The sequence below is a fragment of the Somniosus microcephalus genome, chromosome 22 (assembly GCF_052327205.1).
Source record: "Somniosus microcephalus isolate GS21.2 chromosome 22, FLI_Smic_1.0, whole genome shotgun sequence".
Lineage (NCBI taxonomy): Eukaryota > Metazoa > Chordata > Chondrichthyes > Squaliformes > Somniosidae > Somniosus > Somniosus microcephalus.
This window is the reverse complement of record NC_141008.1, coordinates 63,428,810-63,572,988: the sequence shown is the minus strand read 5'-3', so window position 1 is coordinate 63,572,988 and position 144,179 is coordinate 63,428,810.

Below are 144,179 nucleotides of genomic sequence, written 5' to 3'. Positions count from 1 at the left end.
TTGAGGCTGTAAGTGTGTGGTGTTAACTCTATATCCACTGTCACCTGCATTGCTGGACATAAGAGGTGCCCTCACCCTTCACTGTGCCACCTCAAATTGTGAGCACACATATGGCAACGATGTCAAACATTTATACAACATTTATTCCAACAGAATAAAAGAACAAAAACTTAACATTGAATTCTAGCAGAACATCCAAGTGAGAACCCTTGTGATTATTTATGTGTCAGCTATCTCATTTGCATGCTTCTACGTTGTGCTACCCCTGTGGCTTCAGCAGATGTAGAGACAAGCCTGCTCACTTCCCAGCTGCGCCTGCTTAGACACCTTTGGCGGTCGTCCCCTGGGTTTTGGAGCCTGTAAAGGCCCTGCCAAAGTCTGCTCCTCCTGCGGCCGCACCGGGACAGACTCGGCCATCACTGCTGCAGCAGTCATCTGGGGCTCTGACCGAGGGGTTGGCAAGGGGATGGAAGTATGAGTGTTAGAGAGGAGCCCCCACTTGCATGTCGCCTCCCACCATCATCCCTTTCATGCGCCACCCGCACTTCTCTGCTAGCAAGTAGCTGGAGAGCACCTTGCTGCACATCAGTGGGGCCATGAGGACCCGTCTCTGTACTCACAGTCCTCATAACAGGGATGTCCATGAACCTCTGGTTCCTCTCCACAATAGATGCCCATCTATCCTCCATAGCTGACCATCTATTTAGAAAAGTCACCATGTTGTTTTGAGTCTGGCAATTTATGTCCTCCATGGAGGTTGGCATCCTTTCCATGGTGGTACCTACATTCGCCATTGTGTGCACCATGGCATTGTTCATGTTTGACATGGACTCCTCTATTCTCTGTACACTCACAATCACCGTGGTTGCAAACCATGTCAGAGCCTCCTGCACTTGTTCCTGAAGCTCCAGCACCGCTCTCTTTCTGGATGGCCCCTGAGGCACAGCATCTACATGCAGCTGTGCAGAGCTAGGAGTGCCCTGCGGCCTCCGATGAGGACTTTTCACTGCTGTCCCTGTCTCCACCATCTGCCCTTGCTCACTCATGAGTTGTGATACACCAGGTGACAACACTACTCTATCTCGCATTGGACCCACCGAGGTGTGTGTCTCTGCGCTGGTGCTGGGTGCGCTCATTTCTGCTGACGCTGCTCCCTCAGAGGCTGGAGGTTCCTCTGAGGAGTCCTCCTGCTCTTCCTTCTGGACAGTAGGGAGGGGGGCTCTTGATGGTCCTGTGGGAGAGTAAACACATGAGTTAGACATGTGATATGTAGGTTGCAGACACATCCCATTGTGCACATGATCAGCACTCAATTTCTATGAACATCAGTTCCCATATGAGTCACTCATGAATGCCAAATTAGATGGTTGGAAAATAATTCTGTCACCAGATTGCTCTACTAAGCCACTCTCTCCATCCCCCACTTGAAGCTCCTCAGCAGCTCCAACAATGTCCAGAGCTGCCTCCTCAGCGTGGGTGAGCTGCACCACGGATGGTGGTCCTCCTCCTGTTCTCTCCCTCTCCCTCTCCCTGTTATTGCGGGCTCTCTTTTCCTGCAATGAGGGAAAGAAATGGAGTTTCAGTGAGAGTGATGGAATGAGTGTAAAGAATGGATAGGATAGATGTTTCGAGGGAGACTGTGATGGAGTCAATTCCCATGACCAATTTCTCTCCTTTTGAGTTGTTAGTTGTTGTCATTGCATCACCTTGAGGGTGGGTGTGAGGGGTGCATAGTTAGGTGGGGAAGTGATTCTGTACATAGGGAGAGAGGGATGGTTGATGGTGCAAGGGATGTTGGTGTGAGTTAGCACGTGCAGGAGTAAGGTTGGCAATGCAGAGTGATGGGGATGTGATGACAGACACAGCAGAATTAAGGTAAGTGTGCTTTTTACTCACTTTTCCAGAGCGCAGGAGACCATTGAACCTTTTCCTGCATTGGACCCAGGTGCGTCTGACCATGGACCGGGCACTGACCTCCTCAGCTATTCACAGCCTGGCTGCCTTTGTGTGCTGAGGAGGTTTCATTCTTCTATCAGCTGGGTATAGGACCTCCCACCGTCCTCTGACCCCCTCCACAAGAACATGGAGGGATTCCTCATTGAAGCAGGGAGCTGCCTTTGGTCTCTCTGCAGACATCGTGAAGAGCACCAGCACTCGGAAGCATCGGAAACGACGTGAGATGTAATTGTGAAATGGCCCCCTTAAATACACCGGCTGCAAACGTGTCAGCAGATCAGATCAGCGCAACCGACCCGCACCTTGTGATCAGGGCGGGTCACGCACACGGTGGGCTTAACCAGCCCAATTAAAATAAAATGGTGTCAGCAGGCTGGCTGGGGCTGGCAGCGGGATTGGAACCCGCTGACTAACGTTCCCAATGCCAACTCGCCTCCAAGTGGAAAATCCAGCCCTGTATTTCAGATTTACAGCACTGATACTGAAAAAATGAATGTCCTTTCCCTCCACTGATCCAGGTTGGACAGCATTGGGCCCAGAGGAAGATTACCTCATTAAATTTGGTCAGGCGAGCTTCCTGGGCTTGAGTCGCCCTCTAGTGGTCATTGGAAGCTTTCTTGCTGTTCTTTCAAATGCATTTTTCATGGACCTAAAATTGAGGTCGGAGGCTTCCCGCGGGCGAATGCCTCCGATCCGCAGGTAAAGTACGCACCTACCTGGTGCCTCCGTATCTTCGGACTTTTGCGGCCCTGGGCCTGCGGGCGTACACCTGCATGAGGGGCCCACATATCCCGGGGTGCAGGCGGTTCGCAAGCGTCCCTGGGATCACGTGGGCCGGCCCGACCAATGACAAAGGGGGATTCCCGTTATGCTTATGGAGATTCCACTTACGTACAGAATCCCCGCAAACATATCAGGAATGGCATAAAAAATACATTTTTACACAACCCAAATAAAAATAAATCAGTGTGGCGGTACCACTGGTTGTCTCTTACATTGAGACACATAATTCCCTTTAACTTACCTTTTGGGGCCGTTGCCCTTTTAACTTACCTGTTGGGGCCATTGCCCCTTTAAGACGCGCCCTAGCGCGCTGACGTCACATCACGTACAACGTGAGGTGCGTGCGCCGGCACAGCCTGGCCTAGCGTCTTCGGCCTCAATGGCCAGCCGACGGGAGCGACGCGATCTTCCGCTCCCGCGGCAAGCACCGGCACAGCCCGGCCTAGCGTCTTCGGCCTCAACGGCCAGCCGACGGGAGCGATGCAATCTTCCGCTCCCGCGGCAAGCACCGGCACAGCCCGGCCTCCCGACTTCAGCCTCAATGGCCAGCGACGCAACGACGCGCATCACGTGACGCCCTAAGCGCGGGAAACGCGAACAACGTGATGACGTCACAACACAAACGCGATGACGTCATCACGCTCCCCACAGGACTGCGAACTCAGTCCTCGTGGAGTCCCCGCTGGGACAAGACCTACACCACGGTGCTCCTACAGTCAGCCATCTTACCTGCTATCTTACCTGCTGTAATTAGCCTGTTCCTGTAAATAAACAACTTATTTATAGCTCATCGAAGTCAAACTCTCTTATTTAGTGGCGATCTACACGAACCGCTACATCAGCATGTTTAAAATTAATTAAATACAATTTAATTAAGCATTTAAAATGAAAGTTTAATTTTTTGAGAAATAAATTTAAACATCTTTAAAGGGGCCAAAAATAACCTAAACTAATTTTAAAGGTTTTTGCATGTTTAAAATTTTTTTTTAAATGTATTTTAATATTTATTTAAACCCTTATGCCGGCAAAAGACCCTACGCCTGCCAGGCGTAAGAGTTTCGTGGACATTTGCTGGGCAGTAGTTGGGCAAAGCTCTCCGCCAGTGACTGTCCATTTTCTGCAGATGCGGACGATCTGTTGAGCTGAAACGTGACAGACCACAAGTTCCGGGTTTTTGCGCAAGCGCAGTGCACACAGAAACCTGGAACTTGCGCGGCACTTACGGCAGCGTACACTGTGCATACGTGGTCATCGGCCCTGGAAAATCCAGGCCATTGTTTACAAATGGATTACTGCAGTTTCCCAATTTCCAAGTAAGTACTGCTAAAGGGGTCAAGGGATATGGGGAGAAAGCAGGGACAGGGTACTGAATTTGGATGATCAGCCATGATCTCATTAAATGGCGGAACAGGCTCGAGGGGCCGAATGGCCTACTCCTGCTCCTATCTTCTATGTTTCTATGTTTCTATGCAACATTTGGAGAGGCACTGACCTAATTCTGTAGCGGAAAAAATTACCTTCTGATCCAAAATCTAGTTTGAATCTTGCTGATGGTACAATTTTCACATCTGGTTTTCCACGCAACCCATGCTAAATAACCAGCTTGTGTCTACATTATCCTCCCATCATGGATCATGGCTCCCCTAGTCTTTCTCAATGAAAATAAATGTCGTTCTGTGAACCATTTTAATAAATTAGAACATTAGAAGGGTTAATAGGCTATAGGGGGTCGGCGGGAATGTGGAGTAATCAGACCAGCCATGATCTTACTGAATGGCGGAGCAGGTTCGAGGGGCCGAGTGGCCTACTCCTGCTCCTAATTCATATGTTTGTATGTAGTTGACCCACCAAAGGCTGTCCCTCTCTCGCAGCTTAACATCCAACTGCGATTTGAACAATTCTTAAGCCTGCAGTTCTGTTAAACTGCCTGGCAGATTATTCCACACACTTATTGACTTTTACGAGATAAAGTTCCTTCTGTAATAAGTTTATTTTTCATTCGTTTGCACCTCAGATAATGAAGCAGTCCGTGCCTGCATGCAGCAAGACCTGGGCAACATTCACGCCACACAAGTGCCAGGCAATGACTATCTCCAACAAGTGAGAGTCTAACCACCGCCCCATGACATTCAACAGCATTACCATTGTCGAATTCCCCACCATCAACATCCTGGGGGGTCAACATTGACCAGAAACTTAACTGGACCAGTGGCTACAAGAGTGGGTCAGAGGCTGGGTATTCTGTGATGAGTGCCTCACCTCCTGACTCCCCAAAGCCTTTCCACCATCTACAAGGCACAAGTCAGGAGTGTGATGGAATACTCTCCACTTGCCTGGATGAGTGCAGCTCCAACAACACTCAAGAAGCTCGACACCATCCAGGACAAAGCAGCCCACTTGATTGGCACCCCATCCACCACCTTAAACATTTACTCCCTCCACCACCGGCGTACCGTGGCTGCAGTGTGTACCATCTACAAGATGCACTGCAGCAACTCGCCAAGGCTTCTTCGGCAGCACCTCCCAAACCCGCGACCTCTTCCACCTAGAAGGACAAGGGCAGCAGGCGCATGGGAATGTCACCATCTCCAAGTGCCCCTCCAAATCACACATCATCATAACTTGGAAATATATCAGCGTTCCTTCATCGTCGCCGGGTCAAAATCCTGGAACTCCCTCCCTAACAGCACTGTGGGAGTAGCTTCACCACACGGACTGCAGCGGTTCAAGAAGGCGGCTCACCACCACCTTCTCAAGGGTAACTAGGGATGGGCAATAAAAGCTGGCCTTGTCAGCGACGCCCACATCCCATAAATGAATTTTAAAAAACGTAAGGGGCACGAAATACGGCTGCTTTGCACCTGTCGTTAGCGCCTCCATGGGGCGCTAATGGGGCGCAAATGGGTTTTCGCTCAGGCACGGTGATATTAGTGCCCGGCGCTAAATTGGGCCGGCTTTTTGCGGAGGCATTAAGAGTTAGCGTCCCGCTCCTGCGGGTACCGCCCCGCTCGACCGGGCCCACCGATGATGACGTCGTCGCCATGCGCAATGCCACGTTAGTGCCCCAGATGCAAAATTCGGCCGTGCCCCCTCACTTATAGCCTGCCATTAACAACGACATCATCGAGTTGCAGTCAGGAGTCGGCTCCGCGCACCCTATTTAAAGGCGGCGTCTTGGGGAAACTTTTTTGTCGGCCGTAACTCTGCTGAGATGTTGTCGGACAAGCTGCTGAACATATCCAATTCCACATCGCCGAATCGAGCAGCCCTCCCCTTCTCCCTTGCAGCAGCCACGGCACAAAGCTGCCTCAGTCACTGAGAGGTCGCACTCCAGTGCAGCAATGCTGATAATGAGCAGCTGCAGCTTGAAATTACCTCCCCTTTAAGAAACATAGAAACATAGAAAAATAGGAGCAGGAGTTGGCCATTCGGCCCTTCGAGCCTGCTCCGCCATTCAATGAGATCATGGCTGATCCTCTATCTCAATACCATATTCCCGCTCTCTCCCTATACCCCTCGACACCTTTTGCGTCTAGAAATCTATCTATCGCCTTCTTAAATATATTCAGTGACTTGGCCTCCACAGCCTTCTGTGGTAGAGAATTCCAGAGGTTCGCCACTCTCTGAGTGAAGAAATTTCTCCTTACCTCAGTCCTAAATGTCCTAACCCCGTATCCTGAGACTGTGACCCCTCGGTCTAGACCCCCCAGCCAGGGGAAACATCCTCCCTGCCTCCAGTCTGTCTAGCCCGGTCAGAATTTTATACGTTTCACTGCGATCCCCTCTCATTCTTCTAAACTCTCGTGAATACAGGCCTAGTCAACCCAATCTCTCCTCATGCGACAGTCCTGCCATCCCAGGAATCAGTCTGGTGAACCTTCGCTGCACTCCCTCTATGGCAAGTATATCCTTTCTGAGGTAAGGAGACCAAAACTGCTGGAATAAGAGCTGGAATAAGCTCGAGTCAAGGCTTGAAGGCTGATTGCTGAATGCAAGTCAGCTGAAATTGGGTAGCGCCCTGGCAATAGCGTCCCTGCCGCGCTGCACTGTGACCATCAGTGCCTCATTTACTGCCCCTGCTTCACTCCTGGGGCGCAAACGCCCAATTTTCCAACATTTTTCGACAGATTTCGCCGGGCACTAACTTTTCAAAAAGTTAAAAGGTAGCGCCCCAAATACCACGCCCAAGATCTCTGACCTTGCCTCCTTTTAAATTGATATTCAACATTCACCTTATCTAAGGCACTTTGTGTGGTGGGGGTGATGCTTTATGCTGTTGCTTACTGGCACTGGTGACAGAGACGTCTGTGAAAAGTGGGAGGTAAATTGAAACTGTCTGTGTTGCTTTCCTTTTCTCTGCTACTCCCCATTTTCAACACAAAATAAATGGTGTGAAACTGCTGAGGAGATTTTTATTTTTTGCTTTGATAAATCTGCTGTTGTTTGTTAACGCTTTTGACAAGCTTTCGGAGAAAGATGTAGTATTTTTCCATGTGAGAAAATTGAAACAACCAGGTAGGAAATAGCTAACCCTCTGAGCTAGACTTAATTCAACGATGAACTCTTTTGACAGCGTGTCTGCTCGACATAGATCTTGCTGCAACTTTTACACCAGCTGATTGGATGTTGGTGGGAGAGAGCTGTCAGGACGCACAGGCTCCAGTGCAAACTAAGTGGCCATACTGTGTTGAGCTCACCAACACTTCAATTAGTAGCGCTGAGGAGCACTTTGAACAGACGACGAGTAAGAAAGAAAGACTTGCATTTATATAGCGCCTTTCACAACCACCGGGCGTCTCAGAGCACTTTACAGCCAATGAAGTACTTTTGGGAGTGTCATCACTGTTGTAATGTGGGAAACACGGCAGCCAATTTGAGCACAGCAAGCTTCCACAAACAGCAATGTGATAATGACCGGATACAGGAAACTTTCGCTTTACCGGCACCTAAATAACCGGAAATCTCGGTTAACCGGCAAAATTCAGGAGTAGGTTTTACTTCATATTACTTGCCTTCCTCCATCTGTTGCTGTGCAAGGCTTTGGCTGCAGCTGTTGCTAAGCTACAGAGACGCTTGTAACTTGTGGCCATTGTTCTGAACCTGTTGCTAAGCAACAGGGTTTATTGCTTTATACGGAGCTCTCAGCTCTCCGTATCTTTTACTATAGCACTCGGTGATCCGGAATTTTTGATGAACCGGCACCACGTCGGTCCCGGATAAAAAAAAGTTTCCTGTAATCTGTTTTTTTTTTGTTATGATAGCAAAATACTGCAGATGTTGGAAATCCAAAATAACAACAGAAAATGCTGGAAAAACTCAGCAGGTCAGGCAACATCCGTAGAGAGAAATTTGAGTTGACGTTTCGGGTCGAACCCTTCTTCAAAACTGGAAAGAAAAGAAAATAGATCGAAGGCAGGGCTGCGATCGGACAAAAGAAGTAAAAGAAACAAAAGGAGTAAAAGAGACAATAAAAGGTATACAAAGCTAGACGAGATGGTAATAGGCTGAGATTAGGTGTGAAGTGTACTGGCAGGGCAAGAAATAGCTGCCAGGTGTGAGAGAGAAACAAAAGGAAAGGCGGGGGGGGGGGAAAGGAGTGGAAAAATTACAAGTGAAAATGTAACAGGGGCCGAGGTTATGATCTGGAATTGTTGAACTCAATATTGAGTCTGGAAGGCTGCAAAGTGCCTAATCGGAAGATGAGGTGCTGTTCCTCGAGTTTACATTGAGCTTCCGTGGAACAATACAAGAGGCCAAGGACGGTGAGGTCCGAGTGGGAATGGAGCGGTGAATTAAAATGACAGGCGACCGGAAGCTTGTGGTCACCCTTACGGACTGAACGGAGGTGTTCCGCAAAGTGGTCACCCAATCTGCGTTTGGTCTCCCCAATGTAGAGGAGACCGCATCGTGAGCAGCGAATACAGTATACTAGATTGCAAGAAGTACAAGTAAATCGCTGTTTCACCTGGAAGGGGTGTTTGGGGCCCTGGACAGTGGGAAGGGGGGAGGTATAGGGGCAGGTGTTACATCTCCTCCGCTTGCACGGGAAGGTGCCAGGCGAAGGGGAAGGGCTGTTTGGGGTGATAGAGGAGTGGACTAGGGTGTCTCGGAGGGAGCGGTCCCTGCGGAATGCTGAAAGGGGAGGGGAGGGGAAGATACGTTTGGTGGTGGGATCACTTTGGAGGTAGTGGAAATGCCGGAGGATGATCCGTTGAATGTGGAGGCTGGTGGGGTGAAAGGTGAGGACAAGGGGAACCCTATCGTGGTTCCGGGAGGGAGGGGCAGGGGTGAGTGCAGAAGTGCAGGAGATAGAACTGACACGGTCGAGGGCAGTGTCAACCACGGTAGAGGGGAATCCTCGGTTGCGGAAAAAGGAAGACACGTCTGAAGCACTGGTGTGGAAGGTGGCATCGTCGGAGCAGATACGGCGGAGACGGAGAAACTGGAATAGAGTCCTTACAGGAGGCGGGGTGGGAGGAAGTGTAGTCCAGGTAGCCAGTGGGCTTGTAGTGAATATTGGTCGATAACCTATCCCCAGAGATGGAGACGGAGAAGCCGAGGAAGGGAAGGGAAGAGTCAGAGATGGACCATGTGAAAGTGAGGGAAGGGTGGAAATTGGAGGCAAAGTGAATGAAATTGTCAAGTTCGGGGCGAGAGCAGGAAACGGCACCGATACAGTAGCAGGAAACGGCACCGATACAGTGTTATGTTGATTGAGGGGAGATGGGGCCTCAGTTTAACGTCTCATCATCTGAAAGACGGCACCTCCGACAGTGCAGCACTCCCTCAACACTGCACTGGAGTGTCAGCCTAGCTTTATGTGCTCAAGTCCCTGGAGCGGGACTCAAACCCACAACCTTCTAACTCAGAGGAGAGTGTGCTACCCAGTGAGCCACAGCTGACACTGCAAGCGATTGAAAAGCCTCTTCACATTGCTCAGCTGCAGAGTTGATTCTCCCTCCTTGCAAATTTGGTTAGTTGCATAAATCGTTTAAAGCACAAAGAAGTGATTCAGAAATTAATGTAAATATCATTTTAATTTTTTTTTAATCCACATAAGCGGACCTTGCAAACAATTTTAAAACTTGAATTGTAATTTACTCTTTTGTGATTTAAAAATTATTTACACACGGAAAACAAAAACTTTGGACTTGCTGTTCTGGCTGTATAAATCAGTCTTTGAAAATCTGGCAATGGGTTTTCCCAGTGTTCAGGGTGTGCACTGCCCCTTTAAACGTTCGACAGCACCCTGCTCCCCAGAGCTGGATTAATGTCCTTGGCTGTTACTTGACTGATTAAATGCCAGTTAAACCACTTGAGAGGCACAGATTGATGACTATTGCAGGCAAGTCCGCGATTCTGTTGATCAGGCTACTGAAATCCTATAGAATAATTCAAGCAGGGAAAAAGTGAAGTAATAAACATTTCTATTAATTGCCCTTAAACAACAACAAATGATAAGATTAACATCATGGTTTTTAAAAAGAGAAAGAAATGTCTCTTACTATAACAGAAACCACTATTCATCGTCTACTCTGAGTTTTTGTAAAAAAATTCGCCATTAGCCATCTGCCTTTATACTCAAAACAATTCTTCTTCCACTTGTAGGGAAAGCCTGCAAATCCATTCTGTAGTGTGGTTACCATCGCTGTACACAGTAAAGCCCCTCAGACACATCTTGGTCTGCTTTCCCACGCACCAAGTGTCCTTCTGAAGGTAGCCCTCTCAAAGCTGCACACTCCGGGCCGACTCCACAAACGGGCACGCGTGGCCAGGAGTGGCGCAAGTTGGGAGATCACGGGCCAGTTACCGAGTGAAATGGGTGGAAAATGAAGGAGCTGCGAGCCCAAAAAACAGCGAGGCTAATGACGCTCGCTGTTATTTAAGCGTAAATGGTACAGCAGCTTCAGCTGAGGGGCAGATGCGCGGTTAAATGCCAATACCCAAAATGTTGCTGTCCGAGTTGCGTCGCTCTGCCGTTAGCTTTGCATCTTGCTGTCTGGCGTGAAGTTGTTGTATTTGCGCGGTAGATACGAACTAAACCCGGACAAAGAAAGTTAAGTCTTGTCATTTCAAGTCTAAGTAGCCATTTAACGATGTGATAAGTATTAATTACTGCCAATCAACCTTTCTGGCACTGAAAATTAACTATTATAAATGTGGAGTCTCATTCCTTCAGGTGTTAATTGTTGCTGGAGCTTTTTAAAATGTCAAATTTAAAATTACTTTTTTTTTACTTTTCCTTTCTGTCTCTTTTTTTTCACTCTCTCTCAATCCAATCTTTCTTTCCCTCTCTTTATTTCTCTTTCTGTATCTGACTTGACATTGAAGTCACCCCTCTCTAATTTACACTTCTTTCTCAGTCCTTACACTACTAATTTCGCAATCCTTCACTCTGATTGGTTAAGGAGAGACCCCGTTGCTTGCCCTGTTCACTCGGGTCCCCGATGCCCGGTTTCCTCTCACTGCGCCGTTAGCAGCTCGCGCTTTCAGCAACTTGCCACGCAAAAAACATTTAAAGCCTAAACGTGCAAGGCCGAGTCCAGCTAACGGCAGACGTCGTTAGATGCCCTGCCTCGGGCAAAATCTGGCCCATGAATTCCCGACACATGAGCGCCCAATGGCGGGAACAGCCGGTATTTTCTCAACGTGGCCTCTCCACTGATCCGTAAAGTGTTTCAACTTGAAGGTCAAAAGCCCAAAGGACACTCTCTGAATTCCTCCTTTCAGAGTTCCAGCCATTAATGTTAGTTGTTACATTTCATTCATTGACACTGCGGCAAAGCCACTGGCTCATAGAGAGACCATCTTACCAATAGACAATTTAATGGATGGATTGGCCCATTTTGTGAATTACTACTTCCCAGCAATGCACGGAAAGCCAAACAAACGTGTCTTTTTCCCCATACTTAGTTAAAGTAAACAAATCCCAGATGGGCACTTTTCCTGCCTCACAAACCGCATAACCTGTTAGCTCCCGCGGCTAAAATGCTTCGGAGACATTAAACTGTTGGAATAAATTTTTATTGAGGTGCCACGTGACCGCAGAGGCTGCAGTTCTCAATCCCGTCCTTTTATAATTCCTTCACCTTGCCTATAATAAATGGCTTTGGCTGCCCTTCATTCATTAAAGATCATTACCCACAACTTTATACAACGTGTCCCGATGTTTTCCAGGCCATAAAGCACAATTTTACACACAAGTGGGTTGTAAAGTCCAACCCACCCAGGTGCTCAGAACACGGAGCAAGTCTGGAACGATGTCTGACCCTTCCCCCACCCCTCCTGCCGCTGTAAATGTTCCCCATTCAGGTGCTTTGTGGCAGATCTATGCTGACAAAATAATGGTCCTGGTCTATTGAACTGTGGTTCTTTAAGAGTCGTCTGTCGTTCCTTACCTTGGGAAATTTTGTTAATTTTGGTAATAGATTTTGTATGCTCATATAAAGTCGCTTTGGTACCTTAGAGGCAGAGGACAGCTCAGGTGATGAGTCAAGATGGAGTTTTGCTGGATGACATTTGGGGATCAAGGACTTTTCCTTTAGGAGATTAAACAGGTGGCGGGTTGGAGGAGGTTGCCGTGGTCTGTGGGGAAAAAAAATTCTTGTTCCTTTATAAACTTCAGTGTTGGAACTGGGGAACACTCTGGGGATATAGGAACCAAGTAGGCCCTTGAGCCTGTTCTTCAATTCAACTAGATCATGGCTGATCCATACCTCAACTTTCACCCTTCTTATCTTCATATCCCTCCATACACTTACCTGACAACATGTTATCGATCTCAGTCTTGAACATTTCGATTGTCCCAACTTCCACAGCCTTTTGGGGGAGAGAGTTCCAGATTTCCACTAACCTTTGTGTGTAAAAGTGCTTCCTGATTTCACTTCTGAAAGGCTTAGCTCTAATTTTAAGATGCGCCCCCTTGTTCTGGATTCCCCCACCAGAGGAAATAGTCTATCTGTATCTATTGCATCTTGACCGAACAGTAATGAATAGAGGAGACGGAATGTACCTTTTACTATTTACTGAGTAAATGGGTGGACATTACAGCACATTGTCTGCATGGCAGAACCCGAAACTGAAAGTGAAAGGCAAAGTAAAACTGAGCCCCCCAGCACCCGCTTCAGGTAACACCCGGGAACTGGGACAAACTTAATTGAAGCAAAACTCAAAACACAACAGTATCTACCCTAGCAAATCCCTTCATCGTTTTAAGGACCTAGTTTAGATCACCTCTAAAATCAAGGGAATACAAACCCAGGCCCAGAAATTTGGGTCGGAGGCTTCACACGGGTGCAAGCCTCCGACCTGCACTTACCTAGCGCGCCGGCTGTTGAGCTGTGGGCCCGCGTGGGATTCCGATCCTGGGACTCCTCCAACTGCCAGCGCGCAGTGCTTGCGTATCCCAGGGGCGCAGTTCGTTCGAAGCGTCCCCTGGGATCACGTGGGCCATGGAGAGCCAATGGTAGCAGGGAATCTGTATTCATAGATTTGACAGGAAGACCTGTCAAATCTATGAATACAATTCAGCCCCAAAACATCACTAAAACTTCAAATAAATTTTTAAAAAACATCACATTTTAAAAATAACTATAAATTACATAAAATAACTATTTTAAACAATAATTTAAATTTTTGAAAAAATTAATTACAGTTTCTAACGGGGCTAAAAATAAACTTACCTTTCTTTAAAGTATTTAAAAATAATAAACCTGTGGAAAAAATGTTTTAATTTAACTTAATTCGCCACTTACCTTGTTAAAAGCAGGCCTTGCGACTGTTTTTACAAGCGTAGCTGCTGGAGACTTACCGTCCTGGAGAAACCTGTAAAAAAAACGTAAGTTCCAGGCGTACGCGCTGCCTCTCTGGCGCACGCGTTCGAACTGTGAACCCCTTCCTTTAAGGTAACGGAAGTTCTGGTTTCCCGCGCATGCGCAGTGCATGCACGAAACCGACACTTCCGTTGGGCCTACGAGTGAGTACCCAGCACGTACTCACCCGTGGGGGCCCGAAGTTCTGGCCCCCCAGTCTATGCAACCTGTCCTCATAATTTAACCCTTTCAGCCCTGGTATCATTCTGGTGAATCTGTGCTGTACCCCTCCAAGGCCAGTGCATCTTTCCTCTACCCTACAATCTGCTTCAGCTCCACAAAGCATCCTTTTACTGTGTTATTTCTTTCCACGCCAATCATCCAGTCAAAATGACATTGCAAAATATTTTTAGTACTGTAGGCCTCTACTCACGAAGAACCGAATTCAGACTGTCCAAAGTCATTTCACGTGGGACCCTGCCAGCCAGCAGAAAGACTTTCATTCTATCGGTCTAGACACTATTTATACCCGGGGGGGGAAAGCTCAGTTCCTGACCCAACTGCACCACCCAATTCCCCTCCATGTGCTTTAATGCTTTTAAGATAGCAACACCCTGTATCTTCTTATGCAAAAAGAAAGAAAAACTTGCATTTATATAGCGCCTTTCACAACCACTGGACGTCTCAAAGCACTTTACAGCCAATGAAGTACTTTTGGAGTGTAGTCACTGTTGTAATGTGGGAAACACGGCAGCCAATTTGCGCAAAGCAAGCTCCCACAAACAGCAATGTGATAATGGCCAGATAACCTGTTTTTGTTATGTTGTTTGAGGGATAAATATTGGCTAGAACACCGGGGATAACTCCCTTGCTCTTCTTCAAAATAGTGCCGTGGGATCTTTTACATCCACCTGCGAGAGCAGACAGGGCCTTGGTTTAATGTCTCATCTGAAAGACGGCACCTCTGACAGTGCAGCACTCCCTCAGCACTACACTGGAGTATCAGCCTAGATTTTTTATGCACAAGTCTCCAGAAGGGGACTTGAACCCACAACCTTCTGACTAAGAGGCGAGTGTGCTGCCCACTGAGCCACGGCTGACACTGCTAGCACACGTACAGCCATATCCCATCATGAAGCTATGCCTTTAAACGGTCAAGGAATTGGAAAGAAAGATTGATTTTTTTTAAAAACTTGACACCTTCCAGAGTTCAGCAACAATTTGAAACAGCTTCATTCAGAATTCCAAATTTTAAGCTTGTAATGCCCAAGTGTTCAGACAGTTTCAGTAGTGGTCTTGTGTTCATCACGACTGATTGGTGGAATTCCAAAGGAATGAGTTACTGAAGAAAAGGAGTGCGGTGAGTAATAACTCTAGGTATTGCCTTTCGAGTAGAGCGTTCCAACATAAATTCACTGCAGCTAGCTGACTCCCTTTGAACAGAATTTATGGACTTTACTTCAACATGGTTTGTGGCAGAGAATTGTACATTCTAACCACGCTCTGTGTAAAGACATTTTTTCTAACCTCCCCGTCAGTTCTTTTTGTGATTATCTTAAGTTTATGCCGCCTCATTACCTTTTCACCATCCGGAGGAAGAAACTGCCTTTCACTACTTACCTTTCAACTAATCACATTGAATTGGAAGATTACCATAAAAAAAGGTCGTAGCGAAGTGCTTGCAATCCAGAGTACAGTGTGGTGCCACACAAGATACTGTCTTGCTTATCCCACTCCAAAAGTGTGTTAAACAGCCAGCCTGCCATGTAAAAACATGTCACAACACTAGGAGAAGGCCTGTTAGGCTTGTGCCCCCTGATAGGTTAAATATAGATCAGGGTTATGACAGGATAATCAGTATCCAGACCCCTTTAAACAAACTCGGGAACTAGGTAACACTGCAACGTCTGATTAATATTATAATTCATATTACCCACCACATACAGTGATCACGTGATTACTGGTACCGATAATGACTTACGTGAGGACTCATTGGGAAGAGTCGTAAACACATTGTTCTAATCTACTTACTGGCTCAAGTCCCACTGAGTTTTTGTGCGTTGTACCTGTTATAATCTTAGTAATGTCCTGCTAACGTGATGATAAAATGTCAACAGTCTGGAGATTTTTAATTAATACGCAACATGTTAACCCATTAAGTCATCTTGTAAATTATATAATTCTCTTTAATGAGTCTGCGCGACATTATCTGTTCTTTGTTCATTGTTCTTTTCATGGTTTGTATCTCACTATCTCCTCTTTCTGATAAACTTTCTGGTAGTCTTTTGTATTCAAGCAAACATCAGATGATCTCCTGACTGCTTGGCCCTATGCCTAGGACATCTCTTGTCTCTTCTCCAGAATATTTAGTTAGTGATATGTTATACACCAGGCCGAACCTTGTCTTAAATTTCACACATTTCTGCTCAGAAAATGTGTTTCTCAAAGCAAACTTTTCTAGAAAAAAAGCCAATTGCACTGTTGTCAGGGCCCTTTTTAAACCGCTGCTTTCAATTATTCTCCCACCAACACCTCCAATTGTTCTCCCACCACCTCCAGTTCACATACACTGCCACTTAACCACTTATTTCATAGACTCTCTCCCGCTCTGACTGCTGAGTTAACAGACACTCTCCCTCTCTAACCTTCCCCCCCACCCCCCACCCCGCCCGTCCCAGTTCACACTCCTGATCCATATCTAGGGACCTTTGTTGGAAGCGTGCATGTGTGGACAGGATCAGACTCTACAGTGACGCCCCCCACAGTCAAATAGCTTACTGACACTGCCAAGACGTACAGATAATAATGATCACAAGGGCTGAGGTGTTGGAGGACAATCAGTGTCTGTGTGCAGTTTATTTTAATTTCATGCATACATATCCAGAAAATCTCATCGATCACAGCACTGAATTACAGATATGAACACACAGTCTGAAGATGTGATCTCTTTGGTTTATTTCACCAAAACAGAACCAGACCAAATAAAGTGTCATTGCATGAAACATCACAGCCAGCCTTGGTAACACAGCTGCAAAGGTGATCTGATTCCAGAGTTTTATTTGGCTACATTATTCAACTGGCGTTACGAACAGCATACATTTACTGGTCAAATGGAATGCAATTACACATAAAAGGGCAACAAAAAGAGGACAGAATCCATTAACCTACAAATATTACTGCCTTGAATTTTACCCCACTGTGATTCATTTTCCTGTGTCGTGTACATTGGGGCTGAGAACACTCTCAGCTTGTGTTTGCCTCGATTGTATTGATGCATGCAGTGAGCTGTAAGACCTACAGAGGGAGCGCTTGCATGAAATATCCAGCTCAGTGCACCCAGTTTACTCCTGAATTATCACCAGCCATAATTTTCTGTGGCAGGGCATTGAACGCCGTCTGCCGTTAGTTAGACTTGCCCTTTGCACATTTAGGTTTTTAAAAATTCTGCGTGGCAAGTTGCTGAAAATGTGAGCTGATAACGGCGCAGCGAGGGGAAACAGGCCGTCTGGGACCTGAGTGAACGGGGCAAGCAACTGGGTCTCTTCTTAACCAATCAGATTGAAGGATTGTCAAATTAACAGCCCAAGGACTGAGAAGGGAGTGTAAATTATAGAGGGGCGAATTCAATGTCAAATCAGGTACAGAAAGAGAACTAAAGAGAGGGAAAGAAAGGTTGGATTGAGAGAGAGAGAAGAGGCAGAAAGGAAAAGTAAAAACATTGTAATTTTAAATTTGACATTTTAAAAATCTCCACCAATTAAAACCCGAAAGAATGAGAATCCACACTTGTAATAGTTAACTTTCAGTGCCAGAGGGGTTGATTGGCAGTAATTAACACTGATTACCTTAAAAAAGGTACTTATACTTGAAATGGCAAGACATAACTTTCTTTGTCAGAGTTTAGTTCATATCTACCACGCAAATGCAGCAACTTCACGCCATTCAATGCATTTCAATAGTGAGGCAGACAGCGGGATGCCGTTTTCGGGAAGCTAATGGTAGAGCAGGGCAACGCAGACGGCAACTTTTGGATATTCGCGTTTAACTCCACATCAGCCCCTCGCCTGAAGTTGCTGTGCCATTTGCGCATAAATAATGGTGAAGCCTCACTGTTACTGTGACAGCAAATTCTGAAATATACTGTAGTGAGGAAAAAGATGTTCAATATGCACAGATAAGACTTTATTGTTACCAGTTGGCCACCTGGGGTGATGCCTGCGGGCTGGAGAACACTTGTGATGTTTAGATGCTGACGTGGCACTGTATTTACGCTGGCCTGTCCCTTTGAGGCCAGTAGAAGGGTGATTCCAATAGGGATGTGATGATGATAGTCACTCCCTGAGGTCAACTGGAGCCTGTTCAGAACCTCTGTAGACTGGCAGCTGTTTGGCTCCTTAACTTGGGGAAGGAACATGTTGCCTAAAGGTCAGAGAAATCAAAAAGGTCAGAAGTGGGGATGTTCACTGATGACTGCACAGTGTTCAACGCCATTCGCAACTCCTCAGATAATGAAGCAGTCCATGCCCGCATGCAGCAAGACCTGGACGACATTCAGGCTTGGGCTGATAAGTGGCAGGTAACATTCGTGCCACAGAAGTGCCAGGCAATGACTATCTCCAACAAGCGAGAGTCTAACCACCTCCCCTTGACATTTAACAGCATTACCATCACCGAATCCTCCACCATCAACATCCTGGGGGTCACCATTGACCAGAAACATAACTGGACCAGCCACATAAATACTGTGACAACAAGAGCAGGTCAGAGGCTGGGTATTCTGCAGTGAGTGTCTCACTTCCTGACTCCCCAAAGCCTTTCCACCATCTAAAAGGCACAAGTCAGGAGTGTGATGGAATACTCTCCACTTGCCTGGATGAGTGCAGCTCCAACAACACTCAAGAGGCTCGACACCACCCAAGACAAAGCAGCCCGCTTGATTGGCACCCCATCCACCATCTTAAACATTCACTCCCTCCACCACCGGCGTACTGTGGCTGCAGTGTGCACCATCTACAAGATGCACTGCAGCAACTCGCCAAGGCTTCTTCGGCAGCACCTCCCAAACCCGTGACCTCTTCCACCTAGAAGGACAAGGGCAGCAGGCGCATGGGAACACCACCACCTCCAAGTTCCCCTCCAAGTCACACACCATCCTGACTTGGAAATATATCGCCGATCCTTCATCGTCGCTGGGTCAAAATCCTGGCACTCCCTCCCTAACAGCACCTTGGGAGTACCTTCACCACACGGACTGCAGCGGTTCAAGAAGGTGGCTCACCACCACCTTCTCGAGGGCAGCTAGGGATGGGCAATAAATGCTGGCCTCGCCAGCAACGCCCACATCCCATGAACGAATAAAAAAAAGTTATTTTTTCCCCTGTTTTTTGTATACATTTTACAGCATTTGCAGTTATGATTTACATAGAAACATAGAAGATAGGAGCAGGAGTAGGCCATTCAGCCCCTCGAGCCTGCTCCGCCATTCAATGAGATCATGGCTGATCATCCAAACTCAGTACCCTGTCCCTGCCTTCTCCCCAATAGATTTGTTGGTATTTTATACAAAATGTGACATTTGGAGTGTCATGCACTAAATTAAAACAACTTTGTATATAGACAGCTGAATAGACAGAAATGTGAAAACTTGGCAAGTTTCCCTTCTTACCCCATCACCATTTTAGATGTGATTGATGTTTGGAGCAAGAACATTTTTTTAAAAATTCCGCACGCTTTTCTAATACGCTGTATGAAGAAATACCACGTTTAATGATTTTTACTTATTTTACCTTTGAAGGTATTCTGGGTTTATTTTATAGTATGATGCTGCTATGAAGGTAAATTTGGTTCACAAGTGGGTTAACATCACAGCAACACACAAATTATTCAGCACGTTGACAGGGGCCTATAGCTGGGGTACCAGCTGAGTGTTAGTCTGCTTTCTGAATGATAGGAAGAACACACCTCAGGGCAAGTGAAAAATCACAATACCCAGTGCACACAATGTTATTGTTTTGGCTCGTGGGGCATGCTGCCATGTAAATAGATACTGGGCAGTAGAAGTGCACTCCTGATCATAGAGGATGCAGGGTCCATTTACAGGAGTGAATGAGTGGTGATGCTGAAACCACGTGAATATCTACTACAGACCCGAAACTTATAATAGGAAGTGACGCGTTAGTTTGGTTCTGTCATGTCTCTTAAAATATCTGGAAATATTTCACATCCAATCAATTAATTTCTGATGTGTACAATCACTGCAGTTATGTAGTCAAACACAGCAGCCATTTTGCACAGAGCAGAATACGATAACAAGCAATGAAATGAATGACCAATCAGTTAATTTGGGTTTTTTTTGGGTGGCATTGGTTGTGGGTGGAATGCTAAACTAGTCACAATACCAGGAGAACTTGCTGCTCTTTTTCAAATAGCACTGTGGGATTTTTAATGTCAAGCTGAACCACTGGAATATGACAGAGGATCACGGATTAACCTATTGTTTGAAGGGCAGCACCTCCGACAGTGCAGCACTCCCTCAGTTACAGCACTTGGAAGGTCAAGTGTTGCAGTGGGGCCTGAACCCACAACCTTCGACTCGGAGGCGGGAGGACTACCAACTGAGCCAAGCTGACTATCATTAGGAATACTGTGCAATCAGCCACAAACACTAAGGTGAAGGAATAAAAACAGATAATGCTGGAGATACTCAGCAGGTCAGGCAGCATCTGTGAAGAAACAGAGTTGTTTCAGGTCGATGACCTTTCGTCAGAACTGGGGGAAAAAACTCTTGTTTCTCTCTTCACAGATGCTGCCTGACCTGCTGAGCGTCTCCAGCATTTTCCGCTTTTATTTCAGATTTCCAGCATCTGCAGTATTTTCCTTTTGTACTAAGGTGAAGGAGCCTGGTCTCTTGTTAGTGATATGAAAGGCTCGTGGCCTTCAAATGAATCTGTGCAAATGAATAGAAGTTGCTCATCAACAGTTCAATGGGGTGTCAGTAGAGTGTTAATCTAATTGTGTTGACTGCCTGACAGATGCTACAAGAACCGGCACTTTCAATAAGACCCAGTAACTACTAATCTTCTGTGCACACTTCAAATAGAAGCACCTGCCCAGAGGGATCATAAAAGATTCTGGGACTGTTCCACACATCCACGGCACGTCTATTGAGATGGCACAATTATGCGGGTTGAGCACCTTTAAGGAGAGATTGAGGTCTGAACAACTGCTGTTTAACACATGTAATACTGCTCGCATATTTATTCGCTGACACCGATTCGTTGTATAGCATTTCTGTAGCCAAGAAAATCATTTTCAAAAAATGAGAGGAGCCATTTACTGCCCGAGAGATCTCAAGCCGGCACCAGTCAGTGTCGTGCTGTGTGCTAATGCTGTTTTGAAATACATTGGAAAGCGAGAAGTGTCGACGTTTAATTAGGTTTTAAATTAGAACTAGTGGATCTCCCATGGCTCAGGGCGAGTTGGAGAATACAGGGTCAGTTGGAGCTCCGAACGGGGAGGACTGCATGTGGAGAAGTGCCTGGTTAGCGTGCTGCACAATTTTCTGTCCATCAGTTCACAGAAACAGCAGGTAGTAAATTATCAGGCTGTGTCTGGACCTGGGCTCCGCGGCTTGATTCTAAATGAGGTCCTGCATTTCCACTTATTGTCAGTCGGTGGCAAACAGCGCACGGTGACAGTCTGGTGAAGAAAGTGACTACAAATGATCACTCCTCCATACAACAAGGCAAGTGTGTGTGTGTGTGAAAGCCTTCACTTTGAAACTTGTTTTTCATGTGATGATTAAAAGCACATCAGTCCTCCAAAGTAGATATTGGAGGAGATAGTGGTTTGAGTATTGAATAGAAATTGCCCACAGTCTGCATCTTTTAACATCTTGACAAATCTAATATCCAAGGAAAGGAATGTTTTGATCTTGATTCTAACTGCAATATTCTCAGCATAGAAAAGAATGCTAAGATTTACTGTTACATTTTGATTGGATATTTTGGGGGAGAAATTCGGTGGGCCGCGCCACCAGTTAGTGCCTAAAGAGGGCACTCAGTGGCTTTAGCGCCACTGGCCACGCCTCCCGCGATATTTAGCTGGGGCGCTAATGGCGGCGTTAGCCTGTTGCGCTGCACCACCACCGATGACGTCATTGGTGTGCGCAGCGCCCCCCTACCGCCCCGATCGCGATATTTGGCAGCGACCGCCTCTGTAGCGCCGCTCGCGAATCGCGCCCGGTTCACGGGGCCTACCTGTGGCGGCAGTGGCGCAAATTAAGGTGGAGGTGCGGGGCAGCCTTTTTTTTCGGCAGCCGCCTGCCAGCACCTCCGTCCCCAGCCTCCTGTTCTCCCCCCATGGCATTGCCGGCTGCTTTCCGAGAGCCCGGCACTTCTCCTCAGTGCCGGGCTCTTTTGCCGGCACTCGCGATCGCTCATCGCACTGGTGCACGCCCCTCCCCCTTAAGAATGGGAGGAAGGCCTGCAGTACCGCAGCGCGCCGTGCCGCAGCGTGTGGCGCTGTGGCACGTTGCGCTGCGATATTCAGTTTCAGCGCCCTAAGAGGGACGCGGAGCGCCTCGAGCCTCGCCCCGTCTCCCTCTTGGGGCGCTCAAGCTGAATTTCCGGCGATCGCTGCTGCTCCGATCGCAGCGCAAAATCTGGCGCCCAGGCGAGCTTGGCGCCCCGTTTGCGGCTCAACCCAATTTCTCCCCCTTTGTTTTTAGCGTGACACTGGTTAAGAATCAATGGGGGGCAGTTTTATCTTTTGCCAATGGTGTAAAATGGGTGATATTGGATCGACTGCCCATTACACACCCTGCCTGATCTTCATTACCATTGAAATCCGATATCGTCCGTTTTACACTGTTGCCAAAAGTTAAAATGATTCCCAATACCTGTTGAAAAGTGGAATTGTAGGTTACAAAGACATTAACGGCCTCTCTTTTTCAGGGAAGGCAAGAGAAAAAGAACTTTGTGTTTCTTGAAGCAGGAGACCAACAGCAGGAAATTCCATAATAGAATAATGTTCATGGACTCTGGAGGAAATGGACTTGTTGGGCCGAATTACTTTTACTTACTCTGGACTTTATCGGGAAAATTCAGCAAAGCTGCTTCCTGGTGCTGAGCCACATTGAGCGCAGGTTGGAAGCAAAACTAGAACACTACAGCCTTGGTTCTTCCACCACGCTCACTGCTCCATACTGTCAGCTGGGCCTTTCTCACTGTCCCCTTAAGTTATTAAAGCTGGAAGGATTATTTACCAAATAGTTTCTCTTCTAACGTTCTAGCATACTTACCTTAATTGATTTCTCCATTTTCCCCATTCATTAAGGTGTGTTAAAGATATTGTGAGGTCTCCATCAGCAGCTACAGCTGTTCTGCCATCTGGTGCACTAACAGTTTGCATTGGTACCTAAACAGAAGACACAATAAATGATGTGAATTATTTTACACTCCTGACTGCATTAGACTAGCAAGGAAGATCAAGCATTTTTTTCCATTAGAAAGTTTGGAATTAAAGCTTGTTCCTTCCACAAACCATGTACCATCTACCCTGTTGAGCTTGTCAACATTTTTTAAATTTATTCGTTTATGGGATGTGGGCGTTGCTGGCAAGGCCAGCATTTATTGCCCATCCCTAGTTGCCCTTGAGAAGGTGGTGGTAAGCCGCCTTCTTGAACCGCTGCAGTCTGTGTGGTGAAGGTACTCCCACAGTGCTGTTAGGGAGGGAGTTCCAGGATTTTGACCCAGCGACAATGAAGGATCGGTGATATACTTCTAAGTCAGGATGGTGTGTGACTTGGAGGGGAACTTGGAGGTGGTGGTGTTCCCATGCGCCTGCTGCCCTTGTCCTTCTAGGTGGTCGAGGTCATGGGTTTGGGAGGTGCTGCTGAAGAAGCCTTGGCGAGTTGCTGCAGTGCATCTTGTAGATGATACACACTGCAGCCACGGTGCGCCGGTGGTGGAGGGAGTGAACGTTTAAGGTGGTGGATGGGGTGCCGATCAAGCGGATTGCTTTGTCTTGGATGGTGTCGAGCTTCTTGAGTGTTGTTGGAGCTGCACTCATCCAGGCAAGTGGAGAGTATTCCTTCACACTCCTTACTTGTGCCTTGTAGATGGTGGAAAGGCTTTGGGGAGTCAGGAGGTGAGACACTCGCCACAGAGTACCTAGCCTCTGACCTGCTCTTGTTGCCACCTGGACATCTCAGCACGGTACGGTATAGATAGACTCTGTCCTATCTATTTAATACCATGATGAAAAACCCTGCAAAAATACTCCCTGATGCCCAAAAACAATCAAGGAAACATGCAGAATATCCATCAGGGCTCGCATCTCCACTAGTTACCCCTGGCCTGGTGCCCTCCACAGATGATATCCACCCCTACTATCACCTCCCAGCCCCAGAAGCACAAAAACCATTGTGCCCCAAGGCTTCCGAGTTTTGTATTCTATAGTGGCCATTTGGCTCAGTTGATAGCACTCTCTCCACGGATTAGAAGGTCTTGGGTTCCAGTCACTGTAGACTTGAACAAATGATCAAAAACAGATTGACTTGTCATTCATCTCACTTGATGATTGTGGGACCTTGCTGTGCACAAATTTGCTGCGCATTTGCCTACCTAACAACAGTAACTACACATCAAAAGTGATTAATTAGCTGTAAAGTGCTTTGGGACATCCTGCGGCTGTGAAGGCGCTATATAAATTCAAGCTCTTCTTTAGGTTTCTAAGGACATTGGGACACAACCTCCAGATAGGGAAGGGAGCAGTTTATCATATCAAGTAATATGACCTGGGTAACCATGGTCTTCTGGAGCTTGCTTGCTTCAAGAACCAGGAAAGAATTTCCCAGAGTTTTTTTCTGAAATTGGCCACAGGTTGTGCAGGAGAATGAGTTAGCCAATTTGCACACAGGCAGGTTCCACAAACAATAAACGAATGACCAAGTTATTTTGTTTTTGATGATGTTGGTTGAGAGGAATGTTGGCCAGGACACTGGGAGAACGCCTTGCTCTTCTTCAAATGCCATGGGATCTTTCTTATCCACCTGAGCCAGACAGGTGTGACATCTCATCCAAAAGGCGGATTTAGTGGGAACACAAATGATCAAATGCCAACCCCCGTCCTTGTCAATGTGACTTCACCAAACCGTGCCGAGATGCCCAAGTAGTTCACAAGCTAAACATTAATGGTGTAAATTTGGAAGCCATTTAAAAAAATTTTTTTAACTCACCTTTTCTATATCTTTATTAACACCGTATCCTGGGATCTGCCTGTTCCATTGCCACCATTCTTCAAAATACATAGAAGGAGCAGCCGAAGATCCATAATCTGGCACAAATTTACCAGTTGGGTCATCCACAGCTTGGACTGGCAGCTGAAACAGAAACCGATTTGTTACTAATTGCCCCGTTTGTGGGCTGAATGGTTGAGCTTTGATCTCAGGGGTTTGGGCTCAACTCTAGCCCAGATTAGTTCCCCCCAATGGCTCAGTTTGTAAAGGCAACTGAGCCATACGGACCAGAGGGTCCCAGGTTTGATTCCAAGTCTGTGCTGCGTTAGCTGAGCTCCGCCAGGCTGCCAGCAGGGATGGGGGGCTACACTTGGCCTCAGTTACCCTCGTTTAGGGAGGGGGAAAAGTAATCACCGAAGTTCCCAACTTCTCGTCCGCATCTGGTGATCCCTGCAGGAAAGAAAGAAAGAACTTGCATTTATATATCGGTCCTTTCGCATCAACGGGATGTCCCAATGTCCGTCACAGCTTGTTGAAGTGCGGTCACTTGTTTTGCAGGCAAACATAGCAGCCACGTCACACATGGCAAGATCCCACATCTAGACAACCACTTAATCGATTTTGGTAGTGGCACGAGTGCTACCACTGAGCCCAAGACTGTCACTTTATAGTTCAATTCAGGTGACTTTGGGAAATGACATATTACAAAGAATTGCATAGAATTGACAGCACAGAAACAGGCCATTCGGCCCAACTGGTCTGTGTTGGTATTCCTCCCACACGAGCTTCCTCCCACCCTACTTCATCTAAATCTATCTGCATATCCTTCTATTCCTTTCTCCCTCATGTATTTAGCTAGCTTCCCTGGCCAATACTTATCTCTCAATCCTCATCACAAAAACAGATTATTTAGTCATTATCACATTACTCTTTGTGGGACCTTGCTGTGCACAAATTGGCTGCCACGTTTCCTACATTACCACAGTGACTACACGCCAAAAGTACTTCATTGGCTGTAAAGCATTTTAGGACGTCCTGAGGTCACGAAAGGCGCTATATAAATGCAAGTCTTTCTTTCTTAAAGGCATCCATACTATTCGCCTCAACCACTCCCTGTGGTAGCGAGTTCCACATTCTAACCACACTCTGGGTAAAGAGGTTTCTCCTGAATTCTTTATTGGATTTATTAGTGACTATTTTATATTTATGACCCCTAGTTTTTGACTCCCCACAAGTGGAAACATCTTCTCTACGTCTACCCTATCAAACCCTTCATCATTTTAAAGACCTCTCTCAGGTCACCTCTCAGCCTTGAATTTGGATTTGAATATGAATTTTGACCGATTCAATCCTGTTTAGATTTGGTCATTTGGTCAACTGAAATCCATATTGGTCTTAATTAATGCAAAATTGAGCTAGCATCAAAAGTTCAGATTTAAATTAAGATAATGGCACCCAACATAGTGCTTTGCATTGTTCAACACATGCACCTATTATTTTGGAGGTTGAACCGAAAGTATTGTGGGTTGATTGTACCTGGTGAGAGTTCCACTGAGGCCTTACAAGTGTATGATGGGCAGGCGTCTTGGGTAGCCAAGGAACACCCCCAAACACGCTCTCTTGATATTGGAGGGGCAGGCGGAAGACTTGCCTACACTCACGCCCAACCAGAATTTAGGTGGAATTAATATAGGGAACTTCAGGCTCAAGTAGTTTACCAACAACTGAAATAAGATAACTGGCTTCTAATTTCCTCAAATCCTCAACCATTGTCACCTTCAAACTAAACTATTCCAACGCCCTCCTGGCCGGCTTCTCATCATCCAAACTAGGTAAATTTTATCGCATCCAAAACTCTGCTGCCTGTATCCTATTCCAAAATTAACTCCCCTCACCCATCAACCTCTGTCCTTGCTGATCTACATTGGTTCCCGGAACAGCCGATGCCTCAAGTTTAAAATTCACATCCTCGTGTTTAACTCGCTCCATGAACTTGCTCCTCTCCATCTCTGCAACCTCCTCCAGCCCTACAACTCATGCTCAAACATTCCGTTCCTGACTCCAGCCTTCTGCTCATCCAGCTTCCCTTTGCTCCACCATTGTTGGCTGTACCTGCAGCCGCCGAGACCCCACACTATGGAATTCCCTTCCTAAACTCTTCCGCCTCACCTCCTCCCTCTCCTCCTTTAAGACCCATCATAAAATTTTGGTCACCCCTCCTAATATCTCCTTCTTTGGCTCCGCATCCATTTTTTTTTATTATACCTTTGTGAAGCACTTTGGGATATTTTTCTACATTAAAGGTGCTATATAAATTTAGGTTGCTGTCATTATCCCTGCCAACCTTTTTTGGAAGAGATCGTCACGCCTGCATGTACAGTCCACTTATTTCAATGTTGTAATTATCCAAAACATTTTGGTACAAAAAATAGGGAGGTCACATATTACTTGGAAAATAAGAATTTAAATGGGGTAGAAGACCAAAGGGATCTCGGAGTACAAATACACAAATCACTAAAAGTATCGACACAGGTTAATAAGGCCATAAAAAAAAGCGAACCAAGCACTAGGGTTTATTTCTAAAAGGATAGAATTGAAAAGTAAGGAAGTTATGCTAAACTTGTATCAAACCTTGGTTAGACCACACTTGGAGTGCTGTGTGCAGTTCTGGTCGCCCTATTATAAAAAAGGATATAGCGGCACTGGAGAGGGTGCAGAGAAGATTTACAAGGATGATACCAGAGATGTGAGGGTACACCTATCAGGAAAGGGTGAACAGGCTGGGTCTCTTTTCTCTTGAAAAAAGTAAGGCTGAGGGGTGACCTAATAGAGGTCTTTAAAATCATGAATGGTTTTGATAGAGTAGATACAGAGAGTGTTTCCACTTGTGGGGAAGAGCAAAACTAGAGGCCATCAATATAAGATAGTCAGCAAGAAATCAAATAGGGAATTCAGAAGGAACCTCTTTACCCAGAGAGTGGTGAGAATGTGGAACTCGCTACCACAGGGAGTGGTTGAAGCGAATAGTATCGATGCATTTAAGGGGAGGCTAGACAAACCTGAGGGAGAAGGGAATAGAGAGTTATGCTGATAGATTTAGATGAGGAAAGACGGGAGGAGGCTCGAGTGGAGCATAAACACCGGCATGGACTGGTTGGGCCGAATGGCCTGTTTCTGTGCCGTTTATCCGATGTAATCCGATGTAATAATTCAATTTTTTAAGCATTAAATTCCCACTTTGCTGTGCTATTTATGTTGCTTAATTCAAATTTTTTAATGCAAAAATTGATGTTGGATTTTCAGCAGTAGACTGCAAGGAATTTATGCCGGAAACACTGGGAATAGATGTATCTATGGAGTTCACATATTTTTGTGCTTTGCTGGAGTTATTTCTGACAAGGACTCGGATATGTATTTTTATATCAATGGGACCTCTGCAAATCTGTCTTCGAATCCCGTGGTGACACAACCGTACAATGAACTTATCGAGGGAAGAGTCATATATCTTACAATTACCTTTAACTGTGTGAAAAAAAAACACAAAAAAACTGCTGATGTGCAATATCTCATTTTCTTGAGGAAATCATTTTCTTGGCAGTAAGTCAGTATTGTGTGTTGAAATAATGACTCTAACAGCAAGACTATTCTGAACCAAGTTCAAAATATTTCAATTTATTACAAATCCAGGGCTGGTAAAGACCAGCAAACTTCTGTAAATTGCATCACACGGAACCCAGAGTAAAGGCCGCGTGTTTGTGCTGTAATACGATGAGATCGCTAAAAATAAAAAGATTTAATAAAAAATGATAATACTGTACCTCACTTCCGCATGCAGCTTCCTCAAAATCCGGACACATTGTTTGTGGAGAAACAAGAACAGGAACAAATACTTTTGTCCTAATAGAATTGTGAGAAAATCTCCACGTGGAAGGAAGTAATAGCGCACAAGGTCAAATTAGTCAGTGACGCGTGGCGCAAAACATGGTACGATGACTATTATGTCCATGTGTAATTGAGACACGGAATGCAGGAGTTGGTTATAACAGGTCTTTACTGAGTGGAGACAACCTGGAACTACTATGCAAAAGTTACTACACAGGCTTATATACAGGGGTGGTCACTACTGGTACTGCAGTATACAGGGGCTGCAGAATATAGTTCCTTCTGCAAAGTACATACACTACAATTCCTCCCCTTTTAGCTAAACAGTACATAACATTCGATTAATAATTAAATAACATATTTACAATTACAGTTGCTAGATACATTAGTTGAAGTTAAGCAATTATAAGTTCAGTTTTGAGGAGGCTTCCTGATTCTGTCTGGATAACGCCTCTTTGGGGTATCAGGTTCTTCCGGCAAAGTTGATTCGGGATCAATGTCGTTGTTTGGTTCGTCTGCTTCCAATGTCACTGATTCTGAGGTAGATGCAATTGGTACTTCGGTTTCATCACCAGGTGTATCGGATCGTGGTGTGGAATTGACGTTTTCCAGTGACTCTAGAATCTGGTCAGCATGGCGTCTTACAATGCTCTCTCCAACGTCCACGGCATACATTAGAGGTCCTTGCCGTGTACAGATCGTTCCTGGCTGCCATTTCTCTGTGCGGTAGTCCCGGGCCAAAACTGGTTGACCTATCTTAAAACTCCTGGTCGGCCTTTCATTCATATTCTGAAACTGCCTGTTCTCCACATCTCTTCTGATGTTTGGCTTAACCAAATCCAAGCGGCATCGTAGTCTTCGATTGAAGAACATCATGGCTGGAGTTTGGTTGGTAACCGCATGTGTCGCATTCCGGTAGGCAAACAAAAAGTTATCCACCATGTGTTGTAGGGGTATGTCTTCATTACACATTGCCTTGATAGCCTTCTTAAATGTTTGAACGAACCTCTCAGCCAATCCATTGGTGGCTGGATGATATGGGGCGGATGTGTAATGTTTAACACCATTGTTCTTTAAGAACCTCCGGAACTCTTCAGACACAAACTGTGGTCCATTGTCGGAGCAAATCTGTTCAGGCAGCCCATTTCTGGTGAATATGGTTCGTAAGACTGTGATAGTTTTTTCTGTGGTAGTTGAGGACATTTTTATTACCTCTGGCCACTTTGAATGTGCATCCACCGCAATCAAAAACATCGAGTCCATAAATGGACCAGCAAAATCAATGTGCACCCTTTGCCATGGAGATGAGGGCCACTCCCAAGGATGTAGAGGGGCTTGTGGTGGGGCGTTTTGGACCTTCTGGCATCCTGTACAGCTCTTGGTCATCTCTTCGATTTCTCTATCGATTCCCGGCCACCACACAAACGCTCTGGCTAAGTTCTTCATTTTAACCCCTCCCAGATGACCCTCATGAAGCTAATTGAGCACTCTATCCTTCAATTTGGGTGGAATTACTACTCTGGATCCACACATCAAGGTTCCTCTGCACACTGACAGCTGTTCTCTTCTCGGCAAGAATGCTGGCAGCAGTGGTTCGCCATGTGCTGGCCATCCCTTCACCGTTAAATCATAGACCCAGGAGAGTGTCGGGTCATTTCGTGTTTCCTTTTCTATGTTTGCATTCGTCACAGGTAGGCATTCGACTATGGTCGAGTGGAATATCTCCACTGGATCCACTGCAGGTGCTTCTTCCACCGTCGGCAACGGTAGGAGCGACAATCCATCAGCATTCCCATGCTGTTTAGTTCCTTTGTACTCGATGTCATATTGGTGTGCCCCTAGGAAAAGGGACCACCTCTGCAGCCGTTGTGCTGTCATTATCGGCACGCCCTTCTGAGGGTTGAAAATGGTGACAAGAGGTTGATGATCAGTTAGTAGAGTAAATTTCTGACCGTGCAGGTAGTGATTGAACTTCTTCACCCCCCACACCAGGCTGAGGGCCTCTCTGTCAATCTGGGCATAGTTACGCTCGGCTGAAGTTAACGAGCGTGACGCAAAATCTATCGGCCTCTCTGAACCATCAAGCAATTTATGTGACAGTACCGCTCCAATGCCGTAGGGAGACGCATCACACGCCAGTCTTATCGGTAGTGATGGGTTGTAGTGAGTCAATACTTCCCTTGAAGTGATGAGGTCCTTACTCTTCTGAAAGGCCCGCTTACATTCATTGCTCCATTTCCATGCTACTCCAGTTTGTAGTAGGGCGTTCAGTGGGTGCAGAATTGTGGACAAATTCGGCAAAAACTTATGGTAGTAATTCACCAATCCGAGGAATGACCTCAGTTGCGACACATTTTCAGGCGCTGGAGCCTTAACTACCGCTTCAATTTTGTCAGGGGACTTATGTAACCCCTCTTCATCAATCACGTGGCCACAATACGATATCTGTTTCTTAAAAAACTCGCACTTGGGGCGATTGGCTCGTAGCCCATGTTCTCTTAGTCTAGTGAGCACCTGCTCTAGGTTGGCAAGGTGTTCACTGTTATCTTCACCTGTCACTAGGATGTCGTCCAAGTAACACTGAGTCCCCGGAATCCCTTGCAGGACTTGTTCCATCGCTCTTTGCCATATCGCCGGAGCTGATGCTACTCCGAATACCAGTCGATTATACTGGTAAAGACCTTTGTGAGTGTTTATCATGAGATACTTCCTAGAGGATTCTTCAACCTCCATCTGCAAATATGCTTGTGCTAGGTCAATTTTTGTAAAACGCTTCCCTCCAGATAGTGAGGCGAAAATATCTTCTATTCTCGGAAGAGGTTATTGTACTGTGTGAAGGACTGGGTTCACTGTCACCTTGAAGTCCCCACAGATGCGAACCTTCCTTGGCTCCTCAGACTTATTGTTTAACGTTTTCTTCATGACAGGAACGATGGGTGTCGCCCACTCGCTCCAGTCTACCTTAGATAATACGCCTGCATTCTCCAGATTCTCCAGCTCTGCCTCGACAGCTGGGCGAATTGCATATGGTACCGGTCTTGCTTTGAAAAACTTGGGAATTGCATTCTCTTCTATTTTTATCGAGGCGGTTACGCCTTTAAGAGTTCCCAGTTCTTGTTGAAATACCTCTTTGGCGTTGGCTAAGATTGTTGACAATCGTCCAGGAGTGACGTCGTCATCCTTTTTACCAGCCACCATCAGTGCCTGAATGGAGTGCCAGTCTAAACTTATCTTTCTGATCCATTCATGTCCCAATAACGGTGGTCCACCATCTTGCAGTATGTACAGATACAATTTCTGTATTTCCTTGCCGTTGTATTCGACAGGCACCCTTATTTTTCCTCTGGGGTATACTTTTTGCCCCGTATACGTCTTCAAGACAATGGATGTCTCTTTCAAGGGTATGTGTGTGAATAGCCGCTCATAGTCTCGTCGATTCATGACGGTCAGAGCTGATCCTATATCCAATTCCATTTTGACTTGGGACCCTGCTAACGTGAGGGTGACCCAAATGGTTCGGTGATCCTCTTTTGCGATTACGTTGTGAAGTTTGAGACAGCTTAGTCTCTTGTTCCCGGATTCACTATCGCTCATCTGGTCTTCGGAACTACTGTCCGTCATCTTTTGTACTTTCCTGTGCTGTTCCTTAGTAGCCTTTTTGTTGTCATTAGTCTTCTTCCCAGACCTGCAAACTCGTGCAATGTGTCCCATCTTTCCGCATTGCCTGCATATTTTGTCCTTGGACCAGCAGTCCTTCTGGTCATGGGTTGTTCTGCCGCAGCGATAACATTTTTCAAATCCCCGTGTCATTTTGTGGGTGCCGTATTCCTGTGGCTTTTGCTGTATTTCCGCAGCTCCCCTTGCTGCTGCTTCGTACGATACTGCCACGCTGAAAGCCTTATCTAGCGTCAGCTCTTTCTCTGAGAGTAACCTCTTCTGGGTTCCTTCACTCAGGAGTCCACAGACAAATTTGTCCCGTAGGGTATCTGCCAGTCCTGCTCCGAACTGGCAGTGCTTTGATAGCTTGCGTAGTTCCGTAAGGTAATCAGCATTGTTCTCATCTTTATGCTGATTTCTCCTGTGGAATTTAAATCTTTCTGCTATTAGCAGCGGTGTAGGATTTAGGTGTTCCTGTAGGATATCAACAATTTCGTTAAAACTCTTCGCCATCGGTTTGGCTGGAGTAATCAGGTTCCGCAATAGGCCGTACGTTCTTGCGCCCATTAAGTTTAGTAGTACCGATGCCTTTTTCTCATCGGCAAAATGGCGCCTCCCGCGCTTTGCCTTCTTCCCCGCTGGTGCTAGCGCTGTTGCTGGCATTTTATGACTTGATGGCGACACCCTATGGTCTTCGCGCACTTCCCCCCGCGCTGCTGCTAACGCCGCTCTCCGCTGTTCCCGTAGCAAACTGCAGCTCCTCGCGGCTTTCTGCACTTCCAATTTTTAAAAATTAATTCCCCGTCGTCAGAGCAACCCTGCGGAACACTTGCCTCCCTCTTCTCGGGTCTGTACGCTGCCCGGCTTCGTAGCACCGGCCGCGCCCTGTGTGCTCCACCCTCTCTCTCTCTCCTCTTCCCGACAACGCTGCTCGGCCCCGTTGAAAAGCCACCCGATCGAGCTCTAGACCGCCGCAGCCCAGGAAGGATCAGTGTACTACCTGCCACCAGCCCGATTAGCTGAAACACCATCGACAGGATAACCAAGCCCCGCTCTCGACAGCCTCTCCTGCAATTCTTCAACTCCGATGAATCAGAGGCGGATGCCCACGGTCGACGCCCGTTTCTTCTGTTCGTTTGATTTTTTTTTCTTTCTTCTGGCCTCGACCTCTGATAACTTTGCTTCAGGGATGGATCCCCATGAGGTGGTGCAGGCTGTAGGTAAGTTCGGATCTGCTTGTCGCCAGTATTATGTCCGTGTGTAATTGAGACACGGACTGCAGGAGTTGGTTATAACAGGTCTTTACTGAGTGGAGACAATCTGGAACTACTATGCAAAAGTTATTACACAGGCTTATATACAGGGGTGGTCACTACTGGCACTGCAGTATACAGGGGCTGCAAAATATAGTTCCTTCTGCAAAGTACATACACTACAATGACGACACTTCAAAAATCACTTCCTTCGCTGTAAAGCACACTGCACCAACCTGAGGTTGTGTAAGGCACTATATAAATGCAAGTTCTTTCTTACAGTGATACTGAAACATATGAGGAGTTGACAAAGGCTGAAATAAACTATTGCAAGCCAGCACCAAATGTATGAAATACTAAGTTGGCAATTCTACAGAGAAGGGTGGAAATGAATGCCTAATATTTGCGTTATTAAAAAAAAATTGTATGGATTTTAATGTTATTTTTTTCTTTCCCTTTCCTAAGGAAAATTGTTTTTTTCAGTAAAAGGAACTTAATGTTTCTGTTTGCAGACGGGACAGTTTGGGATATTACAGTCTCAAAGTTACTCTTAACGAACCCTTACTGAGTTTATATGACATTCCGCTGTCCACCATTTTAGCAGCGCCGTTAACCTGTTTTAAAATAAGTGGATTGATAAATTTGAAGGGAGAGAAAAGTCTTCCGATTGCTTTCATCGTTCATCTGCTAATATCAGCGACAGTATTTTCCAAGCTTATGTTTTCTCGTTTAAAGCAGTTAATAAGATGGAAGGGTAGCTCCTCTGATGGCTGAGAGAGTTATCCAGTGAAAGCCCAGCTTCATAGGAACAGGAATAGGCCATTCAGCCCCTTGAGCCTGTTCCGCCATTCAATTAGCCCATAGCTGATCTGCATCTTAACTCCACCTACCCGCCTTAGTTCCATATCCCTTTATACTCTTACCGAACAAAAATCTATCAATCTCAGTTATGAAATTTTCAATTGACCTAGCCTCAACAGCTTTTTGGGGGGGAAGAGTTCCAGATTTCTACCATGCTTCCTGACTTCACACCTGAATGACCTAGCTCTAATGTTAAGGTTAAGCCCCCTCTTCCACGGCCTCTTCCAAACTCATTCTCACTGCCACTCTCTGGCGAGGGCACCCCGCTTTTGGATATGCACGCACACACACACACCCACAAGCAGGAACTGAAATCTGGCCCTGGTGCACAGAGGTCACCCCAACTGAGATCTACTTAAAGAGCAGCCCGAGGCAGCGAGGCCCAGAGCCCCGAGACCGGAGAGGCAGCGGACCTGCGAGGGAGCACCAGAGGCGTACCTGTAGTGTATGTACTTTGCAGAAGGAACTATATTCTGCAGCCCCTGTATACTGCAGTACCAGTAGTGACCACCCCTGTATATAAACCTGTGTATGTAAGGAATGACCCAGATTCTGCCTCGCCTCACCACCAGAGGGCTCCATGAACTCTCTTAATTGGGTCCTTCTTTATTCATTATTGTATCCACCTGTGTATTGTTAGATGCCTACTATTTAAGTGGTGTTCAGTTTATGTTCATTGCTCAGTCTTGAGTTGCACTGCCTGGTGATACTGCGTGCTGGCCTGTATTCTTTGTTGTTGTTATTTTGTTTATGTCAAGTAAAGTCTACCTTTGTTTTGCAACCTAACCTTCGCCTCAGTTTGCCTTACTGCAGTTGGGTCCACCGAGTTCCGGTCCTTACAGTGTAGTAACTTTGCATAGTTAGTTCCAGTCTGTCTCCACTCAGTAAAGACCTGTTATAACCAACTCCTGCAGTCCGTGTCTCAATTACACACGGACATAATACTGGCGACGAGCAGATCCGAACTTACCTACAGTCTGCACCACCTCATGGGGATCCATCCCTGAAGCGAAGTTGTCAGAGGTCGAGGCCAGAAGGAAGAAAGAAAAAATAAATAAAACAATCAGAAGAAACGGGCGTCGACCGTGGGCAACCGCCTCTGATTCATCAGAGTGAAAGATTTGCAGGAGAGGCTGTCGAGAGCGGGGCTTGTTATCCTGTCGATGGTGTTCCAGCTAATCAGGCTGGTGGCAGGTAGTACACTGATCCTTCCTGGGCTGCGGCGGGCTAGAGCCCGATCGGGTGGCTTTTCAACGGGGCCGAGCAATGTTGTCGGGAAGAGGGGAGAGAGAGAGAGAGGGTGGAGCACACAGGGCGCGGCAGGTGCTACGAAGCCGGGCAGCGTACAGACTGAGAAGAGGGAGGAAAGTGTCCTGCAGGGTTCCTCCGACGACGGGGAAATAACAGAAATTAGAAGCGCAGAAAGCCGCGAGGAGCTGCAGTTTGCCATGGGAACCGCGGAGAGCGGCGTTAGCAGCAGCGCGGGGGGAAGTGCGTGAAGACCATAGGGCATCGCCATCAAGGCATAAAACGCCAGCAACAGCGCTAGCAGCAGCGGAGAAGACGGAAAGCGCGGGAGGCGCCATTTTGTTAAATCGGGGAAGAAGGCAAAGCGCGGGAGGCGCCATCTTAGATTTCCAAGATGCCGAAGACTGGCAATATCACTGCCTTTGATAATGCAATAGAAGACTGGACCACATATGTGGAAAGAGTCGAGGTATATTGTGAGGCAAACGAAGTAGCCGATGAGAAAAAGGCATCGGTACTACTAAACTTAATGGGCGCAAGAACGTACGGCCTATTGCAGAACCTGATTACTCCAGCCAAACCGATGGCGAAGAGTTTTAACGAAATTGTTGATATCCTACAGGAGCACCTAAATCCTACACCGCTGCTGATAGCAGAAAGATTTAAATTCCACAGGAGAAATCAGCATAAAGATGAGAACAATGCTAATTACCTTACGGAACTACGCAAGCTATCAAAGCACTGCCAGTTCGGAGCAGGACTGGCAGATACCCTACGGGACAAATTTGTCTGTGGACTCCTGAGTGAAGGAACCCAGAAGAGGTTACTCTCAGAGAAAGAGCTGACGCTAGATAAGGCTTTCAGCGTGGCAGTATCGTACGAAGCAGCAGCAAGGGGAGCTGCAGAAATACAGCAAAAGCCACAGGAATACGGCACCCACGAAATGACACGGGGATTTGAAAAATGTTATCGCTGCGGCAGAACAACCCATGACCAGAAGGACTGCTGGTCCAAGGACAAAATATGCAGGCAATGCGGAAAGATGGGACACATTGCACGAGTTTGCAGGTCTGGGAAGAAGACTAACGACAACAAAAAGGCTATTAAGGAACAGTACAGGAAAGTACAAAAGATGACGGACAGTAGTTCCGAAGACCAGATGAGCGATAGTGAATCCGGGAACAAGAGACTAAGCTGTCTCAAACTTCATAACGTAATCGCAAAAGAGGATCACCGAACCATTTGGGTCACCCTCACGATAGCAGGGTCCCAAGTCAAAATGGAATTGGATACAGGATCAGCCCTGACCGTCATGAATCGACGAGACTATGAGCGGCTATTCTCACACATACCCTTGAAAGAGACATCCATTGTCTTGAAGACGTATACGGGGCAAAAAGTATACCTGTGGTAAACCACTTTTATCGTTCACTATCGTTACACTATGGTTATCACTGTTTATATCGTTACACTATGGTTATCACTGTTTACACTGTTGTATCACTACACAAGGTCACCTCTTGTCACGCTGTTATACCTGGGCTGACCACAGCTGACTCCGCCCATGACTCCGCCTGCTTGCCCAGGTATAAAGGTGGTCGACTGGCTGGTATTCCTCCTTGTTGGACCCGATCACCCACGAGGGTGGGCTCTGTTATTTAGCCAATAAAAACCTATAGTTACTATCTTAACTCATCGCTTTTCATTGGATGAATTGATAGGTATATCAATTTTATTGGCTAAATTTTTAAATGAGTGGATCGGAGCAGCCAAACGACCAGCCAAACGGCCAGCTACAACAGCCACAGCAGCCGGCCTGGCTGCGAGCCCTCTGACCGCCGTACCTGGATCTAAACCCACAGGCAGCGAACACAGCCCTCGACTTCAAACACTGGCTGAGCTGTTTCGAATCCTACCTGGGAGAATCCGGCGTGCCTCCGGGATCCAAACTAAGAGTTCTGACCGCCCAAGTGAGCCCTAAAGTATTTGCAATCATCCAGGACCTTACTACATACGAGGACGCCCTCAACCTGCTGAAAGAGCAGTACCGGAGCCCGGTAAACTCTATGTATGCCAGACATCTCCTAAGATCCCGCTCACGACAGCCAGGAGAGTCTGTAGATGAATTTTTACGGGTGCTACAAACACTCGGCAGGGACTGTGACTTTAAAGCTGTAACGGCTGCAGAAAATACTGAAGGGAATATCCGCGATGCCTTCGTGAAAGGCCTTCGGTCCGACTACTCACGGCAAAGACTGCTCGAATCAAAGGACCTCGACCTGAATACAACTGCAGCCCTCGCTCGCTCTCTGGAAGTGGCCCATCGGGACCTCAAGGCGTATTCTAGGTACTGTGCTGCGCGACCCTGGGACTCCGGCCCGACCCCGGCCGCAATACCCCTCGCACCGCCGCCTCTGGGACCTACCTCAGCGTCGGCGTCCCAGAATCGATCGGGACCGCCACCCCCGGTACCGGCTGCAACATCGGAGCCCCGCGATCGGGCCGCCGGCTGCTTCTTCTGTGGCCAGGCGAAACACCCGAGGACGCGCTGCCCTGCAAGAAACGCGACTTGCTCCAATTGCCACAAGAAAGGCCACTTCGCTAAGGCCTGCAGGGGGAGAGCCACAGACGCCAGCAGTGCCTCATGCGAGTTGTGGGGGCGGCCATCTTTCATCAAGGCCACAGATGCCAGTATCCCCTCGTGTGAGTCGTGGGGGCGGCCATTTTTGATCAAGGCCACCGACACCAGCAGTGCCGCATGTGAGTTGTGGGGGCGGCCATCTTCCCCGCCATTTTATTCAACCTCGTGGGCGCCGCCATTTTGTCCACCACACTCGACCGCCACCTTGCCTCCAGACCTGACCACCGCCTCACCCGCAGACTACAGCAGCTCGCTCAGCCATACACTAGCCTCCGTCACACTGGACCAAGCTCGCCCGCATCACCTGTCCAAGTCCATGATGGACATCAAAGTAAACGGCCACGCCACGACCTGCCTGTTCGACAGCGGAAGCACGGAGAGTTTCATCCATCCAGACACGGTGAGCCACTACTCCCTCACTGTCCGGCCAATGCGCAACCGGATCTCGATGGCGTCAAGGTCCCATTCTACAGACATCAGCGGCTACTGTGTTGTGACCCTGTCGGTTAGGGGCACGGAGTATAAAAATTTTAAACTCCTCGTCCTGCCCCAGCTCTGCGCTGCCGTCCTACTAGGGCTGGACTTCCAATCCCACCTTCAAAGTGTCACTTTGGCATACGGTGGACCCCTCCCCCCACTCACAGTCGACAACCAGCAGCCTTTAAACCGCCCACCGCATACCACCTGCGGCCTATCCACCCTCAAGGTCCCGCCCACCTCCCTGTTCGCTAACCTCACCCGCGACTGTAAACCCGTCGCCACCAAGAGCAGGCGGTACAGCGCCGGGGACAGAGCTTTTATTAGCTCTGAGGTGCAGCGTCTCCTGAAGGAGGGCATCATCGAGAGGAGCAACAGCCCCTGGCGTGCCCAGGTCGTAGTCGTTAAGACCGGCAATAAAAACCGCCTGGTCATCGACTACAGCCAAACCATAAACCGGTACACCCAGCTGGACGCATATCCCCTTCCCCGCATATCTGATATGGTCAATCAGATTGCACAGTACCGGGTATTCTCCACCATCGACCTTAAGTCGGCCTATCACCAACTCCCTATCCGCCCTGAGGACCGCCAGTATACCGCCTTCGAGGCGAATGGCCGCCTCTACCACTTCCTTAGGGTTCCCTTCGGCGTCACCAACGGGGTTTCGGTCTTCCAAAGGGAGATGGACCGGATGGTTGACCAGAACGGGCTGCAGGCCACGTTCCCTTATCTAGATAACGTCACCATCTGCGGCCGCGACCGGCAGGACCACGATGTTAATCTGGAGAAATTCCTCCGTACGGCCGAACGGCTGAACCTCACTTACAATAAGGAGAAATGTGTGTTTAACACCTCGCGTCTCGCCATCCTCGGCTGCGTAGTAGAGAACGGGGTCATCGGCCCCGACCCCGAAAGAATGCGCCCCCTCATGGAGCTACCCCTCCCCCACTGTCCAAAGGCGCTGAAGAGAACCCTGGGGCTCTTCGCCTACTATGCTCAATGGGTGCCGAATTATGCGGACAAAGCCAGACCCCTCATGAAGTCCACCTCCTTCCCCCTGACGGCAGAAGCGTGCGCAGCCTTCTCCCTCATAAAGGGAGACATTGCTAAGGCCACAATGCACGCGGTGGATGAGTCTATCCCTTTCCAAGTGGAGAGCGATGTATCCGACTTCGCCCTAGCAGCAACCCTTAACCAGGCGGGGAGACCTGTGGCCTTCTTCTCAAGGACCCTCCAGGGCCCTGAGATCCGACACTCTTCGGTCGAGAAGGAGGCCCAGGCGATCGTGGAGGCAGTAAGACGCTGGAGGCATTACCTGGCAGGCAAACGATTTACCCTCCTCACCGACCAGTGTTCAGTCGCTTTTATGTTTAATAACAAGCGGAGGGGCAAAATCAAGAACGACAAGATCTTGAGGTGGAGAATCGAGCTCTCCACCTATGATTATGATATCTTGTACCGATCTGGTAAACTGAACGAACCCCCAGATGCTCTATCACGAAGTACATGCGCCAACGTGCAAATTGATAGACTGCAGACCCTCCACAACGACCTCTGCCACCCCGGGGTCACCAGGCTTTACCACTTCATTAAGGCCCGCAACCTGCCCTACTCCATCGAGGAGGTCAGGACCATGACCAGGAACTGCCAAACCTGTGCCGAATGCAAACCGCATTTCTTTAGGCCGGACAGAGCAAGCCTGATCAAGGCCACCCGCCCCTTCGAGCGCTTGAGCATCAATTTTAAGGGGCCCCTCCCGTCCTCTGACCGTAATGTGTACTTCCTCAACATCATTGATGAGTACTCCCGTTTCCCCTTTGCCTTCCCCTGCCCAGACATGACCAGTACCACGGTCATCAAATGCCTGAACGACCTCTTCGCCTTGTTCGGGTTCCCGAACTATATACATAGCGACCGGGGCTCATCCTTCATGAGCGAGGAACTTCGCCAGTTCCTACTAGTGAGAGGCATTGCTGCAAGCAGGACCACCAGCTACAACCCCCGAGGGAACGGCCAGGTGGAAAGAGAGAATGCGACTGTCTGGAAGGCCGTTCTCTTAGCCTTAAAGTCTAAGGGCCTGCCAACCTCTCGCAGGCAGGAAGTCCTCCCGGCAGCGCTGCATTCCATCCGGTCACTGCTTTGCACGGCCATTAACGCCACCCCCCATGAACGAATGTTTGTTTTCCCCAGGAAGTCGACTACGGGAACCTTGCTACCAACATGGCTGACCTCTCCGGGGCCCGTCTTGCTGCGAAAGCACGTGAGGGCCCATAAAACGGACCCCCTGGTCGAGAGGGTAGACCTCCTGCATGCCAACCCCCAGTACGCCTATGTGGCATACCCAGACGGGCGGGAGGACACAGTCTCCTTACGAGACCTTGCACCCTCGGGCACCCCTGAGACACCACCGTTACCCCCCACCACCCCCCCAAATCCACCCTAGGTAGACGGAATGCCTGAACCCCACGCGCCTTCGCCGACCGCGCAGACACCAGCATTAACATCGGATACTGCATCACCGCCGCCGCTGCTGCGCCGATCAGAGAGACTTACGAGGCCTCCGGACAGACTGACATACCCGAACTGGTAGCACACTTCACCCCGCCGGACTCAAATCTAAACAAGGGGTGAATGTGGTAAACCACTTTTATCGTTCACTATCGTTACACTATGGTTATCACTGTTTATATCGTTACACTATGGTTATCACTGTTTACACTGTTGTATCACTACACAAGGTCACCTCTTGTCACGCTGTTATACCTGGGCTGACCACAGCTGACTCCGCCCATGACTCCGCCTGCTTGCCCAGGTATAAAGGTGGTCGACTGGCTGGTATTCCTCCTTGTTGGACCCGATCACCCACGAGGGTGGGCTCTGTTATTTAGCCAATAAAAACCTATAGTTACTATCTTAACTCGTCGCTTTTCATTGGATGAATTGATAGGTATATCAATACCCCAGAGGGAAAATAAGGGTGCCTGTCGAAAACAATGGCAAGGAAATACAGAAATTGTATCTGTACATACTGCAAGATGGTGGACCACCGTTATTGGGACGTGAATGGATCAGAAAGATAGGTTTAGACTGGCACTCCATTCAGGCACTGACGGTGGCTGGTAAAAAGGATGACGACGTCACACCTGGACAATTGTCAAAAATCTTAGCTAATGCCAAAGAGGTATTTCAACAAGAACTGGGAACTCTTAAAGGCGTAACCGCCTCGATAAAAATAGAAGAGAATGCAATTCCCAAGTTTTTCAAAGCAAGACCGGTACCATATGCAATTCGCCCAGCCGTCGAGGCAGAGCTGGAGAATCTGAAGAATGCAGGCGTGTTATCTAAGGTAGACTGGAGCGAGTGGGCGACACCCATCGTTCCTGTCATGAAGAAAACGTTAAACAATAAGTCTGAGGAGCCAAGGAAGGTTCGCATCTGTGGGGACTTCAAGGTGACGGTGAACCCTATCCTTCACACAGTACAATATCCTCTCCCGAGGATAGAAGATATTTTTGCCTCACTATCTGGAGGGAAGCGTTTTACAAAAATTGACCTAGCACAAGCATATTTGCAGATGGAGGTTGAAGAATCCTCTAGGAAGTATCTCACGATAAACACTCACAAAGGTCTTTACCAGTATAATCGACTGGTATTCGGAGTAGCATCAGCTCCGGTGATATGGCAAAGAGCGATGGAACAAGTCCTGCAAGGGATTCCGGGGACTCAGTGTTACTTGGACGACATCCTAGTGACAGGTGAAGATGACAGTGAACACCTTGCCAACCTAGAGCAGGTGCTCACTAGACTAAGAGAACATGGGCTACGAGCTAATCGCCCCAAGTGCGAGTTTTTTAAGAAACAGTTATCGTATTGTGGCCACGTGATTGATGAAGAGGGGTTACATAAGTCCCCTGACAAAATTGAAGCGGTAGTTAAGGCTCCAGCGCCTGAAAATGTGTCGCAACTGAGGTCATTCCTCGGATTGGTGAATTACTACCATAAGTTTTTGCCGAATTTGTCCACAATTCTGCACCCACTGAACGCCCTACTACAAACTGGAGTAGCATGGCAATGGAGCGATGAATGTAAGCGGGCCTTTCAGAAGAGTAAAGACCTAATCACTTCAATAGAAGTATTGGCTCACTACAACCCATCACTACTGATAAGACTGGCGTGTGATGAGTCTCCCTACTGCATTGGAGCGGTACTGTCACATAAATTGCTTGATGGTTCAGAGAGGCCGATAGCTTTTGCGTCGCGCTCGTTAACTTCAGCCGAGCGTAACTACGCCCAGATTGACAGAGAGGCCCTCAGCCTGGTGTGGGGGGTGAAGAAGTTCAATCACTACCTGCACGGTCAGAAATTTACTCTACTAACTGATCATCAACCTCTTGTCTCCATTTTCAACCCTCAGAAGGGCGTCCCGATAATGACAGCACAACGGCTACAGAGGTGGTCCCTTTTCCTAGGGGCACACCAATATGACATCGAGTACAAAGGAACTAAACAGCATGGGAATGCTGATGGATTGTCGCGCCTACCGTTGCCGACGGTGGAAGAAGCACCTGCAGTGGATCCAGTGGAGATATTCCACTCGACCATAGTCGAATGTCTACCTGTGACGAATGCAAACATAGAAAAGGAAACACGAAATGACCCGACACTCTCCTGGGTCTATGATTTAACGGTGAAGGGATGGCCAGCACATGGCGAACCACTGTTGCCAGCATTCTTGCCGAGAAGAGAACAGTTGTCAGTGTACAGAGGAACCTTGATGTGTGGATCCAGAGTAGTAATTCCACCCAAATTGAAGGATAGAGTGCTCAATGAGCTTCATGAGGGTCATCTGGGAGGGGTAAAAATGAAGAACTTAGCCAGAGCGTTTGTGTGGTGGCCGGGAATCGATAGAGAAATCGAAGAGATGACCAAGAGCTGTACAGGATGCCAGAAGGTCCAAAACGCCCCACCACAAGCCCCTCTACATCCATGGGAGTGGCCCTCATCTCCATGGCAAAGGGTGCACATTGATTTTGCTGGTCCATTTATGGACTCGATGTTTTTAATTGCGGTGGATGCACATTCAAAGTGGCCAGAGGTAATAAAAATGTCCTCAACCACCACAGAAAAAACTATCGCAGTCTTACGAACCATATTCGCCAGAAATGGGCTGCCTGAACAGATTTGCTCCGACAATGGACCACAGTTTGTGTCTGAAGAGTTCCGGAGGTTCTTAAAGATCAATGGTCTTAAGCATTACACATCCACCCCATATCATCCAGCCACCAATGGATTGGCTGAGAGGTTCGTTCAAACATTCAAGAAGGCTATCAAGGCAATGTGTAATGAAGACATACCCCTACAACACAAGGTGGATAACTTCTTGTTTGCCTACCGGAATGTGACACATACGGTTACCAACCAAACTCCAGCCATGATGTTCTTCAATCGAAGACTACGATGCTGCTTGGATTTGGTTAAGCCAAACATCAGAAGAGATATGGAGAACAGGAAGTTTCAGAATATGAATGAAAGGCTGACCAGGAGTTTTAAGATAGGTCAACCAGTTTTGGCCCGGGACTACCACACAGAGAAATGGCAGCCAGGAACGATCTGTACACGACAAGGACCTCTAATGTATACCGTGGGCGTTGGAGAGAGCATTGTAAGACGCCATGCTGACCAGATTCTAGAGTCACAGGAAAACGTTAATTCCACACCACGGTCCGATACACCTGGTGATGAAACCGAAGTATCAATTGCATCTACCTCAGAATCGGAAATATTGGAAGCAGACGAACCCAACAACGACGTTGATTCCGAATCAACTCTGCCAGAAGAACCTGATACCCCAAAGAGGCGTTATCCAGACAGAATCAGGAAGCCTCCTCAAAGACTGAACTTATAATTGCCTAACTTCAGCTAATGTATATGACAACTGTAATTGTAAATATGATATTTAATTATTAATCGAATGTTATGTACTGTTTAGCTAAAAGGGGAGGAATTGTAGTGTATGTACTTTGCAGAAGGAAGTATATTCTGCAGCCCCTGTATACTGCAGTACCAGTAGTGACCACCCCTGTATATAAGCCTGTGTAGTAACTTTGCATAGTTAGTTCCAGTTTGTCTCCACTCAGTAAAGACCTGTTATAACCAACTCCTGCAGTCCGTGTCTCAATTACACACGGACATAATAGTACCAATCCAGGTTCCGGGTGAGAGGTAAAAAGTAATCCAAGTGTGACGTCAGCAGGAAGCAGGTAAGTGATTGGTTGGTGAGTGTTTCTCTCTTTTTTAAACTTGAACTCTGTTTTATAGTTTCTAAGGTCTCTCTGGTGTAGCGGGGACTGTTGGTAAACTATTTAACTATAGTGTAATTATTGGGATTGATTGATTTAATTTAAACTCAATTAATTAAAGGGTAAGTCATGGCAGGACAGCCCGGCCCTGTGATCTGCTCCTCCTGCGAAATGTGAGAACTCGGGGACACTTCCTGTGTCCCTGACAACTACGTGTGCAGGAAGTGCACCCAGCTGCAGCTACTGACAGACCGCATTGCGGCACTGGAGCTGCGATTGGATGCATACTGGAGCGTTCACGATGCTCGGGACATCGTGAATAGCACGTTTAGGGAATTGGACACACCACAGCTAGAGGTTGGACAGGAAGAAAGGGAACGGGTGACCAACAGGCAGAGTACTAGGCGCAGGCAGGTAGTGCAGGGGTCCCCTGTGGCCATCCCCCTCTCCAACAGATATACCACTTTGAGTACTGTTGGGGGGGATGGCTTATCAGAGGAAGGCAGCAGCAGTCAACTTCCTGGCACCAGGGGTGGCTCTGCTGCACAGAATGGGAGGAAAAAGAGTGGTAGAGCTATAGTAATAGGGGATTCAATTGTAAGGGGAATAGATAGGCGTTTCTGCGGCCGCAAACGAGACTCCAGGATGGTGTGTTGCCTCCCTGGTGCAAGGGTCAAGGATGTCTCCGAGCGGCTGCAGAACATCTTGGAAGGGGAGGGTGAACAGCCAGTTGTCATGGTGCATATAGGCGCCAACGATATAGGTAAAAAGCGGGATGAGATCCTAAAAGTGGAATATAGGGAGTTAGGAGGTAAATTAAAAAACAGGACCTCAAAGGTAGTAATCTCAGGATTGCTACCAGTGCCACGTGCTAGTCAGAGTAGAAATAGAAGGATACTTCAGATGAATACGTGGCTAGAGGAATGGTGCCGGGGGAGGGATTCAAGTTCCTGGGGCATTGGAACCGGTTCTGGGGGAGGTGGGACCAGTTCAAACCGGACGGTCTGCACCTGGGCAGGGCTGGAACCGATGTCCTAGGGGGAGTGTTTGCTAGTGCTGTGGGGGAGGGTTTAAACTAAAATGGAAGGGGGTTGGGAACCTGAGCAGGGAGACAGAGGAAAGGGAAACAAGGATAAAAGCAAAAGATAGGAAGGAGAAAAACAAAAGTGGCAGTCAGAGAAATCAACAGTTTAAATCAAACATGGCCACAGTAAATAATAATTCTAATAGGTCTAAGAGCGTTAAAAAACAAGCCTGAAGGCTTTGTGTCTTAATGCGAGGAGCATTTGTAATAAGGTGGATGAATTGACTGCGCAAATAGAGGTAAACGAATATGATTTGGTTGGGATTACGGAAACGTGGCTCAAGGATGGCCAAGACTGGGAACTCAACATCCAGGGGTATTCGATATTCAGGAAAGATAGGCAAAAAGGAAAGGGAGGAGGGGTAGCATTACTGGTTAAAGAATGGATTACCACAATTGTAATGAAGGATATTAGCTCTGATGATGTGGAATCTGTATGGGTAGAATTGAGAAATACTAAGGGGAAAAAAACATTAGTGGGGGTGGTATATAGACCTCCAAACAGTAAGGCGGAGGTTGGGGATGGCATTAAAAGGGAAATTAAAGAAGCGTGCAATAAGGGCACAGCAGTCATCATGGGTGACTTTAATCTACATATAGATTGGGCTAACCAAATTAGTAACAATACTGTGGAGGAGGAATTCCTGGAATGTTTACGGGATGGTTTCCTGGACCAATATGTCGAGGAACCAACCAGAGATCAGGCCATCTTAGACTGGGTATTATGTAACGAGAAAGGATTAATTAGCAATCTTGTTGTACGAGGCCCTTTGGGTCGGAGCGATCATAATATGATCGAATTCTTCATTAAGATGGAGAATGAAGTAGATGACTCAGAAACTAGGGTCCTCAATTTAAATAAAGGAAACTACGATGGTCTGAGGAGCGAGTTGGGTAGGATTGATTGAGGAATGGCACTCAAAGGGTTGACGGTGGATAGGCAATGGCAAACATTCAAAGACCAAATGGATGAACTACAGAAGTTGTTCATCCCAGTTTGACATAAAAATAAAACAAAAAAGGTGACTCAACCGTGGCTAACAAGGGAAATTAGGGCTAGCATAAGATCCAAGGAGAGGACATACAAATTGGCCAGAAAAAGCAATAATCCTGAGGATTGGGAGCAGTTTAGGATTCAACAAAGGAGGACAAAGGGATTAATTAAGAAAGGGAAAATAGAATATGAGAGTAAGCTTTCAGGGAACATAAAAACTGACTGTAAAAGCTTTTATAAGATATGTAAAGAGAAAAAGATTGGTGAAGTCAAGCGTAGGTCCCTTGCAGTCAGAATCATGGGAATTTATAATGGGGAGCAAAGAAATGGCAGACCAACTAAATACATATTTTGGTCCTGTCTTCACAAAGGAGGACACAAATAACCTCCCAGAAATACCGCGGAACATAGGGTCTGATGAAAGGGTGGAACTGAAAGAAATCAGTATTTGTAGGGAAATGGTGTTAGGAAAATTGATGGGACTGAAGGCCGATAAATCCCCAGGGCCTGATAATCTACATCCCAGGGTGCTTAAGGAAGTGGCCCTAGAAATAGTAGATGCATTGCTGGTCATCTTTCAGAACTCAATAGACTCTGGAACAGTACCCATGGATTGGAGGGTAGCTAATGTTACCCCACTATTTAAAAAAGGTGGCAGAGAAAAAGCGGGGAATTATAGACCGGTAAGCCTGACATCGGTAGTGGGGAAAATGCTAGAGTCCATTATAAAAGATGTAATAGCAGAGCACTTGGAAAACAGTGACAGGATCGGACAAAGTCAACATGGATTTACAAAAGGTAAATCATGCTTGACTAATCTACTGGAATTTTTTGAGGATGTAACTGGTAAAATAGATAAGGGAGAACCAGTGGATGTGGTGTATTTGGATTTTCAGAAGGCTTTCGATAAGGTCCCGCATAAGAGGTTAGCGTGCAAAATTAAGGCACATGGGATTGGGGGCAAGGTATTGACTTGGATAGAGAACTGATTGGCGGACAGAAAGCAAAGAGTTGGAATAAACGGGTCGTTTTCCGAGTGGCAAGCAGTGACTAGTGGGGTACCGCAAGGATCGGTCCTAGGACCCCAGCTGTTCACAATATATATTAATGATCTGGACGAGGGAATTGGATGTAATATCTCCAAATTTGCAGACGATACAAAGCTGGGTGGGAGGGTAAGCTGTGAGGAGGATGTCGTGAAACTCCAGTACGATTTGGACAGGTTGGGTGATTGGGCAGAAACATGGCAAATGTACTATAATGTGGATAAATGTGAGGTTATCCACTTTGGTGGCAAAAACAGGAAGGCAGTTTATTATTTGAATGGCAATAGATTGGGAGAAGGGGAAGTGCAAAGAGACCTGGGTGTTCTTGTGCACCAGTCACTGAAGGTAAGCATGCAGGTGCAGCAGGCGGTTAAGAAGGCAAATGGTATGTTGGCCTTCGTAGCAAGAGGGTTCGAGTACAAGAACAAGGATGTCTTGCTGCAGTTGTACAGGGCATTGGTGAGACCGCACCTTGAGTATTGTGTGCAGTTTTGGTCACCTTACCTAAGGAAGGACGTTCTTGCCATGGAGGGAGTGCAGCGAAGATTCACCAGGCTGATACCTGGGATGGCAGGAATGACGTACGAGGAGAGATTGTGTCAATTGGGCTTATACTCACTGGAGTTTAGAAGATTGAGAGGGGATCTCATCGAAACCTATAAAATTCTGTCAGGTCTGGACAGACTAGATGCAGAAAGGATGTTTATGATGGCCGGGGAGTCCAGAACCAGGGGTCATAGTCTAAGGATAAGGGGTAAGCCTTTCAGGACTGAAATGAGGAGGAATTTCTTCACCCAGAGAGTGGTGAACCTATGGAATTCACTGCCACAGAGGGCAGCAGAGGCCAGTTCATTAAATATATTTAAGAAAGAGTTGGATATATTTCTTGAGGCTAAAGGGATCAAGGGATATGGGGAGAAGGCAGGGACAGGGTGCTGAATTTGGATGATCAGCCATGATCTCATTGAATGGCGGAGCAGGCTCGAAGGGCCGAATGGCCTACTCCTGCTCCTATCTTCTATGTTTCTATGTAAACAGCGGAGCCGTCAAGGGGAGCTCAGTCTGTTTGTTTGAGGGTTCAGTAACACTGATAAAACCCTATGGAATTAAAAGACAACTACGATCAAGGAATACGTAAATATTTTCACCTTTTTCTTAATCCCGGAGCAGGCCCTCGGCATTGAACTTTGTTTGCTCATTTCTCTTTCCGGGTTACGCAGCCGCTTCCTCCAGTCAGCTCTCACTGACTCATCGCTGCTCTATCAAGTCTTGGTTCTATTGTTGACAGAAATGTTTTGGGAGCTAATTGCTGAAGTTGTGAAAGGCGGCACACTTTCAATTTCCAAGTAAGTGTTATGTAACTATATTGTTTTTTTTTTTAATTAACTCTCGGAATGTGGGTGTCGCTGGAAAAACTGGAATATCTTGCCCGTCCCGAGTTGCCCTTGAGAAGCTGGTGATGAGCCGCCGCCGCCATCAACCACAGCAGTTCATGTGGTGAAGGTGCGCCCACAGTGCTGCGATTGAAGACCTGACGTAATGGGCTCCACCCCTTTTCTCTCTACCAATGACTGGGTAACGTCAATTCCCCGGGCAAATGGCAGAGGAAAACCTCCCCTATAATTGTCAGCCAGTGGCTCAGCTGTTAGCAACCTTGTATCTGAGTCAGATGGTTGTGGGTTCAAGTCCCACTCCAGAGACTTGAGCACAATAATCTAGGCTGACACTCTGGCAGAGTGCTGATGAGTGCTGCACTCTGAGGTGCTGTCTTTCAGATGAGGTGTTAAACCGAGGCCCTGTCTGCTCTCTCAGGTGGATATAAAAGATCCCACGGCACTATTTCGATGAAGTGCCAAGGGAGTTATCCCTGGTGTCCTGGGCTATACTTATTCCTCAATCAACATTACCAAAACAGATTATCTGATCATTATCACATTGCTGTTTGTGGGATCTTGCTGTGCGCAAATTGGCTGCCGCGTTTCCTACATTACAACAGTGACTACACTTCAAAAGTACTTCATTGGCTGTAAAGTGCTTTGAGACATCCGGTGGTCGTGAAAGGCGCTATAGAAATGCAAGTCTTTCTATATAGAGAAAAGAAAACTTGCATTTGTAAAGCGCCTTTCACAACCTCAGGACGCCTCAAAGCGCTTTGCAGCTAGCTTTTGAAGATAAAAACAGAAAATGCTGGAAATACTCAGCAGGTCAGGCAGCATCTGTGGAGAGAGAAACAGAGTTAACGTTTCAGGCCAGTCACAGACGCTGCCTGACCTGCTGAGCGTTTCCAGTATTTTCTATTTTTATTTCAGATTTCCAGCATCCGCAGTATTTTGCTTTTGTATCAGTATTTTTGGAGTGTAGTCACTGCTGTAACGTAGGAAACGCAGCAGCCAATTTGCGCACAGCAAGCTCCCACAAACAGCAATGAGATAGTGACCAGGTAATCTGTTTTTTTTAGTGATGTTGTTTGAGGGATAAGTATTGGCCCAGGGAACCAGGGAGAGTATTCCCCTGCTCTTCTTCAAAACAGTGCGATGGGATCTTTTACGTCCACCTGAGAGAGGGCAGACGGGACCTCGGTTTAACGTCTCATCTGAAAGACGGCATCTCCGACAGTGCAGCACTGAAATGTTAGCTTGGGTTATGAGGCTCAAGGTCAAGTCTCTGGGGCGGGACTATGAACCCATGACCTACTGACTCAGAGGCGAGAGTGCTAACACTGGGCCAAAGCTGATTATCAGATGCCAGTTTTGCTCCAGATAAAATCAACCCCACTAAATGCAAATATTTTTACAAGTTGATATCAGTCTTGAAAATTTCAAATGATTACAGGCTTTTGGGGAAGTGAATTCCAGATTTCCACTAACCTCTGTGTGAAAAAGTGCTTCCTGATTTCACTCCTGAATGGCCTAGCTTTATTTTTAAGATTGTGCCCCCTTATTCTGGATTCCCACAACACAGGAAGTAGCTTCTCTGTATCTATTTAATGAGGTCTTGCGCCCACACCTTCCCCAGTGCTGCGTCCCGCTCTGGCACACAGATCAGCGTAGGTACACTTACAGTAAGTGTCAACAACAACAACAACTCGCATTTGTAAAGCGCCTTTAACGTAGTAAAATGTCACAAGGTGCTTCACAGGAGCATTATCAAACAAAATTTGTCACTGAGCCACATAAGGAGATATTAGGGCAGGTGACCAAAAGCTTGGTCAAAGAGATAGGTTTTAAGGAGCGTCTTAAAGAAGGAGAGAGAGATAGAGAGGCGGAGAGGTTTAGGGAGGGAATTCCAGAGCTTTGGGCCTGGACAGCTGAAGGCACGGCCGCCAAGGGTGAAGCGATTAAAATCGGGGATGCGCAAGAGGCCAGAATTGGAGGAGCACAGATATCTCGGAGGGTTGCAGGGCTGGAGGAGATTACAGAGATAAGGAGGGGCGAGGCCATGGAGGGATTTGAAAACAAGGATGAGAAATTTAAAATTGAGGAGTTGCCAGCAGCAGTTCCACCTGTCAGAAAACTCTTCTGCAAGTTTGTGCGCCAACATTTTATTTGAATTTGGGACGAATCGGGGGTCAGATGCACTTAGCGGATTCCTGATCCAGGAGGCAGTCACACCCCTTAGGTTAGGTAGTGGTACAGGTCTGGTTAGTGGGCAGGGACAGGAGGGTATGACTGCAACTCAGGCAGGTAAGGGGACCCCAGGTGCAGTGCTGGAGGAGCCTCAGCCTTTGCCCTTGTCCAACAGATATGAAGTTCTTGCTGCCTGTGTGGATGAGGGAAAAGCCTGCAGGATGGATGAGCAAGCTGACCATGGCACCTTGGCGCAGGAGGCCATTCAAGTGGGGGGAGTGAAAGGGAATTTAGTTGTGGTAGGGGACAGTATAGTCAGGGGGATAGGTACTGTTCTCTGTAGCCGCGACCAGGAGTTCCGAAGGTTGCGTTGCCTGCCCGGTGCCAGGGTTAAAGAAATCGCCTTGTGGCTGAGAAGAACTTGGAGTGGGAGGGGGAAGATCCAGTTGTCATCGTCCATGTAAGAACCAATGACATAGGTAGAACTCTTTACAATCTATATTAACGATTTGAAGGAGGGGACCGAGTGTAACATATCAAAGTTTGCAGATGATACTAAGATGGGAGGGAAAGTAGTGAGTGAGGAGGACATAAAAAACCTGCAAGGGGACATAGACAGGCTAAGTAAGTGGGCCGAGATTTGGCAGATGGAATACAATACTGGAAAGTGTGAGGTTATGCACTTTGGCAGGAAAAATCGTAGAGCAAGTTATTATCTTAATGGCAAGAAGCTGGAAAGTACTGAAGTACAAAGGGATCTGGGGGTCCTGGTGCACGAAACTCAAAAGGTTAGTATGCAGGTGCAGCAAGTGATTAAGAAGGCCAATGGAATGTTGGCTTTCATTGCTAGGGGGATAGAATATAAAAATAGGGTGGTATTGCTTCAGTTGTACAAGGTATTGGTGAGACCGCACCTGGAATACTGCATACAGTTTTGGTGTCCATACTGAAGAAAAGACATACTTGCTCTTGAGTCAGTACAAAGAAGGTTCACTCGGTTAATCCCGGGGATGAGGGGATGGACATATGAGGAGAGGTTGAGTAGATTGGGACTCTACTCATTGGAGTTCAGAAGAATGAGAGGCGATCTTATTGAAACATATAAGATTGTGAAGGGGTTGGATCGGGTGGATGCGGGGAGGATGTTCCCGATGATGGGTGAAACTAGAACTAGGGGGCATAGTCTTAGAATAAGGGGCTGCTCTTTCAAAACTGAGATGAGGAGGAACTACTTCACTCAGAGGGTGGTAGGTCCATGGAATATGCTGCCCCAAAAAGCTGTAGAAGCTACATCATTACATAAATTTAAAACAGAAATAGACAGTTTCCTAGAAGTAAAGGGAATTAAGGGTTACGGGGAGCGGGCAGGAATTTGGACATGAGTCTAGGTTCGGATCGGACATGGCCCTGTGGGTAGCGGAGCGGGCCCAGGGGCCATGTAGCCTGATCCTGCTCCTATTTCGTGTGTCTAATTCTGTTAGATTCAGGAGATGGTTCTGTGATAGTAGATTGGCGGTTAGGATCAGATCAGCCATGATCTTATTGAATGGCGGAGCAGGCTCGAGGGGCCGATTGGCCTACTCTTGCTCCTATTTCTTATGTTCTTATGTAACTAGGAATGAGGTTCTGCTGAGGGAGTTTGAGGAGCTAAGATCCAAATTAAAAAGCAGAACCTCAAAGGTAATAATCTCTGGATTGTTACCCGAGCCACGCACAAATTGGCATAGGGACAAACAAATTAGGGGTTTAAATGCGTGGCTCAAAAAGTGGTGTGGGAGGAAGGGGTTTCAGTTCATGAGGCACTGGCACCAGTACTGGGGAAAGAGGGAGCTGTTCCGTTGGGATGGGCTCCACTTAAACCAGGCTGGGAACTGTGTACTGGCGAACTGAATAACTAGGGCAGTAGACAGGGCTTTAAACTAATGAGGTGGGGGAGGTGGGAGGATTCAGGAAAGATTAAATTTAAAAGCAGCGAGAGAAATGTCAAGGCTCTAGGAGCAGAGCAGGGTTTGGGGCAAAAATAAGCAGAGTGGGTCAGGAAGGGACAGAGAGAGCAACAAAGGTAATAGGGCATCAATGACTACGGTGACATCAGGGAAAAATAGATAGAAGTCAAAGCTAAAGGCACTATTTCTGAATGCGCGAAGCATTTGCAACAAAATAGATGAATTAACAGCGCAGATAGAAATTAACAGGTTTGATCGAATAGCCATTACAGAGACATGGTTGCAAAGTGGCCAAGGTTGGGAACTAAATATTCCAGGATACTTAACTTTTAGAAGAGATAGGCAAAATGGAAAAGAAGGAGGGGTAGCCCTGATAATAAATAATGGGATAAAGACAGTAGAGAGAAAGGATCTTAGCTCCGAAAATCAAGGAGTAGAATCAGTTTGGGTGGAGCTAAGAAACAACAAGGGGCAGAAAACATTGGTGGGAGTTGTTTATTGGCCCTCAAACAGTATTTGTAATGTAGGGCAGAGTATAAATCAGGAAATTAGAGGCGCATGTAACAAGGATAATACAGTAATCATGGGGGACTTTAATCTACATATAGACTGGGCAAACCAAATTTGCAGTAATAGTGTGGAGGACAAATTCATGGAAGATAGTTTTCTAGATCAGTATGTTGAGGAACCAACTAGGGAACAGGTTATTTTAGATCTAGTATTGTGCAATGAGAAAGTGTTCATTAATAACCTTGTAGTAAAAGGGCAATTATGGAAGAGTGACCATAATATGATAGAATTTTATATTGATTTTGAAAGTAATTTAGTTAAATCCGAAACTAGGGTCTTAATTCTAAACCAAGAAAACTACGTATGTATGAGGGGCAAGTTGGCATAGGTAGATTGGGAAACTACATTAAAAGGTATGACGGTAAACAAGCAATGGCTAGCATTTAAAGAATTAATACATAATTTACAACAAATATACATTCCTTTAAGGCACAAAAACCCCACAGGAAAAGTGGTCCAACCGTGGCTAACAAGAGAGGTTAAAGATAGTATTAGATCAAAGGAAGAGGCTTATAATGTTGCCAAAAATAGTAAGCCTAAGATTGGGAGGATTTTAAAATTCAGCAAAGGAGGACCAAGAAATTGATAAAGAAAGGGAAAATAGAATATGAGAGTAAACTAGCAAGAGACATAAAAACAGACTGTAAAAGCTTCTCTAGGTATGCAAAAAGGAAAAGATTAGCAAAAGTAAATTTGGGTCCCTTACAGGCTGAGATAGGAGAAACTTTAATGGGGAATAAAGAAATGGCAGAGAAATTAAACAAACACTTTGGCCGCGATTTTCTCATTCGATGCAGCTTGGGAGCGGGTCAGCTGGTTTCCGAGTTCCAGTCCCGCCCCCAACTGCATCCGGCCCACAGACGCGATTTTATGTCAATTGGCCTTGTTAAGCTCGCCCTGCGAGCTTGCTGGCCAATTAAGAGGAAGCCAGTCAGATGACGTCATTTGATGACGTGTCATCTGCCAGTTTTCTTAAAGGGACCACGCAAAATTTTATTTTGACAGCTGATTTCTCAGTGTTTGACAGCATTGAGGGGCTGCAAACACTGACAATCACTGTTCACAGGCGAGCTCTTGCACCCAGGCTTTCCAGTCACTCCCTCCTTAGGTTAGAACAGATGGCAGTTGCAGGTGAGGTTACAGAAGCAATTTGTCACTGGTGAGAGAGGTTCTCCCAATGAGGTGGGACTAGACATACAATTCAAAACATGTTACCTACAGAAAAGTGTAAATGCATTTAAAATGATTTTCCCAACATTTTCTTACCTCTGAAACTCACCAGTGCACCATTTGATCCTTCACACCACTTCTGCAGCTGTCATCAATGCAGAAACATTACAGCAAACTCACAACACGCCACACTTACCTGGCATGGTGTCCGGACGTTGGGAAGCCCAAAGCAGAAGCGGCAAAATTGAAAAAGAGCCTGTTATCAAGTACCTGTTGACAGGCAGGTAAGTGTCTATAATCCTCTTCCCGCATAGGTGTCGGGTCCGTGCGCAAATCGGGGATCCGACACTTGGGAAGATTGCTAGGAGGCAGGTTGACAGCGGGTTTCCTACCCGCTGTCAATCTTTGCGATTTTGCCAGTGGTCCCGCCTCCAAACCCGCCCCCTTAGTGCCAGCAAAATTCCGGCCATAGTGTCTGTTCACGGAAGAAGACGCAAAAAACTTCCTGGAAATAGTGGAGAACCAAGGATCTAGCGAGAATGAGGAACTGAAAGAAATTAGTATTTAGTAAAAAAAAAGGTACTGGAGAAATTAATGGGACTGAAAGCCGATAAATCCCCCGGACCTGATGGCCTGCATCCTCGGGTTTTGAAAGAGGTGGCTATAGAGATAGTGGGTGCATTGGTTGTCATTTTCCAAAATTCTATAGATTCTAGAATGGTTTCTGCAGATTGGAAGGTGGCAAATGTAACCCCACTATTTAAGAAAGGAGGGAGAGAGAAAACGGGGAACTACAGACCAGTTCACCTGACATCAGTAGTAGGAAAAATACTAGAATCTATTATTAAGGACGTGGTAACAGGGCACTTAGAAAATAATAATAGGATTGGGCACAGTCAACACGGATTTATGAAAGGGAAATCGTGTTTGACAAATCTGTTAGCGTTTTTTGAGGTTGTAATAACAACAACAATTTGTATTTATACAGCACCTTTAACATAGTAAAACGTCCCAAGGTGCTTTACAAGACAAAAAATTTGACACCAAGCCACATAAGGATAAATTAGGGCAGGTGACCAAAAGCTTGGTCAAAGAGGTAGGTTTTAAGGAGCATCTTAAAGGGGGAAATAGGTAGTGAGGCGGAGCGATTTAGACAGGGAATTCCAGAGCTTAGGGCCCAGGCAACAGAAGGCACGGCCACCAAAGGTTGAGCGATTATAATCAGGGATGCTCAAGAGGGCAGAATTAGAGGACCGCAGATATCTTGGGGTGTTGTGGAGCTGAAGGAGATTACAGAGATAGGGAGGGGGTGAGGCCATGGAGGAATTTGAAAACAAGGATGAGAATTTTGAAATCGAGGGGCTGCTTAACTGGGAGCCAATGTAGGCAGCGAGCACAGGGGTGATGGGCGAACGGGACTTGGTGCGAGTTAGTACACGGACAGCCGAGTTTTGGATGACCTCAAGTTTACGTAGGGTGGAATGTGGGAGGCCAGCCAGGAGTGCATTGGAATAGTCAAGTCTAGAGGTAATAAAGGTATGGATGAGGGTTTCAGCAGCGGATGAGCTGAGGCAAGGGCAGAGACGGGCGATGTTATGGAGGTGGAAGTAGGTGGTCTTTGTTATGCTGTGGATATGTGGTCGGAAGCTCATTTCAGGGCCAAATATGACACCAAGGTTGCGAACAGTGTGGTTCATCCTCAGACAGATGTTAGGGAGAGGGATGGAGTCAGTGGCTAGGGAACGGAGTTTGTGGCGGGGATCGAAAACAATGGCTTCAGTCTTCCCAATATTTAATTGGAGAACATTTCTGCTCATCTAGAGCTGTATGTTGGACAAGCAGTCTGAAAATTTAGAGATCGTGGAGGAGTTGAGAGAAGTGGTGGTGAGGTAGAGCTGGGTGTCGTCAGCGTACATGTGGAAACTGACGCTGTGTTTTCGGATGATGTCGCCAAAGGCAACACGTAGATAAGAAATAGGAAGGGGCCAAGGATAGATCCTTGGTGGGGGGGGGGGGGGACCAGAGGTAACGATGCGGGAGCAGGAAGAGAAGCCGTTGCAGGTGATTCTCTGGTTACGATTAGATAGAGAAGAATGCAACCAGGCGAGTGCAGTCCCACCCAGCTGGACGATGGTGGAGAGGTGTTGGAAAAGGATGGAGTGAGTGGTCAACCATGTCAAAGGCTGCAGACAAGTCAAGAAGGACGAAGAGGGATAGTTTACCTTTGTCACAGTCACAAAGGATGTCGTTTGTGACTTTGATGAGAGCTGTTTCGGTACTGTGGCAAGGGCGGAAACCTGATGGGAAGGATTCAAACATGGGATTGCGGGAAAGATGGGCACAGATTTGGGAGGCGACAACGCGTTCAAGGACTTTGGAGAGGAAAGGGAGGTTGGAGATGGGGCGGAGGGATCAAGGTTTGTTTTTTTGAGGAGAAGGGTGATAACGGCAGATTTGAGGGAGAGGGGGACAGTACCTGAGGAGAGAGAACCGTTAACAATGTCAGCTAACATGGGAGCCAGAAAAGGAAGTCGGGTGGTCAGCAGTTTGGTAGGAATAGGGTCGAGGGAGCAGGAGGTGGGTCTCATGGACAAGATGAGCATGGAGAGGTCATGAGGGGAGATCGGAGAGAAACTGGAGAAAGATGTGAGTAACTAGCAGAATAAATAAGGGGGAACCAGTGGATGTGGTGTATTTGGATTTTCAGAAGGCATTCGATAAGGTGCCACACAAGAGGTTATTAAATAAAATTAGGGCTCATGGGATAATATACTAACATGTATTGAAAGAAAGAAAGACTTGCATTTATATAGCACCTTTCACAACCACCGGACGTCTCACAGCCAATGAAATACTTTTGAAGTGTAGTCACTGTTGTAATGTGGGAAATGCAGCAGCCAATTTGTGCACAGCAAGCTGTTACAAACAGCAGTGTGATAATGACCAGAATTTTTTTTTGTTATGTTGGTTGAGGGATAAATATTGGCCCAGGACACCAGGGATAACTCCCCTGCTCTTCTTCGAAATAGTGCCGTGGGATCTTTTACGTCCACCTGAGAGAGCAGAGAGGGCCTCAGTTTAACGTCTCATCCAAAAGACGGCACCTCTGACAGTGCAGCACTCCCTCAGCACTGTACAGGAGTGTCAGCCGAGCTTTATGTGGTCAAGTCTCTTGGAGTGGGACTTGAACCCACAATCTTCTGACTCAGAAGCGAGAGTGCTACCCACTTTATTTTTTATTTTTTATTATACTTTATTGAACATTAAGAACATTTACAACATCGTGATCATTACATTGTATGATACAAATCAATTCCACCGCCCTGCACAGCCATTCCGCCACCACATTTTAACATCAAAACCTGAAGTTTAATTTATCACCTGTAACATATATTAATCGATTGTACTTTAAAAATTGGTTGTAAAATACTGTCCTTAAATTCCTTTCTGAATAAAACATCCACAAAGCCTTATAATGGTCTTTTAGCTTATGTTTAAAATACTCTTTTAGATTGATTCTCCTCCCCTTAAAAAACAGAGCATTCCTTCTTTGCACAATCACGAATCTAGCCAAACTGAACATTAAATTAATTGCCGCTCCGCTAGACTCTGGCAGACTCTCCTGCAATCCCCATCTCAAAATTGAGTCCCACGGGATTCCCATTCTCGCTGTTCGGTCCCCACCCAGCAAAAAAGCTTCACACAACTGTCGAACATAGTACTTAAAGTCATTTAACTGCGGACATAACACCAGTAAATGGGACAGAGTCTCATCCTGTGTCCCACACATTGGGCAAGTTGCCGCCTCCACTCGTCCAATCTTGCACAAGACCGTCATGGTAAAAATCTGGTTATGAGCCAATTTGAAATCTAGTTCAATCCATTCTGGGCATTTAAAATTCGCCCACACTCCCTTCCAAATCCTGTTGAAGTCCAGCTGTGGGTATATACTCTGCCAAAACTCCTGACCAGCAGGTGTCTTGAATCTCCATTCTCTGAATACCTCATAGAAATCTCGAGTATTACAGATGTCAAATTGGACTAACTCTCTCCCTTTCTCCAGTACAAAGCTTAGAAAAGCAGGACGCATTTTACTTCCTTTGGAGATTTCCGCATTTATTTCTTCCATCCAATCCTGTGGCATTGCCCTCACAATCTTCTCATACATGATTCCTATTGCTTTTCCTTCTACCTCCTGATCCTCCTCCCACACCATGTCCCTCACTATCGCTTCCGGCAACCAACCTGGAATCACCTCATATAATACATCTTTCACCGATATAATCCCAGCTTTTATAAAAGCTTGATTAAATAAAACCTCTCCTTCGATGTTGACCCACCTATTCAAAAATAAGGGCTGTTCTAAAAATTCCTCAGCCCCCTTGGGCGTAAACTGCACACTTTTTAAAAATTGAGCCCAAGTCTCTATAACCCCCTTATAAAACCTAGGGAGAAGCTTAATCGATTTCAAAAACATATTATTGTATTCCATATACAATATCCCCTGCCCTCCTATCCCACTTCGTTTTAAAAAATGCTCAAAACAACTCTTCCAAAGACTTGAATTTGACTTCTGAAGAAATCTCTTCACCCATTTGATTCTAAAGGATTTTTTCTTCAAATCAATACCTGGGAAATTGAGTCCTCCCTGATTTCTCCGTCCAATGATGGTATTGTAAGCCACCAAGACTGGTTTCCTTTCCCATAAAAACCTCACACAAGCCTCTCGGATGGACTTTTCTGCCCACTCAGGAATATCCTCCACCGTCAATAAGTACCATAGCTTAGATAGCAGGAGAGCAGACACCACGGTCGCTCTTCCTTGCACTTTCAACCACCTTCTTTCCCATCTTCCCAAAATCTTTTTAATTTTCATAACCTTAGGTTCCCAATTTAATCAATCCACTTCTTCCCTGTCTTTCTTGCACCCCATATGCACCCACAGAACTTCCAAAACCTCCACCACCTTAAAGGGACATACCCCCAACCATTCCCCCCTACCCCTCCCTGCGACCAGGCATTGGGACTTACTATAATTCACTCTGGCACCTGAAGCTCTACAATATTCCTCCACTACCTCCATAGCTTTCCTCACTGACTCCCCATTTCTCAATGTTAAGGTTGTGTCATCTGCATATTGGTGTATCACCGACACCAGCCCAGAACTGGGGACCACAATCCCAACTACACCTTGTTTCTTTCGCATCATGTAACCTAATGGTTCTGCTACCAATGTGTACAGCAGTGGGGACAGGGGACAACCCTGTCGCACTGATCTCTGTATCGGAAAATACTTGGATAAAAAACCATTACATTTAACACGGCTAAATATGTTTGAATAAAAAATCCTTATCCACTGAATGAAATTTTCCTTGAAACCAAATGCTTCCAAAACCTTCAATAAAAACTCATGAGAGACCCTATCAAAGGCTTTCTCTTGATCTATCTTTAATACATAAGCCTCCCTCCCACTCTCTTCCATGAGCTCTATCGCATCTCGGATTGAGACCACAGAGTCTGCGATGTCCCGGCCTATGACTCCATAGGACTGAAAGGGCCAAACTATCCCCGGTAACACCTCCTTCAAACGATTTGCCATAACCCTTGCCAAGATCTTATAATCCACATTTAATAGTGTGATGGGCCTCCAATTCTTCAGATCCCGTCTATCCCCTTTATTTTTATATAAGCTAAGCTTATGATACCTCTCCTCATAGATGGGGCCAGGCTTCCCTCAATTTTAATTTCCTTAAAAACTTCTAAGAGCAATGGACTTAAAATCTCAAAAAATTCCTTATAAAATTCTGCACTTAGTCCATCGGACCCTGGGCTTTCCCCCCCCCCCCCTTCAATCCACTTATTGCTATTTTTATTTCCGCTAATCCTACTTCTTTATCACACATGCTTCTCTCATCCTCCTTTAAACCCTTTTCAATAAAAGCAGTAACCTTCTCCATCTCCAAATTGGAAATGTCTTCTTTTGTATATAGCTCTTGGTAAAAGCTGCTAGCCGCCTCCAAAATCTCCTCACTTTCATGAATGATCTTCTCCCCAACCTTCAACTCCTCAATTAACGATAATCTCTGTCGCAGCTTCTCTTGCTCTAGAAAATATCGAGTGCATCTTTCGCCCTCCAATGCATCTCTAGCCTTTGCACGGAGAATGGCCCCCTTGCATTTTTCAGCTTGCAATAATTCCCACTCTTCCTTTAGCACCCGGAACTTGGTCTCAGCTCCCTTATCCCCTCCGTCAACTGCTTTACAGACATCCGTAAACTCTCTTCTCGATGCCGGTTAGCAGCCGCCCTCTTTTTCCCATAACGTACCGAAAAAACTTTTACCTCATATTTGAAATTGTCCCACCAAACTCTTCTTTCTTTCAAGAACAAAAGTTCCTTCCGAGCATTCTTTATTATATTTATAATCCCTTCTTTATAAGCACTTTCCTTCAGGTATTGATTGTTTAAAATCCACACCCCTGAACCAATCTTAACTCTGCTGTTCCTAATTCTAAGAACCAAAGCTGAGTGATCACTAAAAAATACTTTTTCATAATAAATCTCCATCACCTCCGAACTTAACCCTTCCCGCATTAACACAAAATCTATTCGGCTCTGTTTTAAAACATCACCCACCCAACCTGCTCTGGAGAACTCCCTTTTTATGGGGTTCCGGTCCCTCCATAAGTCTCTCAAATTTAAATTTGCCATCATTTTTATAATCATCCCTCTGGAGTTATCCTCTTTAAAGGACATCTGGGCTGAAATGTCCATCCAAGATAAAAATACATTAAAATCCCCCACTATACAAGGATTTTCCACCTCTGCCACTTCAGTGAATAACCCCCGAAAAAACTGGCGACGCTTGCAATGGTCGTTCAGTGCATAGATATTAAAAAGATCACAATTAAATCCCTCCAATTTTACCCTTAGCCGTAAAAATCTCCCCTCAGTGTCCTTGTCCACCAAGGCAACGTTCTCTTCTATGGACGGACTCACCAAAACAGCCACCCCTCTACGGTTATTGTTTGCACAACTTGCAAACACCTCTCCCTTCCAAACCTTCTGAACTCTTTCTAGAAGATCCTCATCCCAAAAAATTTCTTGCAGACACAAGTCCGTGCCTTTAAAACCCTGCAACAACTGCAGCAATTTCTTCTCACCCCTCAGTCCGTTCACATTGATCGAGACCAATGTAATCATGGCTCCAAAGAAGGGAAGTATGCCCAATAATCTCCCCATCATTTAATCTCAGGCTCTTCCCTCCTCTCATGCTCCTTCTCAACTTTTCGGGCAGCTGTTGCTTTTTCCTGCAGCCTCCGGCTCTTTTTCCCCTCCTGTTTGACCCCTCCCTGCTGTTTCAGCCTCTTCCTTGCCTTAAGTTTGGACCCAGGAGCTGCCCTTTCTCCCTCCTTCTGCCCCTCACTAACCTTTCCCTTTCCACATGATGCCACCCCATCCCTGACTTCCATGTCTCTGTCCCCCTCTAATTCCTCACACTCAAGCTCTTCTGCAACCCCCTGTGCCTGCTCCCCGTCAGATACATAATCCTGCTCCCCGTCAGATACTTCATCTCCCATAGAGAGTCTTCCTGTTATCGCAGTTTCTCCCACTGTGCCGCCCCCTTCGACCACGTCTTTACCTCTGACCCTTGCACCTTGTTCCCTCACTCTATGGGACAATGGCGCACCTAAATTGTTCCCTTCTGACGTCTCTATCTCGCTGATCCCAGCCTGCTGTCCCTTTAAGGCTCCTGCCTCTTGCACCCTCTCCCCGCCCTGCCCCCTCCTGCTAACCAAAATATCCGACACCCCGCCTCTCCCCGGAGCACTCACTTCCACCACACACCCCGCTCCTGCCTCCTCTCCCCCAACAGACACCAGACTCCCCGGGGGGAGCCGAACTGCACTAAGGCTCGAGTCTGCACTCGACCCTTGCTGCCTGCTGCTGTCTTTGTTCCCCTCCATAGCACTCGCCGTGTTTTCCGCCATCTCCATCTCGATCTCCGCTCCGCCAACCTCTGCCTCTTCCTGTGCACCTTTTTCCTTCATTTTACCGGCTGTGTCCTCCGACTGCACCGCGCCGCCGGCCATTCCACACTCCTCTCCTGCTCCTTCTCCCATCTCCTCATCACTCATTTCGCTCCCTTCTGCCACACACTCATAGCGGGTGGAGCCTTTATGACACACCCCACAGCTCTCCACCTTGCAGCTCCGCGCGATATGTCCCGACTCACCACAATTGTAACAATACAAATCAGGACAGTTTCTTACGAGATGGTCATGTCCCAGACAATAGTAACACACCTTTACTTGGTTATCGTGCAGCACACGAAAGTACTGTACTCCTTCCAGTGTCTCGAACTTCATACTGTAAGGCAAAGACCTCACCCCCTCTGGGAACCGCACCTTTACATACCGGGTTCCGTCTGCTACCCGTGTTCCCGGATAGTGCCTCCTCTTTATTTCGGAACAGATTTTAATGTCCCACGACTCCAACTTTTTGCTCAGCACTTCGTCCTCGATGTACACAGGCAAGTTCAAAAATGAAACCACCACTTCCTCTGAATATAGCAGAGTCACCTCCAAAAATTTCTCCCCAACTTTCAGGCTGAGCAGCAGTTTTTCCACCTCCTCACGGCCACTGACTGTCACCTCAAATCCCACATTTGGTTTTGGTCGGCAGGCAAAACAGCTTCCCTCACCACAATCCTCATGAACCGCCTGGATTATATCCCAGGCTCGAATCTTCTCATCTTCACATTGCACCAGCACCGTATTTTCTTTACCAAACCTCCTGAGGTCCCGGCCCAAATCTTTGGGCCTTTTTTTCCCCCTTCCCACCACAGTTTCTTCCCTAATAAAATTCCTCTCGGGAATATTGTCCTCCGGACCCCTCAGCAGCCATCTGGCTGTTTTTTGTAGGCCAAAAAGGCCCTAAAACCTGAAAACAACACCCCAAAACCCTCCACCAACTTTTTACAAAACTTCCTCCAACACCCAGCTGCAATTAGGCAACCAGTCACACCTGGCTCACGCCTAGCCCCTCCCACCTAGAGAGTGCTGCCCACTGAGCCACAGCTGACACAACTTTGTTAACATAGGATTGGTTAACGGACAGAAAACAGAGAGTAGGAATAAACGGGTTATTTTTGAGTTGGCAGGCTGTAACTCGTGGGGTATCGCAAGGATCAGTGCTTGGGTCTCAGCTATTCACAATCTATATCAATGATTTGGATGAGGGAACCAAATGTAATATATCCAAATTTGCTGATGATACAAAGCTAGGTGGGAATGTAAGTTGTGAGGAGGATGCAAAGAGGCTTCAAGGGGATATAGACAGGCTAAGTGAGTGGGCAAGAACATGGCAAATGGAATATAATGTGGAGAAATGTGAAGTTATCCATGTTGGTAGGAAAAATAGAAAGGCAGAGTATTTTTTAAATGGTGAGAGATTGGGAAATGTTGGTGTTCAGAGGGACCTGGGTGTCCTTGTACATGAATCACTGAAAGTTAACATGCAGGTACTGCAAGCAATTAGGAAAGCAAATGGTATGTTGGCCTTTATTACAAGAGGATTTGAGTATAAGAGTAAAGACGTCTTACTGCAATTATATAGGGCCCTGGTGAGACCACATCTGGAGTACTGTGTACAGTTTTGGTCTTCTTACCCAAGGAAGGATATATTTGCCATAGAGGGAGTGCAACGTAGGTTCACCAGACTGGTTCCTGGGATGGGGGGATTGTGCTATGAGGAGAGATTGAGTAGACTAAGCCTATATTCTCTAGAGTTTAGAAGAATAAGAGGTGATCTCATTGAAACATACAAAATTCTTACAGGACTTGACAGGGTAGATGCAGGGAGGATGTTTCCCCTGGCTGGGGAGTCTAGAACCAGGGGTCACAGTCTCAGAATAAGGGGTAGCCCATTTAGACTGTGATGAGGAGAAATTTCTTCACTCAGAGGGTGGTGAATCTTTGGAATTTTCTACCACAGAGGGCTGTAGAGGCTCAGTCGTTGAGCATATTCAAGATAGAGATCGAGAGATTTTCAATATTAAGGGAATCAAGGATATGGGGATAGTGCAGGAAAGTGGAGATGAGGTAGAAGATCAGCCATGATCTTATTGAATGGCGGAGCAGGCTCAAAGGGCCAAATGGTCTACTCCTGCTCCTATCTCTTATGTTCTTAAAGCAACTAGTTACACATCACAGAGCTCAGATGATATTGATAGACAGATTGGCCTTCACTTTCAGCCGGTGTATGGCATCATCTGAAGTCTGAAGCACGTTACTGCTTTGTAAAGCACAACAGCCTATATGTCATGACCTCTGACCTTTTCTCATGGGTAACTTTGGCCATCAAAGGAGGACTGCAGTACCAGAACCTTCCATTTGGGGGCGATAATACCTCACAGTCTCCAGCAGGCATTGGGTTGGATTGTTGCTCCTGAAGGCAGCAAGCCTGTGCGGAGTGTCAGCACAGCTCCTGTATCTCACCAAAATGGCCGTTCTTCATGTGTGAGCATGGAAAGTACGTGTCAGTGGGGTGAGGGAATATTACAACTAGATCGGGTGTAAAATCAATCAGTGATGCCCACTCCCCTCCCCTCCCCTCCTACCCTCTTCCACTGTGTGTGTGTGTGTGTGTGTGTGTGTGTGTATATCTACGAATGCGGGATGTGTATAATATGATACACATCATGGCCCGAAACTGCCACAATAATTCCGCTGGACTCCCGCCCGAAGTCTGGAAGAACGTTCTGGCAATGGATACATTGGAGTCCGCTGACTCTGGAAGTTCGCACTCAGCCATGTAAGAGGTGGAACCTCTGCTCTCCTCCTGGTGAATGATGCCAAGGGTGTAGGAACGCCCTACGCTGAAAGTGCCAGCTAGCCTGACCCAGATAAGACCCGGCGTAACACTGGATGCCGGCACGCTGAGAAAGCTGGGGCATATTGATTTCCAGAAAGGGCCCCAGGTCAGAGATGTGCAGGCCATGGAATTGGCCAGGACCCCCGAGGACAAAGTACAGCATTTCTGGTCAGTCCCATTACAGAGGAGGCTGGTGGGGAGGGGGAAATGCCATGGAGTCTCAGGGGGATGGGAGGGCCTGGCTGTCCTTTCATAGTAGGGTCAGGGAGGCCTCACAGATGCACAGGCCCCCCCCCCCCCCCCCAATGCCAGGCTAATTAGGTGCCCTCCCACTGACCTCGCAAACTCCAGTGAGGTCAGCACTGGAGGGCATGAGTGGACGCGATCCACCGGATTTCAGCTCACGCATTTTCAGGGCCCCTGTGAAGACAGCATCCTTGGTGTACTTTGCCTTGTAAGGGGGGAGCAGAGGTTCCACCTCTTACAAGGCCAAGTGGGTATTCGCAGAGTCGGTGGAGACTCAGGCTAGAAATTGGGATCCTTTGCGCCTGCTGTTAGCGCCTCCGGGGGCTGCTACCAGGACGCAAAGGGCTTATCGTCCGGGGGTGGGGGGGGGTGCGAAAATAGCTCCTCCCGTGAAATTCGGCGGGGCGTTGCTGAGGCGTTACCTGATAGTGCCGTGCCCCTGCTGGTAGCACCCCGAGCTGCCGTGTCTCCGGCGATTACATCATCGCCGTGTGCGGTGACCCCTTAGCACCACACCACATCCCCTTATTGCCCCACGGCAAAAATTCAGCTGTGCCCTGCGAGGCTGCTGCAGGCGATGTCAGCGCCAGCCTCGCGGATCGCGAACCGGGCCGACCTCCGCGCGCGGGGCGGTATTTAAAGGGGAGTTGCGGCCGCGACCCACACCACCATTTACAGGTCGGCCCTCCGTGGTGAACCGTGGCATGGTCCTGGCTGCCATCGTGCAGCGTCTCGGGGCTCTACTGAATTTCGCGCCCAATGTAACTGGGGTCCTACCCATTGCCTGGAAATTTCGTTGTAATTAGGGCAGGAGTCTGGTGGTAATATGGGGCCATGACACGATTGATATTGATCACATACACACAACGGAAAGGGTTACTGGATATCAATCATGGGGCGGGGGGCAACCCCCCTCCCCCGATCTAGCCCATGGACTCTGAGCCTATTTGCTGTACCCCCACTGCGGTCCAGCTGAGATCCATTCACTCAATTCAGACCAGAGATCAAACCTGGCAGTGGAGACTTCCTCTGTGTGCTACGAAATCATAAACCCATTCATAAAGACCAGGATTACAATCACACAGAGGAAACCCCACCTCCTCGCTCCTGCCAACTGTTCTAGTTCCTGGCCTGTGTGTACCACACCATATGGTGGGGATTTGTCAACTGGGCCATTGGGAAAGCCTGTGTATCTTATTGCTGCCTGTTCCTGTCACTTCTGCTATTTAGTCGTATTTACTTTCAGTCAATAATGCCAGTATCTCTGCTGACCGGTTTGAATATAGTTAAAGGAAAATAAATCATTACTTCAGCCACTTACAGGGATATTTTGTCAACTGCTCTTGCAGCAGTAGGTCTAGCACTACTGACTATGTTCCCGTAACCACAAAGTCCAATGGTAAGTGTCTGCTGCAATCCCGCAGCCAATTTCAATCACCTAGAAACACCAGCCCCAGTTTTGCAATCCTGGCACAATTGGGGTTGTGCATAGCCGCAAAATGGACGCACCTGAAGCAATGGTGTATGGGGGCAGGGGGGTGGGGTTTTGCCAAACTTTGCGCTACAAAGCCTGCCGCCTGATTGGAATCAGCTACAGGCACAGGAAAGGCTCGCCCAGAGAGCTTTGTCTGTAGCACATTTACCAGGAAAGCGCGAAATCTGGCGAGGCAGCAGTTTTTAAAGTGCTGCTGCTCATTGTAAAAGGGGAGTGTTGTGGTGATAGCAGGAAAGTGGGCTAACTTGCCTGTAATGGCACATGTGGGCCACACTGCTCACTTTGATGGTAGAGTTGGAGGTTCTGCTGCAGAAGGTGCACCAAAGGAGGGTGGTCCAGTTTGATGTCGAAGTCAAGCAAGGTCTCCAACCATGTCAATACCTAGGTCCCTTGTGCTTGGCAACAAATGGGGAAAATAGTGACAGTCCCTAGTTGACTGTGGTACGCTGGGTCACACAATCCCCTTGTACCACATCAGTAGCTTATCATTGTCTGTTAATATCAGTTATATACATTGTCTGTAGCTCCTTCTAAACATGTATTATAATCAAAATCTCTGCAAGACCATAGTTAAAATAACAAAACAAATTGACCAATTTATTTTATTCCGATTGTCGTTGCAAAGCAATTTATTCTGATCGTTTCTGTGTGGCAAACATTGAGATTTGTCTTTTAATGCCTTTAGCCTTTTATAGCTGAGAATGGAGAGTGAGAACACAAATTCATATTTTGCAAATTATTAGGTACAACTGACAGTGAGTGACCTTTACTGACAAGAAAAAATACAATCCATTTTCTGTGGGGTGGGGGGGGGGGGGTTTAAAAGAGAGAACTTCAATTCATTGCTGAAGATTTGGAATCTGTCAGCTTTTCTTATAACATCTTCCTGTTGACAATGATCCAACCTTGACGAGTACAATTCTGTAGCTTTGAGTTTTTCAGGTTCCGGCGTCAAACCTGAATTACGTCAGATGCTCGTGTGCTGGAGTGAGGTACGGCTTTGGTTGGCTACCATTGACCAAGGGCAGAGGGTGGGATCATGACTTGAGTTTTGATTCGTTGTGAATCCTAATAGCAAATGCTTCCACATCTAGAGAGACAGGATATTTGAGGGGGATGTGGGGGGCGGTGGGGGTTGGTTGGGGGTTGGAATCAATTGGTCATTCTGAAATTGAGTTGGCTTCAAGTTGCAGCACCTGATAAGAGGAGGGGGGAATTAAATTTATTCTCTGTAGGAGACTCAAGGACCTAAAACAGACAGGACCAAAGTACTCCAAGGCACTGTTGTTGATTGACCAGGCAATCTAGGTCCTTGTTGGGACCTCATGGGGTAGACCTGTCTCTGGGGACTGGGATGCTTCCCATTCAGCTCCAGATCATCCTGCAAGCCAATGTAGTCATGGGTGGCCCTAGCTGGGCAAGCAGCGTGAAGCTTATATGACTTGTACTATTAATGGGCCAGATCTTCGGGACTCCACAGGTGAGTACGCACTGGGTACTCACGCGTAGGCCCAATGAAAGTGCCGGTTTCGTGCATGCACTGCGCATGCGCGGGAAACCGGAGCTTCCGTTCCCTTAAAGGAAGGGGTTCACAGGTCGAACGCGTGCGCCGGAGAGGCAGCACGTACGCCTGGAACTTCCGTTTTTTTACGCAGGTTTCTCCGGGAGGGTAAGTCTCCAGGAGCTACGCTTCAAAAAAGCAGTTGCAAGGCCTGCTTTTAACAAGGTAAGTGGTGAATTAAGTAAAATTAAAACATTTTTTCCACAGGTTTATTATTTTTAAATACTTTAAAGAAAGGTAAGTTTATTTTTAGCCCCGTTAGAAACGAAGCAATTTTTTCAAAAATTTAAATTATTGTTTAAAATAGTTATTTTATGTAATTTATAGTTATTTTAAAAATGTGATTTAAAAAAAAAATTATTTGAAGTTTTAGTTATGTTTTGGGGCTGAATTGTATTCATAGATTTGACAGCTCTTCCTGTCAAATCTATGAATAGAGATTCCCTTCTACGATTGGCTCTCCATGGCCCACGTGATCCCAGGGGACACTTTGAACTAACTGCGCCCCTGGGATACGCAAGCACTGCGCGCCGGCAGTTGGAGCAGGCCCAGGATCGGAATCCCACGCGGGCCCACAGCACAACGGCCGGCGCGCTAGCTAATTGCAGGTCGGGGGCTTGCACCCGCGGGGAAGCCTCCGACCCGAATTTCATACTTATGCAGACTTGGGAATACCTAAGCCTTGGCTCAAGTTCTCTAAACTTAGGCAAATGAGCGGTGTCCCTACAGCGAGAGAGTGCGCACTCTATATCAGGCAGATGGGAACTACTTACGTGGATTTCTCAGTGGTTTGGGTTGAAGACTCTTAGACCTCGGAATGAGTTTCAAAGAAAAAAGCAACACAAATCAGTGGGGGAAGAAATGGACTTTTATCTTAATAACCAGATTATTGATGAATGGTTTCCATTTTAAATTTACCGACAGCATCATCAAAAATAAAGACTGTCTGGTTTAAAGTCAGGTGGGTAGCGGCCCTAAAAAGGGAAACAGGAACAGTTATTTGGATTCCTGGAGACCAGTGTCCGTCACTCGTTGTGATTACATGGTTAAAGCCGACTCCCTTATTCTGGCAACAAAGTCCGAGGCCCAGGTTTTCATGGGTCTGCGAGTCTCCCAACGGGACAAGGGATCCAGCTGCAATAACAATGCCACAAGGTAAATACACCATCGACAGAAGCTTGCTCCAGTTTGACCTCCGGTCAACTAAAGGAATAAAGGACGTTGCATGTTTTTGTCCTGTAGCCTGAAGTGTTAATCAGCTACCAGCAGTCGCGCAGTAACAAAAGCTCCAGAATGTGTTAAGAATCCATTAGAGAAAGGTGAAAATAAGCTGAAACACCATTTCCAACCGCACATATGGACTTTAGTAGCTAAGCTTGGAACCAGAGCCTCAGTATTCAAAGCTGCTGCTTACGGTGTCATTCTTTGTTATGTGGCCAATCTTTAAATCGAGCCACTCTATCCTCCCGTCCCCCAAAAAATGCAAACGCTGACTACTCCTGTTAGTGTTTTGCCCTCTACCCAAGTAGTTTTTCTATCAACTACATGACTGACCAGTGTTGTAAAATTAAAATGAAGCACAGCAAAGGACATACGTCAGTGCATACACCCTTGTACCCACACAGTGTGTACGTAATTGTACACATACAAGTCTCTTTGTTGTACTTTCAGGAGGGGGCAGGCATGGCTGCTGCGGGCGATACCATTGGCTGGGAATGGAGGCGTTCTGGGGTGAGGGACTAGTATAGCTGTGGCTCAGTGGGTAGCACCCTTTGTCTCGGAGTCATGAAGGTTGTGGGTTCAAGTCCCACTCCAGAGACTAGGCTGGCACTCCAGTGCAGTGTTGAGGGAGTGCCGCACTGTCGGAGGTGCTGTCTTTCAGATAAGACGTTAAACCGAGGCCCCATCTGCCCCCACAAGTGGACGTAAAAGATCCAACGGCACTATTTTGAAGAAGAGTAGGGGAGTTATCCCCGGTGTCTTGGCCAATATTTATCCCTCAACCAACATCACTAAAAAAGACGTTTGAACATTATAAAAGGCTGTAACTCCATTCTATTTTGTCAGAACAGAAAAGCAAAGAGAATAACCCTAAAGATCATTAGAAGTATTGTCTCCCTCTATACATCTAGACTATGTAATTAATCGCAAAAATAAAGAGAGTGAAACTAGAGTGCTTGAGAGATAAGAGGCAAAGTCAGTGTCACAAATAGAAAGAAAGAACATAGAAGCAGGAGGAGGCCATTCAGCCCCTTGAGCCTGCTCCGCCATTCAATGAGATCATGGCTGATCTGTGATCTCACTCCATATACCCGCCTTTAGCCCATATCCCTTAATACCTTTGGTTAACAGAAAGTGATCAATCTCCGATTTTAAATTAACAATTGATCTAGCATCAATTGCCATTTGCGGAAGAGAGTTCCAAACTTCTACCACCCTTTGTGTGTAGAAGTTTGGAAAGACTGTAATAACAGTAAAAGAAAGACATTTCTATAACACCTTTCACGACCACCGGACGTCCCAAGGCGCTTTACAGCCAATAAAGTACTTTTTGAAGTGTAGTCACTGTTGTAATGTAGGAAACATGGCAGCCAATTTGCACACAGCAAGCTGATAATGACCACATAATTTGTTTTACTGATGTTGATTGAGGGATATATATTGGCCCAGGACACCGGGGATAACTCCCCTGCTCTTCTTCGAAATAGTGCCGTGGGATCTTTTACATCCATCTGAGAGAGCAGACGGGGCCTCGGTTTAATGTCTCATCCGAAAGACAGTGCAGTGCTCCCTCAGCACTGCACTGGAGCGTCAGCCTAGATTTTTGTGCTCAAGTTTCTGGAGTGGGACTTGAACCCACAACCTTCTGACTCAGAGGCAAGGGTGCTACCCACTGAGCCAGGACTTGAGGAGGAAGCTGTCCACAGGGCCTCGATTACTGTGAATCTAAAATGTTCATCTATCCTGGACACATATGTACTATGTACCAGTGCACCGGGGAGAATATCGTATCGATAATTGCTTGAAACGAATGACCAAGGAAGGGTTGACCCTGGTACACTGTGCTACTGTAGCAAGTCACACAAGCCAATGATTTTTGCAATTATGATTTTTGCAGTTTTTTTGCAGTTTTCCTAGCACACATGGGTCACAGACCTGTTAATAGATTAAAAGTATCAGCCTTGAGAAAGTACATGTTACTGCTAACGTTCTTTTCCATTTCACATCAAGACTCAGATTACACTGCCATCCTTTCAGGTCAAAGGTATGAGCTGGAATTTAATGTTAGTGAGACTACAGCCAGCATCAGAATACACATATTGCCACCAGGAGGGTTCACAGACCAGCAATTCATCATCCCGTCATTATATTTTGTACTGCTGAAAGAAGAAAATTTTGTCAGGCGCAGCTAGTCAAAATTTGCAGCATTTGAAATAACTCGTTGAGAAGAAGCTCGCTATTCCCCGACCCGCTGGAACAGTTCGCATGTCTGGACTGCATCATTAGGGAGGGAGATTTGGACCTGTAGAATATAGTGGAGGATGTAGCAGAACACTCGCATACAGCAGTCTTATTATACCCTGGCCCATAATGTTCGTTCTGGCATGACCACTTCCTCGTTTCAATGAGCTTAATTAGCTCAGTGAATCAAATCTCAGAAGACACTGCTCAATATCATCTCCTTTTTCCACGCCCCAGCGCTATTTGAACTCTTGTCAGTATTTGATTGCAACAAAACTCAAGGGGGTGCAATTTTCTTTTAGGCCAGGAGAACTCATTTGAAAACAGAAATAAAAACAGCCCATTTCACGGCCTGATGGGGCATTAAGCAACGATTCCAGGAATTTCCGAAGTTCAATTTCTGCTTGGTGCTGAACACAGTAGAGACATCAGTGAGCTGGATGCCACGTGAGGACAGGGGTCAGCTGCAGTGACCTTCATAGTCAAGTAAGTCTGGCTCCATTCATGGTCTAGACTCATACATATAGAATCCTGTTTTGAAGGGCCTTTAACACCTTTGGAACTGTACCCTGGCATGAGTTATTAGCGTATTTTTGTAATCGAGTACTCCCAGCTCTGCGCTTTGTGTAACGCAATTCGGAACTCAGCCCCAGAGCTCCACGTGCCCAATTCGCGAGTCAAACATGATACATGGAAAATGATGCACTCCACAAACTGGGTGTTTCCGACTTCCACATCTGCATTCCTGATATGTGGCCTTCACACGCACAAAGCTGTCGACTGGGAATAAGAATTTACTCCATTGCTTTTTAAGAGAGGAAGGAAACGTAAGAAATTTGGGCAGAAGGGAGGAAGCAAAGGGATAGAAACCAGTGTGTGAAACAACACCGATATGCATTCTGTTGCCTTTGAATGCGCTTGGTGACATACTCGTGAGGATAGGAGAGCTAAAATTGGGGCCAATATTTATCAGAGTGTCTATTGACACCACTGTGTCAGCCAATGAATTGGAGGCAGGGCAGGACTCACTGCAGTCTATTTTACAGTAAACAAAGTCTATTTACTCAACAGAGTCTACTTAGACAGCGCACTATAGCAAACAGTCTACAGAGTCTATTTCAAACGTGTCTCTACGAATTACAGCAAACAGATATAGTGACACCACTATTCCTGGATGGAGATGACTGGGTAATTTCCCCGTCAACAGAACTCATGGCCGAAGCTACAGCAACGTCTCCCAATAAAAGCAGGGTGATTTCTCCAGCAAAATGAGTGGAGGATAGACGTGTGCGTAAAATCAATCCCAGTCACTTACAGCAATGTGTAACTGACAGGGATATTACCCAATCATTTCCATTCTGGCCAGGAATAGTGGTGCCACTAATATGCAGCCAATATTTATTTCTCAGACTTCAGCAAAGAATTTCTGCTGATGCTTGGAGATGATTTCACAACAAATCCACAAGTGTTCTCATAAGGTGTTAAGGCTCCAGGGGTATTGATTATTCATTGCTAAGCCCGTTTATTAAGAGTTCCACTTCAACTTTGGGGAACAGCCCGTTGAATATATAACACAAGTTGCACGTCAAAAGGCATTTCTCAATTTGATAAACAATCTGCTCAGAGCTCAATTGCAACAATGTCATTTTCCACTTTCAGATAGCAAAGAGAAAACAAAGGCTGTAATAAAAGAAAGAAAGAAAGAAAGACTTACATTTATATAGCGCCTTTCACAACCTCAGGACGTCCCAAAGTGCTTCACAGCCAATGAAGTACCTTTTTGAAGCATAAGTCACTGTTGTAATGTAGGAAATGTGGCAGCCAATTTGCACACAGCAAGGACCCACAAACAGCAATGAGCTAATGATCAGATTATCTGTTTTTGCGTGTTAGTTATAAATGTTGGCCAGGACTCCGGGGCTCTTTTTTCAAAATAGTGCCGTGGGATCTTTTATGTGCACCCGAGAGACCAGACAGTTCCTCGGATTAATGTCACATCTGAAAGATGGGGCCTCCAACAGTGGAGCTCTCCCTCAGCACTGCACTGGATGGTCAACCTGGATTTTGGGCTCAAGTCTCTGGAGTGGGACTTGAACCCACAACCTTCTGACTCAGAGGCGAAAGCGATACCCACTGAGCCATGGCTGACACTGGTAGCATTGGCTGGGTTAGAACTGTTTTCCCCCAACCCCATCCTTAGCCCTGCAATACCTCAACTTATTAGTACTCTGAAGTGACCTTGCCAGTCAGCTGAGATTGAAGTACATTCCCACATTTGAACCTTGGCCTTGGTCTAGGAGGACTACAACAGACCCTCAAATGTCCCTGGGCTAGGGAGGAAGAAATAGAAAAATTAGCAAAGACCTTTGCTTTTGATGATTGTCTAGTGACCCTGCTGGAAATGCATGTATATGGACCCTGAGTAAGGGTCCATTCAAGCGCTGCTGTGATGCATTGAGTGGAGGATAGTTACATGCAAAATAAATGATCTATTGATCACGTATCTGCTGACACAAACTCTCCTATTATGTTTGGCGTCAAGTGCTGGGTGATCAGCAGCGTCAAAGATCAGAGAAATTCCTCACTGTCCACACAATGGGATAGATTTTGAAAATAATGGAAATATTTTTTTTTAAATCCGGAGATGTAAAACAACAACATGTATTTATATAGCGCCATTAACATAGTAAAACATTCCAAAGCGCTTCACTGGAGTGAATATCAACCAAAACTTGACACCGAGCCACATGAGGAGATATTAGGACAGATGACCAAAAGCTTGGTCAAAGAGGTAGGTTTTAAGGAGCACCCTAAATGAGGAGAGAGGGATAGAGAGAGACGCGGAGAGGTTTAGGGAGGGAATTCCAGAGCTTAGGACCTCGGCAGCTGAAGGCACGGCCGCCAATGGTGGAGCGATTAAAATCAGGGATGCTCAAGAGGCCAGAATTGGAGGAGCGCAGATATATCGGAGGATTGTAGGGCTGGAGGAGATTACAGAGATAGGGAGGGGCGAGGCCATGGAAGGGTTTGAAAACGGGCTGCCAACTTGCTATCACCAGTTATACACTATTGCACAAAGTCAAGATCTACCCAATGAGTGTAATGTCAAACCATGTCTGCAATATATGCTTGGATGGTATGGTATCAAACTATACAAGATCAAGCCACCAGCCAGCACCCCCACTAACCTCCCCCCTCCCCATACTCCAGTATTCTCCCCTCTCTCCTGAAGTCAGAGACTCTTGTGGTGCATTCACACTATAACTTAAAAGTTTAAACATCTTGCATGTAGAATGAACAAACTGTTGAATTTTCTATCTGGTAAGTCTGCTTTCATTTAATAACTAAACTGTTGAACGCCCCATGCAATTTTAATTAATACCAATTGACGGAGGCGTCTAGGAGACTTGTGCATTGCTAATCAAACAGATCTAGCAGATTGCCTTCTCCAGTCAAAGACTCAGTGGCAGTGTCTAAAGGGGCAATCCAGTTAGCAGAATATTTTGGTTTGCTGGCTTATTTCTTTGAGGGTGCTGATGGCACCGCCAGAACACACACACAAAAGCAGTCAAATTGCAATGTGTTCTTTGTTTACCACAATAAAAATCGTGGGGGTGGAAATTCATTGCGCCCCATTTTTGGGCCTGAAATAGGTGCTGCGCTAGCCGTACGCACCAGAAACCAGAAACCAGAGGCCTGAGGCTCACCCAAAATTGGGCCTCAACATGCTGCTGGCAAGAGAGTGATACCAGCTCATTGATGCTTTGTATCCAGTAGGGTTTGTCTATAGTACAAGCAGGTCAGGTTAGAGAGAGTCATTTTGATGCAAGAAGATTATTTTTTTGGTTCACTTTCAACAGGGGAAATAATTCCCTTTCTCTCTGTCAGTGTGATGCCTGTGGAATAGGCCCAAGTCTTGCTGAGCACGTATGATTCGTGCAACGTAACTTAAAAAAAAATCAAATCAAACCTTTTGGCTACAGAATAGAAGTTGATTACTGTTCAGTGACTCCAAACTGCTCGTTTGTGCTGAGTAAATGAGAATGAACAGAACTCGCTCTTAGTATGCACCATATGGCAGGTCCTCACCACCACCTACTCAGGGCAACTGGGGATGGGCAATAAATGCCAGCCTGGCCAGACATGCCCAAAGCCAGTGAATTAATTGTTTTTTTTTTTAAAAAGAGCCCTCCATAGAACACACAAGCAGTAAGAATATAAAATTATTTTACTGATAAACCACATGCACATTTTGGACTCTAGGGGAATCAAGAGATGTGGGGATCGGGCGGGAAAGTGGAGTTGAGGTCGAAGCTCAGCCATGATCTTACTGAATGGCGGGGCAGGCTCGAGGGGCTCCTGCTCCTAATTCTTATATTCTTAAAAAAATCATCTTATACAGCTCCAATGCCTTACGGCAGGTTGTGGTTGGCTTGTGCATGGGATGTGATCAGCTCAATGGGTCGGTATGTACTTTGGACATCCAGCAGGATACTTGCATGTGTGGGTGGCCCCCCTCCCTCGTATGGGTTGTGGGAGCCTGTACAACCCTCCTGCCATAGGACTAACCACCCTAATGGCTGGTACGAAGATGGTTACGGTCACGGAAGGAGCATTAATTGCGGCCAGAAATCCTTCCACCACTTCATACAGTTCCCCAAAGGGAACAGTGTGAAGACACATACGATGATGACGTGTGTGTGTGTGTGTGTGTGTGTGTGTGGTACCTCCTACTAAAACTAGCACATGTGGCTAAAATGGTGTTACCTTAGCCATACCTGTGGCTAGTCAGCAATTTCTATTGGACAATGCTGATCTAGAGGAGTGACTCAGGGTGGGGGAAGGGAGAGCTGGGCCCTGCCAAGGAAGCTTAACCCTCCCTCCATTTAAAAAAAATGCAAGGATGGTAATACACATGTATAATTGCAAATGTTCTCAACATTTGTACCAAGTTTTCTAACACCAATTTAATTCGTTTGAGCAGGACATCAGAATTTATTGACCATTTTGGTTAGTGATTCACTCGAAAAGGCGGACTAAAAAAATTGATTTCCAGTATGTCTTTCGGCACTTACCAGATTGCAGCGGACTATTTCAAACTCCTTTTTTTGTTGTTGCTCGTGTTCGAATGGCAGCAGGTGGACACCACATGCCAGCCTGGCAGAGGCCCCTCATCCCTGACTGACAAGCAGGGTGGCAGATTTTATGCCGCAGAAGAATTAAGGTCAGCTGTCGCTCGGGGCTGCATTATGCAAATCGCCACAACTGTCAGAACTCTGTGGGATACGAGCAGGACACCTGTCTGTTCATCTTCAGTCAGCCGCCAATTATCCCAGACCTTATAAACATTGACATTAGATGCTGCGAAAAAATACCCAAAGGCCAGGGCTTCATTAGGCCACGCGCTTCAAGATTGACAAGATTAACATTTAGAAATTTAAGAGGTTAAAATACGTTTTGTACCAACTATTGTCCGGCGCACATTTGTATGGAGGTTGGAACACAATACCTCCTAATCAGCAGGCCCCCTTTCATTATCCATCTGGACTTGCCACCTTGTTATGGGGAATTATTATATTTTGGCATTTGTCAATTGAAGAACTAAGTGAAGCAAATCCAACAGACTTCAATGTTCTTGGCAAAACACAAGGGCAAACCTCAGACAAATAGAAATGACCTAGGTGGAAATGAACCGCGCAGGCTGGGAAAGTGGTCGAGTGTGCATTGAGTGTGCGCATCCCCAACCAGGGTGCTAATGTGAAGCTACAATTGGCCTCAGCACCACTAGGCTTGGGGGTGGGAACAAAGTGGCTACAGCTCCAACTGCTGCTCACTGGATCGCGACTCCGACTTGAAACGTGCAATGTGGGGACATCAGGAGAGTTGAGGATCAGGCACAGTTGTAATACTGCCCACAGTTAATAGCCTCCCAATACTCACCGTCTGGGCCCCACATGAGGAACAGCCAGTTGGATGAGGTACTAGTGGACAGCTGGTGCCTGTGGAACTGTACACCAGCAGGATCAGCACTTTTGGGAAATGTGGAAAGAAAATAAATATTTAAGTAAACGTCTGAAAATAATGAATCTAAAAAGAAAAGAAAGACTTGCATTAAAGTAGCCTCTTTCACGACCTCAGGACGTCCCAAAGCTCTTTACAGCCACTGAAGTATTTCTGAAGTGTAGTCACTGTTGTAATGTAGGAAATGATCTAGACCTACTTTCAAACATGATATTCAAACCACACATCAATCCAAATTGAATTTAGTGTATATAACTTAAAACAATTATATATTTTTACAGGTACAACACCAAGGAAACAGATTCACTGTAGACTGGTCACCTCAATAAAAGTTAGACCCCCAATAACCAAACTCGCTGATAGATAATCTTCACTGTGATAGTGAGTGCCCACTGTGGTGTCTATATGAAAACTAGAGCAAATATTTACTATGAATTTGAAGGATCTTTGGCCTAGAAATTCAGTATAGCCACGTTTGGGGCGCTACAGCCGGGCGGCCGCTAAAGTTTGCGCCCGGCGCAACTTCGCGCCACCTTTGCCGATATTCCGTGGCATCGCACCAAGAGGTTGCTGCTGCGCTAAAACAGGCGATGCATGACTATCATTAGGCGCTAAGCCGGCGGCCCGGGGCGAAACCCCCGAGGGCGGGCGCAGCGCAGGTGCGGCGAGCTGCTGATTGACGGCAGACACTCTGGCGCCAGTGAGCTCGTAAAGGGGGAGGGTGGATTTGTTTGCCTGCCACGCCCTGCACACTGCAGCCCTGAAGCAAGGCCTGACCACTGCTGCTTGATCTGTACAACGCCCAGGACTATGGAGAAGGCCAACGTTTGCACCCATTACAGCCCCCATTATATGTTTCCAATCAATGCTATGGCTCTGAAGTTAAAGACAAGTGCAAAGCTGTGGCCTGAAGCCACAAGTACCTGTGCGAGTGTTGAGCCAAACCAGAAAGCTCTCTACCTTTGTCTCTCTGCAAAGATCCGTCTCTCACAAAGAAGGAATGTTGCAAAATGGCTGCCATTTCTACTGCAAGAGGAGTGCCCTTTAATTTGCGCCCCCCTCGCCCCGCAGCGACTGGGAACCGTTCCCCTCTACCAGTCGCTATGGGCACCAGGCGCACAATAGGCCGGCGCCATTGAATTTCCGGTTTGGGGCGCACAAAGGGCGTTGCACGATGAAATGACGTCAGGATCTGCGCGCGCAGCTGAGCGCGCGCAAAGGCTTTGCGCCGCCGCTAAATCTTTACTGAAGTTGGGGAGAGGCGCAGATCGCGATGCGCCCGGCCACTAGCCGCCTAGCGCCCCACATCTCCTCCTCCTAAGGCGCTAGCGGCTGGCGCAAACAACTGAATTTCTAGGCCTTTAATTTTACTGGAGAGCAAACATCTTTGGCTATTACTCTGGAGTCCTACTGCCATTTTTCTCCTGTCATAGAACCATAAAGGTGTGAAGAAAAGGCCATTCTGCCCATCGTGCCTGTGCCAGCTCCTTGTTAGAGCAGTCGAAGACTAATTCCACTGCCCTGCTCCTTCTCGCTCTCTATCTACCCACCCATCCACATATCTGGAAGGTGGTGGCTCATACTTGGGTACATAATAATAATCAACTTTATTGTCATTGTTAGTGCACAAGTGCAGTACAACGAAATGTAGGCTTGCGGCTCCCGAGAGTGTACATTTTGATTAAGACATTTAACATTCAACATACATTTGGCTTGTAATACATTAACATAAACATAAACATAATAAAGTGCATTGGCAGATGTGCAGGCTTTAGAGTTTATTTGTAGAGTTCAGTAGGATGACAGCCCTGGGAAAGAAGCTGTTCCTAAATCTGGTCGTTCGGGTGCGAATGTATCTGTAGCGTCTCCCAGATGGCAGGGGGGAGAACAAACTGTGGCTGGGGTGGGTAGGGTCTTTGATGATGGTCAGTGACCTCCTTAAACAGCGTTTCTGGTAGATGTTTTCTATGGTCGGTAGCCGGGTGCCGGTAATGCGTTGGGCAGTTTTGACTACCCGCTGCAGGGCTTTCCGGTCATAGGAGCTACAGTTGCCATACCACACTGTGATACAGTTCGTCAGGATGCTCTCTATTGCGCAGCGGTAAAAGTTAGAGAGGATCAGGGGTGACAGGTTACATCCCTTCAGCCTCCTTAGGAAATATAGGCGCTGCTGGGCCTTCTTCACCAAAGAGGAGGTATTGAGGGACCAGGAGAGGTCTTCCGTGATGTGGACTCCGAGGAACTTAAAGCTGTCCACCCTTTCCACCACAGCCCCATGGATGTGGATGGGGGTGTGACTTCCGCCTTTAGACTTCCTGAAGTCCACAATGATTTCCTTGGTTTTCTTGATGTTAAGGGCCAGGTTGTTATCGGCGCACCACTTCATGAGATGCTGGACCTCCTCCCTGTAGGCTGACTCATTCTATGTCCATAGAATGGCCAGCTCCTCTCCAGCACTTTGCACAAATGGGCTTTCTTAACTTGTGACCTTTGGCAGCAACTTTCAGTGGGCTATTCCACTGTAGGGCTACTCGCAACAGACTCTGTCTACGCCTGGATTTATCTTGGAGAAGAAGAAATAATGAGACTTTGCTCGACGAAGGCCTATTTTCAGTCCATTCACAGAGCAATTATGAAAGGAAAATACAGGTAGGGAAGTGAGATTACAGCAGATAGGTCGGATTCCTAACCCAGGGATACGGCGGCCAACTTTAGTACCTTAATTGTCTAGGATCAGCTAACTTAGCACAGACCAGGGGTCAAACCTAGATCCTGCTGGACTCTAAACCACACTTTATCTAATGAGTCATAATGAGAGTCTGAAGAGAGAGGGAGAAGAAGGAGTCCTGAAACTAGCCTTTAAAATATGGCATTGTTGAACAAAGACTGATTAGACTTATATACTTGTTATTAATAGGACTAATAAAAATTTGTGGGGAGCTATCAAATTTAATGGGGGCAGGCTGCCTGACTACGAAACAAAAATGTTGCCATTGTACGTGATTTATGTTTAATCAGAGAAAACCATCAGATTTTCACAGCAAGCAGAGTGATCTCTGCTCATTCATTAGGATTGATAAAGAGCTTTTGCAAGGTATTTAAATCGTTATTGACTCCAACCATTTTAGATCATTTTTCATGTTATTTATCCACCAGTTCTCAAAATTGGAAATTCAAAAAAAAGGGGGTGGGGGGGTGAGTGGCAGGTTGGGGTGGGGGTGGGGGGGTGGGTGGGGGATGGTGTCCAGGCTAGCCAGAGGCCCAGACTTTCCTTGTACGGTCCTGGGTGGGAAAGTCCAGGGTAGCAGAGGCCCAGACTTGCCTTGTAGGGACTGGGGTTTGGGAGGGACACGTCTGCTCCTCCCGGCCCCACCGGGCCTCTTCTTCCTACAGACGAGATTTCATTGAGTCAGGTGACCATGGCAGGCGTCCTGCACCGTCGATGGTTAAAATGGCAACAGGGGCCAACAACGCACGTCGTAGGACCCCAATTTGTACACAGGCGAGCACCTCGGCTGCCCGAGAAAATAACGGCGCTGAAATTGTCGCTGGGACAGAAACGGAGCATCAAATTTGACCTGCTCCAATTTAACTCCGGCGCTGCTTGGTTTCCACTGGGCAGGGGAGGCATTAACATCCCCCCCCCCGCCCCCCCGTAGAGTCAGGAAATGTACTGCTGAAATGAAACTGGAACAACTGAAGAGACAGTTGCCATAAAAGGAACGAATTCTCCTGAATTTTATTTGGAACCCAGTTGCACCCAAGTACTTCCAGTTAAAAAAATTGAGAGAGATCAAGTTTAGAAAAGCTTCATTTGTCTCAGATATACAAACCTACTCAGTACCCGGTGCCACGCCAGTAGCTGCACTCCCCACAAATCAGATCCAGTTTCACTCTGGGATGCAAATGCCATACAATTGCTCAAAGTTATTAGGTAATGAATCAGAAGTGAACAAATCAGCTTCGGAAGAGAAAAATCAAATGCAGTACTGCCACGTTTCAGGAATTTAAAAAAACCAGAAAGGATTTAGGGGGGAATAACACTACTCCTAAAAAAAAATTATTCAGTTTTTTTGTATAAAAAGGGCACCCAGACCATGGGCGGTTAATATGCAGAACAAAAAAGTCTTTCCCAGAGGCTAAACAAGAAACGATTCATTAGCTTGTCTGGGTAATTCCGAAAACACCTTTCAATCATCAAAACAAAGGAGCGAGTTCCACATCCCATAGGCCCCAGAAGCCTATTTGATTGTTACTGACGTTGACTGCTACAGGTCCCTTGTGGGCAAGCCAAATCCACAGCAGCAACACATTGACGCGGGGCAATTGTGCTGGCCACAAGTTTGGGCTTGCTGCAAGTACTTTCTCCGGTTCGGTGGCACCAGTCACTCCAGCAAGCAGTCCAAGCGTCTTACTTTAGTGGGCATTGACTCTCTCTGCCCTGCGACCTCAGCCCGTCTACAAAGTGGGGGAGGGGAGGTTAAGAAGAGAATCAACACACACGGTCATCAAAAAGGTCGTCTGGTTTTGGGCAACGGGATGCAGCTCAGGGAGTCAGGCAGAAAGAAAAGACAGGAGACTGCAGGGAGGGGAGGTTCGGCCCAGAACTGTAGGGCAGATCGTACGTTAAATGATGGAAAATGACCCACCAAAAGAGGGACAGTGTCACGTGTTCATTTTAATAGCATTATGTGAAAATCAGTTTTACCGATTGAATCTGATCATATCCATTGCCTCTGCACGGTCAACTTACTGAGGAGTAAAGCCACTTAATGATTTGAACCAAGCCTCAGCTCATCCCTTGCTAACTCAGTCTGCTCTTGGAGACGCTGAAGAAATACTCAAGCAAAAGACCTGGAGATATGGTCCATAGAACAAAGGGGTTTCATTGTTATTGTATAACAAGATACAAGGAAGGGAGAGTCAATGCCCATAAAAGCATGGTGCTCAGACTGCTTATCTTGTTATTTTATTCCCTCCTGTCCTACTCTCACTGGGGCCCAGTTCTACAGGCACCAGCAGCCTTCTGGGGCTCAGTTGGAGCGGAGGTCGAAGGTCAGCCATGATCTTATTGAATGGCGGAGCAGGCTCGAGGGGCCGTGTGGCCTACTCCTGCTCCTAATTCTTATGTTCTACAGGCACCAGCAGCTCTCTGGCAGGATGTCCAAGTGCCCATTCTTCATGCAGGTGCCGAGACAGTAAGCATCAACATCTAGGCACAAAAGGCATCAAGGGGTATAGGGAGAGAGCAGGAATATGGTATTGAGATAGAGGATCAGCCATGATCATATTGAATGGCGGAGCAGGCTCGAAGGGCCGAATGGCCTACTCCTGCTCCTATTATTCTATGTTTCTAAAGGCATCACAGCCGAACCCAATCTTCTCTTCCATCCGACGGCCATACTTTCCCACAGGCTTCCCGAGATAGCAATTAGTAGCAGGATCCATGGCTGATATCCCTTCCTTAACCCAGGGTACTGAGCCTCGTGGAATGCCCCTATCCTTCCCAGGAATAGATCTGTTTATGTAGTAGCGGTTGGGGCCTTGCTGGTTTGTACAGGTGAAAAGAGATCCATGCATTCCACAACTGTAGACAGCCTATTCATTGTTCATTTGCATACATGCACTCAAATCTGTTGCAGTACAGCGGTTAGTTTACTCACTGGAACGCTATGGATACAGCACATGGCAGTTATAATATGACTGAGTACTAAAAAGTTGTGCTGTACAGATCACTGGGGAGCTTTATAGATTCACAAAGCATAATGCTGCCCATTCAAGGTTTAAAAAAAAAAGCACTTATGATTAAAAATCTATTTCAAAACTCAGTTCTCCCCTTGCATAGATGGCTATATCTTCACGCCATTTATAGCGCACTCTGTCTGGCTGTAGGCAACTGGATCAAAATATAGTTTTCGCCTCAGCAGTTACCCAATTCAAGTTTAAAACCTTCAGTGCGCACAGAATTTCAGAAGCCAGTGACTGGAAGCCACACAGTGTAGTAGCTTTGCGAACCACGGCTGATTATTGAGCAGATTGAATTAGCTGGATCAAAGTAGCTGATTCCCTCAGCGTACTTAGGACGGGAGGGGGCAGGAGTTCCTGCCCCAGATTGCCATCAAGTAAACCCCACTGGAAAGTGCGCTTGCGAGAAGATAGGATCAGGCTCAGCTGTGATGCCCGTCACAGTCAAATAGCCCCGTGCCACTGCTTTCTGACATGGTTCGAAGCAGTCGTATCATTTTTAACTAGGCTTGACACAATTATAACAGTGGGGACCACTGCCTTACACCCATATCAACCTTATCACTAAAGCTAGCAAAAGGTGGAAGATACATGACTAGATTCCCTCAGAATTGCTATTTATAATTTAATGTGGCCCTCATGATTAAAAGGTACATACTCAACAAACTAATGGCAAGGTCTCCAAGAGATTGCTTTTAACACAAGACTGTTCTATTCTCATGCTCCATTTAATTTCAAAATCTTGTTCATTACGGTGGTAACAGGATTGGAATACTTTCCACCTGAACTGAGTTGGCCTTTTGCTGGAACCCAAACCAGACGGCTGGCATCTCACAATCCCTAAAGCGCGATAGAGATTCTTAAAAAGGTGCTCGATTGGTCAGGAGACAGATGCACGGCAGGGTGCAATACTAAGCCAGCTAGGTAAGGAATGTCATAGGTTTAATTTCGGAACAGGATCGAAGTAGCGGATCTCTCAGCGTACTTAGGCCTGGAGGGGCAGGAGTTCTTGCCCCTGATTGCTATCAAGTAAACCCTACTGAAAAGTGCACGTGTAAGATAGGATCAGGTTCAGCTGTCAGCCCATCACTGACAAATAGGTTAAAACTCATTCTAGACACAGTTGAAGAATGACTACTTGGGAGAAATACCAGAGAGTCGGCCAGTCCCCATGGAGAGGGTCGGCCAGTCCCCATGGAGAGGGTCGGCCAGTCCCCATGGAGAGGGTCAGCCCGTACCCATGGAGAGGGTCGGCCCGTACCCATGGAGAGGGTCGGCCCGTACCCATGGAGAGGGTCGGCCCGTACCCGTGGAGAGGGTCGGCCCGTACCCGTGGAGAGGGTCGGCCCGTACCCGTGGAGAGGGTCGGCCCGTACCCATGGAGAGGGTCGGCCCGTACCCATGGAGAGGGTCGGCCCGTACCCATGGAGAGGGTCGGTCCGTACCCATGGAGAGGGTCGGCCCGTACCCATGGAGAGGGTCGGCCCGTACCCATGGAGAGGGTCGGCCCGTACCCATGGAGAGGGTCGGCCCGTACCCATGGAAACCGCATCCACGTGCAAGTCAGTACCTTGAGGGCAGAAAATAGGACAAAATTATGGAGCAGGAGGAAAGAACTCCAAACATAATTCCCTTAATACAGGAGTAGCCAAGGTTTAGTCTTCGTGTTTCATACAAGCATATCGTGGGGCCTTAGGTTCGTGCTTAAAGTTTAAATTCACATTCCCATCATCTCAAGTTGGTGATGCCAACAGATCTTTGTGTTTTGATTTAGGATCTGTCCACCAATGAGACAACACACTAAAAAGAAAAAGCCCTTTCCAAACCTCCAGACCTGCAAAATGCAAACAGGACTAACCAGCAAATAAGACCAAGTTGCCTGAGCCTCAAGAGCCAGATTGCTCTAATTCTGTTGTGATACAACAACTTCACAGTATTTAGCAATATACGTCAACTGGCCATTAGTACTGGCTGCACATACTTGAAAATAAGAGTAAAGTGAACACAAGACTAATTTGTTCTTGTGGCCTATAATACCGTCTGAGCCTCTTGAGTAAATTATTCTCACCCAGCCATCTATAAATCTGTACAGTACATCAGCAGAATTACCAATTTATGTACAAAGTAAGTTTTATAAATGTCTACAATTATAAACATGTGTACCTCATTATATTCCCAGCATCAGTCTTAGCTGCCAAGACATTAAAAGTTCTCAGTCTATGCAGAGTTGCAGTCATCCCTTTTGACCTGAATGGAGAAGGGGTGAAAAGCATGCCTCATAAAACAATATGGCTCCCATGATGCGCTGCAACGAACCACATGGACACATGAGCGAGCGCCAATTGGCTCGATCTGCATTGAATGTTTTGATGGTATATTAGTCACACCGCCGTGCATGAAGCACAAATGAGACCCACATTACCTCCAGCAGCAGCAGCGCATAAATACAGGTTAGCAGTGGCACTCGGGAGGTTTAAGGTTAATCCCAAAACATGTACATTTAAAGGGCACCTGTGGACAGCACGTCAGGTTTTTTAAGATGATGTACAGCATGAAAACATGGGAACAGCTGACAATGGAATTCAGACAAGTTTCTAAAGCAGCTAGCACTGTGCTACAGGGTATATTGCGCTGTTGAGCGGTCAGTGGACAGTGCAAGGTTTCTTGTTGCTGAGGGACAAACACACAAGCAGAACTCCTAATTGGTCATTTACCAAACTGCTGCTGCGTAATCTTAAATACCTTCTCGTGTATTGTCAGAAGCTGGTTGCAGCCAGAAACAATGCGCATGTGGTGATAATTACAAACTGCTCTCTCTTTCATACTGATCAGCATTCACAATCACTATGTACCAAAAAAGAATAGACCACCCGACCATGCTCCTAAGTCAGAGTGTCTACATTGTCAAAAGGGGGCACCTGATCTGATTAGCAATGGAGGAGTTGAGCTCATCCATGAGCTAGCTCCACTCGGAAAAAAAAACTGGCTCTACGATTCTGCCACTGGGATAAGATAGCCAGATTATAAGTGCAAGAAATAACTCCGGTCTCCCAGAATCCAAACTGAACCAGTGCCAGTATATAAAAGTGGTAAGTGGTTCAAGTAGTGTTTTTGCAGCTCGACAGGAATCCCTGTGGTAGAAGTGGATCGCACAAGCTCACGCTAGTAACTTTAACACCAATTTTGCATTTTCGAGGAAGGAATGACATGCTCACAATATGGGGCAGGTGACCGAGACATCAGGATCAGTTCAGTTACCAAGTACACACTGGCACTCATGTACATGTCAAAATGGATCCTTAGGGGTTTAAATAGGTCATGGGCGGAATCGCATTTGCTGACCGTCATGCGACACGCCTGATAGTCAGTCCTATTGAATAGAATCAAAGTGAATATCGGGCGGAGTGTATAATGGGCGATCGATGCGAAACCGCGTGATTTGCATTCCTGCCATGTCCAATTTCACCCCCTCATTTTCTTTTGTGCCCTCGTCGTGGAGTAGTGGATATGCCAAGTTTGGATGCAGGCCTACTGGTTTGGATGAACCAAGTGCTACCTGAAGATTTGGTTTTCATTACTGCCTCTGGAGGCTGCACCACCACAAGCAGTGTACACAGTCATTGCTAACTGGTTTCCTGAGTGAGGGTGGGTTTAGCAGTCAAGAAGCAAGCAGGATTCAGTAATAGAAAGAAAGAAGAGTTGCATTTATATAGTGCTTTTTAAAACCACAACCAAAATGCTTTACAGCCAACCAAGTACTTTTGAAGTGTAGTCACTGATGTAATGTAGGAAACACGGGAGCCAATTCGCGCACAGCAAGCTCCCACCAACAGCAATGCGATAATGACCAGATTATCTGTTTTAGTGGTATTGATTGAGTGATAACTATTGGTCCAGGACATCCTATGACTCCTGGTGCATTGTGTTAGCTTATGGTCCTATTCTAGGTCAGAAGGTTGTGGCATCAAGCCTTCTATCAGGACTTGAGTGCATAAACTAGGCTGACAGTCCAGTGCAGTCATTCAGATGAGACAGTAAACCAGGGTCCTGACTCCCTGCCCAGGTGGTTAAAGAGCTGCTGTGGGAAGCTGCTGGGGTGAGAAAGGAGATCAGCTGCAACAAAAGCTCTTCTTCATTTGAATCTACCTTTGGATTCATTTGTCCCATTCGCATTGGTGCATCAGAACCGACAAATGACTCGGGATTCACCCATCACTTTTCTGGCAGTTGGACGTTTCCCAATAGCAAGAGAAGCTCCACACCGGCCGGTGATGCAGTTTTCCTCCCTCAACGCACAAATGGCACCACCAGCAATGTTTATATTCCTCCCCCACCCACCCCCCGCCCCCAAAAACAGCAGCAAGTGTTGCCTCCCGGGGCACTGGGGGACAATGGCGTTCAGAAGCAGCGGTGCCATCTCGTTTACAGGCTGCCATCGATAACTGTCCGACAGTCAAACAAGCAAAGGGGGTGTCAGAGGAAAGATCACTTTCAACTACCCTGCCTGGACTGTGTTTGAAAAACCCAAGTGAAAAGGTATTTGCATACTTAAAATATCTTATTCTTGCTACAAAGCCCCCTTATTTCGGAGGTAAATGATTACAGTAAAAAAAAAATCTTTCCCGTCAGCATTTTGCAAACTAAAATATAGCCTAGTTACACTCTAATTGAAGGGATCCATTCATTGGAATACTCACCCTTGTTATTCAGTAGCAGCATTTCCTTTAAAAAGCAACTTTAAGTGGCTTGTTATTTTTTTTATAAAGTATAAAATATGGATGACTGCAGTGCAAAAACAAATTCATGGTGGTCTGTATGGTTCAGTGGCAGAGTACATCAGTGAATGGGGAAATACAGACTGTACAGGCTGCCTCCGAGCATATAATTGTAGCGCACTCCAGCTTTTAAATGTATTTAAAATGCTGACAACGTTTAAGAAATAAACCATTATACTTCAGAGAGGCAGCTTTGTTCAGGGTAGTTTTCTACACAACACTGGTCGACAAACCAAGAGATTGAAGTGTTTCATGGACTACAGCGCATTTCTTATCTACCCAGTAAAAAGTTAACAGGGTTTTAATTTTCCTCATTATTCAGGGAAACACATACTGGAAATTGGGCAGTCAGAGAATGAATATTTAACCACAGTTTTTTTTCACCCCTTCAGGACTGTGAAAAGTCCTGAAATTCAGCGCTGGTTTCACTGTTCAAGCTCAGAGAGAGAAGCTTGTAACATACTCAACAAATCCCTGAACAGATTCCATTCAGAGTGAGGGATATTGTTAAAAATAGCTTGCTGATCCTTGAGCAGTTACACTACGAGGTGAGGCCTCAGGCCTCCACTATGAAGGCTGGTGTGTCAGTAGTACAAGTTTGAGATTGGGCCAAATTCTGCAAACCCCCACGCTCCCTTCGAGCAAGGCTCCACCCTGGAAGTGAGAGTTTCACAAATTGGCCCGTTACTGTCTTAAGCCATTGCTTTGCCCACTAACTTTTGCCAAGGGCACAGCTCCATGCGATGTCTTGTTTGAGGCCAGGCTCGTAAAGGTTGCAGTAGGCTGCCCCAAGGAGTAATGGGAAACATGTGCAGTTGTAGCTCCCCACACCCGGTGATTCAACAACTGTCAACAGTTGCCAAATTGATGTCAGGCACTTCACTGCAGGAGGAGGAAAGAAAATAGCGACCAATAATTCTACTCAATAGTTCGGTTTTAATTGGGTGATTTTATTCCCCGTACTGAAGTTGCAATAACCCTGCCACGTAATAGTATCCTCACCTTTCCTTTTGGTTGGCGAGCAAGAGGGTTGGGAACAGCACGGAATCCCAGCTTGAGAAACACATCACACTTATGCAGGCTGAAAGTGGAGGCCCATAAGCACAGAATGCAGCAAGGTTACCGAGGGGGCACAGGTGAAGGAGAAGCATTCTTCAAATGACCCATTATTCCAGGTACAACAAAAATGGGGATCCATCCAGTTTCTAGTTACAGTATAAAATTTGTTATATCTTCATTTAAATTGCAACCAGGCCAGAGCCCTGGGATTTTAAAAACCTAAACTGCATCTGTTAATTTCTCATCTGTATGCAAAACTAATATACACTTCCATCTGGAGGCATTACATAGCAACAATGAATTTAAGCGGCTTTCTAATTTGAGACAGTGAGCAAGAGAACCGAGACGTGTAGCTTGGCTTGGAACTCCAATGGCCTTTAAAAAGAAAGACTTGCATTTACATAGCGCCTTTCACAACCTCAGGACATCATAAAGCGCTTTACAGCCAATGAAGTACTTTTGAAGTGTAGTCACTGTTGTAATGTAGGAAATGCGGCAGCCAATTTGCACACAGCAAGATCCCACAAACAGCAATGTGATAATGACCAGAGAATCTGTTTTAGTGATGCTGATTGAGGGATAAATATTGGCCAGGACACCGGGGATAACTCCCCTGCTCTTCTTCAAAATAGTGCCATGGGATCTTTTACGTCCACCTGAGAGGGCAGATGGGGCCTTGGTTTAACGTCTTATCCAAAAGACAGTGAAGTACTCCCTCAGCACTGCACTGGAGTGTCAGCCTAGATTTTTGTGCTCAAGTCTCTGGAGTGAGACTTGAACCCACAACCTTCTATCTCAGAGGCGAGAGTGCATCTGAGCCATGGTTGACAGTTTGCTAGTCAAATTATGTGTCCTTTATATTCTGTAGATTCATATTAGACAGGAGGCAAGCTTTCAGATGCTGTCTTTATCTATAAAGAATGGGCCAGCAAAATAATAATCATTCCTTTTCAAACAGGTCAAAACATTTTTTTTTTATATTCGTTCATGGGATGTGGGCATGGCTGGCAAGGCTACCATTTATTGCCCATCCCTCGTTGCCCTTGAGAAGGTGGTGGTGAGTTTGGATTTAAGCTTTTGGACTGTTTTTTTCGAATTTATTGAAGTAGTGGCTTGCTGCAATAGATGTTAAAAGATCTTTAAGTGTGTAGGGAGTGCTGCTGGATGCTTGCAAGGCCTTGGATGGTAAAGGAAGGCCTCTGAGAAGACAGAAAATGCTGTAAATATTCAGCAGGTCAGGCAACATCCATGGAGAGAGAAACAGAATTTACGTCTCAGGTTGAGATGCTGCCTGATCAGCTGAGTATTTCCAGCATTTTATGCAGTCATTTCAGATTTACAGCATCCGCTCACAGAGGGAAGAGGAAGAAGCCAAAGAGGAGGAAGCAGAAGGAAGAATCCAACCCAGATACCCCCTTTCTGGCCGGGATATCTGAGATGGAATCCCAGTATGATTTGGACAGGTTGGGTGATTGGGCAGATGCATGGCAAATGCAGTATAATGTGGATAAAACGAGGTTATCCACTTCGGTGGCAAAACACTGGCTGGGCAGGCTGGATTTCTTGGGTGTGTGAAATGAGGAAGGCACAAGGGTGGAGCTGTGGTGACTGGAGGTTGGGAAAGCAAGAGGTGCATGCCAGAAGGAGGATAACGTATGAGGTTAGCAGCAGCTTTTATCCTTTCAGCCCCGCCACTGGCCAAGGGCTCAGCCATGCCCCTGCCAAGAATGGCCTGCACCGTCTCCTCCAAGGGGGTGAGGTGAGGCTAGGAATGGGAGATGTGCCTGGTGATTGGTGCAGATTGTTGGTAAGTGAGTGATTGGGGGTCGTGCATTGAGCAGTGTGTGAGGCTAGTGATGCAGTTGGTACGAGACGGCTTTTGAAGATGCATTCACTGACCTTGACCAGTGGTCTGAGGTCATGAAGCTTCTTTGGGCATTGGAGCCAGTTGGTGGGGGCGACACTGCTGGCAGTGAAGGCCTCGGTGATGTACTCCCACATCCTTCTTTCTGGAGGTACCTTCTGGCCCCTGTGGGTAGAGGACCTGTCTTGCAGTGTTGACCCCCTGCACAAAGCTGGGGTGCTGTATGCGAGACCCTGGGTGCCCCTTCCCTAGCTTGCTGATCCATTTGTGTTAGTGCTGAAGCAGTTTTCCCATTTTTTTGAGGTTCAAAAGGGAATTTAGCTTTGAGAGCTGAATAAATACATTTGGGACTTCTTTTTAATGTAAAGTTTTTTTGAAAGCCAGTAAGAGCTGAAAATTGCATTTTTTTTCCACTGCATTTTAATTTGTATTGGTTCTGAGTGCATTGCCCCTTTTTCATAGCTCTTTTAATTGCCCACAATTCCTTTCGAGCTCCGCAGCCTCGCTCCCAGAGACTGTGTGACGCTCGAACGCCACTTTAGGACAGGAACTTCACCTCGGAGGTCTCCACTAACACCACCAGGACGGCGTTGCATGGAACGTCAGCGCTGCGCCACCAACCTCCAGGCCCCCAGGCGAATTTATTCTCCTTAGCGTTGCAGCCATTGTCACCGGCAACTTTCGTGGCGAACACGAATTTCTGGGCCATTGAGCTTATTGAGGAAAAGACTCTTTTGTACTGAGGGGCGAGAGCTGGCTGGACCAGGCGTACTTGAGCAGCAGCCCCAGGTTCTCCAGTTCACTCCGATCCACCATATTTCCAGATCACTGCAGAGTCAGAAGTCCATCAGTACCAAGGCATGTGCTTGTGTAAAGTTCATGTAAAGGACCCTGGAAATGGACCATAAGGATGCTGAAATAATGCGTTGCGCTAGGACTCAAAAATAAATCTAATGTACTGGTATACATCACATTATGTATCACAATGTTATTTGCAGATTTAACTGTATAGTATTTCTCAAAAAAAAATAGTCTAGCCTTAAATACATGTTCTGTCAGTGTGGTACTTTCCCATCTATTAGCGAGATCAGGATATATAGTGGACATTCTATACTTTTTCCAGTGCAGGAAACTTTCTGGTATCCGGCATGGACGGGACCGACGTGGTGCCAGTTCATCAACAATTCCGGATAACCGAACGCTATAGTAAAAGATACGGAGCTCAGAGCTCCGTATAAAGCAACAAACCCTGTTGCTTAGCTTCAAAACAATCGGCACAAGTTGCAAGCGTCTCTGTAGCTTAGCAACAGCTTCAACTACACCCTTGCACAGCAACAAATGGAGGAAAAAAAGTAACTAAAAGTAAAAAAAGTTACCTGAACCGACTCCTGAATTTTGCCGGTGGATAGAGCGTTCCGGTTATTTAGGGGCCGGTTAATCGAAAGTTTCCAGTATATCCCAGTGGTACTAGGGGAAATGGTTAGCCTGGAGGCACACAACATTCCATTCTTTATATGCATAGCGCTAAGTTTCGTCTCATGAGACATAGACCTACTGACGGAAACTGCCTTTTGCAGTGAGCATGAGTAAGGAAAGTTAGAAGATGCTCTCAATTGTGACAAGAGTTTCACCTGAAGAATGGATACTTAAAAATAAAATATAAAGTATTGCAAATCTGAAACCAAAAAAAAACCCCAGAAGAAGTTAAAAGCACATGTGGGGCATTCCGTATCTGTGGAGAGAATAATTAGTCAACATTTTGGGATTGTACCCGGCAATCAGAACTATGAAATAAGAGACAAGCATTAATAGGATTAGGAAAAGGGGGCAGAGGAGAGAAAGTATATAAAAAAGACAAAAAACACAGAACAGTATCAGTGGAATGATTACTAGATGAGGCAATGGATGGCAGCATTAAAGAAATGACTTTAAAAGAAACAAAGGATATGTGAATGGCTGAGGCAGTGGAAGACCCAAGGAAAATGTGAGAGACAGAATACAGAAAACCAGAAGATCAGGTTTGAAATTAAGACAAGAGATGCAGGCAAAAGACAGCAGGTCCACCAGCTCCAAAAAGGGAAAGGACAGCCAATAAGGAGGGTAAAGCCCTTCTCCCCCAACCCAAAACCCACATTCATCTTAGGTGAGGTGTTAGAGAACAGACAGCACCCATCGAATTAGACTGAACCACGAGCCAGTGTGTTCAGGAGAGCAGGGAAGGAAGGGGAAAAGATCGTTGGGAGTAGAGCTGACTATCAAGATTTGGAACTAAAGAAGATAGATGGCCTTATGGCGCAAGTTGCATAGGAACAGGAGGAGGCCGTTGAGCCCCTCGAGCCTGTTCCGCCATTCAATGAGATCGTGGCTGATCTGCGACCTAACTCCATACACCCGCCTTTTGAGAAATATGCCCGCTTTTTGCAAAATATATTTAGCTCAGCAGATGAAATATATTATATAAAAGTGGACTGGAAAGTTGCTTTCAATCTCTGAATACATGAGAGCATAAAATCTCATTTATTTGCGCCAAGAAAGAAACTTCAATCTGTTCTGTCCAGACTTCAACACTGAGCAAGACGTCACCACACGATCGTAAATTGCACCCTTGAATAAAAATTAATCAGCAAGATTAATAAATCAAATGCGCAAATTGTGGGGAAATAATCCCAGACATGGACACTAGATGGTTATTAGATTATACACTGTTGAGCAGACACGTTTGAAAACTGTTGGCGTGATGAAATGACTGTGGCAGTAGTTGTCTGTGATTTGAAACAGGAGTGTGCTTGGAGCCAGAACTTCTGTTCATTAATTACAAGGCTGCTGCACATTGATATACAGAGTGCATTGTGCAGAGCACTTTTACCCAGTTTGCAATTTCTCAAATTAAAAGGCAAAATTCTACAGCTGAACCTTTCCCTGCTACAGCCTAATGAGCGAATGCTCTCTTATCAGAATTACTGCCTCGGGACCCTTCTCTGGCTGCATCTGGAGTACTTACTCGCTCCCCTTCTCAGCAGAAAGTTATGAACCAATAATTGACTTACTTAAATATACAATTCAGTATATTACCCCCTACTTTCCCTCTCCTCAAGGCAGTAACTTAGGCTGCTGGGATACAGCTCCACTGGGACTGCCAGCACCGCAGTACTTCACTCAAGTGACCATTTTTCATACAAATCTAAATGGTAAGTGGAAGCAGGCTTCACACAAGAACCCCTGAAAAAGGTAAAGGACAAGTAAAACCATTTAGTCCATTTGAGAAATTGCAATTTAATATACTGTATTCGCTGCTCACGATGCGGTCTCCTCTACATTGAGGAGACCAAACGCAGATTGGGCGACCGCTTTGCGGAACACCTCCGTTCAGTCCGTAAGGGTGACCCTGAGCTTCCGGTCGCCTGTCACTTTAATTCACCGCTTCACTCCCACTCTGATCTCTCTGTCCTCGGGCTATTACATTGTTCCAATGAAGCTCAACGTAAGCTCGAGGAACAGCACCTCATCTTTCGATTGGGCACTTTACAGCCTTCTGGACTCAACATCGAGTTCAACAATTTCAGGTAATAACCCCAGCCCCCATTTTTCATGCTGTATTATTTTGCCATTCCCATTTGCAACATTTTATCTTTCCTGCCTCTTACATAAGCACAGTATATTCTTTCAATTCCTTCCTCCCCTCCTAAACCCTGCCCCCCCCCCCCCCCCGCCTCTGCACCTGCTTAATATCTGTTACATCTCCAGCTTTTTCCAGTTCTGATGAAGGGTCCCAGACCTGAAACATTGACTCTGTTTCTCTCTCCACGGATGCTGCCTGGCCTGCTGAGTATTTCCAGCATTTTCTGTTGTTAGTCCATTGAGCTTGTTCCTCTATTATTTCAACTCACCCAGCCTGGATTCCAACTGCATCAAGAACTCCAACATCCCAATCCTTGTCTGACAGATCATTCCAAAAACATTAATCACCCTCCCACATAAAGAACTTCCTCCCCCCTTCAGATCTGTTTAAGATTCATACGCCTTGCTTTCTTGGCCTGACTGGTCTTGAAGCAGTACTCTGTGTTCACCCTTGCCTATGCCATTTTTAAGACTTCATAGACCTCAATGAGCTCCATCTCCTGCTTCCCATAACCTTCCCTCAACAGAGAGCACCTCTAACCTTTCCGCATAACTCATCCCCTTTCCAATCGAGGGCATTTTTGGTTGCCCATCTCTGCACGCTTTGAAGTGTCACAACCAAACAGGCACACAATAAAGTCGTTTTTCTGCCAGGTGAGAATGTTCCAATGTTTTGGTTATATTTCCCAACAGTCAGAAGGTCTTGTGTTCAAGTCTCACTCCAGAGACTTGAGTACACAATCCAGGCTGTAACTTGGGTGCACTAAGGGAGTGCCGCACTGTTGGAAATGCCATATTTTGGATGAGAGCCCCATCTGCCCTCTCAGCTGGATGTACAAGATCCTAAGGCTCTATTCAAAGAGGAGGAGGGAAAGAGTTCTCCTGCTGTTCTGACTAACATTTACCCTTCAACTAACACCATTAAAGCAGATTATTTGATCATTCATCTCATTTTCCATTTGTCGAACCTTACCATAGGCAAGTTGTTTACTGCGTTTCCCTAGACTCCAACAGTGACTAGTAACTTTAATTTGCTACTAAACTGCCTACATTATAACAGGTTTAACTTTTTCTACAAAACCATAACTGCATTATCCAACCCTATCGCACTTCCTATTTTAGGGTCCTCTGCAAATTTAAACAAGCTGACAAGTTGGTTTCTGCATCCAGGTCATTTATGTAGATAGTCGCATGGCAAAGTCTGTTTACATCATATTGGATAACATTCTAACAAAGTAGGAACGAGATTAAACATTGAGGGGGAAAAATTCAGTATCGCCCCATTTGGGGCGCCATTATCAGCCGTGCGCAAAGTTTAGCGCCTGGCACTAATTATCGCCTCCGACAGCAAACTTGGCTTTTATTGCCCCTGGAGGTGATTGGAGCACTAAATCAGGCGCTTCACGCCTGTCTTAGGCGCAAAGGCCGAGGAGCGAGGCGCTACCTCAGAGCGCTGGCGAAGCTCATGTGATGTCAGTCAGCAATGGAACACAGACACACTGGCGCCGGCCAGTTCTTAAAGGGAGTTCTGACGAATGGTCATCGACCTGAAACGTTAACTCTGTTTCTCTCTTCACAGATGCTGCTTGACCTGCTGAGTTTCTCCAGCATTTTCTGTTTTTATCTTAAAGGGGAGGGTTGATCTTGGTCTCCATCCACATTCTGTTCATTGCAGCCTTGAATCTCGGCCTGGAGAGACCTGTACATCAAATCTGCTGGAAAGAACAATGGAGAGACCCAGGGAAAGAGCTCAGAGTGCAGCCCCCACAGTCTCTTCTAAATAGATACAAGGAAGGGCAAATCAAAATGAACCTGCAAAGTGCTGCTCAGTATGCAAAACTCCTTCACACAGTGTAGAATCTCTCCAGAAGTCTCTCTCTCTCTCTCTCACAGAATGCGTGGTGCAAAAATGTCACCAACAAAAAAAGGCAGGAAGCAGTTGCCTTTAAATAGCGCTCCCCCAGTCCCTTCCTGACTGCAAAACGCTCCCCTCAACCTGTCGTTGCTAGCGGCAGGTGGTAAGGCAGGGGGCGCCACTCAATATCCAGTCCGGGTCGCTACCGGGGTGTTGCGCACTCGACTGATGTCACGATCTGCTGGCGCAGGAGATCGTGACGGTAGTGTTTAGCGCCGCTGCAAAATGTCTAGTTAATTTCGAGAGCGGCGCAAACATCGCCGCGCCCGGGCGCTAGTTGCTTTGCGCCCCACTTAGCGCCCTCTTAAGGCGCTAACGGGTGGCGCTACCAACTGAATTTTTCCCCCTTAGTTCACCCAATGGTTAAATCTTGTTCAAGATTCACAAAGCTTATTTTCACCTCCCTTTTATCTCTACTCCCAAGGCCATGTCACCCTTCTTTGTGAATCAGGCTTTGTCCATCATCTGTTTGGATACTTCACTCAAGTCAGGACTCATTGCCTAAGGTAAAGAGTCCATTTATACAATTTAAACTCAATTATATTTGGCACATCATTTCCTCAGTTTATAATCGTGACATCTGTTTTTTGCAAACACTGCCTTTCTGCATCCACCTTCTTTTCCAGTTGCACAATTGTGACTACTGTTCCAATTGGGAAAATAATAATTAGCAGAGGTTAGAACAGATGAATCTCTGAAGTGTGACCCAAAACTATCCTGATTTCCAAGACCTAGGTGGTTGCATTTTGTAACCATAGCAACCATTACAGCGTTGTCAAAACAGCTCAGCCAGTAAGCACCACAATTGACTTGAAAATCTACTGGGACCTACATACCTATCTTCCGGTTACCTTGACAACCATTGCAATACAATATGATAAAGCTTTTGGTGTTGGGCCAACTATCGGAGCTGTGATTATAATGATGGCGTTACGGTACTCAGGATAGTTAGCTTTCTAAGATAGTTAGTCAATCTTTGTACTTCAGTGCCCACACTTCCAACAACAGCCCACAAATTGATACATACACACACACACACACGCGAGCAGACAAATCTCTATCTCCACAAATGTCTAACAGTTGGTTATGCCACAGTTGGAGAACGCCTCTCATCATTATCAACAGCTAGAACTATACCAGCCCATGAGCTGCTCTCATTGTAGTACGGCACCAGGACTGATAAAATGTTAAGATCACACTTTTCGCTGGTCCTCCAGGATCTCTACCCAAGAGCTGGAGGCAGGCGATACATTCTTTTCTCCACGGCCCCATCATATGTCGAACACACAACCTGAGTTAGCAGTCTCATTCTGCCGAGTGAACCTAGTGTAGTCCTGTTTTTACAAGTATTACCCCGCTCTCATTTGACCACCATGTCTAATAGGGTTTCAACTATCCACTCCACAATCTCATTTCTCTTTACTACCTACTCCATTTTCCCCCACTTGCCTATTTCCCACTCCCTCCATCCTTAATTTTAAGGAAGATTTACATGTGTACACCTACATTTCTACACCTTCATTTAGATGTAATTCATCTCTTTCAGAAAAGCTCATTACTTCTCTGAACCCATTCCAGTTTTCAGCATTGATTGCCATCCTCCTACCCAATAGCTGAAGCAAGTTACCAGACACCATATGCAGTAGACGTAGCCCAGATGTGAACTTCGAGAGGATGTATTTTCTTTGCTCTATTTTTAAGAAACTGTATAAAGCAAAAGACACCACCTTGTACACAACTCTATTCTCCCCTGAAATTGCAAACATACCCCCAGCTTACAACTTTAGCTATATCTTTTAGAACTTCAGCTGGCTGCTGTTAATCATTAATCCCAACACAGGTTCATTTCCAGTTTCCTTCAATACACACACGCACCACCAACTCCGTAATAACATTTACATTGGCTCTCACTGCACACTTACACAATGAACCTTAATAAGAGTCTCCCACCATAATTACTTGCTTCATCTATTTTACTTCAGAGATACTTTCTCAGGCCCTTGCACTCTGTGTATTACCTCAGCATCCTGTTCCTTGTCTAATTTGTGAGCTATGTACACCCTCTTCCACAGAGTCTTCAGCAGCTGTTTAAATACTGTGCAGTAACTGTGGACAAAATCAATTAACTTATGAATCGAATCCATCTGTTACAGGGAGCTAAGTGTCTGCTTTTGCTTCAAACCACTGCAGGAATCATGAAACCAATCCTTAATTATAAATAATTGAACTAACATTTTTATGGATTACAGTGAACCACACATTAAATAATCACCTCACATTAAATAATCACCTCACGAAGTTACTGTTTTACACTGAAATTTATAAGCAATCTACAAGCATGTGGTTCTATCGTTCAACTTTTAATTGAACCTATTTGTTATTCAGTGTTATAATATTGTAAAGTATGACACCATTGCCTGTTGCCCAGAACTTGTGATTACCGCTGTATAGCAGGGAGCCCTCACGGTGTCCTGGCCTTAATCAACATCGCCAAAAACAGATCATCTGGTCATCCATGTCATTGCCGTTTGTGGGATCTTGCTGTGTGCGATTTGGCTGCCGCATTTGCCTGCATAACAACAGTGACTACACTTCAAAAGAAATTCATTGCCTTGAGGCTCTTTGCCACATCCTGAGAAGGTGAAAGGTGTGTTAAATAATTACACGTTCTTTCTCTCCTACTGTCTTCTTACAGGTAGTGTGGCACTGTCTGCTGTGCACAGAAGTGGCAAGAGAGCCCCAGGTGGGCAGAGGAAACGCTTCAAGGACACCCTCAAAGCCTCCTTGAAAAAGTGTAACATCCCCACCGACACCTGGGAATCCCTGGCCCAAGACCGCACAAAGCGGAGGAGAAGCATCCGGGAAGGCACCGAGCACCTCGAGTCTCTTCGCCGGGAGCAAGCGGAAGCCAAGCGCAGGCAGCGCAAGGAGCGCACGTCAACCCAAGCACCCCACCCACCCGCCCCTTCAATCACCGTCTGCCCCGCCTGTGACAGAGACTGTAGGTCCCGCATTGGACTCATCAGTCACCTGCAAACTCATTTTTAATGTGGAAGCAAGTCATCCTCGGTTCCGAGGGACGGCCTAAGAAGGAGAAGACAGAAGTGAGACAGCAGTTAAGGCAGTGCTATGTATTTTTCATCAAAATGTTCCAAGTTATAAATATGTGGCATTTTGTTTATGGAGTGCGCTGGTGATGATTTTGTAGGTTTGTGTATTTCCACATCAGGTACAGTGGAATTTGCTAAGGATAGTAGTATACACGCCAACTGTCAACAGTGACATGGCCGATCTTAGCTCTTCCCCAGTAGGCAAGAACAGAGCAGGAAACAGTTAATGTGGAGCGGCTCCATTTCCCCCTCCGATCTGCGATTTGAGAACCGCTGGTTTTGGCGGCGGATGAGCCTCCCGTAGAAGCCTCAAATGGACAAGAAGGGCAGGATTTTCATCGGGCCGTGGAGGCGGGATTGGAGGCATGTGGGGGGTTAAAATCCCGAAATTGGGGGGGGGGCACGAACCCATCCCGCCCCCAACCCGCCTCCATGCCAGTTTCAAAGGAGGCGGATACCCGCCCCGCGCTGGGAGCCGCCTCCCCGAGGCGGGAAGGGGATTAGTGCCAATTAACTGCCTGTTAACAGGTAGTTAACAGGCAGTTTTTAGCCTAATCCCTATTTTTATTCCTGAAGTGTGGGATTCCCGACGACTCCAAACCACGCCAAGTTATCGAGGCGAACCGTCGGGATGAAGGGCTTGGAGGGTTCGAGATGTCCGGTGTTCAGGTGAGTGATGGGTACCTGAGTGCAGAGGTAAGTGTGTTTGGTGTGTGTAAAGTGTTTAAAGAAGTTTTACTTACCTTTACTTACCTTTACAGCCTTCCTTCCTTCAGGTCTCGGGAGTCCCTCATCTCACCGGCACAGAAAGCAGAATGGCCGTGAGCTGTCAAAAGTTGCAGCATTCAGCTTTCTGTTCTGGAGAGATCTCTAAATCAGCCTGAGAGGAAGGAATTAACTTGGAGTACAGATTGCCAGTGTTTGACAGCTTCAAAGAGCTGTCAAACGCTGATATTTCATCTGTCAAAAGCTCTTGACAGATGAAATGTCAATCTGTGACGTCACCTGTTGCCGGGTGGCCCTTAATTGGCCTGCTGAGCCCACTGGGCGGGCTCAACAAGGTCAATCAAGTGAAAATCGCGTGGGTTGGCCACAACTCGATGGAGGCGGGACTACAACCCCGAAAGTTGTAGTCCCGCCTCCTACACGCCTCCAGTATTAAAATCCAGCCCATAGAGTCAAAAGGGGGAAAAGTCGGTTGGCTTGCGCCTCCCATTAGTGCCCTAATAATGGGGCGCAAAGCAACTAGCGCCCGGGCGCAGCGATGTTTGCGCCACTTGCGAAATTGACTACAGTTTTTGCGGCGGCGCAAAAGTTTACTGCCCCGATCTGCTGCGCCCGCAGATCGCGACGTCAGTCGAGCGTGCAACGCCTTGTTGGCGCCCCGGACCAGATATTAAGTGGTGCCCCCCTCCTTTCCGCCTGGCGCAAGCAACGACAGGGAGACTGGAATGTTTCCCAGTCGATGAGGGACTGGGGGGGGGGGGCGCTATTTAAAGGCGGCCTCTTCCTGGCTTTTTCTGTGGTAGTCATTTTTGCACCACTCATTCTGACAGAGAGAGAGATTCAAGGCTCCAATGAGCAGGGTGTGGTTGGAGAGCAAGATCGACCCTCCCCTTTAAGAACTGGCTGGCGCCAGTGTGTCTGTGTTCCATCGCTAACTGACATCACCTGCGCTGCGCCCGCGCTATGAGTTAGCGCCTTGCTCCTCGGTGTTAGTGCCTTAAAAGAGGCGTGTAGTGCCTGATTTAGCGCTCCAATCACCTCTAGGGGTAATAGAAGCCAAGTTTGCAGTCGGAGGCGATAATTAGGGCCAGGCGCTTAAACTTTGTGCCCGGCCGATAATTGCACCCCAAATGAGGCGATACTGAATTTCTCCCCCCAAGCCTCTTTTACCCCAGGCTCCACACCCGCCCCCCACCCCTTCCCCTCCCCAGCTCCAAGACCCTCACAACACACTCCCTCTGGGCCTTCGATTTCAGTCCTCCCCTGTCGCCCAGCTGCCGCTTTCTGTTGGAAACAGCCAAGCAGCTGACCAGTGGCTTTCAAAAGAGGCCCCAGGAGTTAAAATCTGCCGGGCCTCGAGACTCCCATTCCTACTCGGGATTGTTGTCCAGTCCCCAACCCTCCTGGGAGTTTAAGTTGGCCCTTTCGTGTTTCGATTCCTGTATCAGCTTGTCTGCACTTCATAAGAAACATAGAAGATAGGAGCAGGAGTAGGCCATTCGGCCCCTCGAGCCTGTTCCACCATTTAATGAGATCATGGCTGATCATCCAAATTCAGTACCCTGTCCCTGCTTTCTCCCCATACCCATTGATCTCTTTAGCCTTAGGAAATATATCTAACTCCTTCTTGAATATATTTAATGAATTGGCCTCAACTGCCTTGTGTGGTAGAGAATTCCACAGGTTCACCACTCTCTGGGTGAAGAAATTCCTCCTCATCTCAGTCCTAAATGGCTTACCCCTTATCCTTAGACTGTGACCCCTGAAACATCACTATTTTTCACCAGGACTGGAGATCATCATGTTAAGTCAGTCGGGTCATTCAGAAGGCAGGATTGGAGGCTTTCAGACCCAATGAGATCAGTTGGAGGATAGGATGGAAGACGGTTAGAATTAATCAGGTTAATTGGAGAGCAGGACTGGAGGCACTTTTTATATTATTTTTCTTCTTGGGCCTTCCTGAATCATTCACTGTTATTAATTGAAATGGCAACCAGGCAAACTGGTTATAGGATTTGTTTGCCATTGGGGGTATGGAAGAGCAGGTAGGGGCATCTATTCACTTTCTGCTCTGCTCCTCCCTTCAATGACCCAGCTAAGATTGGGAACTCACAACAACAACAACAACAACAACTTGCATTTATACAGCGTCTTTCACATAGTAAAACGTCCCAAGGTGCTTCACAGGAGCGTTAACAAACTGAATTTGACATCGAGCCACATACGGAGCTAGTGGGACAGGTGACAAAGTAGTCAAAGACGTAGGTTTTAAGGAGTGTTTTATACCTATCAACCAACGTCCCAGACTCCTCTATCATCATCCGTGGGTATGTCCTGTCCCACCGGCAGGACAAACCCACTAGAGGTGGTGGCACTGTGGTATACAGTCAGGAGGGAGTGGCCCTGGGAGTCCTCAACATTGACTCCGGACCCCAGAAGCCTCATGGCATTAGGTCAAACACGGGCAAGGAAACCTCCTGCTGATTCCCACCTACCGCCATCCCTCAGCTGATGAATCAGTATTTCTCCATGTTGAACACCACTTGGAAGAAGCACTGAGGGTAGCAAGGGAACAGAATGTACTCTGGGTGGGGGATTTGTCCATCAACAAGAGTGTCTCGGTAGTACCAGTACTGACCGAGCTTGCTAAGGCCTGAAGAACATAGCCGCCAGACTGGGTCTGTGGCAGGTGGTGAGTGAACCAACACAAGGGGAAAAACCTGCTTGACCTCGTCCTCACCAAAATAGATGCATCTGTCCATGACAGTTTTAGTAGGAGTGGCCACTGCATAGTCCTTGTGGGGACAAAGTTACATCTTCACACTGAGGACACCCTCCATTGTGTTGTATGGCACTACCACCTTGTTAAATGGGATAGATTCAAAACAGATCTAGCTGCTCAAAACTGGGCATCCATGAGGCGCTGTGGGCCATCAGCAGCAGCAGAATTGTATTCCACCACAATCTGTAACCTCATGGCCTGTCATATCCCTCACTCTACCATTGCCATCAAGCTAGGCGACCAACCCTGGTTCAATGAAGAGTGTAGAAGAGCATGCCAGGAGCAGCACCAGGCGTACCTAAAAATGAGGTGCCAACCTGGGGAAGCGGCAACATAGGACTACATGCATGCTAAATAGCAGAAGCAACATGCTATAGACAGAGCAAGCAATCCCACAATCAACAGATCAGATCCAAGCTCTGCAGTCCTGCCACACCCAGTCATGAATGGTGATGAACAATTAAACAACTAACAGGAAGAGGAGGCTCCATGAATATCCCCATCCTCAACAATGGCAGAGCCCAGCATGTGATTGCAAAAGACAAGGCTGAAGCGTTCACAATCATCTTCAGCCAGAAGTGCCGACTGAATGATCCAGCTCGGCTTTTTCCTGGGGTCCCCGCCATCACAGATGCCAGTCTTCAAACAATTCGATTCACTCCACGTGATATCAAGAAATGGCTGTGTGCACTGGAGAGAGCAAAGGCTATGGGCCCCAACAACACACTTGCTGTAGTGCTAAAGACTTGTGCTCCAGAACTAGCCACACCTCTAACCAAGCTGTTCCAGTACAGCTACAACACTGGCATCTGCCCGACAAAGTGGAAAACTGCCCAGGTATGTCCTGTCCACAAAAAGCAGGACAAATTCATTCTGGCCAAATATCACCCCATCAGTCTCCTCTCAATCATCAACAAAGTGATGGAAGGTGTCATCGACAGTGCTATCAAGCGGCACATACAAATAACCTGCTCACTGATGCCCAGTTTGAGTTCCGCCAGGTCCACTCGGCTCCCGACCTCATTACAGTCTTGGTCCAAACATGGACAAAGGAGCTGAATTCCAGAGGTGAGGTGAGAGTGACTGCCCATGACATCAAGGCAGTATTCAACCAAGTGTGGCATCAAGGAGCCCTAGTAAAATTGTAGTCAATGGGAATCGAGGGGAAAACTCTCCACTGGCTGGAGTCATACCTAGCACAAAGGAAGATGGTTGTGGTTGTTGGAGGCCAATCATCTCAGCCCCAGTACATCGCTGCAGGAGTTCCTCAGGGCAGTGTCTTAGGCCCAACCATCTTCAGCTGCTTCATTAATGACCTTCCCTCCAACATAAGGTCAGAAGTGGGGATGTTCGCTGATGACTGCACAGTGTTCAGTTCCATTCGCAACTCCTCAGATAATGAAGCAGTCCATGCCCACATGCAGTAAGACCTGGATAAAATCCAGGCTTGGGCTGATAAGAGGCAACTAACATTCACACTACACAAGTGCCAGGCAATGACCATCTCCAACAAGCGAGCGTCTAACCACCTCCCCTTGACATTCAACGCCATTACCATCACCGAATCCCCCACCATCAACATCCTGGGTTCACCATTGCCCAGAAACTTAACTGGACCAGCCACATAAATACTGTGGCTACAAGAGCAGGTCAGAGGCTAGGTATTCTGTGGCGAGTGACTCACCTCCTGACTCCCCAAAGCCTTTTCACCATCTACAAGGCACTCTCCACTAGCCTGGATGAGTGCAGCTTCAACAACACTCAAGAAGCTCAACACCATCCAGGACAAAGCAGTCTGCTTGATTGGCACCCCATCTACCACCTTAAACATTCACTCCCTCCACCACCGGCGTACTGTGGCTGCAGTGTGTACCATCTACAAGATGCACTGCAACAATACGGCAAGGCTTCTGTGATGAAATATGTAATTCATCAGACTCTGTATTTAACTACATATATTGAATTGCCTGCTCCTGTGTATATAGTGCGCCGCCCCCTTTCTCCCCATTGGGTGTGTCGGCTCCGCCCATACCTGGCCCTACTTAAGACAAGCCCAGGCTTGTCTTGCAGCAGAACAGCAGAATGCTAGGTGAAGACACAGGCATCGTTCTTTGCTAATAAAAGCCTAGTTTTATCCAGTTAACTTTGAGCCTTGAAGTTATTGAGGCGCATCAATTTTATTAGCAAACTTTCAACGATGGATCAACTTTTGAAACCGGAACGCTTGGATTTGGACCCGCATGCTTCGGATGCATCGGCACGGTTTGGACACTGGTTCCAGTGCTTGGAATTTTTTATGGCCAACTCCGAAGCCGTCACAGCCTCTAGAGCCACCGGAGATGTGAAACTCGGGATCCTGCAGAATCGGGTAAGCCACCGGGTTTTTCCACTCATCCAAGACGCCGCCACCTACCTGGATGCCTGCAACATTCTAAAGGCCCACTATCAGCGGCCTACCAACGAGGTGTACGCGAGGCATCTGCTTGCTACCTGCACACAGCGACCCGGAGAGTCGCTAGAGGATTTTCTAGTCACCCTAAAAGTGCTTGGCAAAGACTGCAAATGCAAAGACGTGAAAGCCACGGTATACACAGACGAGCTTATTCGGGATGCCTTTATCGCAGGCCTTAGCTCTAATTACATCCGGCAGAGACTGCTAGAGAAAACGGGCCTAGATCTGACACAGACTGTGGACTCACTGGATGTGGCTCAGAAGAACTCTGACTCCTACTCTTCAGGCCGCGCGGCCCACGCCGCCTCGTATGCACCAAGGGCGCCACCATGTTGGAAGACATCTTCCCCGCCCGGTAGCCCAACACCGTCGGGGCCCTGCTCTCCCCCCAGAAGCCCTACGACCGCCGCGACGCATCGGGGCCCCAAATGCTACTTCTGCGGGCAGCCGAAGCACACCAGGAACCTGTGCCCGGCGAAAGGCACCACCTGCTGTAAGTGCGGTAAGAAGGGGCACTTTGGGAAGGTGTGCAGAGGGAACCCTGCAGGCAAACCCGCCACCGCCGCGTGCGCGCCGTGGGAGCGGCCATCTTGGACACCATCTTGTCCGACCTCGTGGGGTCCGCCATCTTGCGAGCAGACATCGTGGACGCCATCTTACCTGGCCTCGTGTGGCCCACCATCTTGTCCCGATCAGGGCCCTACAGTGGCGTCGATCACAGTGGACCAGTCCAGACTGCACCCACTATCCAAATCGATGGTGGACATCGAGGTAAACGGGTGCAAGGTTAAATGTTTAATTGACAGCGGGAGCACGGAGAGCTTCATTCACCCTGGTCTGGTACAACGACTCTCTCTAACTATAGTCCCTACTCAGGGCACGATCTCTATGGCCGACAAAACCCAGATATCGACTATTGCGGGTTACTGCGCGGTACGATTGTCCGTTAAAGGCACTGTATATAATAATTTTAAACTGTTAATTATGAAGGATTTATGTGTGAGCGTGATCTTGGGCCTGGATTTTCAGTGCCACCACCAAAGCATCACGCTCAATTTCGGTGGGACCCAGCCGCCCCTCACAGTGTGCGGTCTGGCTACCCTGAAGGTAAAGCCGCCTTCGCTATTCACGAACCTTACCCCTAACTGCCAGCCAATAGCGACCAAAAGCAGGAGGTACAGCTGGCAGGACAGGCGGTTTATCGCGACCGAGGTAGACAGGCTCCTGAGGGAGCGCATTATTGAACGCAGCAACGGCCCGTGGCGCGCCCAAGTGGTGGTGGTGAGGGGTAGCGAGAAGAAACGGATGGTGATTGACTATAGTCAAACAGTCAACATCTATACCCAACTAGACGCCTACCCGCTACCCCGCATATCCGAGATGGTGAACCAAATTGCCCAATATCGGGTGTTCTCCACTATCGACCTCAAGTCAGCGTACCACCAGCTCCCTATCAGACCAGAGGACCGTTCGTACACCGCCTTCGAGGCAAACGGACGCCTCTACCAGTTCCTTAGAGTCCCCTTTGGGGTGACGAATGGGGTCTCGGTCTTTCAGAGGGAGATGGACCGCATGGTCGATGACCACCACTTGCAGGCAACCTTCCCCTATCTCGACAACGTCACCATCTGCGGCCACAGCCAACAGGACCACGACTCAAACCTCGCGAGGTTTCTGAAAACCGCACAAAAACTCAACCTCACTTACAACGAGGACAAGTGCGTTTTCAACACCACGCGCCTCTGCATACTAGGCAGCGTGGTGGAGAATGGGGAAATCGGACCAGACCCCGACCGATTGCGCCCCCTACGGGAGCTGCCCCTGCCCAACACTCCCAAAGCCCTGAAAAGGTGCCTGGGGTTATTCTCGTATTATGCCCAATGGGTCCCTAACTACTCCGATAAAGCCCGCCCCCTCTTGAAAGCATCCTCTTTCCCGCTCTCTGCTGAGGCCCATGCTGCCTTCAAAAGCATTAAGCAGGATATTGAGCGGGCCACGCTACAGGCAGTGGACGAGAACACTCCCTTTCAAGTGGAAAGTGATGCGTCTGACTTTGCCTTGGCGGCCACCCTCAACCAGGCGGGGCGGCCCGTAGCTTTCTTCTCGAGGACCCTCCAGGGGCCCGAGATCAGACACTCCTCCGTGGAAAAGGAGGCCCAAGCCATCGTGGAGGCAGTGCGCCACTGGCGGCACTACCTAGCCGGCAAACGCTTCACCCTACTTACTGACCAGCGGTCGGTAGCGTTTATGTTCAATAATAAACAGAGGGGGAAGATTAAAAATGATAAGATTCTTAGGTGGCGGATCGAGCTCTCCACCTTCGAGTACGACATCATATACCTGCCGGGGGCCCTTAACGAATCCCCTGACGCCCTCTCACGAGGGATGTGTGCCAACGCCACCGGGGATCGGCTACAGACCCTCCAGAACGACCTCTGCCACCCAGGGGTCACACGGCTGTTCCACTTCATAAAGTCCCGCAACTTACCCTACTCGATTGAGGAAGTTCGGTCTCTGACCAGGAACTGCCGCACTTGCGCTGAGTGCAAGCCTCGGTTCTACCGCCCTGATAGAGCCCACCTAATCAAAGCTACACGGCCCTTTGAGCGGCTTAGCTTAGATTTCAAGGGCCCCCTCCCGTCCGTCGACCGCAATGTTTACTTCCTGAACATTGTGGACGAATACTCCCGTTTCCCATTCGCCTTCCCCTGCCCAGACATGACCAGCGCCACGGTCATTAAATGCCTCAACAGCCTGTTCTGCCTGTTCGGTATGCCAAGCTATATCCACACGGATAGGGGGGCGTCCTTCATGAGTACATGCTGTCCAAGGGGATTGCCACGAGCCGTACCACCAGCTACAACCCCCGGGGTAACGGTCAGGTGGAGCGAGAGAACGGGACAGTATGGAGGGCAGTCACCCTAACTCTAAGGACCAAGGGCCTCCCTATCTCCCGCTGGCAGGAAGTCCTCCCAGATGTGCTCCACTCAATACGGTCACTATTGTGTACCGCCACTAATGCCACGCCTCATGAGCTAATGTTTGTGTTTCCCCGGAAATCCACCTCAGGCGTATCCATACCGTCATGGCTCTCCACCCCAGGTCCGGTACTTTTGCGGAAGCATGTGAGGGGCCACAAGACGGACGCTCTCGTGGAGCCAGTGCACCTGCTCCACGCCAACCCACAATATGTGTATGTCCGGCACGCCGACGGACTGGAGGACACTGTGCCCATAAAAGACCTCGCCCCAGCCGGCAACAACGACAACGACTACAACAACAACAGCAACAACGACAACAACCACAACAACTATTACCCACCCACTCCACCCACTATTCTTTCATCACTCCCGGAAGAACACCAGCCAACGGTACCCCCACCACCTACTCCTTCAACAACCCCGGTGGCGCCCCCGGCAGAGACCCAGGAAGTCACCTGGGACACCCAGCCGGCACCCGCGGCACCGCAACCGTTACGTCGGTCACAGAGGACTATCACACCCCCGGACAGACTAAATCTGTAGAAGGGGTGAGTGTGATGAAATATGTCATTCATCAGACTCTGTATTTAACTACATATATTGTATTGCCTGCTCCTGTGTTTTTACCTTGTATTGTATATAGTGCGCCGCCCCCTTTCTCCCCATTGGGTGTGTCGGCTCCGCCCATACCTGGCCCTACTTAAGACAAGCCCAGGCTTGTCTTGCAGCAGAACAGCAGAATGCTAGGTGAAGACACAGGCATCTTTCTTTGCTAATAAAAGCCTAGCTTTATCCAGTTAACTTTGAGCCTTGAAGTTATTGAGGCGCATCAGCTTCTTCGACAGCGCCTCCCAAACCCGCGACCTCTACCACCTAGAAGGACAAGGGCAGCATCTGACTTGGAAATATATCGCCGTTCCTTTGTTGTCACTGGGTCAAAATCCTGGAACTCCCTCCCTAACAGCACTGTGTGAGTACCTTCACCACACGGACTGCAGTGGTTCAAGAAGGCGCTCACCACCACCTGCTCAAGGGCAATTAGAATGGGCAATAAATGGCCCTGCCAGCGACGCCCACATCCCATGAATGAATAAGTAAAACATTTTTTTTTTAATTAGAGGAGAGCTGAAGCATGTCCACCAATGGTGAAGTGAAGGAAATCAGGGATGTGCAATCGGCCAGAATTGGAGGGGCGCAGAGATCTCAGAGGATTGTAGGGCTGGAGGAGGTTACAGAGATAGGGAGGAGTGAGGCCACGGTGGAAAATTGTGGGTATTAACTCTTGCCATGTCCATAATGCGGTGGCCCTGAGATTGGGCTGCCTCATTTTTCACTTCTAAGGAACACCTTTTCCCTGCTATTTTCTCCTATGATGTTGGAAATCTGTCAAAGTTATCCACATTTTTTTTTACACAATCTCCTAGTGCATTTCTCAATAAACTGTCGCAGGCATGTACCAAAGGAAGCAAGAAGAGCCACAAATAAAGGTAGAAAAATAGATGCTATCAACTGAATATTAAAACTGAGTATCAGACCAATAATCAGTTCTAATAAAGGAGACTTATCACAAATCAGCTGTACACTGAAGACTTTGTAATTACTGTGCTCTGTGCTCACACACACCAGAGGCTGTTTATTCCGTGCATGTTCAGGCGGGTAGTGATTTGGATCAATTTATCATAAACCTACTGTGAAGGCACTCTTTTCTTTATCAATAAGATCAATTGAAATAGGATTCTGTGTGCACAAATACGAGTTATTGCATCAGGCTCAACAAAACCCCCGTGATATCACAAGAAAGAAATCTATTGCAATCTCTCTTACTAAAACGCAAAGGTGCTGAATGTTTTCGGTGACTGGCACGCAGGTTAGATTTAGATGAAGAAGCATAAAGGTACAAAGACTCCCTGTATCCAACTGTACTATAGAGAAACAGCAAACCTTCTCCTGATTAGCAAGGTAATGGATTGTGCGCATTGGTTTGGGTTTTGCGAGTCCACTGTAAAAAGATTTCTGTATCAATATCCAGCCGTGTGCCACAAGGGTACACTCATAGCAGTTGGGAAAATGGCAGAGTTATATGAAGAAATTACTACTTTAATTTTGGGTATTTGTTTTCTATCCCTCTTCTACCAAACTATAATGAAGATAATACAATAGCAAAATACAGGAAACTCGCTTTTAACCGGCACCTAAATAACTGGAAATCTCTGTTAACCGGCAAAATTCAGGAGTAGGTTCAGGTAAGTTTTACTTCATATTAGTGGCAGTTCCTGGATCTGTGGCTGTGTAACTGGGGTTCGTGCACTTGTTGCTAAGCAACAGGGATGCTTGGTCTGTGGCCGGAGTTCCTGCACATGTTGCTAAGCAACAGGGAAGCCTGGATTTGTTGCTGTGTACGGAGCTCTCGTACCTTTTAAACTATACCGCTCTGTAATCCGGACTTTTTGATAAACCGGCACCACGCCGGTCCCGTTGGTGCCGGATAATAAAGAGTTTCCTGTACTGCGGATGCTGGAAATCTGAAATAACAACAGAAAATGCGGGAAGCACTCAGCAGGCCAGGCAGCATCCGTGGAGAGAGAAACAGAGTTAACGTTTCAGGTCTGGGACCCTTCATCAGAACTGGAAAAGGTTAGAGGTGTAACAGGTATTAAGCAGGTGCCGAGGCGGGGAAAGGGGTGGTGGGGGGGAGGGGAGGAAGGAATTGAAGGAACAATCTGTGCTAGGGTAGGAGGCAGGAGTGGTTACATGTTGCAAATGGGGACGGCAGAATCATCAACAGCCGCCTGAAAAATGGGGGCAGGGGTTACAGTCTGAAATTGTTGAACTCAGTGTTGAGTCCAGAAGGCTGTAAAGTACTTAATCGAAAGATGAGATGCTGTTCCTCTGTGAAGATAATATGAAGATAATATTGAAGTACCATACAGTGGTTTACTGAATAGGCAAAGGGAAATCCCTTCACTTTTAATATATATATCTTACATCTTCAAATATAATGTGCCCTTTTGTCCCTAAAATTAGTAGCCCAAATTAGGGAGGGGGTCGCATCATACGTGGGGCGTATTATACTGGATGATTTATGGTATACTAAGACTGAAGTTACATGTAGAATAGGAGTTCACTTGGAGTACATTTCAGGTAGGATAATGAATAGGCCACAATCTGTTATGTATAGAACGTACTGACTGCAGTATGTTAGAAGACATTGTGGGATTGAGATGATGTTATAAACTTAGAAGGAATGAACCTTGAGATGTGCAATGTCATTGAAACATACTTCAGCCCCTGTATTGTACAAACTTACACAATTGGAGTTAACCGGTATTTTTATTGCCACTTAGTTTTTTTTCTCCCTGCCCTCCTCCCCTGAAAGCATCAAGTCTTCACTGGGGTATATTTCCAAGGGCACCGGTCAACCTCCTGCCCAAATGGCCATTATTCATGTGTGACAGTGAGTTTCAGCGGAGGGGAAGGGAACCCATTCCAGTCCTCATCCGACAACCCACCGACGTGCTCTTCTGGCAGGGATTATTGGATAGTAATCAGGGGTGGGAGCCGACATTCCCCTCTCTAATCCGGGGTGCTGAAGGCCAATACAGCAACCTTATCACAGTCTGGGCTGAAATCAGCTAACTGAGCGGAGAATGGAAATTGAACCCGGGATCCGCCTGGTCTGGAAATCAGCTACACCGGCTGGATTTATTCGACTTTCCCTGAGGTGTCGTTAGCCAGCTGCAGGTGTCATGGCAGACACTGGCAGGCCCCCACGACTGAATCGCAATACCTGAATTAAACGGGCATTGTGTACCACATGGTCTGAACTTCATTAACATTGAGTTTCATTTTGTTGCTTGCTGCGGAGGAACCTCGATGTCATGTGGTAAACCACTGTTTGTTATTGCTGTTGTTGTTGTTGTTGCACACTGTTGTGCCTATGCATGCCTCAGCTGACTCCGCCCCTGGCTCCACCCACATGCCCGGGTATAAAGGTGACTGCTCTGCAGCCCCCTGCCCTTTTGGATACCAGGCAACCACGAGAGGCATGCTCTGTTCTTTGCTAATAAAAGCCTATTAATTAACTCTCTGTCTTTTATGAGGAATTGATAGCGCATCAATTTTATTAGCAAAACAAAATGTCAAATGCTGAACAGCAGGAGCTGCATCAACTGACGGCGCCAAACGCTGAGCAGCAGGCGCTGCTGCGAGCCCTCAGACCAACATGCCTGGACCTAGACCCCCAAGAAGCGGGTTCGGCTACCAAATTCGCACAATGGCTGCGTTGCTTCGAGGCTTACCTGGAAGCCTCAACTGTGACCCTAGACGAAAACAAGCTGAAAATCCTGGCCTCAAAGGTGAGCCACTAAGTTTATACACTAATCCAGGACGCGATGACCTACGCGGCGGCTATCGATCTGCTTAAAGGGCAATACGCACGCCCGGTAAATACGGTCTATGCCAGGCACCTCTTAAGATCCCGCAGACAGCAGCCCGGGGAATCGGTGGAGGCTTTCCTACGGGCACTACGGATACTCGGCCGAGGCTGCGAATTGCAGCCATCAGCCGCAGCACACACGGAGGGACTGATCCGAGATGCTTTCGTTGCGGGTCTAAGGTCCGACTACTCCCGGCAGAGACTGTTGGAGAAGGGAGAAATAGACCTGAAAAAGGCAGTGTCCCTCGCGCTCTCGCTCGACGCGGCCCATAGGAATATGGACGCTTTCTCCCCTAGCCGCTCCGCACCGTGGACGCCGCAACCTTGGGTCATGGGACCGCCACCTCCAACTGCTGCAGCGATGTCCAAGGCACAGAAATGTTATTTTTGTGGCCAGGCAAAACACCCCAGAGTACGTTGCCCGGCGAAAAACGCTACCTGCTCCGGCTGCGGGAAGAAAGGACACTATGTCAGCGCCTGCAAAGGTAAAACCGCTAATGCCAGCAGCGCCACGTGCGAACCATGGGGGCAGCCATCTTGTCCGCCATCTTGGGCTCCCCCAGCCGCGTGGGGATCGGGATCATGGGCGCCGCCATTTTGTCCGCCATCTTGGACGCCTCCAACTTCAATCACGGGGGACCCGGACTCAACCACCGCCTCATCTGACGTCCACATCGACTCGCTTGACCATACGCTGGCCTCCGTGACGCTGGACCAATCTCTCCCTCATCAACTGTCCAGGTCCATGATGGACATTACGGTAAACGGCCGCGCCACTACCTGCCTTTATGACAGCGGGAGCACGGAGAGCTTTATCCACCCCGACACGGTGCGCAGTTACTCTCTCCCGGTCCTGCCGACGCGCCATCGGATCTCTATGGCTTCCAAAGCCCAGTCAGCGGACGTCGGTGGCTACTGTGTAGTGACCCTTTAAGTACGGGGCACAGAATACAAAAATTTTAAACTTCTGGTCCTGCCCCATCTCTGCGCTGCCGTTCTACTGGGGTTGGATTTTCAGTGTCACCTTAAAAGTGTCACATTAGCATACGACGGACCCCTCCCCCCACTCACGGTCTGCAGCCAGCAGCTTTTAAATCGCCCGCCGCGCACCATTTGCAGCCTCTCCACCCTTAAAGTCTCCCCCCCCCTCCTTGTTCGCTAACCTCACCCGCGACTGTAAGCCCATCGCTACCAAAAGCAGACGTTACAGTGCCGGGGATAGGAGCTTCATTAAATCCGAGGTAGCGAGACTCCTGAAGGAAGGGATTATTGAGAGTAGCACCAGCCCGTGGCGAGCACAAGTGGTGGTGGTGAAGACTGGCGGAAAACAGCGCCTAGTTATTGACTACAGCCAGACGATCAATCGCTACACCCAGTTGGATGCATACCCACTCCCCCGCATATCTGACATGGTCAATCAGATAGCACAATACCGGGTGTTCTCGACGATTGATCTGAAGTCGGCATACCACCAGCTCCCCATCAGGGCTGAGGACCGCCAGTACACAGCTTTTGAAGCTGACGGTCGTCTCTACCACTTCCTCAGAGTTCCCTTCGGCGTCGCCAACGGGGTTTCAGTCTTCCAACGGGAGATGGACCGGATGTTTGACCAGAACGCGCTCCAGGCCACTTTCCCCTATCTAGACAACGTCACCATCTGCGGCCACGACCAGCAGGACCATGATGTTAACCAAGAGAAATTCCTCCGTACGGCCCAGCGGCTGAATCTAACATACAACAAGGACAAATGTATGTTTCGTACCACGCGCCTTGCCATTCTTGGCTGCGTAGTGGAGAACGGAGTCATCGGCCCCGACCCCGACAGAATGCGCCCCCTTATGGAGCTCCCCCTCCCCCACTGCCAAAAAGCACTGAAGACATGCCTAGGGTTTTTCTCGTACTATGCTCAGTGGGTGCCCAACTATGCGGACAAAGCCAGACCCCTCATCAAGTCCGCCTCCTTCCCCCTGACAGCAGAGGCATGTGCAGCCTTCACTCTCATAAAAAGAGATATTGCGAAGGCCACAATGCACGCAGTGGATGAGTCCATCCCTTTCCAAGTGGAGAGCGACGCATCTGACTTTGCCCTAGCTGCAACCCTTAACCAGGCGGGGAGACCCGTGGCCTTTTTCTCAAGGGCCCCGAGATTCGACACTCCTCTGTCGAAAAGGAGGCCCAGGCCATTGTGGAAGCTGTGCGACATTGGAGGCATTACCTGGCCGGAAAACGATTTACCCTGCTCACTGACCAGCGTTCAGTAGCTTTTATGTTTAATAATAAGCAGAGGGGCAAAATCAAGAATGACAAGATCTTGAGGTGGAGAATCGAACTCTCCACCTACAATTACGATATCTTGTACTGGCCCGGGAAACTCAATGAGCCCCCAGATGCCCTATCACGTGGTACATGCGCCAACGCGTAGGTTGATAGACTGAAGACCCTCCACAATGACCTCTGCCACCCGGACGTCACCAGGTTCTTCCATTTCATCAAATCCCGTAACCTGCCCTACTCCATCGAGGAGGTCAGGACCTTGACCAGGAACTGCCAAATCTGTGCCGAGTGCAAACCGCATTTTTATAGGCCTGACAGAGCGAGCCTGATCAAAGCCACGCACCCCTTCGAGCGGCTGAGCGGCGATTTTAAAGGGCCCCTCCCCTCCTCTGACCGCAATGTGTACTTCCTCAATATAATTGACGAGTACTCCCGTTTCCCGTTTGCCATCCCTTGCTCAGACATGACCAGTACCACGGTCATTAAATGTCTGAATGACCTCTTCGCCTTGTTCGGTTTCCCTAGCTATATTCATAGCGACAGGGGCTCATCCTTTATGAGCGACGAACTTCGTCAGTACCTGCTCGCGAAAGGTATTGCTACAAGCAAGACCACCAGCTACAACCCCCGGGGGAATGGCCAGGTGGAAAGAGAGAATGCGACGGTCTGGAAGGCAGTCCTTTTAAACTTGAAATCTAAGGGCCTTCCGACCTCTCGCTGGCAGGAGGTCCTTCCTGCGGCGCTCCATTCCATTCGGTCACTGCTCTGTACAGCCACCAATGCCACCCCTCATGAGAGAATGTTCTCCTTCCCCAGGAAGTCCACATCGGGGATCTCGTTACCGACATGGCTGACTTCTCCAGGACCCGTCCTACTGCGGAAGCACGTGAGGTCCCATAAGACGGACCCCCTGGTCGAGAGGGTGAGCCTCCTCCACGCCAACCCTCAGTATGCTTACGTGGTGTACCCGGACGGGCGGGAGGACACAGTCTCCATACGAGACCTCGCACCTTCGGGTGCCCCCGAAACACTTCCTTCGCCACCCACCACTACCCACGCCTACCCCCAGTATGCTTACGTAGCGTACCCGGACGGGCGGGAGGACGCAGTCTCCACACGAGACCTCGCACCTTCGGGTGCCCCGTGACACCACCATCGCCACCCACCACTACCCACACCCCGACCCCTGTAGACGGCATGCCGCAGACCCAGGACCCGCCATTGACTACACAACCTCTCAACGAGACGCCAGGTTCGGCGTTGGATGCTGCACCATCACCGCCGCTGCTACGACAATCAGGACGGCATACAAGGCCACCGGATAGACTTAATTACACGAACTTTTAGTTTACACGAACTTTTAGTACACTTCACCCCGCCGGACTCAATTTTAAACAAGGGGTGAATGTGGTAAACCACTGTTTGTTATTGTTGTTGTTGTTGTTGCACACTGTTGTGCCTATGCATGCCTCAGCTGACTCCGCCCCTGGCTCCACCCACATGCCCGGGTATAAAGGTGACTGCTCTGCAGCCCCCTGCCCTTTTGGATACCAGGCAACCACGAGAGGCATGCTCTGTTCTTTGCTAATAAAAGCCTATTAATTAACTCTCTGTCTTTTATGAGGAATTGATAGCGCATCATGTCAACCCTAGAAAACTAACAGAGGCTGACCAACAGCTTCAAATAAAAAACTGACTTGCATTTGTTGGGTCTTTTTGTATCTTCTTACCCTAGATTAATTTGACTCACATATCTTAACGCAAATCACGAGCGAGTCCCAACTCCTCACACTTTGAGAGTATCTATCCTTACCTTCAGATCTAGGTAAACTTTTTATAATTACCCCAGGAAAACAAACAGTTTAGTAATTGCTATTAAGTACTGGCCTCTATCAGGTCTCACTTCAGTCTTTGAGAGCATTACATCAGACCACGTTTTTAGTTCAAATACACTTATTAAACCAACAATGAACAACTGAATCATTTAATGGTGATATAATACAGCTATAGCTTTATAGTTTTATCAAAATGCTCGAGTAGACAAAATAATGTCTACTGCCAAGTTATTTTTTAAGATAACTTTTTATGAACGTGCTTTTCTTTCTTACAATCTTTGCTGATTATGGCAATCAACTCGTCCAATTTATCTTTCTTGTGAGGTTTCCAGTGGGTTCAGCACCTCCCGATGATTGGCTCAGTGAACTGATCCAGCCACTTCAATGCCCTTTCACCGACTGCTGTGGCTTGTTTGGATTTTTCATAGCCGTCAGTCTCATTCAGAATAATCGGCTGTCATCCATTTAACTGAACAAATCAGACTGTCTGTGTTTGTTCAGCCTTGGCTTGTTTTGTCCCCTCAAGCCTAGTTTGACAGACAGTCTGAACCCACCTTCCAACATAAGCGTCAAAATAAGCTTGGTACAGGGACTGGAACTGCAATCATTTTTGTTTAACCTACTTATGTACAATGACCGAATTTAAAGTGGCGAGACATTTATTAAAACGAGGCAAAAATACATCATTTTCGTCACACTGATACCATCCCCATAAAGTTGACAATCCAAGAACAGCCCATGTAACGTAATTTAAATGGGCTTTATATTAAGCTTCACTTGTATTAGAGGGACAAAAAGAAAAAGAGAAGAAAGACTTGCATTTGTTACCTTTCATGACATCAGGACAGCCAAAGCTTTACAACCAATGACGTATTTTAGAAGTGTAATCACTGTTGTAATGTAGGGAACCAAGGCAACCAAATTGCACACAGCGAGGTCCCACAAACTGCAATGAGATAATGATCAGATAATCTGTGATGCCGGTTGAGAGAGAAATATTGCCCAGGACACCAGGGGACCTCGCCTGCTCTTCTTCGAATGGTGCCAATGGGATCATTTGTGTGCACCTGAGAGAGCGGACGGGGCCTCGGTTTAACATCTCGTCCAAAAGACGGCACCTCTGACAGTGCAGCGTTTCCCTCAGCACTGCACTGGGAGTGTCGGCCTGGATTACGCGCTCGAGTCTCTGGAGTGGGACTTGAACCCACAACCTGCTGACTCAGAGGTGAGCGTGCTACCCACTGAGCCGCGGCTGACCGTTAGCGCCCCGAGTTGCTGAGCGAGTTTATCGCGTGGTGAGTCAAGCACCGGGGCAGCCCAATTTTACAACAGGCGTAGGACCCTTATGTAAATATTATAACCAACTTCCTGAATCATTCTGGAGCCTGAAGCAAAATGGCAGGTGGCGCACATCTGGCGCGGGACATGCCTGCAGCATCACACGCCATATTGGATGCTTGAGTGCCTGTTTTACGCTTGTAACATGGGCGGAGAGCCAACGAATTTCTACGCCAACAAGAAATGGAGAGGGAAACCCTCAAAGTATGCATGCTCGGTGCAGTTTCTTTATTAATATATCTCCATAACACACACAGATGAACAGACATTGCAAATAGCAGCCCTTACAAATCTTACTCCCTTACAAAGCGCACGCTTCATGGTAAACCAGTTTTTACAAGCATATACCTTCAATTAAGCATTGTAATATGCTTCGGTGCATTTGGAGGCACTGTGCTTGCAATGTATTTAGTAAAATGCACTTTAAGCAGCATGAAACATTGCTTGCGATGAAGCAGAACAACCTCAATCACCCACAGAAGGAACCATTAGCAGTTTGTCAAGTAAAGTAAGCAGCAGATACCTGTAATTTGTCAATGTGATGGGGCTGTGTAGAATGAAACAGGATTGTTAGGGGAGGATGTAAAGAATGTTAGAACAGTGAAAATGTTTTTTTTTAAACTGTTCTGGGATTGTGCAGAGGTACTTTTGCTTCACTTTTATATGCACTACAAAAAAATTGCGTTTATTTCCCCCATGCCCCAGTTTTCTCTCTTCCTCTACACGAGTAACTCATGCTAAGAAATAGTTCATGGACATTTGTAATTCTGCAGAATATATTAAAAATCTTACATTTGCATGTCTACAAGACCTTACTAAACTTGCTTGCTGTTACTTATAGTTTTCTTACACTTTTGTGTCAACTTTTCCCCATTCTAATTCTTCTGTCCACATTTGTGTTGGAAACTGCCTTTGTAAACATGTCACACTGTAATTGCACTGTCTTGCCAGTGGTGGCACTGTGGCGCCTCACTTTTCCATCTCCCAGCTCCTCAGCCTGTGCCGCAGGAAAACTTCTCAGCTCCAACCAGCTCGCGGTCTCTGCTTCCCAACTATCGAATTAAAACTCGTACCTCTGCACACTCAGGCCCAACCTAACCCAGCTTCACCTGAAGACTGCACTTGGTCAAGCCTCACCATGTGCAACCATCAACTAATTTAATTATTACATTTTAAGCCCACTTTCCCTTGTGGCTATGACTGTAGAAACAACCCTATCTAAGGTATAGGCTTAAATTAAAAAGTAATTCTGTATAATTAAAATCGTATGAATCTGTGTTTTCTAAATCATGTTGCTGATGAAATAATTATCAGATATAAGCTTTGCTATTTCCCGTTACTTTCTGCTTTTTTTCTTTGTCTCGGCTGCCCGTGTCCTAACCCGCACCAAGTCCCGTTCACCCATCACCCCTGTGCTCGCTGACCTACATTGGCTCCCGGTTAAGCAACGCCTCGATTTTAAAATTCTCATCCTTGTTTGCAAATCCCTCCATGACCTCGCCCCTCCCTATCTCTGTAATCTCCTCCTGCACCACAACCGCCCCCCCCACCCCCCCCCCCCGAGATAGCTGCGCTCTTCTAATTCTGCCCTCTTGAGCATCCCTGATTATAATCGCTCCACCATTGGTGGCCGTGCCTTCAGCTGCCTAGGCCCTAAGCTCTGGAATTCCCTGCCTAAACCTCTCCTTCCTCCTTTAAGACGCTCCTTAAAACCTATCTCTTTGACCAAGCTTTTGGTCACTTGCCCTAATTTCTTATGTGGCTCGGTGTCAAATTTTTGTTTTAATACACTCCTGTGCAGCGCCTTGGGATGTTTTACTACGTTAAAGGTGCTATATAAATACAAGTTGTTGTTGTTGTCTTTATTTTGCACTCATATTCCTTTTCATTTTATTTAATTTGATATTTCATCCTTCATTCCTTCCTAACCTCCCACTGTAGAATTAGTCATTCATAAATCCAATCACTATAGGTATCACTAAGTACAACTGGATGGATAGGTTAGTAGATACAAATAACGTATTATATCCTACTCAGTTTTGTCCAGCCTAAAGTATGTAATGTTTGCACTATGATTGTTAGTTATTTTACTCCATGGTTAAAAATAGACACAGTATTGTTGTAAGACAGATGGCATAGATGAACCAATTTTATGTCTGAGGTAAAGATCATAAAACCATCAACTGCACCATCTAGTAATATCAGTATCATTGGAAGACAGATGGGTTTTTTTATTCATTGATGGGATGTGGGTGTCGCTGGCTAGGCCTGCATTTATTGCCCATCCCTAATTGCCCTTGAGAAGATGGTGGTGAGCCGCCTTCTTGAACCGCTGCAGTCGTGTGGTGAGGGTACTCCCACAGTGCTGTTAGGAAGGGAGTTCCAGGATTTTGGCCCATGTAACTAGCAAATAAATTGTGCAATGGAAATTCAACAGAATTAAAATGATGCAGATCAAACAGCAGCAGACGTGCAAACAAAACGCGTCATTTTCCCCCGACCATTGCTGCCAATCGGAGTCCCACACCTTCAAGACTCTTGTAGTCTCATTTCCTGACCCATGAGGATTTCCAAGCCATTCACTCCCTGCTTCCCTTCCAATCTGAGATGCTCCTGGGAGGTTTCCACCTAGCTGTGGAAGTGATAATCTCCACTCACCACATGAGCACATCTACAGCATATGTTTATTTAACAGCACACACTTAATGGATTTATAAATGAGATTCAAAGTGAACCAAAAATAGAGTAACACAAAAGATAAGGGGGAAAAAATTTGGTTGCTTTGCGCCTCCCGTTAGCGCCTGGGCGCGGCGATGTTAGTGCCGCTCGCAAAATTGACCAGTCATTTTGCGGCAGCGCTAAACGTTACTGCCTTGATCTCCTGCACCCACAGATCGTGACGTCAGTCAAGTGTGCAACGCCCCGGTAGCACCCGGATATTGAGTCGTGCCCCCTGCCTTAGCACCTGCCGCTAGGAATGACAGGTAGAGGGGAACGTTTTCAAGTTGGGAAGGGGCTGGGGGAGCGCTATTTAAAGGCGGGCGCTTCCTGCCTTTTCTTGTCAGCAAAATTTTGGGTTTTAACGCTGTCCTAAGGAGTTTTGGCCCTCAGCACCACTTTTGAGGTTCCTAAGCGCCGAGCTCTTTCACTGGGCCTATCCATTAGTGCTTCCAACACACTTGCTTTTGAGGTCACTCCTGGCCGAGATTCAAGGCTGCAATGAGCAGGGAGTGGCTGGCCAACAAGATGGCTCCTCCCCTTTAAGAACTGGATGGCGCCAGTCTGTCTGGCTCCCATGGTAACTGGCATTGCCTGAGCTTCGCCAGCGTTCTGAGGTAGTGCCTCGCTCCCCGACGTTTGCGCCTTAAGAGAGGTGCGTAGCGCCTGATTTAGCGCTCAAATTACCTCCAGGGGCGATAGAGACGAATTTTGCAGTCAGAGGTGATAATTAGCACTGGGCGCTAAACTTTGTGTCCGGCCGATATTAGCGCCCCAAAATGGGCCATACCCAATTTTTCCCCCAAGCATTCTTGAGATGTGGGCAACACTGGCAAGGCAGTATTTATTGTCCATACCTGGTTGCCCTGAGGGCATTAAGAGTCAATCACAATGTGGGACTGGAGTCACATAAAGGCCATGTCCTTTCCTTGAAGGAAGTTAATAAACCAAGTGAGTTTTTACAACAACCCTATAGCTTGCATGGTCATTTTTTTTCTGGTGCCAGACCACAAATTATTCAATTTATTGAATTCAGTTTTACAAGATGCTATGGTGGGATTTGAACTCATATTCACTGGGCTGCTAGTCTAGCACTGTGACCACCAGGAATTCATACAATTAATTTTCAAGCTTGCAAAAAAATGTAGATCTGCGAGCACCTCAGCCCCTAGCTGACCATGGACTAAATGGGAGATCTTTCTAAAATGTAAAACGCATTATCCCATTGCCTTGTACATTATCCATTGAATCAGCGGGCAAGCTATTTTGCTTCGTGCTGTGCTTAAAAAAGGATGTGCCCCTTGGTGCATTGCATTGATTCTTGTGATGCTCCAGACTGAGAGGATACTAATTTACAGGCAGGATTCCTTGTATGGTGAAATCCTAATCTCAATTGTGCCATCAGCTACCCTACAAGGCAGGTAGTACATCAATGTGTAAGTCAACCTGAGATGATCTAATGTATCTTCACATCTAAAGCAATACTCCCAGAGCCCCAGGAACAGTCTACAGTCTAAGAATTGATGCAGGAGGACTGTATAAGAGGAGAAAAAAACTACGACGGGGAAAATATTAAAAAACGTCTCAGTACATAATGTGCAGCAAGAAAGATCAATTTTTCTTAAATCAACTTAACCTTACTGACAATTAACTGCCATTGAACTGCTGAACATTATCTTTTAACGTTGAGATTTTGATGCACCAGGGTCACGGTGGGGGTGGGGGGGGGGAATCTTATGATGTCTTGCTAATAGCTACATTGACCAGCAGCATTTGTGTTTCAAGAGTTAGTCACCCCAGTACTGCCAGCCAACTTAAAGCGGTCCTGGGTGAGCGTTTCACGGTGACAACACCGCAACGTCAAAATAAAGGCAACTTGTCCATCTTGTTGCAGCAACAAAATAATACAAGTATAACAACAACTTGCATTTATACACCAGCTTTAACGTAGAAAAATGTCCCAAAGCGTTTCACAGAGGCATAATCAGACCAAAAAAATGGATGCTGAGACAAAGCAGGAGCTATTAGCAGGGGGGGAACTAGAAGTTTGGTCAAAGAGCCTTGAATACAATGAAAACATTGACAATCAGGAATGTGCATATCCACGAATAATGGTAATAATTAACTCAAACTGTGCCCATTTATTGAGGTTTTAGCTCCCTTTGGGCCTGAACAGTCCTTAGAGAATTGAAAATTATAGCTCTATGTTCATTATTGTCCAATTTTATTGCATTCCAACTTCACGAGTTGCCCAGATTCCACCAATTTACATTTTTTACTCTGTAGGCAAGCCATCTCCAGGGGAGAACATGTTTTGCAGTGAAGTTCAAAGTTCAGCGTCATTACCAGAAGATTTATAACTAAATCAACCCCTGGTCACGCAGGGTCAAAAATGTTTGACATTTATGATGTAAACACTAGAGAGCATGCATTTTCTTTCCAAATTTCCACTAGGTTATGAAGTATCGTGCCCTCTTTATATTGTAGCATTGCATCGACAAGCTGCTCTGCTATTAAGCCTGACGGTGCTGTTCCACAACGCTGGATTTGGCTTCTGCAAGAATCTGCATTGCTGGGCCCTACCAGCAGGCTGAGTGCTCAAGCCTACACGTGGTTCGAAAAGACATCAGTTCACCCTCTTTGACTCCCGCTGCTTCAATGATCTCGCAGCCCTGCCACCGATGTTGTTGCTATCATCAGCCAAAGTGCTGTCAAGTAAATGGTGCACTGATGCGTGAGACGTATTAGGAGTGAAATTTCTCCCCTCGATAATTTTAACCAAATAAGTTGGCAGGAGTTTAAAATTGAAAATATTCACGCAGAGTAAAATTACTTGTCTAATCATATAGATACATAGATACATAGAGATAGGAACAGGAGTAGGCCATTCGGCCCTTCGAGCCTGCTCCGCCATTCAATGAGATCATGGCTGATCTTCGTCTGAGATCATAGCTGATCTTACCAGTTCAGTACCCCGTCCCCGCCTTTTCTCCGTAACCCTTAATCCCCTTAGCCTTCAGAAATATATCCAATTCTCTCTTGAAAATATTTATTGAATTAGCCTTCACAGCCCTCTGTGGCAGGGAATTCCACAGGCTCACCACTCTTTGAGTGAAGAAATTCTTCCTCATCTCTGTTTTAAATGATTTGCCCGCTATTTTTAGACTGTGGCCCCTGGTTCTGTGCTCCCCGGCCATTGGAAACATTCTCTCTGAATTCAGCCTGTCCAGGCCTGCCATAATTTTATATGTTTCGATGAGATCCCCTCTCAATCTTCTAAACTCCAGTGAGTACAAGCCCAAACTATTTAATCTCTCTTCGTAGGTCATTCCCGCCATTCCAGGTATCAGCCTGGTGAATCGCCGTTGCACTCTTTCCATGGCAAGAACATCCTTCCGCAGATGGGGCGACCAAAACTGTACACAATACTCCAGATGCGGTCTCACCAGCACCTTGTACAGCTGTAGTAAGGTATCCCTATTCCTATACTCGAACCCCCTTGATATGAAGGCCAACATACCATTTGCCGCCTTAATCGCCTGTTGCACCTGCATGCTCTCCTTCAGTGACTGGTGCACAAGAACACCCAGGTCCCTCTGCACTTCCCCATCTCCCAATCTATTGCCATTTAGATAATAATCTACCCTCCTGTTTTTACCCCCAAAGTGGATAACCTCGCATTTATCCACATTATAGTGCATCTGCCACGTATCCGCCCATTCCCCCAACCTGTCCAAATCGCACTGTAGCCTCCTGACATCCTCATCAGAGCCCACCCCTCCTCCTAGTTTAGTGTCGTCAGCGAATTTGGAAATATTGCATCCAATTCCCTGATCCAGATCATTTATATATATTGTGAACAGCTGGGGTCCCAGGACAGATCCTTGCGGCACCCCGCTGGTCACTGCCTGCCACTCCGAAAACGAGCCGTTTATTCCAACTCTCTGTTTTCTATCCGCCAGCCAGTTCTCTATCCACGTTAATACTTTGCCCCCAATTCCATGAGCCTTAATTTTGCATGATAATCTTTTGTGTGGAACCTTATCGAAGGCTTTCTGGAAGTCAAGGTACACCACATCCACTGGCTCTCCCCCATCTATTTTACCAGTTACTTCCTCAAAAAATTCCAGCAGATTAGTCAAACACGATTTACCCTTTGTAAATCCATGTTGACTCTGTCCGATCCTTTCCCCATTTGTCAAGTGCTCCGCTATTTTATCCTTAATAATGGACTCTAGCATTTTGCCCACAACCGATGTAAGGCTTACTGGTCTATAATTCCCTGCTTTCTCTCTACCCCCCTTTTTAAATATTGGGGTAACATTAGCTACCCTCCAATCCACGGGTACTGTTCCCGAGTCAATGGAGTTCCGGAAGATGATCCTTAGAGCATCTGCTATCTCCAGGGCCACCTCCTTAAGTACCCTAGGATGTAGTTTATCAGGCCCCGGGGATTTGTCGGCCTTCAGTCCCCTCAACTTACCCAACACCATATCCCTAGAGATACTAATTTCTGTCAGCTCCTCCCTCTCATTAGTCCCCATGTTTGCCGATATTCCTGGGAGGTTATTTGTGTCCTCCTTTGTGAATACAGAACCAAAGTATGAGTTTAATTGGTCTGCCATTTCCTTATTCTCCATTATATATTCTCCCGAATCGGACTGCAAGGGACCGACTTGGGATTTTACCAGTCTTTTCCTCCTGATATACCGATAAAAGCTTTTGCAGTCTGTCTTTATGTTTGCTGCAAGTTTAATTTCGTATTCTATTTTCCCCTTCCTGATTAATCCCTTTGTCCTCTTTTGCTGTATCCTGTACTGCCCCCAATCTTCCGGTCTGGTGCTTTTTTTTGCCAGTTGATATGCCCTTTTTTTTGATTTTATGCTGTCCCTAATTTCCCTCGTTATCCACGGTTGAGTCACCTTTTTAGGTTTATTTTTATGCCAAACCGGTATAAACATGTTCTGGAATTCTTCCATTCTATCTTTGAATGCTTGCCATTGTCTCTCTACTGTCAATCCCCCCAGAAACACCACCCAATCAATCTTACCCAATTCCCGTCTCAGACCCTCGTAATTCCCTTTATTTAAGTTCTGGACCTTAGTCTCTGATTCAATTTCCTCACTCTCCATCTCGACTGAGAGCTCGATCATATTATGATCGCTCTGACCCAAGGGGCCTCGTACAAGAAGATTGCTGATAAGTCCCTTCTCATTGCACAATACCCAGTCTAAAATGGCCTGATCTCGAGTCGGCTCCTCGACATATTGGTCCAGATAACCGTCCCGAAAACATTCCAGGAATTCCTCCTCCTCAGAATTTTTACTAATTTGGGTAGTCCAATCAATATGTAAATTAAAGTCACCCATGATGACAGCTGTGCTCTTATCGCACGCTTCTCTAATTTCCCTTTTTATGCCTTCCCTCACCTCCATATTACTATTTGGAGGCCTATATATCACACCCACTAACGTTTTCCTCCCTTTGCTATTTCTCATTTCTACCCATACAGATTCCGTTTCATCCGAGTTAATATCCTTCCTTTCCATTGCATTAATCCCCTCCTTTACCAGCAATGCTACCCCACCTCCCCTACCTTTTTGCCGATCCTTCCTAAATATTGTATATCCCTGGATGTTAAGTTCCCAGCCTTGCCCACCCTGCAGCCACGTTTCTGTAATCCCAATCAAATCATACTTGTTTACCTCTATTTCCACAACTAATTCATCCACCTTGTTCCTAATGCTTCTAGCATTAAGATACAAAGCCTTCAGGCTTGCTTTTTTCACACTCTCATTATGAATTAGTTTGGCCCTTTGTGTTTCTCTCCTTTGCTTATTGCTTCTCACCTTTCTACCATCTATTTCTGACTTCATATGACTTCCCTCTTTTCCACTACCTAGGTTCCCATCCCCCTGCCAAATTAGTTTAAATCCTCCCGAACCGCCCTAGAAAATATTACCCCGAGGACATCGGCTCCCTCACAGTTCAGGTGTAGACCGTCCTCTTGGTACAGGTCCCTCCTCCCCAAGAACTGGTTCCAATGCCTCAAGAATTTAAATCCCTCTCCCTTGCACCACTGCTCAAGCCACGTATTTAGCTTATCTATCTTACTCTCTCTGAACTTATTAGTTCGTGGCACTGGTAGCAATCCAGAGATTACTACCTTTGAGGTCCTACTTTTCAATTTAGCTCCTAACTCCCTAAATTCAGCTTGTAGGACCTCCTCCCTCTTTTTACCTACATCGTTGGTACCTACATGTACCACGACAACTGGCTGATCCCCCTCTCCCTTCAGAATGCTCTGCACCCGCTCTGAGACATCCTTGACCCTTGCACCAGGGAGGCAACATACCATCTTGGAGTCTCGGTCTCGGCCACAGAAACTCCTGTCTATCCCCCTTACAATTGAATCCCCTATCACTATAGCCCTATCCCTCTTTTTCCCGCCCTTCTGTGCAGCAGAGCCAGTCATGGTGCCCTGAACCTGGCTGCTGGTGCCTTCCCCTGATAAGTCATCTCCCCCAACAGTACCCAAAACGGTAAACCTGTTTTGGAGGGAGATGACCGCAGGTGACTCCTGCACTACCTTCCTGCCTTTACCCTGCCTTTTGGTCACCCATTTACTGTCTGAGCTAGCCTTTACCTGCGGTGTGACCAACTCACTGAATGTGCTATCCACAAGATCCTCAGCATCGCGTATGCTCCAGAGTGAGTCCATTCGCAGCTCCAGCGCCGCCATGCGGTCCGCTAGGAGCTGCAGCTGGACACACTTCCTGCACACATAGTTGTCAGGGACAGTGTCCCTGATTTCCCACATGGCACAGGAGGAGCATGACACGGGTCTGAGCTGCCCTTCCATGACTTAACCGTTACAAGACCCTTTTATTTACTACGATTTAGTGGTGGACTGTCTATGGTGGTGGACTGTCTACAGTTTCATCATTTTCGCATTCAGCTTCTGGTTATAGCTGCCAACTCTCCAGGCTTGGCCTGGAGTCTCCAGGAATGAAAATATTAATCTGCTGTGAGCAACCCGGGAGAAAAATCATAGGGGCATTAAAAAAAATTGGGGGATTTTTTTCATTTACTTGGCACACTTTCATTTATTCGTTTTTAAATATTGTGAGATTTCAAAAAAGGCGGTTGGGACACAGTCAAGAATCATCCAAACAGGTAATGAAGAATCTGCTTGTCTTCCAATTGGTGGCGGAAGGCGGTAAACCGCGAGAACGGATGTTTTAGGCGAGCGATGGTGTAAGTGTGAGGGCGGGGCAATTGGAGGCATGAGATCATGTGATGAACCGTCCACCCAGAGATGGCAACCCTACTTCTGGCCTGTGGGCGTGTTCGTATCTCATACTCACAACAACACTGGTATAAGGATTAGATAGGACAGGCACCTGGAGATCATCATGCATGGTTAAGTAGCTGTTCGGTTACAAAGGAAGCCACAGAATATAATCAAGTAACCAAAATGATTTGAATCGAGACACACGGATGGATTTTCAACTTGCCACCTGGGTGTAAAACTGGAAATGATGATTGGGCGGTCGATCTGCAACACGAGTTTCATACCAGGGTGACCAGTTGAAAATCTACACCACAGTGTTTTAGGTTGAAGCATTGTGCAGAAATAAAGGGGGTAATTTTAACCCCCAAGAACGGGTGGGTTGGGGGTCAGGTGGGCTACGGAAATTTTAAAAATCTCAAACCAGGAGGCGGGTTGACCATTTAATTATTATAATGAGGCTGCGTGCCTCAGATATTAACTATCTTCCAAGTTTAACCCAGGCCGGCTGGATTTCCCGGGCCTCGGGAAACCCGGCAACTAAAGGGAGGAGAGACTGCTTCGTGAGGGAGGCAAGTGCCTTTACAGCACTGTTTGTGGGCCAGGATGAGCAGGAGTGCTTCCTCCCAGCCCCCCAAGCTTACCTTCTTCACTGCCCCACAACAGATCCCCCCCGCTGCCCCATCTAAAGAAACACCACCGTCCCCTGGGATCGGACCCCCTGGGTATTGGCGATCGGACCCTCACCCCCCCGGATCGGGGATCGGTCCCTCCAAGATCTGGATTCCCCCCTTCCCCCACGCTCGCACTAACCCAGCAGCAGGCTCCCTACCTGTCAATCAGGTTGGCTTCCGGGGGGAGATCATGTTTTAAAAAGACACCTGCTGTGGAGTCAAAACTCCACAGCAGAACAAAACTCCTCCACCCACCACCGCCGCTGTCCCCCGTCTCCCCCCCCTGCTTACAGAACCCGCCACAGTCAATATTAAGGCCAAAGAGACACCAAGCAGAGAGTGCAAGTACAAGAAATATCATTACAATATTCACTCTGGCCTAGAATTCGATGGCGTTGCACCTGCTTTTTCAGGCGCTAAATAGGCGCCTGAGTTGCCTGCCATATTGGTATAGGCAGAAAAATAGGCACCCAGGGCCCGGGCCTGCAAAATGTGTTAGGACCTTTGCTTCTGCAAATAAGGGGCTTGACGCCTGTTTGAGGCCCCCTGTACTCAATTAGGTTGCCCTGAATGCAGCCATCACCGGGGCCAGGCTGAGATCAAGAAAACCAGGTCCACATGCGGCTTTAAAAGAACCGCTACAGGCCGCCACCTAAAAAGTAAGTTTGTAAGTAATAGGTAGCTGAATGTGGAGCCGGGAGCAGCAGGAGTTCTCCTCCCAACCGCACACTAAATCCAGGGGCCGCTGCTGGCCACCAATACCAGCTGCCGCCTCACGCCCACCCAACTCCGTCCCAATAGCTGCCTCGCCACCCCCCCCCACACACTCCCGATCACCACCTCGCCACCCCCCCCACACTCCCGATCACCACCTCGCCACCCCCCCCACACTCCCGATCACCACCTCGCCACCCTCCCCACACTCCCGATCACCACCTCGCCACCCCCCCACACTCCCGATCACCACCTCGCCACCCCCCACACTCCCGATCACCACCTCGCCACCCTCCCCACACTCCCGATCACCACCTCGCCACCCCCCCCCACACTCCCGATCACCACCTCGCCACCCCCCCACACTCCCGATCACCACCTCGTCACCCCCCACACTCCCGATCACCACCTCGCCACCCTCCCCACACTCCCGATCACCACCTCGCCACCCTCCCCACACTCCCAATCACCACCTCGCCACCCCCCCCTCGCCCACACTCCCAATCACCACCTCGCCCCCCCCTCGCCCACACTCCCGATCACCACCTCGCCACCCCCCCCTCGCCCACACTCCCGATCACCACCTCGCCACCCCCCCCCTCGCCCACACTCCCAATCACCACCTCGCCCCCCCCCACAACACTCCCGATCGCACCCCCCCCACTCCCCACTCCCAATCACCATCTCGCCCCCCCCCCCACACTCCCGATCACCACCTCGCCCCTCCCCTCCCTCCCGATTGCCCTCCCTTTCCCGGTCGCCACCCCCCCCCCTCGCCCACACTCCCGATCACCACCTCAGCACCCCCCCGCCACACTCCCGATCACCACCTCGCCACCCCCCCACTCCCCACTCCCAATCACCATCTCCCCCCCCCCACCACACTCCTGATCACCACCTCGCCCCTCCCCTCCCTCCCGATTGCCCTCCCTTTCCCGGTCGCCACCCCCCCCCCTCCCTGGTTGCACCCCTTCCTCTCTAACGACCCACCTGAGGGAAGCTGTTGGCGAGGCAGCAGCCTGATATTCAAAGCCTCTTCACTGGCAGGCTGCCTGGAGATGCCCAGCAGGTGTCCGCAGTTCACCGATCTCATTTAAGCCAGGCCCAAGGCCCAGTCTCGGGGCCACCCATTCAGGCACAGCGATCGTTCCTAGGCCTTTACATATTAAATGGTCACCAAATGCAAGCTTTTTGGAGCGTACGTCTTTGTATCCTTGGTAAATTGTAAATATTTATAGAAGGCCCTTTAAAGTTGCCTGTGGCAGCCAGTTATTTTTTTTAAATTCATTTTTATGGGATGTGGGCGTCGCTGGCAAGGCCAGCATTTATTGCCCATCCCTAGTTGCCCTTGAGAAGGTGGTGGTGAGCCGCCTTCTTGAACCGCGGCAGTCCGTGTGGTGAAGGTACTCCCACAGTGCTGTTAGGGAGGGAGTTCCAGGATTTTGACCCAGCGACGATGAAGGATCGGCCGATATACTTCTAAGTCAGGATGCTGTGTGACTTGGAGGGGAACGTGGAGGTGGTGGTGTTCCCATGCGCCTGCTGCCCTTGTCCTTCTAGGTGGAAGAGGTCGCGGGTTTGGGAGGTGCTGCCGAAGAAGCCTCGGCGAGTTGCTGCAGTGCATCTTGTAGATGGTACACACCGCAGCCACGGTGCGCCGGTGGTGGAGGGAGTGAATGTTTAAGGTGGTAGAGGGGGTGCCAATCAGTTATAATACATTACATCCTTATATTTCATAAATTTGTTTGCATATTCTGTGCATTAGTTGTCTTAATGATTTCTTTGTGTAATTGTAATGCACAAATTTGTAAAGATCTATAAAATATGAGGAGACAAAAATATATTTGTAATGATTAGCATGTTTCACTCCTGGGGGCCATCCATAATTATCAATGTTTTCACAGAACCGAGTAAGAAACACCCTGAGATTTTCTTTTCTCTTAAATCAATCAAAAATACTGGTTGAGACCAGCACTGAGCAACACACAAACATCAGGGAGGCACACATACATCCAAACATTACGCAAATAGTTTAAAATCTCCTTTTCCCTTGTATTGATGTCGAACCCCAAGCATTTTCTTCTAAGAAGCCGCGAGTGTTCACAAAACCTTAGAGTTAATGATTTTATACCCAGCTGTGAGCACATTGATTTGCACGGTTCGACAACCTTAACACAGCGTCAGTAGGAAGGAATGTGCACAGCGACCTGTGAGCCCACTTTTGTTTCAGTTGAATTTTCATTATCCACCATCATGGTTAAGAGCACATCTCCATCCTCCTCACCCCCTCACAGTGGAAATTGGTGGATATTTGAGAGTCCCCAAATGTTGGCCTTAACAGGTATGGTACAGAGTACCCTTGGAAGGGAATTGAAGACGACAAGTGTAGTCCAAATAACATGGCGTTCATGTCAGAAGGGGGAATTTGGGGGGTAATTTTCCCAGCCCTGGGGAGGTGGGTATGGAGGCGGGACTGCCGGGAAAATGGCAGAAACTGGGAGCGGGTACCGAACCCGCTCCCATCCCGCCTCCATGCCATCTTCCCGGGAAGCGGGTCCCCGACTCGCGCAGGGACCCGTCTCCTCGAGGCGGGAAGGGGATTACAGTCATTTAACTGCCTGTTAACAGGTAGTTAATGGGCAGTTTTGAGGCTTATCCCCATTTTGCTCCTGCAAGTGCGGGCTCCCCGATGGCTGCGAACCTCGTCAGGGTTAGCGAGGCGAGCAGTGGGTCTGCGGGGGTGAGAGGGATCGAAAAGTGCGCTGTGGAGGTGAGTGATGGGTGCAAGTGTGGAGAGGTAAGTATGAGAGGTGAGTGTAAAGTGTTGGAAAAAGTTTACTTACCTTTGCTTCTTCCTGCAGGCTTCAACCCTTGGGGACCTGGAGGTGCCTCATCTCAAAGGCAGAGATGACAGAATGGCTGCTGCATTCTCAGATGCAGCAGCCATCTGATTTCTGCTGAGGAAAGAGGTTTGGTGAGTCTTCAGTACAAGGGCTCACCTTAGAACAGAGATTGTCAGTGTTTGAGTGACAGCTTCTAAAGCTGTCAAACGCTGACAATTCATCTGTCACCTGTCCTGTCACCGGCTTTCCCTTAATTGGCCAGCTAAGCCCACAGGGCGGGCTTAACAAGGTCAATCAAGGGAAAATAGCGTGGGTTGGCCGGATGTCGTTGGGGAATGGGACTGAAACCCGACAACCAGCAGTCCCGCCCCTAATGCGCCCCCATTGACAAAATCCAGCCCTTGGTGTTAGTGGGCTGTGGCATGACGGAATATCTCATGCAAGACATTGTCCCATAAAAATTCTGGAGAATACCTGCGAAGGCATCAAATGGACTGTGGATGAGAGAGATCCCATTATAGTAGAATATGAATCGGGGGCTAGTTTGTCCATTGAAGCTCATCCCTCCGTTGGCCAGTATAAAGTCTGTGGCAAACTCAGCTGACATTGCATCAGCCCCGTGTTGTGAAGCAAAGAGTTATTTTATGACATGAAATGTTCTGACTTGGGACAAAGTAAAATCTACAGTTTTACTGTTATCTGCCTTCCTGTCCAGAAGTAGCTGTGTCTGAATAAGAAAGAAAGGACTCATGTTTATCGGGGTTCCCGCTGAACTCGCGGTTGCGGAGTGGGAGAAAGCCCAAGGAATGTACGTAGCTCAATGTCAGGTCCTCAGGATGGCACGGCCAAAAAAGATTACATTTTAACGCAGTCACTCTTCTGTGTAGGCCGCCCATTTATGCACAGCAAGGTGCCACAAACAGCAAATGAGATGATTAGGTAGTTAGCCTATTTTTGGTGATGTTGGTTGAGGGAGGAATGTTGGCCGGGACACCGGGAGAACTCCCTGCTCTTCTTCAAATAGTCCCACGGGATCCTTCATATGCAACTGAAAAGGTAGACGAGGATTCGGTTTCATCCAAAAAGACAGCTCCTCCGACAGCGCAGCACTCCCTCATTATAGCGCTGAAGGGTCCGCCTACATTCTGGGCTTATGTCCTGCAGTAGCACTTGAACACACAACCTGCAGGTGGCGATATTGCTACCAACTGACCCAAGCTGACCCTTGGACAAGACTTCAGGTAAACTCAGGGTTTCGATTCGGACGATAGCGTCAGTGGTGGGAAGCATATTCCCCATTGCTCGGTGTGGCAGCTCTTTTGTCAGGTTTTTTTGAGGGTGGGTTGATGGACTCGGCTGGGACACCAGCGCTGAGGCTGCAACAATTTAAAGTGACAGGTGTCATAACTTATTATTTCACACATACGGGGCTGGATTTTGCCAATGGGGAGCTTTTGGAGGCGGGACTCCCACTTGTCGGGTTTCAGTCCCGCCTCCATCAACTTCTGGCCAACCCACGCTGTTTTCCCTTGATTGATCTTGTTAAGCCCTTCCAAACATTTTTGACAGATGAACTGTCATCGTTTGACAGCTCTGTGAAGCTGTCAAACACTGACATTCTCTGTAGTTTGATGAGTTCTTGAATTCAAGACCTTGTCAAACCTCTTTCTTTTGCAGAGATTAGATTGTTGCTGCACTGGAGAATGCAACGGCCACCTGTCCTCTCTACCGCGGAGTTGCGAGACTCTCCGCATACCCACCGATTGAAGCCTGCAGGAAGAAACAAAGGTAAGTACACTTTTTCTAACACTTTGCACTTACCTCAGATGCTCACCTCTCCACACTTGTACCCATCACTTACCTCCACAGCACACTTTTGGACCCCTCCGACCCCCACAGACCCACTACTCGTGGCGGGTTTCGGAGCCTTCGGGAAGTCCACACTTGTGTGGGCAAAATGGGGATAATCCTATTTCTGCCTGTTAACTACCTGTTAACAGGCAGTTAAGTGGGTGTAATCCCTTCCTGCCTCCAAGGAGATGGGACCCGGCGCGGGACGGGGACCCGGCGCGGGACGGCTACCCGCCGCCTGGCAAGATGGCATGGGGGCGGGTGCTCTGCCATTTTCCCGGCAGTCCCGCCTCCAAACCCGCCTCCCCAGGGCTGGCAAAAATCGCCCCCAATATTTCTGATTTCTTTTTTCCATTTTGTTCTGAGGGAATCAAAAAAAAGGTTTTCCTTCTGAAGTTTAAAACTGTATCAGGTTACTTCGGTTTGATGAATGAAGCCAATCTGTTCCCTTTACAAACATGTGCACACAGACATTGGTTCAATTTATGCAAGTCTACAAATAAACCACCAGGCAAGGCACAGAAGTGGGAATAAAACAAAAGTATTGTCAAAAGAAATTGCCCAGGAGACAATGATTTAGCATGAGAAAGCACTGATGTCATATTTAGGGTCTCTGAAGGCCCATCAGTCCTTCAGCATTATCACTACAAGTGGTTACTTTTTTTCTTCAGTTTTTATGTCTTTATTCAGTCATATTTTGCATGGATTTAATTTTATTAAATGTGCTATAATACCTGTTTTGTGGGGTAGCCCGCTTTATTTTCCATCATAAAGAGAAAAGAAGCAGCAGAGGGTAAACAAACTAGACAACGATGGAGAATTATAGGCAATAATTCAACTTTGGCTTTAGATGACTGATAAGCTGCTCTTCCTTCACTCTTATAGTCAATGACATTATTTAAACTGCAAAATTAGGCTCATGCTTCATAATCTACCCCTCCTCCATATTATGTGTAAAATAGTGTGATACTGGCATTAAAGAACGTGTCTGTATGAAATTCTGTTATTTTAACTGAAGTGCTAACACACTTAAAACAAATACGCTGACACCTTTCTTAACATAACAGAGGAAGGAATTTCTACCCGGTGCACTAACTCATTTGTATGCTAATATTGCTTGGTGTGATTTCACCCTTAATGCATTTTATAATCAAAAGAAACTAGCTTGCCTGCTGAAAACCAATTTCATTCCTTAAAGAAAGATAAACATTCAAGGGGTTTAGTTAACAGATGCTTGTTTAAAGTACAGAGCCTTCCCATTCATTATTTAGTAGGAATCAGTCTGGCATTTGGCACCATTTCTGCTTCTGTGCACTACATACTGAACAGAGCACGGGGCCAATGGTTTCCTTCTTTGCGCATGTTAAGGATCTTTGTTAGCCCTCGTCCAAATGGCTCAGTTGCTCAGCGTAAATATGTCTGTGCTCAGGAAGGGAAAGAAAGAAAGAACTCTCTTTCATACAGTGCCTTTCATGTCCTCAGGACGTCCCAAAACACTAGCAGCCAATGAAGTACTTCTGAAGTACTGTACAATGAAGTACCATTCTCCCAGTTTCTCCGTCGCATCTGTTCTGACGATGCCACCTTCCATACTAGTGCTTCCGATATGTCTTCCTTTTTCCTCAAGCGAGGATTCCCCTCTACCGTGGTTGACATTGCCCTTGACCGTGTTTGTTCCATTTCCCGCACTTCTGCCCTCACCCCTTCCCCCTCCCTCCTAGAACCATGATATGCTTCCCCTTGTCCTCACCTTTCACCCCACCAGCCTCCACATTCACCGGATCATCCTCCGCCATTTCCGCCACCTCCAGCGTGATCCCACCACCAAACGCATCTTCCCCTCCCCTCCCCTTTCAACATTCTAACGGGACCGCTCCCTCCGCGACACCCTTGTCCCACTCCTCAATCACTCCCAACACCCCCTCCCCTTCCCGTGCAAGCGCAGGAGATACAACACCTGCCCTTTCGCCTCCTCCCTTCCCACTGTCCAAGGCCCCAAACACTCCTTCCAGGTGAAACAGTGATTTACTTGTACTTCTTGCAATTTAGTATACTGTATTCGCTGCTCACGATGCAGTCTCCTCTACATTGGGGAGACCAAATGCAGATTGTGCGACCGCTTTGCGGAACACCTCCGTTCAGTCCATAAGCGTGACCCCGAGCTTCCTGTCGCCTGTCATTTTAATTCACCGCTCCACTCCCACTCTGATCTCTCTGTCCTCGGCCTCTTACACTGTTCCAATGAAGCTCAACGTAAGCAAGGAACAGCCCCTCATCTTTCGATTAGGCACTTTACAGCCTTCTGGACTCAACTCCGAGTTCAACAATTTCAGACCATAACCTCGGCCCCTATCTTTTTTCACATGGCAGCTGTTGATGATTCTGCCATTCCCATTTACACCTCTTCTAGAGCCATCTTTTGTTTCTTTAATTGTCCCATTGCCATCTCCTTTTGCTTTGTACTATCATACCTTTTGTCATGTAATCTCTCCTGCCTTCCACCGTATCACAGATCTTCCCTTTTGTTCTTTCCTCTCCTTCCCCCTTTTCCCTGCCCTGCTTAAAATCTGTTACATTTCCAACATAATAACATAAGAAATAGGAGCAGAAATAGGCCACTTGGCCCCTCGAGCCTGCTCCGCCATTCAATAAGATCATGGCTGATCTTGGGCTCAAAGCCACTTCCCCGCCCGCTCCCCATAACCTGTCACTCCCTTATCTTGCAAAAATCTGTCTATCTCCACCTTAAGTGTATTTAATGACCCAGCCTCCACGGCTCTCTGGGGCAGAGAATTCCACAGATTTACGACCCTCTGAGAGAAGAAATTCCTCCTCATCTCAGTTCTAAAAGTGCGACCCTTTATTATAAAACTGTGCCCCCGAGTTCTAGATTTCCCCACGAGGGGAAACATCCTCTCTGCATCTACCTTGTCGAGCCCCCTCAGTATCTTATATGTTTCAATAAGATCATCCATCATTCTTCTAAATTCCAATGAGTATAGGCCCAACCTGCTCAACCTTTCCTCATAAGTCAACCCCCTCATCTCAGGAATCAACCTAGTGAATCGTCTCTGAACTGCCTCCAATGCAAGTATATCCTTCCTTAAATAAGGAAACCAAAACGGTACGCAGTACTCAAGGTGTGGTCTCACCAGCGCCCTGTACAGTTGTAGCAGGACTTCCCTGTTTTTATACACCAACCACTTTGAAATAAAGGCCAACATTCCATTTTCCTTTTTGATTACTTGCTGTACCTGCATGCTAACTTTTTGTGTTTCATGCACAAGGACCCGCAGGTCTCTCTGAACTGTAGCATTTTGTAATCTCTCTCCATTTAAATAATAATTTGCTTTTCTATTTTTCCTGCCAAAGTGTATAACCTCGCACTTCCAACATTATACTCCATCTGCCAAATGTTTGCCCACTCACTTAACCTGTCTATATCCCTTTGCAGATTCTTTGAGTCCTCTTCACAACTTGATTTCCCACCCATCTTTATATCATCCGCAAACTTGGCTACATTATACTCGGTCCCTTCATCCAAGTTATTAATGTAGATTGTAAATAGTTGAGGCCCCAGCACCGATCCCTGTGGCAGCCCACTAGTTACCGTTTGCCAACCGGAAAATGACCCATATACCCCGACTCTCTGCTTTCTGTTAGTTAGCCAATTCTCTATCCATGCTAATATATTACCCCCAATTCCGTGAGCTCTTATCTTATGCAGTAACCTTTTATGTGGCACCTTATCGAATGCCTTCTGGAAATCCAAATACACCACATCTACTGGTTCACCTTTGTCCACCCTGCTCGTTACATCCTCAAAGAACTCCAGCAAATTTGTTAAACATGATTTCCCTTTCATAAAACCATGCTGACTCTGCTTGACTGCATTATGATTTTCCAAATGCCCTGCTACTGCTTCCTTAATGAAGGACTCCAGCATTTTCCCAACGACAGATGTTAGGCTAACTGGTCTATAGTTTCCTGTTTTCTGTCTCCCCCCTTTCTTAAATAGTGGCGTTACATTTGCGGTTTTTCAATCCACAGGAACCTCTCCAGAGTCCAGGGAATTTTGGTATATTGCAACCAATGCATGCAGTATCTCTGCAGCCACTTCTTTTAAGACCCTGGGATGCAGGCCATCTGGTCCAGGGGACTTGTCGTCTTTTAGTCCCATTATTTTACCAAGCACTATTTCCTTAGTGATAGTGATTGTCTTTAGATTCCCCCTCCCTGTGGCCCCTTGATTATCTATTTTTGGGATGTTGTTAGTGTCTTCTACCGTGAAGACAGATACAAAATATTTGTTGAGTCTCTGCCATTTCCCCGATCTCCATTATTAATTCCCCAGTATCATCCTCTAAGGGACCAACGTTTACTTTAGCTTACTTTAGGCAGAGGGGAAAGAGCTACCTAGCGAGAGGCCTTCATAGCGAGAGGATTCGAGTACAGGAACAAGGATGCCTTGCTGCAGTTGTACAGGGCCTTGGTGAGACCACACCTTGAGTATTGTGTGCAGTTTTGGTCGCCTTTTTATATACATGTAGAAGCTCTTACTATCTGTTTTAATGTTTCTTGCCAGTTTTCTCTCATAATTCATCTTCTCTCTCTATTATTTTTTTAGTCATCCTTTGCTGGTTTTTAAAAATTTCCCAATCTTCTGGTCTCCCACCAATCTTGACAACATTCACAGAATCACAGAATCACAGAAACCCCACAGTGCAGATAGAGGCCATTTCGGCCCATCGAGCCTGCACCGACACATATCCCACCCAATCCCCGTAACCCCTACACCAACACATATCCCACCCTATCCCTGTAACCCCACGTATTTAATCCCCCTAACACTAAGGGTCAATTTATCATAGCCAATCAACCTAACCCGCACATCTTTGGACTGTGGGAGGAAACCGGAGCACCCGGAGGAAACCCACGCAAACACGGGGAGAATGTGCAAACTCCACACAGATAGTCGCCCGAGGCCGGATTCGAACCCGGGTCCCTGGCGCTGTGAGGCAACAGTGCTAACCACTATGCCACCGTGCTGCCCATTAACAGTGGGAAGGCCTGAGCCCAATACGCGCAGGCTTTCGGCCCAGTGCTGAACTCGTCGGGCCTTTGTATGCCTTTGTTTTCAATTTGATACCATCCTTTACTTCCTTAGTTAGCCACGGATGGTGCTCCCTTCTCTTAAAATCTTAAAACCTTTTCCAGTTCTGACGAATGGTCATCGACCTGAAACGTTAAATCTGTTTCTCTCTCCACAGATGCTGCCTGACCTGCTGAGTATTTCCAGCATTTTCTGTTTTTATTTCAGATTTCCAGCATCTGTGGTATTTTGCTTTTGTACTTTTGAAGTATGCTTATCAACATATATAATTAGCATATGCAAGGGGCCTGTTTTAGGCAGCCGCCGGAGATGCCTAAAAAGTGGGCCCGACGAGTTCAGCACTGGGCCGAAAGCCTGCGCGTATTGGGCTCAGGCCTTCCCACTGTTAAATTGGTCAGCATTTTACCCCTGAAAAATGGGCGGAACGCATACCAATTTCTATCCTGGGAGTACTTGATAGTGGCACCAATGGGTAAATTTTCATCTTCATCGCAGAGGTGATTTGAGCGGAGCAGATTGGCCGCCCATTGTAAACATGAAATAAACATTGGGCGGGTTCTACAACGAGTGGGAGATCCATTCCGCTCAGCTGGTAGAGGAAAATCACCTGTTTGAGGTGAAAAGTGTTCCATTCCCCTGCACCGACATCCCTCATCCGGATGTACATATTTTAAATTCTAATGCAGTAATGCATCTCAACATCAACAAAATAAAAAAGTTTAAAAAACTGACCAGTGGGGATTGAATTGAGAACCTTCTGAGGCAGAGGGGAAAGAGTTACCTAGCGAGGGGCCTTCATAGCGAGAGGGTTCGAGTACAGGAACAAGGATGCCTTGCTGCAATTGTACAGGGCCTTGGTGAGACCACACCTTGAGTATTGTGTGCAGTTTTGGTCGCCTTATCTGAGGAAGGATGTTCTTGCCATGGAGAGAGTGCAGCGAAGATTCACCAGACTGATACCTGGGATGGCAGGAATGACGTATGAGGAGAGATTGGGTCGATTGGGCTTGTATTCGCTAGAGTTTAGAAGAATGAGGGGGGATCTCATTGAAACGTATAAAATTCTAACAGGACTAGACAGACTAGATGCAGGAAGGATGTTCCCGATGGCGGGAGAGTTCAGAACCAGGGGTCACATTCTAAGGATAAGGGGTGAGCCATTTAGGACTGAGATAAGGAGGAATTTCTTCACCCAGAGAGTGGTGAACCTGTGGAATTCTCTACCACAGAAGGCAGTTGAGGCCAATTCATTAAATATATTCAAGAAGGAGTTGGATATATTTCTTAAGGCTAAAGGGATCAAGGGATATGGGGAGAAGTCAGGGACAGGGTACTGAATTTGGATGATCAGCCATGATCTCATTAAATGGCGGAACAGGCTCGAGGGGCCGAATGGCCTACTCCTGCTCCTATCTTCTATGTTTCTATGTTACTACTGAGCCAAGGCTGACACCCGAGCTCACTTGTGAAGAACAACTGCTTGGGCAAAGTACCTGTAGGCAGCTAATGTCTGTGGAACTCTACCCTAACAAGAATCACTGTCTGCAGGAGAAGAGGGGAGAAGAATGGATAAAAACTGAGGGGGAACAATGTGCATTTTTAACATGTCAGTGTTTTCTCAAGCAAATGGACTGATTGTACAATCCCTGGATAAGAATAATGGCATTTTGAAGCGATGTCATTAGTCTGAGTTTCAGACTATAACTATCGTTACCAAAAATATAAATATAGAAATAGAACATTGTCAACAGTGGGAATAGAAAATATAGAAATAAATAAGCTGTAACTAATTTTAAGAGACAGCCAGCCCCATAGACTCCTGTGTATCTCAATATCTCTGACAGAAGGAAGACGGAGAAGAAATTAAACAGTCTTGACAGGGTCCTGGATAATCACACGTGATGAGGTTTCTAATGTAACAAGCTATCTGCACATTCATTGGACAGGTCCATCTACTCTGGACGCACCTCAAGCTTGGTTCCAGTTGCTATTTAAGAAAGAAAAGCTGAACATTGATACTCATTATTTCCCAGGGCTGGCAATTATCTTGATGGTCTCAATAAATGAGTTCTAAATATTAAACCAGGCTGGCTGTCTTATTCTCTGGGATTAGAAAGCAGAGTATCGCCTGAATTGACCAACAGTGCATTATTTTCTTGTGGAAGCCATTGTGAATGTGCAATATCTCACATGAAATGCAATCTGGAAACTTTAGGGCTGACTTTTGCACCAAGATGAACTAGTGGCTATATACAGAGTGACCAATCTGGAAATAACGAGTGGCCCATGTACAGCAACAGATTGTGTTACAGTGAGAAGGTTGCAATGGGAGGGCAGGCATGCCATAAGGCTGATGGTCAATGCCCTTGAGATGGGTCCCAGCTGGGAAAAGGGCAAATCCGAGAAGGTGGGATCATGTACGGGAAGGCTTGAGCGGAAGAGTGATAATGGGCAGGTGGCTGTGGGTACTGACAGAGGGGAGAGTGCGATGGCAGGGTCTTGTGGCATCTGATACGGCCTCAGTTGCGATGACTGACTGATACGTGTGGGGTTTAAAAGTGAATCAGTAAGTTTTACTTCATCTTCTTTATCTAGGCTGCATGCGCACATAAGACAGATCCAAAAGAGGAACTGAAACGCCCCACAACAAAGATTTAGTGCGTAACACTGATGTGAGCTCTCCAAAAGCTTTGAGCTGCCGGAGGTTCACCGTTTCACCTACATATTTGTTTGTAGAACATGTTCACATGAGCAATTCTTGGCAAAGATAATGTCAAGTGTGTAATGTTGTATCTATGCTTTAATGCGTTCAATCAAGCATGTAGATACGTCGAATTAAATCAGAGTCAGGCAGACAGGCTTATAACTGCGATGGTCACTTTATTGCGTAAAATGGCCGACTGATGTTTTCCCGGGTAATTC